The sequence below is a fragment of the Cheilinus undulatus genome, linkage group 12 (genome assembly GCF_018320785.1).
Source record: "Cheilinus undulatus linkage group 12, ASM1832078v1, whole genome shotgun sequence".
NCBI lineage: Eukaryota > Metazoa > Chordata > Actinopteri > Labriformes > Labridae > Cheilinus > Cheilinus undulatus.
Window position 1 is genome coordinate 49,773,779 of NC_054876.1, and position 133,193 is coordinate 49,906,971.

The 133,193-nt window shown below is 41.0% G+C and overlaps 7 protein-coding genes across 9 annotated transcripts; 2 read left to right on the forward strand and 5 right to left on the reverse strand.

Annotated features, from left to right (window-relative positions):
• The first annotated feature begins 352 nt into the window (after nucleotides 1–352).
• On the forward strand, nucleotides 353–11,036 carry LOC121519038 (olfactory receptor 146-like). Its single transcript, XM_041801815.1, has 2 exons — nucleotides 353–420; nucleotides 10,091–11,036. The coding sequence occupies exons 1-2, from the start codon at nucleotides 368–370 to the stop codon at nucleotides 11,034–11,036; spliced, it is 999 nt and encodes a 332-aa protein (XP_041657749.1). The 5' UTR covers nucleotides 353–367.
• LOC121519169 (olfactory receptor 146-like) lies at nucleotides 6,151–7,104 on the reverse strand. The gene has a single exon (XM_041801992.1). The coding sequence runs from the start codon at nucleotides 7,099–7,101 to the stop codon at nucleotides 6,151–6,153; it is 951 nt and encodes a 316-aa protein (XP_041657926.1). The 5' UTR covers nucleotides 7,102–7,104.
• Nucleotides 11,037–28,404: 17,368 nt separating the features above from the next.
• On the reverse strand, nucleotides 28,405–29,379 carry LOC121518550 (olfactory receptor 5B17-like). The gene has a single exon (XM_041800902.1). The coding sequence runs from the start codon at nucleotides 29,377–29,379 to the stop codon at nucleotides 28,405–28,407; it is 975 nt and encodes a 324-aa protein (XP_041656836.1).
• Nucleotides 29,380–35,528: 6,149 nt separating this feature from the next.
• LOC121518835 (olfactory receptor 2A12-like) lies at nucleotides 35,529–36,905 on the reverse strand. The gene has a single exon (XM_041801480.1). It carries the CDS (start codon nucleotides 36,468–36,470, stop codon nucleotides 35,529–35,531), a length of 942 nt encoding a protein of 313 aa, XP_041657414.1. The 5' UTR covers nucleotides 36,471–36,905.
• Nucleotides 36,906–42,670: 5,765 nt separating this feature from the next.
• On the reverse strand, nucleotides 42,671–45,534 carry LOC121518335 (olfactory receptor 5AR1-like). Its single transcript, XM_041800581.1, has one exon. The coding sequence runs from the start codon at nucleotides 43,983–43,985 to the stop codon at nucleotides 43,035–43,037; it is 951 nt and encodes a 316-aa protein (XP_041656515.1). The 5' UTR covers nucleotides 43,986–45,534; the 3' UTR covers nucleotides 42,671–43,034.
• A 4,238-nt stretch (nucleotides 45,535–49,772) lies between these two features.
• On the reverse strand, nucleotides 49,773–50,743 carry LOC121518551 (putative gustatory receptor clone PTE03). The gene has a single exon (XM_041800903.1). The coding sequence runs from the start codon at nucleotides 50,721–50,723 to the stop codon at nucleotides 49,773–49,775; it is 951 nt and encodes a 316-aa protein (XP_041656837.1). The 5' UTR covers nucleotides 50,724–50,743.
• A 14,089-nt stretch (nucleotides 50,744–64,832) lies between these two features.
• slco2b1 (solute carrier organic anion transporter family, member 2B1) lies at nucleotides 64,833–119,204 on the forward strand. Of its 3 annotated transcripts, none has more exons than XM_041801797.1 (15): nucleotides 64,833–64,933; nucleotides 70,192–70,289; nucleotides 73,225–73,362; nucleotides 73,476–73,638; nucleotides 73,933–74,157; nucleotides 78,123–78,221; nucleotides 82,812–82,942; nucleotides 100,262–100,352; nucleotides 101,427–101,591; nucleotides 101,692–101,881; nucleotides 106,321–106,465; nucleotides 111,693–111,853; nucleotides 117,255–117,319; nucleotides 117,485–117,605; nucleotides 118,006–119,204. In XM_041801797.1, the coding sequence occupies exons 2-15, from the start codon at nucleotides 70,224–70,226 to the stop codon at nucleotides 118,196–118,198; spliced, it is 1,953 nt and encodes a 650-aa protein (XP_041657731.1). In that variant the 5' UTR covers nucleotides 64,833–64,933; nucleotides 70,192–70,223; the 3' UTR covers nucleotides 118,199–119,204. The 3 variants fall into 3 exon arrangements, with proteins under 3 accessions (XP_041657731.1, XP_041657732.1, XP_041657733.1); XM_041801798.1 differs by having other exon boundaries at nucleotides 106,324–106,465; XM_041801799.1 differs by lacking the exons at nucleotides 117,255–117,319; nucleotides 117,485–117,605; nucleotides 118,006–119,204 and adding an exon at nucleotides 116,312–117,233.
• The last annotated feature ends 13,989 nt before the right edge of the window (nucleotides 119,205–133,193 follow it).

Sequence of the window (133,193 nt, forward strand, 5' to 3'; positions counted from 1 at the left end):
AAATAAAGTTAAACCCTGAACTTTAGGAGGTTAAAAACAAAGAAAATAAAAGTGTTACAGACGTTTTAGTGATTCTGCTTCAGCAGCAGTGAGAGAAGAAGACATGACCTCAACTTTCCAGGGATCTCTGCCATCACAAGTCTGTCAAAACACTGACTAAAACCTGAGACTGTTGCATGCTGGGAGCCCAGGGGACTACAGCGCCCCCTGGTGGTGGTCCAGTGTCGTCACTGTTACCTCAGCAGGCGTTAATGAGTGTTAATGTTTGTGAAACAGAGACGAGCATTAATGAGGCCCTCTGTGATCACTGACTAAACACTTATCAACAGTTTCTGATGTAATTAGTCCTCAGAGACCAGGATCAGAGATGTTTACCAGAGCCCAGACCATGATCCTGGATCTACAGGGACTCATGGTCAGGTAGGATCCAGATTAGGCTGCTGATTGCTAAACTTCACTTCTTTGAGCCACAGCAGGAAAACTTTCAGACTACGAGCCATGTTGTCTCAGAGTGACTGACCGTACGTCACGTGACTTGTAAATGTGGAAAAAGTGTTTCTGTTACAATTTTGCGATGTATTTCTATATCGAAACGCCTGAAAAACCTCCTCATGAAAGCATAAAAACTTTTTAGCGATATTTTAAGGTTTTTTCAAAATTCAGGTGTTTCCAGTTTTTTATTGCGCTATTTCAATTTTGCGCATTTCCAAGTGTAATGGAAACCCAGCTAGAGATGGTGTTTTTAACTCAGACATTTTCAGCTCTATTAGTTCAGAAAGAATAGAAACACTTAGTAATAAAAGGGTTACTGACAGTTGAATTAGTTTTTGAATCAGTAAATGAGGCTGTAGCGTGTTAAAAGCAGAACTAAAATCGGTAAATAAAAGACGTACACAGGCCTTTGGGTCTTCGGGTGTTTTAGTGAAAGGTGGGCGATGCCGTGCCCTCTCAGAGTTTTCACGTTTACAGCAGCCACATTCACACAGATCTAGAGTGTTAGGACACAAAGTTTGGGTTTGACTTCACAGGGTCTTTAACGTCTCTCAAGATAAATTCTTTAAATTGGCAGTGAACCAGCAGAGTGGAATGGTTTACACAGTGTCACCAGTTAATCCAACACCAGTCAAACCATGACACCACACAGTAAATGTACCAAAGTACATTTTACTAAAATTAAATAAAGTTTTACTCTGAAAACTAGAACATTTGCTCCATGTTTGGACCAAAATTAGCTCTGCTTGCAGAGTAATATTTCTGAGTTGTTTTTACTCTAAAAAGTGTTTGTATTTTACTCTAAATGATGAGTATCTGATCCACGATGAACAAAATCAAAGCATCTCTACAGCGATCAGCTCAGCGTTATATTCAGTCCCTTCTGAGTTTTTCATACCTTCTAGAAATGTTCCTCACTCATTATGGAACAATTTCTCCTCCACTGAGAATCAGGTAACACTGATGTAGAGCTGTATCTTACCATAAACAGACTGACGTTCCTCTTTACATTGAGCAACATTTTGATGTCTTTCTACCTTTACATGGAAAATCAACCAAAGAGAGCTTTTTTTGCTTTTTGTCATATCAGTATTAGAAATGGTGTCCTGGTATTAAAGAAACATCAGTAATGATTACAGGACAAAAACCCAGGAGCAGAGCACGAGACGAGGCAGAAAGGTTGAAGAAGTTTATCATACAGCAGTGCAAATGATGGTGGCTGTGGTTGGCAGAATCACTGGTGGAGAGAGAGAGTCAGGGCAAAAAAAGACTGAAAAATGACTAGATTTTTGTTTAAAGAGGAGCCAGATAAAGCTGCTGTAGTCCATAGGGGTCTGAAGGTTCATCACCAGCTGAGGAGATCTGGATTATCTTCAGCTGGGACTCCTAACGAGCTGCAGCCGTGTCCGTCCGTCAGTGATGAGTTTAAACTCCACAGAATTTCCTCTGAGCCCAAAAAAGAGCAAATTTGACTAGTGAGCAAAATACTTTTTACTCTGGAAAAATAACTCCTCGGCTTTTCTGTGCAGTTGTTCACATCAGACTAAATAAATAATACGAGTAAAAACATCTGGCTCTGTTTTTCTAAATAACCAGTCATGTTGTATTTAAAACAGGATCTAAGGTTCTTACATTCCTCTGGTTTAGAGTCCTCTGGGAACCACCAGGGGGCGCCAGCCCACACTTTAATGTGCTAACTCAGAGCTAACAGTGCTAACGTGAAGCTAAGTGCTGCTATAGTGAAGCATAAGTGTGTACTGCTACTGACTGCCGTGTGCGAGGAAAGCTCACAGTTTTCACTGTTTGTCTAAATCTTTTACACAAAGACGGATAAAGAACGAGCTCAGAGTAACCTGCAGCTGTTACTCAGGTTTACTGTCAGCTCGCTTTCTTCTGTTTGGTCTTGAGTCAGGTTTGGAAATGAAAATGTCCCCAGTCCTGTTTTAGGTCAGACATGAGCTGCCAGTGTTTCTGTTTTTAAGTTTTACTGCTGTTAAATGCAGGTTAATGGTCACATGACTGACTAAAACAAATATCTGGCAGTAGCTCTAAATGACAAAAACATGTAGCAAACTCTCTGTCTTCTAAAATGAAATGTTCAACAGTTTGGAAGTGTTTGGATCAATCAGTAAAAACCGTAGCTCAGTGTTCCTTCTTTCACACTTCCTGGTTGTAAATCTGTGGGTTTAAGCGTTGCTCTGCAGCTCACAGGTTTAAGGGACAGAATAGACAGGAAGTGAAGGTACAGTGAGGTCGTTTCTGTCTTTCTATGATCATTATCCTCACAGGAAGGGGGCAGCTCCCCATCGGCGGTCCCAGAATGCCTCATTCCAGCTCTTATTTCTATTAACCCTCTGGTCACTGAGACACCCGGGAGCTCAGAGAGCTCTGGGATGCTCATTTCCAGTCTGACTGCTGAGTCCTCTGGTGGGGGCGTGGCCTGGACAGACGGGCTCTGGGGTGTTTCTGATGATCAATAAACAACTTCATCAGACGCTTCTGTACTGTGGACTGAGTGTTCACAGCTCGGTTAGCCGCCAGAGAAGTCATGTGATCAAATTAAAGATTAGAGCAGGGGTTCAAACTCAAGGCCCGGGGGCCAAATCCGGCCCTAGTGCAGTTCTACCTGGCCCACCAGATCATGATATTTTTATTAGAACTGGTCCACCAGTATGAGGTCTGCAGATTTCCTCCAGTATAAAAATGTAAACTGAACCTGGATGATTTAAAACACTGAGTCATGAAAAACAGAAAAAGTCAACAGTGAAAATAATTTGATGAATCTCACAGTTAGGACTGACTTTTATTTCATATTTTAACCTTTACATCTCATAACTTTGACTTTTTATCTCATGCTTTTACCTTTTAGATTCATAATTTTACATTTGAAATCCTATTTCGGCCTTTTAGAGTCATGATTTTGAATTTTATCCCAGTATTTAGAGCTTTTTTAACTCATAATTTTGATTTTATCTATTTTTTTCCCTTTTAGATTCATAACTCTACATTTTAAACCCTATTCTGACCTTTTAAAGTCATGATTTCAACTCCTAACTTTTACTTTTATCTCATATTTTGACCTTTAAAACTCATCAGTTTGAAATTAAATCTCATATTTTGACATTTTAAAATCACAGTTTTGATGTTTATCTCATAATTTGCCTTTTGAAAACATAATTTTGACTTTAAATGTCGTGTTTTTACCTTTAAAACTTCTAAGTTTGACTTTTTATCTCAGATTTTGATCATGTCGACCTGTTAATCTCAGAATCGTTCAAGTTGACCCTCGATGGTTAAATGCTGACCCTGTTAGGCCCTCAGGTTAGACCCAAATCCAGAGTCCGGCCTCTGCTGTGACTGAGTTTGACGCCCTGGTTTAGGGGAAATTCTCACGCCGCTCTTCTGTTTCCAGTGATCTCAGTTAAACTGTAAATAGTTACCCAAAGACGTCGGTGGAGATGAATCCAGCAGAGTCAAATAGAAACGTTGTCACATCAACGGCCTCCATGTTTACTGAACCAACGTTATGATGCAGAAAGTTAGAGTGGAAATGAGGAGGACATGAACTTTAACCTTTCCTTGCTGGTGTCCCCACAACTCTCCTCAAAGGGGTTAATGCTGCTGCTTTTTCTCAAGCCTATACCAGCGGTTCTCAACCTTGGGGTCAGGACCCCATTGGGGGTCGCGAGACACTGAGAGGGGGTCTCCAGATAAATAAGCTAACCCTAAATAAGCTAAGAATATTTTTTAAATGTCACTGTTGCCACTGGACACCATTTCTGTCTTTTTTTACCCCTTTTAATCATTTTTCCCAACAATTCTGACATTTTTACCATTTAACACCTGTTTATGCCAGTTTTAAACTCTTTCCACCACTTTTTCTTCTGCCTGTTTTTCCACTTCTTGTCACTTAAGTTTAATGTTGACACATTATTGCTACTATCAACCCCTTTTTACCACTGTTCAAACATTTTTTTTCCCATTTTAACCAAATTTCTTCATTTGATATTCCCATTTTTGCTGGTTTAACCAGTTTCTACCCATGTTTTTTCTTTCTCAGTCAGCCTTTTCTGCCAGTTTATATCAATTTTTCATCCCATTTCACCAAATTTCCACCCAGTTTTGCCAATTCAAAGCCATTTCAGCCATATTTTAACTTTTTACCACTATTTATGCTCATTTTCACCACTTCTAATTCATTTCTGCTACTTTTAAAGTCCAACTTCACCTTTTTAATTTTTCAAACATTATTAACCCATTTTAGCAATTTTTAAACCATTTTAATCCTGTTTTTAACCAAAGGGATGTTTAAGAAGGCTTTTTACTACACAAAGGATTTAAAAAAGATTGTTTCTTTGATAATAGAGATTATTTTTTCAGGCTAAATAAGAAATATGGATTTGACTGCTTAACTTCACAATGGACCATGGTTTTGCTGACCTCCATGGTCCCCCCAGTTTGACTGGGACCCAGAAAGCTCCCCCTAATGGACGGCCTTGTCTCCAGAATGTACCTGGCTATTTAACCACCTTCAGGTCCAGTGGGGGTCCCTGGTCTCTGGCACCTTTATTTTGGGGGTTGAAAGAGTTAAAAACTGACAAAAATAGGTGTTAAAGGGTAAAAATGTGTCAGAATTGTTGGGAAAATGATAAAAAGGGGTAAAAAAAAAAAGACAAAATTGGTGTAAAATGGCAACAGTGTCATTTAACCCTTTAACTGCTGAGCCTCTGGACACGTTCTTATTTTAACTATAAATGAAACAGAAAGTGCTTTTGCCCATTATTCCAGAGTACTTTATTATCTGGCAGTTGTGTAAAATGTACCGCAAGTTTAAAAAGTGTTTTTTTAACTGTTTAAATTAAAACTGAGTTTCTGGGCTCTTTTCTTATTTTTAACCATAAAAGGCCCAAAAAATGTCCTGTGAGTTCGTGATTTTGCCCATTTTTCCACAATACTTAGAACTTTTAATATATGGCAGTTATTTACATATTACTGCATGTTAAGTGTTTTAACAGTTTAAAATGAAGAAACACGAAAAATGGGGGAACTTTGTGCTAGAATCTTAGTGGGAAAAAGGAAAATTACAGAAATAACTGCATGCTGACTGTAAAGCACAGTTTCTAAGCTTTCAGAAACTGTTAAAATTTTTCCAATAGCACAAACGGTCATGCAATTATGGTCATGTAAAGTGTGCTTCAACAGTGCGTCAACGACGATGACGACGACGTGCTAGGAGTAAAAGGTTAAAGAACATTCTCAGCTTTTTAGGGCATCTGGAGACCTCCTCTCAGTGTCTCGCGACCCCCATGGGGGTCTCGACCCCAAAGTTGAGAACCACTGCTCTAGTGAATCAAGTATGGGTTTATGAGGTTTGACAATCACTGACTTCTGTTTTTATTTACATTTTATTGGTGTCCCAACTTTTCTGGAGTCAGGGTTGTGCATAGATATGAGTTACCAGCTAGACGTAAAAACACGGGGATGTTAAATGACAGCAGCAGTTGTAAACACAGTTAAACCTGATCAGGTTTATTAAAGCTGATCAGGTTTATTAAAGCTGATTTATTGACATTGATCAATAACACAGGTTAAACAGTTCTTCCATGGCTGCAGGGACATTCACCTTTGTCATTTGACTGATAATGTTCATAACACCTTTTATTTCTGATATGATGGCGAGCACTTTGTAGAGCGGAACATATCAAATAAGAATTTGCGTATCTCCTTGGACTGAACGCCGTAGATGATGGGGTTGAGGCATCCTGGAAAGATGACAAACAGAACCGACGCCAGCTTCCTGTACTCAGCGTAATGAGGGAAACGATGCATGATGATAACAAAAAAACCGCTGATGAGCATGACCAGGTACACCACCAGATGAGTGCTGCAGGTCTTTACAGCTTTACTGTTCAGAGACTTGTTCTTGGCTGTCAGACAGACGGCGGCGATCTTGGCGTAGGTGAGGACGATGCTGCCCATGGAGGAGGTGAGCAGGACCACGGTGAAGGTGAGGCCGTAGACGTTGTTGATGAAAACGCTCTCACAGGACAGTTTGAACAAAGAGGCGTTGTCACAGTAGTGGTTCATGATCAGAGTCCTGCAGCGGTTCAGCCGGATGGTCAAACCGAGCAGAACCGACACCAAAACGAAGGCCACGCCCCAGGCCAACAGCGTCAGCTTCACCACCATCCTGTTGTTCATTACAGCTGCGTAGTGCAGAGGGTCACAGATGGCCACGTAGCGGTCAAAGGCCATGATCATGAGCAGAGTGTGGGACGTGGCCCCGTAGAACTGCGTGGTGAAAGCCTGGACAACGCATTCGTAGTAACCAATGAGGCGCTCAGAGGGAGGCCGCAGGACGTCTGCTATCACTCTGGGCAGGATGTGAGTGCCCCCGATCATGTCGCTCACAGAGAGGCTACAGAGAAGCAGATACATGGGCTGGTGAAGGTTACTGTCCAGGACAATAACCACCAAAATACCCATGTTAAAAACCATGATGATGACGTAGGAGACTAAGAAGAAGGCAGCGGTGGGGTAGGTCAGATCCTTCCTGATTTTGAAGCCCTCCACCTGGAGAATGAAGCTGTTGTACGTGTAGTTCTCCATCAATCTGAAAGCAAAGAAACAAGACAGACCTTTAACTGTCAGGGTTCTTCATTCCTGAAGTACTTCATATTTCAAATGTGCCCTGTCATTTCATTCTGTGCATATTCCTCAAAGTCTACAGATTACTGACATTGAAATATCCCTCCATTAAAAAATGACCTCTTACCAGATAAACAGTTAAAAATTATAACAGGCACAAAACTTCCTGAGGTAAAATCAATGCAAACACAATTACTGCTGCAAGAGCATCTGATAAAGATCCACACATGAATCACAAAAAGCATCAAATAAAACTTGTCTGAGTGCAGCTACTTTAATAATGGAACAACATGAATACAATCACACCTACATTATCTTAATCCCTCTACAGCTTCACTTAGATCAGTTAGCGCTCATCTGCAGCTGTGCTAACCTGCTCTGTCTCTTATAGAAGTGTTTTTAACATCAGGGGAACTCCTGATCCTTCCAAAACACCTGATGTAACTTTCAGAGATTAATGTGACGTCCATAAACTTTATCAAACTTCACTAAAGATCAGAACACAACAAAGTCATCAGGAGGATTCTGGGCCTGATTCCCCCTCAAACCACAGAGACCAGAGGCCTGATTATCTGAGGGATCACATTAAGCTTGTTTATTCATCAGGACATGGAGGACGCCATCAGCTATAATGACAAAACAACCCGGAGCCCAAAAAGTTCAGCTGCTGTGTGAAAAAAGGACAAAGAGCAAGATGACGATGATGGAGGAGACAAAAACAGGGACAGAGAGCAAGATGAGGATGATGGAGGGGAGAGCAGGGACAGAGAGCAAGATGAGGATGATGGAGGAGACAAAAACAGGGACAGAGAGCAAGATGAGGATGATGGAGGAGAGAGCAGGGACAGAGAGCAAGATAAGGATGATGGAGGAGAGAGCAGGGACAGAGAGCAAGATGAGGATGATGGAGGAGACAAAAACAGGGACAGAGAGCAAGATGAGGATGATGGAGGAGAAGAAAACAAGGATAGAGAACAAGATGAGGATGATGGAGGAGAAAGCAGGGACAGAGAGCAAGATGAGGATGATGGAGGAGAAAGCAGGGACAGAGAGCAAGATGAGGATGATGGAGGAGAGAGCAGGGACAGAGAGCAAGATGAGGATGATGGAGGAGAGAGCAGGGACAGAGAGCAAGATAAGGATGATGGAGGAGAAGAAAACAAGGATAGAGAGCAAGATGAGGATGATGGAGGAGAAGAAAACAAGGATAGAGAGCAAGATGAGGATGATGGAGGAGACAAAAACAGGGACAGAGAGCAAGATGAGGATGATGGAGGAGAGAGCAGGGACAGAGAGCAAGATGAGGATGATGGAGGGGAGAGCAGGGACAGAGAGCAAGATAAGGATGATGGAGGAGAGAGCAGGGACAGAGAGCAAGATGAGGATGATGGAGGAGACAAAAACAGGGACAGAGAGCAAGATGAGGATGATGGAGGAGAAAGCAGGGACAGAGAGCAAGATGAGGATGATGGAGGAGAGAGCAGGGACAGAGAGCAAGATGAGGATGATGGAGGAGACAAAAACAGGGACAGAGAGCAAGATGAGGATGATGGAGGAGAGAGCAGGGACAGAGAGCAAGATAAGGATGATGGAGGAGAGAGCAGGGACAGAGAGCAAGATGAGGATGATGGAGGAGACAAAAACAGGGACAGAGAGCAAGATGAGGATGATAGAGGAGAAGAAAGCAGGGACAGAGAACAAGACGAGGATGATGGAGGAGGAGAAAACAGGGACAGGGAGCAGGATGAGAATGATGGAGTAGAAAGCAGTGACAGAGAGAAAGATGATGGTGATGATGGAGAAGAAAGCAGGGACATGGAGCAAGATAAGAATGACGAAGAAGGAAGGAGGGACAGAGAGCAAGATAAGGATGATGGAGGAGAAGCAAGCAGGGACAGAGAGCAATATGAAGAGGATGGAGGAGAAGAAAACAAGGATAGAGAGCAAGATGAGGATGATGGAGGAGACAAAAACAGGGACAGAGAGCAAGATGAGGATGATGGAGGAGAGAGCAGGGACAGAGAGCAAGATGAGGATGATGGAGGGGAGAGCAGGGACAGAGAGCAAGATAAGGATGATGGAGGAGAGAGCAGGGACAGAGAGCAAGATGAGGATGATGGAGGAGACAAAAACAGGGACAGAGAGCAAGATGAGGATGATGGAGGAGAAAGCAGGGACAGAGAGCAAGATGAGGATGATGGAGGAGAGAGCAGGGACAGAGAGCAAGATGAGGATGATGGAGGAGACAAAAACAGGGACAGAGAGCAAGATGAGGATGATGGAGGAGAGAGCAAAGACAGAGAGCAAGATGAGGATGATGGAGGAGAGAGCAGGGACAGAGAGCAAGATGAGGATGATGGAGAAGGGCCCTGTGTGATTTTCATTCCAGGGCCCCCAGAATCCTTAGCTGCGCCCCTGTATGGAGCTGATTATTTAATAAGTTCAGCTGGTGTTTGTTTTCTAGGGAGTTTCATTTTTAACTGCTGATGATTACTTCAGTATTTGGTTGTTTCTGTAGAGATATCATCTATTTTACTGAGGGGTGAAAGCAGGGATCAAACTGTGATAAACATGTTCCTATCTTTGACATACAGGCTGAGGTTGTTCCCGTCACATTAGTCCTACTGTTACATCAGATAGTATCCATGGTCTTGTTGACTCCCTACAGCAGAGATCCTCTCTATAAATCACAGCGTGATCTATGCCTGGTTGGTGCCAGTGGGGGACTTGGTGCATCAACAGAGAGACACAACGCTGAAGCCCGAGCTGCTCTGGGTGGGTCACTGATATTTATCTGCAGAGATCTGCAGAGATCGTATGAACTTATCTATGTTTAACTGATTTTAAAATAATGATCTCTGGGAGGTATCCTGTTCTGATCAGTCTCCTGGTTATAGATCTTTCATGCGTGTCATTTATGTGATGGTGTGGTTGTTGTTTTGTGTCTCAGACTGATGGAGAACTCCTCGTACAACAGCCTCACGCTGCAGCTGGAGGGGCTGAACGCCTCCAAGGGCTCCCTCTACCCCGTCTTCCTCTTCTTCTTCTTCTCCTACCTCATCATAATGTTAGCAAACCTAGGCATTGTTTTCCTAGTTTTCATTGATAAGAACCTTCACCAGCCCATGTACCTTCTTTTCTGCAACCTTCCCTTTAACGACATCCTGGGGAATTCGATCACGATGCCTCGTTTGATGATGGACATGTTGCGGCCTCCCTCTGAGCGCCTCATCAGTTACTATGAGTGTGTCGTCCAGGCTTTCACCACGCACATGTATGGTACCAGCTCCCACACTGTGCTCATGATCATGGCCTTTGATAGATACTTAGCCATCTGTGATCCTCTGCGCTACGCTTCAGTCATGACCAACAGGATGGTGGTGAAGCTGACACTGTCGGCCTGGAGCGCGGCCTTCGTTTTAGTGGGGATCCTCCTCGGTTTGACCATTCGGCTGAACCGCTGCAGGACTCTGATCATGAACCCGTACTGTGATAACGCCTCTTTGTTCAAACTGTCCTGTGAGAGCGTTTTCATCAATAACGTCTACGGCCTCACCTTCACCGTGGTCCTGTTCACCTCCTCCATCGGCAGCATCATCCTCACCTACACCAAGATCACTGTGGTCTGTCTGACAGCCAAGAACAAGTCTCTGAACAGTAAAGCCTTAAAGACCTGCAGCACTCACCTGGTAGTGTACCTGGTCATGCTCATCAGCGGCTTTTTTGTTATTATCATGCACCGTTTTCCTCAGTATGCATACTACAGAAAGTTTGCTGCCATTCTGTTCCACATCATCCCCGGAGGTCTGAACCCCATCATTTATGGCATTCAGTCCAAAGAGATCAGGAAGATGTTACTGAAGTTGTTTGAGTACAGGAAAGTTTTACCGTCTTGACAGAAGATGTGTTTCTCTGCAGATTTAAAGTACTAGTTTGCAGCTCTCTTTCTGTTAAAGCTTCATAAAAAAGTCAGACGTGTTCGCAGGGATGTAGGCAGGGTGTTAGACACTCTGAGGAGGTTTGGGAGGAAGCTACAGCTGAAAATACTTTATTTTCCCTGATCTAGATATGTGCATTCTGAGCATTTTTCATCCTAATAAATGAATTAAGTGTTTGTGAAAATAGTGCTTTAAACATCAGATCTGAGGCGATGCAGGAAACGTGATGTGTACTTTCTGATTCGAGGCAAAGCAAAGGTTTGGAGAGGGAAACTTTATTCATTCATCCAGGTGTTTTTCTTTTTTTTCCCACCTGTTTTTACTGTAAAACAACGATGTGAACTGCAGGGCCAGCAGTCAGTGTGTTTTATGGTGAACATTCATTTTTATTTGAAATGAGAAACCCAACCCTGACCCCTGGCCTTGGACCTTTCAGCCAATCAGAATTAAATTGAGAGAAAAAAAGAAAACAATACAAAACAAAAAATGTTCTTTCTTCAGTGAAAAGAAAATTTGAAAAATGAAAACTTTCATTTTTATTAAAAACTTTTTTTTTTTTGTTTCTTTTTATTTTCTGTTCTGATCAAAAAAGGAAGCTTAGAGAACAGAACACTGGAGATGTAACATTATTTTTCCACCACATCTGCAGTAGCGATGGGTCACAGAGAGGGGGGGTGTCGCTATCCGATCCGTCCCAGAAATCCGATTTGTACTCTGCATGTGCAAACACACGTCTACAAACGCTCGGCATTAATTCCAACCCTAACCAGTGGAATTTAAATACTAAACATACCCCAGGAAGCTAAATAATTAAAATACACTCCTACACCAATGAGCTACCCCTAAATCTAACAGGGCAGATTCTCCTGGAGAGAAGAAATCGGATCAGCCCATCCAAGCTGAGGCATCTGATTTTTCTGAATGCCAACCTGCACTGAGGACATTTATACTGTTTGCTTGATTTTGGTTCTGGTTCTGTTCTGTGGATTTGTTTGCAGTTTTTTTTTTTTTTTTTTTGTTAATTTGTGCAATAAAGAAAAATGGATTAGAACATTAAACAACAGTAAGAATGGTTTTGTAACAGAATAAATGCACAAAAAAGGCAATCATAAGGATTCTCATAAAAACACTGAATGCAAAAGGGTTTTCAACACACTAACCATTATTTTTTGTGAAGTTCAGGTAAAATATAGGGCTACAAAAGATCCTAAATAAAGAGCCGTTCAGGAGTCGAAAGAGCCAGCTCTCTGAAAAGATCTGAACTTCCCATCACTAATCTGCAGTGGGCCATACATACAGGAAAAAAGAATGTTACATCTCCAGTGTTGCGACCTTTAATCTTTCTTTTGTTGATTAAAAAAAAAAAAAGAAAAAAAAAAACATTAAATTATTTTTCAATCATTTTTGGAAAACAAAACATGAATGTTTTGTTTTGTTTTTCATTTTTTTGTTTCCAGATGTTTTTGTGTGAGTCATCATCAAAAGAGGAAGATCAAAGAATGGAAGACTGGTGATGTAACATTCTTTTACTCACAACGTCTACAGCAGGGCTTGACAGTAACTTTTTGCTCACTGGCCCCGTGGCTACTTGTTTTTGAAAAGTTACTAGCCACTGAGCATTCCCACTGGCCACAATTGTGTTGAAGGGAAACTATGTGTGACATGCCAAATTGGATGTGTCTGGAATGAGATGAAACACATGCTCTGTTTCCCTCTTTAATGGATACTGTTTATACTAATATTGAAACTTTTAATCAACTTTATTCAAAAATCAGAAATGCAGCTGGTTTCATCTAATTCTCATTCAGACAAATATCCACCAGAGAATGCTGAGGTTATGACACTGACAAAAGCCACTGGCCAAAGTGGCTAGTTGAAATCAATCGGGTACCTGCCAGCTGAAATCCACCTGCATTTGTTTAGTTGGCCGGTGTAAAAGTCAAGCCTTGGTCCACAGCAAGTCTCATAAACAGGAAATAAAAGGTTTAAAGTGAACTGCCAGGAGGAGCCAAAGGCATGAGGCCAGTGCGTTCACAACCAACAGACTTTAAAAATTAAATGATAAATCCATCATGAGAAAAGAATCGGAGGCTAAACCATGAAATAAGAGCCATTTGGTCTTTCATGTCTTTAAAATGTAGTGGGAGACATAAAAACATCAAACATAAAGAATGAACCATTTTCAGTTTCTTTCATGACGACTAAATAAATAAATGAATAAATAAATAGAGAGAAACTGTTCTTATATTTCTGATCAACAGAGGAAAACCAAAGACCAGAACATTGGTGATGTCACTTCTGTTACACCTGTTATGTAAAAACACATTTATGCCCACATTACTCTAAAGAAGAGGGGTGAAACACAGCGGCACCATGGTCCTGTCCCTACGTTTTTGAGATGTGTTGCTATCATCACATTCAAAATGAGCTAATATTTGTCATGGAATGGTAAAATGTCTCAGTTTAACATCTGATATGTTGTTTCTGTTCTTTTATGAATAAAATCTGGGTTTATAAGATTTGACAATCATTGACTTCAGTTTTTATTTACATTGTACACAGCATCCCAACTTTTTTGGAATCATTGCTGTATGTTAAAACACAAAAATTAAACCAAGTAAGAGAGTAAGAGAAATTTGGGGTTGAATTGGAAAATCTGAGAGCAGCAGGTCAGCTGACCTGTATGGTCCAGCCAGGACGTCCCACAGAGTTGGCTGGGCCCCTGATAAAACCCAGAGAATGACCCCTGAAAAAATCAGAGAATGGACCCTGATAAACCCAGAGAATGGACCCTGATAAACCCAGAGAATGGACCCTGATAAACCCAGAGAATGGACCCTGATAAACCCAGAGAATGGCCCCTGATAAACCCAGAGAATGGCCCCTGATAAACCCAGAGACTGGACCCTGATAAACCCAGAGAATGGCCCCTGATAAACCCAGAGAATGGCCCCTGATAAACCCAGAGACTGGACCCTGATAAACCCAGAGAATGGCTCCTGATAAACCCAGAGAATGGCCCTGATAAACCCAGAGAATGGACCCTGATAAACCCAGAGAATGGCCCCTGATAAACCCAGAGAATGGACCCTGATAAACCCAGAGAATGGACCCTGATAAACCCAGAGAATGGACCCTGATAAACCCAGAGAATGGCCCCTGATAAACCGGAGAATGGGAGTTAATCTCTGAATTATTCCCATTTTTCTGTTCTTTTTTCATGTCGTCATTAGAGTCTAAAGGCCTTTACTCAGAGATTAATAAAGAGTTTTTGTTTTTCGACCCGCTGACAGTTGCGCTGAGCCTGACAATGATGTCTTCCAGTTGCATCATCGTCTCTGAGGTCTGGTCCTGCCAGATGAAATCAGATGTATAAAGCGTGAGGGTGAAGCAGAGCTTGTCTGGAGCTGATCAGGCAGCTCTCAGAGACGGTATGACTGTTAAAGAGAATGTTCTCACTGTACTTTACTGATTTTTCCTTCATTTTTTGACACTTTTGTGAATGCAAGGGAGAAAATAAAGTTTCCTTGTGGAAGACAGAGACACAAAGATGAGATAAAGGGATAAAATTATGCAAAAATGAAGTGTTTTATTAGGGAAAATCTGCTGTGCATTATAACCCAGCAGGTTCTGAGGAGGCAATCGTTCATTATACTGATGTTCTGATTCCTGACGATCACTGCAGTGTTACTGATTTGTTCTTTAGGGTTTGTTTAAAGTCAGTCTTGATCTAACCTCTCCTCCTGTGGTTGTTTTGTGTCTCAGACTGATGGAGAACTCCTCGTACAACAGCTTCACGCTGCAGCTGGAGGGGCTGAACGTCTCTGAGGGCTCCCTCTACCCCCTCTTCCTCTTCTTCTTCTTCTCCTATCTCTTCATCATGCTCATAAACCTCGGCATTGTTTTCCTGGTCTTCATTGATAAGAACCTTCACCAGCCCATGTACCTTCTTTTCTGCAACCTTCCCTTTAACGACATCCTGGGGAATTCCATCATGGTGCCCCGTCTGCTGATGAACATGCTGCGGCCTCCCTCTGAGCGCCTCATCCACTACTACGAATGCATCGTCCAGGCTTTCACCACGCACATGTTCGGTACAACATCCCACACTGTGCTCATGATCATGGCCTTTGACCGCTTCGTGGCCATCTGTAACCCTCTGCACTACGGCACCATAATGACCAACAGGATGGTGGTGAAGCTGACGCTGGCGGCCTGGGGCGTGGCCTTCGTTTTAGTGGGGATCCTCCTCGGTTTGACCATTCGGCTGAACCGCTGCAGGACTCTGATCATGAACCCGTACTGTGATAACGCCTCTTTGTTCAAACTGTCCTGTGAGAGCGTTTTCATCAATAACGTCTACGGCCTCACCTTCACCGTGGTCCTGTTCACCTCCTCCATCGGCTGCATCGTCCTCACCTACACCAAGATCACCGTGGTCTGTCTGACAGCCAAGAACAAGTCTCTGAACAGTAAAGCCTTAAAGACGTGCAGCACTCACCTGTTTGTTTACCTCATCATGGTGTTTAACGGCATGTCTATCATCACCCTCCACCGCTACCCTCAGTACTCCGACTACAGGAAACTCTGCACCATCCTGTTCCACATCATCCCCGGCAGCCTCAACCCCATCATCTACGGGCTGCAGTCAGCAGAGATCAGGAAGTTCTTACTAAAGATGTTTAATGTGAAAAATGTTTCCCCATCAAACAGGTCTGACAGAAATTAGCATTCAATGTTAAACTATGATTATTAAATTATTTTTATGAATGTATAACACCATAAAGCTGCTCCTGTCCAACATTTACTGCCTTATTCTGCTGTCTTTCCGTCTCCTGGGTGTCAAATGATTACTGCAGAACAATCTACGGTGGCCCTGAAGGGAAACTGCCAAAAACATTTAATCAGACATGGAAAATAATTTTAAAAAGACAATTTATTACTTTATATAAACATCTTAATTTTTAATATGATAAATCATATTATATTATGATATACAATACAATAATAATTTATAAAATTATATAATAATAATAATAATAATAATAATAATAATAATAATAATAATAATAAAAATAGATAAAATGTAAAATAATCTATCATATGTATAATAATATTACATTATATTTTATTTTCAATAATACTATGTTATTAATATTAATAATTATATTAATATAATATGATATCATTAATATTATCAATATTATCAATTAATTATTAATATTAATGATATAATATTCCTAAATATAACAATATAAAAATATAAATTTAAAAAGATAACAAATAAACATAAAACAGATGAACAGTAAATAAAACCTGAAAAAATAATAATTAATGAATGAAAGCAAAAACATTGCATAAAATGTAAAATAACTCCACAGGTGTGAATCAGAAATAACCCTGAGTCTTTGTAAAATGTAGATAAAAACATTATCAAATCTCATAAACCTTTATTTTATTCAAAACAGAACATAAACAACATGTTAGAGAGTATTTTATCATTTTATGAAAATCATTGCTTATTCTGGATTTGTTGGCAGCAACGCATCTCAAAAAAGTCAGGACAGGGCCGTGATTCCCTTTGTGTAGCATTCCCTCAGTCTGTAAACGTCTGGAAGTGAGGAGACCAGCTGATGGGGAGGAATGTTGTCCCATTGTTCAACAGTCCTGGGTCTTCTGCCTTTTCTGATGCTCCAAATGTTTTCTACTGGTGAAAGGTCTGGACTGCAGCCAGACCAGTGCAGGACCTGGACTCTTCTCCCGTGAAGCCATGCTGTTGTGATGGATGTGGTCTGTGGTTTAGCATGGTCTTGCTGAAATAGTGGCAGCCTTCCCTGACAGAGACGTTGTCTGGATGGGAGCATATAGCCATAGGCACTAATGCAACCCCATACCATCAGAGATGCAGGCTTTAGACCTGAGCCAGGAGAACAAGCTGGATGCTCCCTCTCCTCTTTAGTCCACACATGATAGTGTGTTTATATGTGAGGGATATATAATAGATGTGACAGACTGAATCATGGCTCGAGCTCTACTCAGCTCAGACCACTTTAGTTTAAATATTTGCCCTGATTGTGTCTCAGATCAGCGCTTTAATGTGCCGTACATAGAATTAACAGAATAAAAATAAAACACTTGACGATATCAACCTTTAAAAATCTAAAATCATAAAAATATACTTCCACTATGAAAAATGCTGTGATTAATCATGATTAATCTCAGTGTGATGATGTAATTAACTTGATTATTTTTCTTAATCGAGTAACAGCACTAGTTTTTAGTACCACAGGGCTCCATGCTGGGTTTATCTAACTCTTTATTTTAAGCTTTATTTGAGAGGTTGTTAAAGTGGAGTCCAGGGACCGTCAGAGGTCAGTAACAGGCTTACAGGGGTCATGAGTTAATCATCATCTTTAAAGACCCTGTAAAGTGAAATTAAATCTGTATTTAGGTTTGTTGTATGACAGCTCTCTGTGTTCTGAACCTCCAAGTCAAATTTCAGTCAAGTTAAACATCCCTAAGTTTATAAAATTAAACTTTGAAATCATGAAAAATGAGGCAGTAAAATCTGTTAAATGAGCTGAAGCCACGCCCACTCAGGAGAAATACCGTCCTCTCAGACTTAAAAACTGTCACAAACTGATTGGAGGAAAGCACTCACACCAATAAAACAATACTTGTGCTAAATAGAACAACGAGTATCTGACAAAAATCATCATAACTGAAGGCCCAACAACAATACAAGCGGAACAGATTGACAGTTGAATTTTATGTGATTAAAAGAAAGTTTTAATTAATTGAATATTAAAAATCTGATTAATCTATCTGTGAGTGTGTTACACTTTATATATCATAAACTACAGTGTAATAGATTTTTGACAATATATGTTACTCAAAACGTAGCATTTTTGTAGCGTACTGTTTCGCTCCTGCTACTTGAAAGCGGACGGGTTGATGCTGATCAATGGTGATGACGATGTAATGACGTAGACCAACCGTCTGATTGGACGACAGCTTGAAAGTGGGCGGTGCCCAGCGTTTGACAGTAGGTGATGTCCATTGCTTGTTGGTCATTGCCCACAGTTGCATTGAGGGCTGCTGGGATAGATTTGGTAAATTTACCTCACAATGAAGAAAAAAACAGCATTTAACTGACTGTTACCGTTCAACAAAGGCAGAGACATCAGCTAACAACAGACTGGGCTGAGATGAACTGCTCCTCTCTCTTATATTAACCGGCGCAGTCCTGACGTAATTTTGTAGGCAAACCTGGAAGTACGTGTTGCATGGGTTCCCTCGGCATAGAGCCGATGGGATTTTTCAATGAGGTTTTGGATTATTTCTGAAAATAAGATCTGTGTCCAATAAAAGTTTGTGAAAATTACAGGTTTAGTTCATAAAGATAATCTTCACAAACTGATAATAGAAGCATCACATCTGGTCCGTTAATCTAACCGGCAAAAGTAAAAAGCTAATGTCATACTGTATCGAACTACAGCACGCTGGGCCATGTCTGGGCATAGGTGATATCGGCGGTTGCCTAGGGCGCCACGGTGAGGGGGGCGCCGTCATGAGCCCTGAACATTTTGAATAGTGCCACCAACATAACAGATCATCAACTCCTGCACTCCTCTAACCTCTGCGCCCCTCGTTTGTGAAAGAGGCCAGCCTCACCCCGCCGCTCCCTCTCTCTCCCTCTCTCTCTCTCTCTCTCTCTCTCTCCCTCTCTCTCTCTCTCTCTCTCTCCCTCTGTCTCTCCCTCTCTCTCTCTCTCTCTCTCTCTCTCTCTCTCTCTCTCTCTCTCTCTCTCTCTCTCTCTCTCTCTCTCTCTCTCTCTCTCTCTCCCTCTCTCTCTCTCTCTCTCTCTCTCTCTCTCTCTCTCTCCATACACGCACACTGGGGGCCCAACAAGACGTTTAGAGAAAAAAAAAAGTTTCCTTTTTCCTCGTTCACACAGCGCTTAACGGACAGGATATAGAGATAGAGCCCTGCGTCGGACAGCTGACACCCTACCCGCCCATTCCCCCTGATTTCCTGATCATTAACACCTGCTGGTGCGGTGTGTGTCATCCCTCCCTCCCACCTTTACCCACAACATTGGCGTCCAATTCCTCCTAAAGTCTGACTATTCATGTAAAACACGGAATGACAAAAGCTGCATTCAGGTTAAGAAATTAGAGCGTTCACTTAAGCACTGTCCTTGAAAAATCAGGTTTTTCACTGTTCTAAACCAAGTTTTCTCTCTGAATGAAGCACGAAAGAAAACACACATCCTTTCAGGCACAACGCTCCAAAAACATGGACTGTAACAGCTGACAGCCTGGACTAATTTAACCCTGGTTATATTAATAAGAGTAACATCAGGGTCATATTTACAGACTTTACGTTCACATTAGTTGCTTTTTAAGCCGTAGGGGGAATTATTTCCTGATCATTGTTCATGAGGGCCAAAAAGCGCAGCGTACTTCAGTCAGCTCCTACAGAGAGTTCGTTTTTACTCTGTTTGCCTCTCTGTTCCCGTCCTTGTCCGTAAATTAAACGCTTTATAAAAACAGGCCAATTTGTATGGATAGAAGGGATTTCCCCTCAAATAAGAGACTGTTGTCTCAGTATCTCTGTGCCAGTCTCTTCCTGTGTGTTAGGAGACGCACTAGAGCAGTGCGACGCTCATACTGTTTGTCTGCAGCGCTATGAAGAGCGTTAAAGCTTCTGTGTGCATTTAAGGAATTCGACTGCTCCTTGTTTACTAACTTAAACAGTTTTAGTGCAAAATTAAATTCAGACCTGATCCCAACACGGCCCTCTAACTGGGTTTTTAGTAGAGCTAACAGGATCATTCTGGTTAAAAACTGCTGCAGGTGCTCTTGAAATATGTCAGTAATTAATCATTTCCTGATGTGTTTATAACCTACGTCTCTGACACTGTGCTGATATGATGTGTAAATCCTGTGTGGTGGATCAGTTCATCAGTCAGAGGTGGAGCTATGGGGGGGGCCGTGGGGTGTGTTATCTCTGATAACTGATGAATGTAAAAAGAAATATCTTGGATTTTGATAAACAGATTCTCAGCAATGATCACAACATGGAAATTACATTCTTGTTGCCAAACTGAAAAAACAAAAACAAATCAGATGTTTGTTTTTTTTTACTTTGAGAAGCTTAAAAGCACATGCTACAGAATAAATCTAAACCCTACTATTAAGATTTCTGCATTTCTGGGGGTGGGGGGCACCAAATTGTATGTTCACCTAGGGCACCAAAATGGCCAGAAACGGCCCTGACAACACGGTCAACTGAATTTAACGTCATCACCGAGGATACAACTAAACGGCAGGACCATTTGCCGCACTTTGGATGATGACGTACAGTACGCTGTGGTCCTTGTTAGCTGTCTTTTAGCAACTGCCTTTACTAAGACATGAAAAGATACACAATTCAAAGGTGGAGCACGGTTCAGATGTATTTTAGGTCGTGGGATAAAACGTTAAACTCTCCTGAACGTGTGTTCACCACAGGCCTTATTTCAGGCATTTAACCCAAAACTCATTCAAAAATCCCAGAGACTTTCAGGCCAGGGAACTGAAAGAGCTAAAATGCTAACTCACTTCCACGTTTTAGGACTCATTCCTGCACCACTCTATTCCCCACTGTGGGATCATGACATCATAAGCCCACATATTAGCCCCGCCCACATTAAACCCAGCCAGGAAAGAGGTGAAAAACTTTCTAACAGTCTAAAACCAGAATTCAGTCTCATGTAGATCTCAGAGTTTTCACATGTTTACAGAAACCAGATTCACACATTTCTAGAGTGTTAGGACACAAAGTTTGGATTTCACTTTACAGGATCTTTAAAATAACCAGACTGAGCTTTTAGATGCTATTTAGGCCTAAATGAGAGGTTTAGTATGAATTATATAGACTCTTTGATTTTTCTACTTTGGATCAAATACACCTTTCTTGCTTTTCTACAATCAGGCGTCGTACATTCTGCTGTGGCGCTGAGCTCTAACTACTGTTCTCTTAAAAGTCAGCGACCCCACACACGGCCCAGAAGTCAAAGGTCACATCAGAGAAGAAATTCCCTCCAAGTCTACGGTCTGGCCCTCACGCCACGTCTGAGCCACAGGCCAGGCATTAACGCCACATCTGGCCCTGAGGTCGATGCTGTCGGGTTAACTCCTCATTCATTCTCAGGTAAATCAGCTGTTAGGGATTCATTTCCTCCTGACTGTGCCAACGTTTCTGTCAAGTCTGAAAGACCTTTGTCCTCATGGAAACCTCTGGGCTTATTTGAGTAAATTTACCGAAATGAAACAGAAATATTGTCCTTTTTATAAATGTGAGCCCTGAGACCGTTGAAATCAGGAACTGGGCCGAAATCTGGTTGTCTAATTACAGGTTTAAAGAGGAACACACAGACACCAGTAATTACAGCAATTACAGCGGGGAGTCTCCATAATGACACTGGCTTTAGGGTGAAGGAGTAATTAGGAGGTCAAACTCTCCCTTGCTGATAAAGATAATGATGTTTTTATGTTTCTGCTTGTTAAAAAGTCTAAAAACGTCCCTTTTGAGTTTGTTAGTGAACACTGGAGTCATTAAAATCTAAAGTTTGAGATCTAATTAAGTCTAATTTATGATGCTCCGTCTCTTTTATTCTTATAAAATCAGCTGTTAGTCCTGAAACCATGAGCAGCAGTCTGATCCACACCTCCAGGTAGGATGTTTCTGCAGACCAATAATCAGATATTTTATTAAAAAGGTTGAATCTTTATTTTGCTCTGTGAATATTCTGCTTTTATGAACATTTATCCTTCATTTACTCTCCTTCATGTTTTTGTTTCTGCAGATGGAGATTTTAGAGTTTGCTGTTTCTCCTGCAGGTCTGTGAGTGTTTCTCTGATTTTTCTTCACTTTTACTGAATTTTAGACTCTAGTTTGATGATGTCTAACTAAATTATGTTCAATATGTCATTAAGATCAATCTACTACATATCTGCAGATCACAGTGCTGTTATTCATGTTAATGCATGTTTCAGTCATATGTCACAGCACTGTTAATTACAGCATTACATTAATGAACCTTTATTTCATGTTTTAATAATATTATAATGATGTAAATGATACTCAACGTGTGACTCTGGAGCCACATGTGGCTCTTTTACCTTTAAATTTTAAATATTATTCCTGAAGATAACCTTACAAAAGGAAACTTTTTTGCCATATCCCATTTTTGCCCATTTAAGCTATGTTTTGCTGTTAAATACCACTTTTTCCCGGCTTTTTTGCCCATTTTGACACTTTTTTGCAACTTTTATCCCATTTTGCCCTTTTTCACCATTTTTTTCTTACAATTTTCACCCATTTAAGCGAACTTTTCTCATGAAATACCACTTTCTTCTTCATTTTTGCCAATTTTAGCCATTTCTTTTTGGCAATTTTATACCATTTTGCCCTTTTTCACCATTTTTTGCCACTTTTCACCCATTTAAGCTACCTGTTGCCATTAAATACCACTTTTTTCCTCTTTTTTGAGGGTTTTTGCCACTCTTGAATGTTTTTTGCCCATTTTAGTCACTTCACTTTTTTTTTTACCAGTTTTTTGCTGCTTTTGGACCATTTTTTGCTACCTATAAAGCATTTTTTTGTCACTTCTGAGCTGTTTTTGTTACTTTTCCACTTTTTCTCCCAATTTTTGCCCCTTTTCACCCATTTTAGCTGCTTTTTGACCATTTTTACCACCTTTAACTTAGTTTTATTGCTATTTCAACCTTTTTTGGCCACTCTTCTCCACTTAGACTGTGGCTCTTGCAAAGGTATTTTTCAACCATTTGGCTCTTTGGTTGACGAACACTGATTTAGACGTTTGGCTCTTTCTGCAGCTGAACTAAAACAGAGATGTGAGATGAAAATACACGTAAAAATCTCTCTTATTGTCTGACGGTCTGCATCTTAAAGTAATCTTTATTTAAGCAGTGGTTTAAATTTAGTCTCAAGGCTTTTGCACATTATTATATAACTTTTTTAACCTGTATCTGTATCCAAGCTTTCACACCTGCAGCTTAATGTCGGTGTGTAAATGTGTTTTAATTTTCAGACCTGTTGGTTTTTCTTAGGTTTTATTTTGATGACGTCTGACCAGTGCAGACTAAAATTATCTACATATTCTTAGCTTATATCTTTAAATCAGCCTCAGCCTGGTCAGAAATATAAAAAATGTTAACATTTGCAGGATTTAAGCCTTTAAATGTCAGTTTGATGACATGATGTTAATGTTTTTTAATTTGAAAGTTTAGTAAAGGGCTGCCAGGATTTAATTCATTCATTGCAGTAATTTAAGGACGACGATTAGAGCATTTAAAAAAAAAAAAATCATGTTTACCTCCTGTTTTATCGTCCTTTTCTTTGGTAAATCCATCCCAGCATCTCTGAGCAGCCTCAGCGATTTAAAATAAGACCACCAATGCTCCGTAATAATGATTATAACAACAATAATAATAACTATTATTATTATTATTATTATTATTATTATTATTATTAAATGTCCACCCCTTATCCTTAAAAATAAATTAATATTATTAATAATAATGATAATAATAATAAAATAAAATAAGAATAAAATAAAAATGAATATTATTATTATTATTATTATTATTATATTATTATTAATAAAAATAATAATAATAATAATAATAATAATAATAATAAAATCATCCAACAATAATAATCATTGTTCTAATCATAATAAATAATATTTTCATTTTTTATTTTTACTGTATCTTTACTGTGTTTTTTTTTTTTTTTAAGCTCTGTAACAGGCTATTTTTTTCTGGTTAAATCCATTTTAAAATTTTTTATCTGCAAACTAAAGCAGGTCCGGTTCCGAACAGGAAGTTATTTACTCTTAGTTTAGAAAAATACTACAAAAACAAAAACAGTTTGAATGCATATAGACGAATTTCAAAATCTGCTAAAAGAGATGTGATTAATCTGCATTAAGTGGAGTAATTCTGAGATTAATTGTAATTTAAAAATCATAATCTTTGACAGCCCTAATTTGTCCTGATAAATGAAGGGAGCTTGGGGGATTTATCCTGCAGGTATTTAAATACAGAATTACAGCAGCTTTTAGACGTGGACATTTTTGTTCTTCATAGCCTTACCGAGCAGAAAACCTCCGAACTGGAGCTGAAAATCATTCAGACTTTATCCTGATGACGCACTCTTTTCTGTGTCAAACTTTAAAACTCAACAATTTCACATTAAATCGCTTTTGTTTAATTTAGGATTTGTGTTCTCTCTTAACCTGAGGGGACTTGGCTTCCTGTCCAGACACAGAAGAGCTTTTATTTTGAAAAACAATAAAGAGTTTTGGATGGCTCAAAGATTATGACCTAAACTTACCTTTGGAGAAAATAAAGTTGTTTAGAAAGGAAATTAAAGAGTGAAATCTTCCTCACTGTTACAGATTTTCACCTGCCCGTGTCGACCAATCAGAGATCGACCTCTGTCAACAGTACCTCAGAGCCTGATGGCGTGCCTTTCTTCATCATCCAGGGCCTCGCCAACCTCGGACAGGAGAAGTTGTTCCTGTTTGTCATCCTGCTGCTGGGCTACATCGTCATCCTGGTTGGAAACTGCATGATCATCTTCGTGGTATGAAATAACGGCGTTTATGTGATTCTAAGGATTTCATTGGTCTGATCTCTGAGGTCACTTAAAAACCATCTTCCCTGGTTCAGGTGCTGACTGACCCCAAGCTGACCTCCCCCATGTTCTTCTTCCTGTCCAACCTTTCCTTCGTGGACATCGCCTACACCACCACCACCATCCCCAACATGCTGTCTGGCCTCCTGGTTCCCATGACAACCATCTCCATCCCGGGCTGCTTCCTTCAGATGTACTTCTTCATCCAGTTAGCCGTCACAGGCCGCGCCATCCTGACCGTCATGGCGTACGATCGTTATGTGGCGATCTGCGACCCTCTGCACTATAACGCCATCATGACCCGGCCTGTGCGTCTGCTCCTCGTCGCCGGTGCGTGGAGTTTTGGTATCTTCTGCACAATGCCGGCGTGCGCCATGTCTTGGCATCGCCGGTACTGCCTGACCGTGGTGAAACACGGCTGGTGTGACCTGTCCTCAGTGCGGCGGCTGGTGTGCGGCGACGCCTCCGTGGACGGCATGGTGTCCCTTTCTTTCGCCCTCGTGGCTCTGCTGACCACGGGAGTCCTCATCCTCTCCTCCTACATCCTGATTGGTGTTTCCATATCAAAGATGAGCGTCGGCCAGAGGCTGAAGGCTTTCACCACGTGTGCCGCTCACCTCACCGTCGTCTCCATCTCCTACAGCTCAGCATCCTTCGTTTACATCTCCTACCGGGTGGGAAACTTCACGCCGGAGGTACGTGACTCATCATCCAGACTACAGACACACAGGCGTGTCTTTATTTTACCACAAACTTAAACTAAATGTTCCCTAAAACCATCTTTAGTCACTGATTAGCTATCAGAAAGTTTGCAGACAAAATAAAGGACATGTGGAGCAGATGTTTTACTCTTTTATTGATTTTATAAATCAGTCATGGTCAATATAACAAATATCAACTTAAATGTAAAAGTGAAAGCAGAATTTGTACAAAGTAATGTCAATTAAATAAGTGACTGCATGAATATTTATCTCCTCTAAAGTGGCTGAGCTGATCCAGCAGAGGTCCAGACAGTTGGTGCTAATAGTCTCACAGTCAGTGATTGTAGTATAAAGACATCTGTGCCTAGAAGGTCCAGTCACTGGTTAATCAGTATCCCTGGCTACCATCACAGCATGAAGACAAAAGTACACTCACAGAAATGTTTATTAAAAGTCTAAGGGTGCTTTCACACTAGGGGCCCAGTCCCGGATCAGAGTGCACTTGAGCCCAAAGTCTGGTTCGTTTTGGTTTTAGTGTGAATGCAAACGAACCGGGCCCAGGCCCTGATGGGGAGGTGGTCTCGGGCGCTTTCACATTAGGCCCAGTTGTTTCAAACCGCACCGCAGTGCAACCCCCCCCCCCCAGCTTGTTTTCACACTGGCAACATTGATCTGTACCCGGGCCACTTGCGTATTTACTCGGTCTGAAACAGCAGGTGGAGGTATGCACATAGCTGGTTTACAACCCCGCCAAGAAGGAGGGAGAAGAAGAAGCTACCATGGCAACCACTGGGGTCATGACCTGAGCAAAGATTGTTTTTGTTTTGACCTGGCAAAAAGTCCATCCTGCAGCCATGGATGATTAAAATCACTTTTAAGAAGCCAGCAACTTCACTCTTCGTATCTGCACATCTACTAAAGCTCAGAGGATTAAATGGGCTCGCGCTGCGCAGATACAGCGGTTTTTTAGGTGACAGGACGCTTTTATTGCCTTTGCACCTCCTCTCACTGACTCCAACTTGTGTTCATCTGTAAGGTGAGTCACAACAGACCATTTATTGACTGGATTCTGATGATTTCAGCCCTTTATTGAGGAAAAATGTGAACAAACTGCCGCGCTGTGGAAAGAAGTTTAGTTTTTACGATGATGTCGTACAATGATGCCCGGTGCCCTGGCCCGGTTTGTTTGCATTCACACTAACAAAGGCCCTGAGTGTGAAAGCACCCTCAGGCACAATTCAGGTGGAGTCTGGCATGGTTCGGATGGGATGTGAATGCAACTGCGCTCGGATATGGGACAGTTTTATGTTTTATGGTTGCTGAGTATTTATGTGCAGAGAAAAATCCTTCAGACCAAAGTCAGACCTTCACCCTATCTCTGCTGTCTGTGTTGGTTCAGGTCCGTATCATCGTGTCGGTGCTGTACGCCGCCCTGACTCCTTTCCTAAACCCCATCATCTACAGTCTGAGGAACAAGGAGCTCCGAGAGTCCATCAGGAGGACCGTGACCAGACTGAGACCTGCTGCTGTGTTACCCAGGAAAGATGCTGAGTCTGTGCCCTGATGGGACGGAACAAACCTGCAGCTTTAAAGAGAACTACATGAGGAGAGGAACTAAACGTCTGGTTTTCATGTTCATGTTTAATGGAATAAACAAAGCATCCAATATCTGATTATTGTATTGTTAAATGTTTATCTAGCTCCTCAAACTAAGATTCAACATTTTTCCATGGATTTAGTGCATCAACTGTCCTTTCTCTTCAGAAAACAGTTTTCCAACTCCTGAATGGATGGACTGATAGTTTCTAAAAACATCTCAACATTTAGTTTCAGGTGTTTATTTCTGCCAAAGATCCATTTTAGCCTGAACTCTGAAAACCATTCCTGTTTATTTTGATTCATAACTTTCATAAGAGATCCCACACCGACGGTCCTGATGGTCCTGACACCGACGGTCCTGATGGTCCTGACACCGACAGTCCTGACTGACGTTCCTGACTGACGGTCCTGACACCAGCGGTCCTGACCAAGACAGCCCCACTTTCTTGAAGGATAGAAAGGTTTGCTACTGCTGAATCCAGATCATAGTCTGTGAATCCAGGTCATAGTCTGCTGAATCCACATCATAGTCTTCTGAATCCAGATCCTAGTCCACGAATCCAGATCATAGTCTGTGAATCCAGATCATAGTCTGTGAATCCAGGTCATAGTCTGCTGAATCCAGATCATAGTCTGCTAAATCCAGATTCCAATGAAAACATCTGGAAAATCTGAGATTCAAACCCAACTTTTTTGGGATGTGTTGTGGATATCAAATTCAGAATGTGTGTAAACTCCCTAAAAACAATAAAATCCATCAGTTTGAGCTTTAAATATTTTGTGTTTTGCTGTTTTCTGTTAAAACTGGATCAAATGGGATTTGGTTTTCAGGTCTTTGATCTGAGATCAGTGCTTCGGCTCTTATAAAGACAGAACAGCAAGGGGGTGTTAAACATAAAATTGTTAATAAATGCTAAAGCTTAAAGTTTATTCAGACAGGCTTGTAGTGACCCAGCGTTGCAAACACATAAACCCAAACCAGGATTAACCTTAGGGCTGCAGGGCCCTTGCACCTCAGTGCATGTCAGCGCGTGTGTGTGTTAATATTTATCAGCCATTAAATCAACAATAATGAGAATGCTGCATTTTATATAAGAGGTAGTGCTGGCCATCACCAGTAGGTGGCAGTATAACAAAGCAAGATGCTAATATGTGGAAGTGATTCTGCGGACCTCCATGGGCCCCTCTGTTAGGCTGGGCCCCAGAAAGCTCTCCCCTTTATCCCCTTAGGGCAGCCTTGCTCAGGCCCATAATAAAAGCCTCAGTGATTGAAATAAAAACATTAAACTTTTATTTTAAGCTTTTATTTTGAAAGGTTATTTATGTAAGCTTGGCACATGCATGGCTCCTTTGGCGTCCATGACTCTCTTCTTTTGAAACACGTTGATGATCTTATTTCGGAGCTCTGTGCACTGCAGCCCGTAGATGAGTGGGTTCAGTGCGGGGGGAACCACGTGGAACATGACCGACGCCACCTTCCCGTTCTCCGCCCACTGAGGGTGCCGGTGCATGATCATAGGGGTGAAGGAGGCGACCAGCATGATGAGGTAAACGGCCAGGTGAGTGGCACAGGTCTGCACCGCCCGGCTGTTCAACGCCTTGTTCTTACTGCTCAGACACACCATGGCGATCCTCAGGTAGGTGAGCGTGACGCTGCCGAGGGAGGAGCCTAGGGTGAACGCGGCGCTGGCCAAGCCGTAGATGTGGTTGATGAAGAGATTCTCGCAGGACAGTTTGAACAAAGACGCGTTATCACAGAACGGGTTGGTTATGACCCGTCTGCAGCGACTCAGACGGAGCGTGAGGCCCAAGAGGATGGCGACTAAAATAAGTGGCACCATCCAGGCCCCCACCGACAGCTTCACCACCATCCTGTTGGTCATGATGGTGGCGTAGCGAAGAGGGTTACAGATCGCCACGTAGCGGTCGTAAGCCATCACCACCAGAACGAAGTGAGAGGTGCCGGCGTGAAAGTGAGCAGAGAACGCCTGGACTGCACAGTCGATGTAGTGGATGTAGCGCTCGGCGATCGGGGTGAAAACCTCGCTGAGAAGGCGAGGAAGGATGGCGGTCGACCCGAAGACGTCGTTAATGCTCATGTTACAGAACAGCAGGTACATGGGCTCATGGAGGCTCCTCTCCATGGAGATCAGGACCACCAGGCCGATGTTGGACACCATGATGAAGACGTAGATGAGGAGGATGAAGATGAAGGTAGGGATGGAGGACTGGGGGCCGACCTTTAACCCCTCGATGGAGATGATGTCGAAGTTGAATGTTTCATTCTCCATTTTCAGAGAGAGGGACCCTGGAGGGAGTCAAACAGAGGAGTCAGTCTACAGCGTGTCCCTCTGGTGGTCTGGTTCCTGTGCTCTGAATCAGATGATGACATTATTCTGGTTTTACTTCCCCCTGATCGTTTCCTGCTCACGCTGCTGTCTTATAAAGTCAGCTAAAACCCAGACCAACAGCTGTCCTCACATCATGAGGTCAAAGGTTAACTCTACAAAGATGTTAGTTATCTGAAAGTCCTTGTTGCATGGGTCAATATCTTAACATTTTTACAGGAATACTCTACGTGCCTCATTTTTGCTCCTGGCATCACAAAAGAAGGGAAATGTTTCCTGAATTAAATCATTTCTATGAGATCTCTCTGATGAAGGATCACACAAATCTGCTAAAACTTTGCTAATAAAATTCAAACCTGTATTTCATGTGTGTTCATGTGAGATGTTTCTACACCTTGGCTGGAGTTTACCTGTGCTAAATGAACCTGATTGGACATGATTCTAAAGGCCACACCTCTCTATAGAAGGCCTCACAGCTGACAGGGATATCAGAGCAGAAACCAAGGGTCAAAGGTCAAAGAGCTGCAGAGCTGCAGAGACTGTTTAGTCTCATGTGGTCACCACTTATCCATAAATCTCAGCGCTCTCCTTTATTAAACAGAAACCAGACTAAAAGTGTGCGCGTGTCCAAACCTTGGAAATGACATGTGTGGAAAATTATTCAGATTTATAAAAATGCGTCTGCCTCCTGTTCAAACGCAGACATTCAGCCTTAAACGGTCGAAGCAAAGCTCCGTCTGAATGAAAATGCCGATGAATGATCAGATCAAAGGCTTTCAGCGGTGACCAGAAGGAAGCTAAAAAAAAGAAATAAAAACTCTCTGACACCAAAACAGAAGCGCTCGTGAATAAAAGGACAGTTCGACACTGAGTGTTATACAAGGATGGCCACAAAAAAAAAAAAAGTGACACCACACTGCTGCTGCACTCATAAACATCACTTCAGAAATAGAGATGTGAAAGTGAGGCTACTCTAAAAAAAAAAAAAAAAAGGAATCCTCAATGAAATGTCTAAATTATAAGATAAAAATACAAAATTAGGAGATAAAAGTTATAATGATGTTATATTATATTATATTACATTACATTACATTATATTTATTATATTATATTATATTACATTATATTATATTATATTATATTATATTATATTATATTACATTATATTATATTATATTATATTATATTACATTATATTATATTATATTATATTATATTATATTATATTATATTACATTATATTATATTATATTATATTATATTATATTATATTATATTTAGTGCTGTCAAACAATCAAAATTTTTAATTAATGTTTTTTTGTACTCATATTTCCCATCCAGTGGGCCAACGTGCTGTTTAGTGTTTTCCATATCGAGTTGGTTGGTCACTACTGGATCAACGGCCCATTTGCTGCGTGCTCGACAGTAGCCCTGCTTGGACAAACTCCCCAAAATGCGTTGCCAGAGACGTTTCAGGGATTTTGAGTTTTTCTGCACTGTAGATGGGTTAATCGAGTTAAAAATTTTAATCAGATTAATCATGATGGTGGATTAATCCGCATTAATGCGTTAATTTTGACAGCCCTAATTATATTATATTATTTTATATTATATTATATTATTATCTTATTTTATATTGTGCTGGCAGGTCTGCCAGCATTGAGTGTTGTTTTCAGTTCTGGCAGTAGATGGTGCTGCTCTTTCTTTGGTATTTCTTTGCTAGAGTTATCACAGCCAATCAGAATGACTCGGGTCAGGAAGATTCAGGAAGTGAGTGATTGTTTGGTTAATGGCTGACAGCGACAGAGACCAGTGTGAAAATGAATCTTCATCCATCCTTTGTTGTTGTTTTACAGAAAGCACTGCCTGTGAGTATTTACATCATTTAACATGTTCTGAAGGATATTATGAAGATCATTTTTTGTTGCACCGTTGTTTCACAGATACGGCCTTATCATGACTTCATGTAATAACCCATCTTAGTTTGTTTCTTGAAATTTGATCATTTTAGTGAGCAAGATAGCTGTTAATTACATAGCGACTGTGATAAATGTGCATCTTTATTTCAACATTGAAACGTGTTTAACTGTTCAGCGAGCAGTACCTTTTTATATGCCTAACGCCTGTAAGAGCAGCATCCATTTTGTTACACTCACTCTGTACGCATATTTTGTGAATTGTTTCAGGATGTGTGATTTTCATGCCTGTCAAGTGACTGAATGTTGTATTTGATATCCTTTCTCAGTTTTACTCTGTTGATTGAAGGAACGTCAGTTTGTCAGAGTTATCTGTCTGCATAGCTGTGTTCAAGTCCAGCAGTGAGGGCAGGACACAGAGTAGAGTAGAGTGCTCGTGAATAAAAGGACACTTCCACACTGAGTGTTATACAGGGATGGCCACACACACACACACACACACACACACACACACACACAAACAGAGTGACACCACACTGCTGCTGCGCCCGTAAACACCACTTCAAAAATAAAGATGTGAAAGTGAGGCTAATCTTAAAATAAAAAAGGAATCCTCAGTGAAATATCTAAATTATGAGATAAAAATACAAAATTAGGAGATAAAAGTAATAATTATGGGATAAAAATAAGAATTATAAGATACAAGTAATAATTGAGATAAAAGTTATAATGTCGTTATATTATATCATATATTATTATATTATATTATATTATATTATTTTATGTTATATTAAATGATTTTATATTATATTATTTTTTATTATATTAAATTATTTTATATTATACTATCTTGTCTTATATTATATCTTATTATCCTCTGTACCACATTCTAAGATGTCATATATTTTGTCAGATGCCTGCAGACTGTCCTGATTCCTGTTTTCTATGTCTGATGAAGACTCTACGTTCTCCACTCTCAGGTTTAAATTCTCTCTGTTTGTGTTGAATATTTTCCACCAGCAGAAGAGGACACTTTCTGTTTGAGGAAATCTACAAAGAAGTTTTAGTTCTAATGAGCAACGCTGTGTTAACACTAGATTAGTCTCTGAGTGAGATGTTCTGCTGTTTGCTCTCATTAGTTTGGTATTTCAGTGCTGTCTATGAGGGCTGGGCTCCTCTTTTGGAGCACGGCACATTCAAATAAGAATAATAAAGAAAACAACACAAAACCAAACTTAACGCTGCAAAAACTGAAATCCTAGCATGAAATCACGTCTCACTCACAGTAGAAAACGTGAATCCTTTCATTATGAGCCGTAATAATCTGACTAATCCATCAAACATGATAGAAAAAGAAAACCAAGGTTTTTATTTCACCTCAGTAGTAAAAATATCTGCAGGATTTAACATGAACTCTCCGCCTGTGTGCAGACCTGTTTGGCTTCTTCTTACTGGTTTGTTTTTGGCTCCAGCATCAACCATCACATCCTGACTCTCTGCATTCATTTTTAGGTAAAAATATGAAAATATCAGCAAATCAGAAAATAAAATGTATCGATGAATGCCTTGAACTGAAAAACACTGGTCTTATTTTCTGCTTTCTGTCTCAGAAGAAGGCGTAACTTTGGATTATATCAGGTAAATGATACTCAGAAAGAGTTAAATCAGATATTTTTGAATAAAATACAAAAGTGAACATGCTCTTATTTTAATGATCCATCAGTCTAAACGAGTTTATTTATGTCTTAAAATGAGATGAAATTATAGATAAAGTCGTCTCATCAAAACAGGATTTCACTGCTAAATGTTCTCTCTGCATTAGCAGTTTTTTTTTTTACTAATTCCATAAAGAATTTGAGATTTTTGGGATTCTTGCATCTCCAGTCCGGGTTTGTGGCTTCAAACAGCTTCAGTGTGTTATTTTTGACTAGAAAATAGAAGAATACACTTCACAGGATTCAACAAAAACAAGAAAAATCAACAAATCCTCAACGAAAAGATCATTTCCTATGACTTTAGAGACTGTTTTAGCTCCACAAAAGAAGCTTTAGTGGTAACTTTGGTTCACTGTGGCTGAAAATGGATGGACTGTTGGCATAAATCATTTCTGCAGTTCTGTCTTTTGCAGAGAGCTACCAGCATTCTTCTCCTACAGTCATGCAGTAAATTTGAAGGATTTTATACCAGGATGATGCACTTTAAATCTGCATTAATGCAGCCAGAGAAAAGAGATTTGGTCTTAAGAAAGACCTTCAAACAGCTCAGCAATCCTCCTTTTCTTTGACATGTTTTGCACACGTTCACTGATGATCCCTTCATGTTTGCACGGATCATCAGAGCTTTAACTGATAATAAATCAACAATAGATGAAACCAACACTCCTCTGCACACTTCATCTGCAGCAAGCATCCTGATATATCATTCTAGGTTCTGATGTTCCTGACTGACCCTCAGACTGAAGCATCATTGGAAGCGTATTCATCATTCTGGGCTCTAAAACCGTGTCAAACACCTTCACCTGTGAGAGCAGCAGCCTGTCATCTGTGTGTGTGTGTGTGTGTGTGCGTGCGTGCTGTCAGCGTTACCTCTGCTGATGGGAGCGAGCTGCCGTCATGATGGGACGCTCTCTGACTCGCTCCTTTAATGAAGCGTCTGTCAGAGCTGTCGCTGCTCCGGCCGTCACCAGGAAACTGTTGCTGACAACTTTTCATCAACAACCAGGGCCGTAGCTGGGGATTTTGGGCCCCCAGAAGGAATATTACACAGGGGCCCCCTTAACCAGCTAGCCAGGCAACAAATGTTGCGCCATTTTTACAATGACTCATTTTAATGTATTTTTGAACCATAAATTCCCCATTTATGAGAAATATGTCTACTATGGTTAAATTAAATTGACTTGCATTATTTTGCAATGCTGGACTTTAAGGGAGGAGCAGAGGCCCCCCAGTATTGTATTTTACTTTATTTGATACAAATTCCAGTCTGTTCACTAATTCATTTAGTCGCTCTTGATTCAATAATGACACACACAAGAAAAGAAAAAAAAATAAAATTAAAAAATTAAGAAATTAGAAAATTGAAAATTAAAAAATTAAAATTAAAAAATAAAAATAAAAAATAATGCTAATAAATAAATAAATATATATATATATATAAAATTTAAAAATGACCTTTTCATTCCAGGCTTCTGGGCCCCTCTCTACTGTGGGCCCGGGTAATCAGTTCTCCTTTCCCCTGCTGTGCTTAATATCAATCTGTCTGAAATCACAGAGGGTTGATTTTTAGTGTTTTTATTTATCAGAATCAAGTTTTATTACAAAGTACATTTTTACATTCAATGGATGTGAGCTGGTGTTGAAAACAGATAACAGAAGAAGAATAAAGAGTGACGGCATCATTTGGTAAAATTGGTGTAAAGTGCCAACAGTGTAATTTAAAATATTCTTAGTTTTTTAAAGGCATCTGATGACCCCCTCTCAGTGTCATGTGACCCCCAATGGGGTCCTGACCCCAAGGTTGAGAACCACTGTTCTAGATGAGTGGAACACACACAGTGTGGAGTTATGAAAGAGATCACGTCTAGTGTGTGTGAGTCTGCATTCTTTTTGTCCACTGATTCTTGGGTTTACTGAGAGTCTGTGTGGAGAGAGGGGAGGGCCAGAGTACTGCTCATGAGGCAGAGAGCAGGAGGGAGGATTCAGGTCTTCTGGAGGTTTTGGTCCTGATGGATTTTAGGCTTCTGCCAGAGGGGAGGGCCAGAGTACTGCTCATGAGGCAGAGAGCAGGAGGGAGGACTCAGGTCTTCTGGAGGTTTTGGTCCTGATGGACTTCAGCCTCCTGCTGAGGGCCTCCACACATGCATGTCTAGGGAGAGAGGAGTTTGGGCGGAGGTTCTGTAGGGACGGTAGATTGCAGCCACTGACCATCTCTGCACAGCCAAAGATTCGCTGCAGCTCGTTGCTGTCCCTAGCTGTGTCTGCAGCGACCCAGACTTGGATGGATGAAGAGAAGATGGACTCGATGATGGCTGTGTAGACCACCATCGTCTTTGGCAGGTTGAGTTTCTGCCCCAGAAAGTACCTCTGAGTGTCTGAATGTCTGAATGAAGCAGCAGCTGATTAGATTTTGGAGTTCCTGAGAGCTCAACTTTATTTTGGTCACAGACGTCATGTTTCATCATCTTCCCTCTATTTTCCTCCTGTTAAATAAAATCCAGATTTTCTCTCTGACTGCTTTGATTTGCAGCCCGTAGATGACGGCGTTCATTGATGGAGGAACCACGTGGAACAGGATGGACGCCATCTTCCTCTGGTCGGAGAGGTGAGGGAACCGATGGAAGACCATGATGATGTTCCCTGATAGGAGCAGGATGATGTAGACCAGCAGATGTGAGCAGCAGGTCTGCAGGGCCCTCCTGATCTGAGCCTTGTTCCTACTTCTCAGACACACCATGGCGATCTTCAGGTAGGTGATCACCACGCTGCCCAGGGAGCACGCCATCAACGCCATGCCACTGCTGAGGCCGTAGATGTGGTTGACGAGAACATTTTCACAGGACAGCTTAAACAAAGAGGCGTCATCACAGAACGGGTTGTTCACCGACGTCCTACAGCGAGATAAGCGGACACACAGCGCTATGAGGGTTAGAACCAAAATGAAAGATACGCCCCACGCCGATGCCGACAGCGTCACCACCATTCTTCCAGTCATGACGGCAGAGTACCGCAGAGGGCTGCAGACCGCCATGTAGCGGTCAAACGCCATGATGATGATGACGGTGTGAGAGACGCCACCGTGAAAGTGAGCACAGAAAGCCTGAAGGACACATTCGCCGTAGGTGATGAAACGCTGGGATAGAGGAGTGAAAACCTGAGCCAGGACCGCAGGAATGATGGCCGACGCCCCAAACACGTCGTTTATACTCATGTTACAGAACAGCAGGTACATGGGCTCATGGAGGCTCCTCTCCACCAGGATCAGGACCACCAGGCCCAGGTTGGACACCACGATGAAGACGTACATGAGGAGGAGGAAGATGAAGGCGGGGATGGAGGACTGTGGGCTGACCTTTAACCCTTCAATCTGCAGAACATCCACGTTAAACGTCTGATTGTCCATGAGGGATCCTGCAGGAAATCAGGGCAAAGTTCATCTGTTACTGGAATTCAACTCAAAACTTCTAACTTCCATAAACAACCACAACTCCAAAAAAGTTGGCACACTTTTAAAATGTAAATAAAATCAGAAGTCAATGATTGTCAGATGTCAAAACCCCAGATATGATTCACAACAGAACATAAACAACAGATCAGATGTTAAACTGAGACATTTTAACATTTCATGAAAATATTAGCTCAGTATAAATCTGATGGCAGCAACAGCTCTCAAAAAAGTAGGGACAGGGTCATGTTTACCCCTGTGTAGCACCCTTTCTTCTTTAACACCAGTCTGTAAACATAAAAGTGAGGAAACAGGCACTAATGCAACCCCAGACCATCAGAGATGCAGGCTTTAGACCTGAGCCAGGAGAACAAGCTGGATGCTCCCTCTCCTCTTTAGTCCACAGGACACGGCGTCCAAGGTTTTCTCTGACCACAGAACAGTTTTCCATGTTTCCTCTGACCACAGAACAGTTTTCCATGTTTCCTCTGACCACAGAACAGTTTTCCATGTTTCCTCAGTCCATGTTAAATGAGCTTTGGTCCAGAGAAGACGGACCACGCTGTTTCTGGATCCTGTTCACATATGGCTTCTTCTCTCCATCATCCAGCTTTAACTGTCATTGGTGGATGGCACGGCCAACTGTGTTGACAGACGATTTCTGGAATGTTCCTGAGCCCATGCAGTGATTTCACTACAGAATCATGCCTGTTTTTAATGCAGTGGCCCCTGAGGGCCCCTGAGGGCCCCTTCAGCCTTGTCCCTTGCTCTCAGAGATTTCTCCAGATTCTCTGAATCTGTTGATGATATTATGGACTATAGATGGAGGGAGATTCAGAGTCTTTGCTATTTACGTTGAGGAACATTTTTCTGAAATTGTTCCACAGTTTTAAGACTCAGTTTTTCTCAGATTGTTGAACCTCTGCCAATCTTTACTTCTGAGAGACTCTGCCTCTCTAAAAGTCTCCTTTTATACCCAGTCATGTTGCTGACCCGATGATAGTTAATCTAATCAGCTGTAAAATGCTCCTTTTTATTAGTACCATTTACTTCCAGCCTTTTGTTGCAGACACACAAAACATTTGGAGCATCAGAAAAGGAAGAAGAGCCAGGACTGTTGAGCAGCTAGAATCCTACATCAGACAAGAATGGGAAAACATTCCTCTCCATCAGCTGGTCTCCTCACTTCCAGATGTTTACAGACTGCTGTTAGAAGAAGAGAGGATACTATAAACATGGTCCTGTCCCAACTTTTTTGGGATGTGTTGCTGCCATCAAATTCAAACGGAGCTAATATTTTCCAGTTTAACATCTGATCTGTTGTTTCTGTTCTGCTGTGAATCAAATATGAGATCTGACAATCATTGACTTCTGTTTTTATTTACATTTTACACAGTGACCCAACTTTTTTGGAATTATGTTTGTATTTTTAGATATTGGACTCTTGATTTTGTAAGCTTTAATCATCAAGAGTCAAATCCCTGAAAGTGAAAGTAGTTTGTGTGTGATGGATGTAGAATATGTGGAGGTTTAACTGTTAATGATGTCCTAAGTTTTTTGAGCTGTGCCTGTAGGTTTAGTCCAGTCAAACATGTTTATGGCACATTTAAAAACAGCTTATATTGTATTATAATAGACATAATATTATAATACAGACAGGTAGATTCATCACAGAAGAGGAATAAGTCGATTTTAAAGAGACAATAATATTAGCAGAGTAACAGCGAGTCAGGGAACGTTTGATTTAAAGACCTTATGAGAAAAAAGAGGAACTTTGAGCTGTCAGCATCAAACTAGAACATTTAGCAGCATAAACATAAACATATGTTCATATCATTGTTGGAAAATATTTTCCCTTCCTAGGAAATGTTGAGCATCAAACTTTTATTTTCTGTATTTTCCTCTGCTCTATAGGGCTGGGAATATTAGCGAGCAGTCATGGCTGATTTTAACCCTTTATTTTATGCTTTATACCAGTGTTTCTCAACCCTGCTCAACCAAAGAGCCAAACTGTTGAAAAATACCTTTAAGAGCCACAATCTAAGAGGTAAGGTGGTAAAAAATGGTCAAAAAGCAACAAAACTGGAAAGGAAAAAGTGGAAAAATAGTCTGGGAGTAGCAAAAATGGGTGAGAAGTGACAAAGAAATGAGAAAAAAAGTGACTAAAATGGGCAAAAAGAAGGGAACAAGTGATATGTAAATGCAAAAGGTAGCTTAAAGGGACAAAAAGTGGCAAAAGAGGGGAACAAAAGGGAAAAGGTGGCAAAAAGAAGAGGCAAAATGGCCAAAACATATGAAAAAAGGGGCATTTAATGTCAAAAGGTAGCTTAAATGGGTGAAAGTGGCAAAAATTGTGAATATGGCAAAAAGTGTTTCCCTTTTTAAGGGAAAATATTTAAAATTAAGACATAAAAGAGTCACATCTGGCTCCAGAGCCACACGCTGAGTGTCACTGCTCTATAACCTTAACTGCATCATATGTCATACATGACTTTGTGAAACTTTTCTCCAGTAAACATGATCAATAACTCCCCAAATAATGTTCCTATACAATCTGATAAATTTAAAAAAAATCCCTCCAGTGGATTTAGAATTGCAAGAAATACATCAAATGTGCACACACACAAAAAAATAGTGTTTTTATTTGTTTCAGTTCCAAAAAATGAGGAATTTCTGGCTAATATTTGAGATATGAGGCTTTTAGGAGTTTAGCTCTGAAATGAAGGCATATAATTCTTATTGCATGTTTTATTGAAGGCCGGTTTAACATGATCTATGTTTGCATGTTGCTCTGTAAATAAACCTCTCTCCTTGTTTGGTGGCAGCATAAATCACAGATGTTTCACCAAAATCTCCAGAAATATTTAGGCATTGTTTTTACATTTGAACTGACTCCTAGCCATCACTCTAGGATTTAAAGAATTGATAGCAGCATTTTAAACAAATAGACATTTCTGCTTCAGCTGAAATGTGAGAAAAGACGATTATTCATGAATGATAAGACAGTAAAATGCTCACCTGTTGCTCAGGCATTATACTGCATGCATTAGAGAACACCTAAACCATCCCCAAGCCCGATCCTTTTCATATTCTAAGTCTCAAATCTGATATTTAGTAGTTTTATCACATTAAATCTAACTAGAATGAAGACATCAGTCTTGTTAGAGCTCACACATTTCTCTGTTCAGCATCAGCGTTAACACCAGAGTGAGCTTTACCTCGGCTGATGTGAACGTCCTCCAGACCGGCGAGACTTTATAAAAGCTGACTCAGCAGGCATCAGTGATGACGCTCATGCCTGACTTTACTCATCAGACTTTCCCAGATGGCCCTGTAGCCAGGGAAACCTCAAACCTAACAATAAAAATCATTATTTCAGGGCTACAGCTCTGCTGTGTGGAAGCTGTGTGAGTTTATATCTGATATCAGTGAAGATACACTCAAACAAAGCTGGACTAGTAGTGAACTCTGGCCAACCAGTCCGGGACTAGGCCTCATTATAGAGCAAGGAATACTGGTAGCACTAGCAGGGCCAAACATGGCTGCTACAGGGGTGACAAACTCAAGGCCCGGGGGCCAAATCCGGCCCACAAGATGATCTGATATTTCTGTTCTAACTGTCCCATCAGTCTGGGGTCTGCAGATTTACTCCAGTATAAAAATGTGAACTTATCCTGATGGTTTAAGATTTCCTTGTTAAGTCACAAAATCTGAAAAAGTAAGGAGTAAAAATATTTAGATAAGAAGTCAGGAATGTGGGAAAAGAAATTAATTTGTGTTTTAATTTCACATTTTTAATTTAGCATCTCAAAATTAGGACTCAAACTTAGGATTTTGACTTTTAATTTCATACTTTGAGCATCTCAGCTCATTATTTTGACCTCTAATATCATATTTTGAGCTTTTAAATTCATAATTTAAAATTTGAAGTCATGTTTTGACCTTTTAAACTGGTTATTTTGATTTTATCTCATATTGTCAACTCCAAACTTTGACTTCATAATCCCATAGTTTGACCTTTAAGACTCACAATTTAAAATTTGAATCATATTTTGACTTTTAATTTCATGACTACAAATTTTATTTCATATTCTGACCTTTTAAACTCATGATTTTGACTTTTTTTTCTAGTATATTTGCCTTTAAAAACATTATTTTTCAATTTCAATTTCATGTTTTGACCTTTTTAAATGAATAAATTTACTTTTCTCAGATTATGAGATTTTAACCTCAAATAATTTATCATCAGTGCAAAGTTTTGTTTTGTTTTGTTTTTTGTTTTTTGTTTTTGTTTGTTTGTTTGTTTTTTCATATTTTATTCCTGGTGAAATGAGGTTGATGGTTTCCGGTTATAAAGGTGACCCTGTTAGGCCCTCAGGTTAGTCCTGAATCCAGAATCCGGCCCCTGCTGTGACTGAGTTTGACACCCCTGATCTACTAGTACTAATGTAGTTTGTTTACCTTCTACTATCAGGGCTGAACATGTCTACTAACAGTACTAGTGGCATCAGTGGACTACCAGTAGACCTGTTTGGCCTGGTCGTCTACTAGTGAGACAACATTGACAACTAGACCTCAGACAGAGGGCTTCATGACAGGCCTTTATGACCAAAAAATCTTCTTTAATGTCAGATTGAAAACAGATTTCTACAAAGTAATGTCAATAAATAAAACTCATTAATGTAGAATAAGTTACTGCATAAATATTCAGCTAATCTAAAGTGGCTAAGCTAATCCAACAGAGCTCCAGACAGTTGGTGCTAATAGTCTCACAGTTAGAGAAATGAGGATCAGCTGAGGTCAGTGAATGTGTCTCAGTGATTGTAGTATAAAGACACCTGTGGCTGGAAGGTCCAGTCACTGGTTCATCAGTATTCATAGCTACCATTACACCATCAAGACAAAAGAACACTCAGAGAAAAGGTCATTGAAAAGTCTGAGTCAGAGGATGGAGACAGAAACATCTCCAAGTCTCTGAACATCCCCCAGAGTTCAGTTAAATCCATCATGAAGAAATGAAGGAATATGTCACATGTGTAAATCTGCCTAGATCAGACCGTCCTCACACACTGAGTGGGCGTGCAAGAAGGAGACTAGTGAGAGAGGACACCAAGACACCTATGACTACTCTGAAGGAGCTCCAAGCTTCAGCAGCTGAGATGGAGAGACTCTGCAGACAACAACTGTTGGCCGGGTTCTTCACCAGTCAGAGCTTTATGGGAGAGTGGCAAAGAGAAAGACACTGTTGAAGAAAACTCAGATTCAATCTGGACTAGAGTTCACCAGAAGGACTGTGGGAGACTCCATGGTCAAGAGGAAGAAAGTTCTTTGGTCTGATGAGACCAGAATGGAGCTTTGAGACCATCAGACAAGACGCAAACACTGACATCACCACGAACACACCATCCCCACTGTGGAGCACTCTGGTGGCAGCATCATGCTGTGGGGATGCTCCTCAGCAGCATCATGCTGTGGGGATGCCTCTCAACAGCCGGCCCTGAAGGCTTGTAAAGGCGGAGGATAAAATGGATGCAGAAAAATATAGATAATCTGCACAGACTCAGTGCTGTGATGGTAGCAAAAGGTTAAAAATATAAAACTAGATCAAAATTGCAATTGTGCGGGGATGCTGAGAGTTGAATTGTGGAAGAACCGCTGAAAATAGCCAAAAGCACAAAAATAACATAAAATAGCATAAAATGGCATAAAAGTAGCTAAAAATGGCATTCAATAGCTCAAAAAGGATAAAAAATAGCAGTAAGTAGTGTAAAAAGCTAAAAATAGCCTCACAATGGCGGAAAAAAGCTAAAAATAGCTGAAAGTAGCCTTAAAGTAGCTGAAAATAGCATCAAATGGCCTACAAATAGCTAAAAGCAGCATTTAAAAAAAAGCTGAAAATAGCCTAAAATAGCAGAAAATTGCATTAAAATAGCTGAAAAATAGCTTAAAGTAACTTAAAAAGTTTAAAATAGCCTACAATAGCCGATAATAGCCTAAAAGTAGCAGAAAATGGCTATATTTTAAAAATTATAAAAGTTAAAAATGAGAAAAGTCATAGCAGTCGAATGACAAAGACAGTGAATTTTTGAAAGTTTTAACATGTCAATACGACAGAGTATGAAGGAGGAGATAGCCGACGCGGAAGAAGAATAATAAACAAAATGGCTGACGTGAATATCAATAGTGTGGTTACTAAGCATCCCCACTAATAAAAATGTTTCATTCAGTTTTATCTTCATGTAATTGAAATATGAAAATATGAAACTGTAATACTGGTGGCATAAAGTGATGCTGTGCAATCAGCTCTCAAACCATTTAAACAGTGTTAAAGGGATAGTTCACTAAATAACAATCAAAAACATTGTCAATCACAGAGCTGTAGCACCCTGTGGTGGCCATCTTTCTTTCTTGTGTCCCGTTATTTCATGTCCTGTGAATGTGACCAGCATCTTTACACCACCAGGATCAAAGCGTGTTTTAATAAAATATTTTACAGACTTATTCTCTCATTTGAAGCTAAAGTCATCTAAGCAGTAGCATAGTCCTTTGTTTCCGGCCCAGTAGATCAATGATCTTCAGTCTGATCGCTTTGATTTGCAGCCCATAGATGATGGCGTTCATGGAAGGAGGAACCACATGGAACAGGATGGACGCCATCTTCCTCTGGTCTGATAGGTCGGGGTAACGATGGAGGACGGTGATGATTCCCCCTGAGAAGAGCAGCAGGAGGAAGACGGCTAAATGTGACGCACATGTCTGCAGAGCTTTGCTGATCTGAGCCTTGTTCGAACTCCTCAGACACACCATGGCAATCCTCAGGTAGGTGAGCGAGATGCTGCAGAGGGAGGAGCCAAGGATGATGACGGCCGTGCCGAGGCCGTAGACATGGTTGATGAGGAGGTCCTGACAGGAGAGCTTGAAGAGGGAGGGGTTATCACAGAACGGGTTGGAGATGATCCGTCTGCAGCGGGTCAGACGGTAGGTCAGACCCAGGAGGATGGTGACGAAGACGAGGGCCGCCGCCCAGGCCCCCAACGACAGCTTCACCACCATCCTGTTGGTCATGACAGTGGCGTACCGGAGGGGATCGCAGATCGCCACGTAGCGATCGAACGCCATGACCATGAGGACGGAGTAAGAGGCACCAGCGTGGAAATGAGTGCAGAAGGCCTGGATGGCACAGTCGATGTAGTGGATGTAGCGCCGAGACATCGGCGTGAAGACGTCAGAGAGAAGACGAGGAATGATGGACGACGCTCCGAACACGTCGTTAACATTCATGTTACAGAACAGCAGGTACATGGGCTCGTGGAGGCTCGTCTCCATGGCGATCAGGACCACCAGGCCGATGTTGGACACCACGATGAAGACGTAGATGAGGAGGAGGAGGATGAAGGCGGGGATGGAGGACTGTGGGCTGACCTTTAACCCCTCCATCAGTAAAACATCTGAGTTTGAAGACAAGTTGTCCATGATGAAGGCGTCTGGAGAGAACAGAGAGATCAGCCAATCAGAGCACGGTCAAACACGCCAGTTAATAATCTTCAATGATCAACTCCAGCTGTCAGATTAGAGGGGAGACATCATTAAAACGCAAAAACACTGAAAAAAATAACTTTATTATTTGACAAATCCACACAGGAAACCAGCATTGGTTCCCATCCTGAGGTCTCAGAGGGTGTGGGGTCCTGTTTGCTCTGAGGCTGTAAAATTAAAAGGCACAAATTAAAAAAAAAAAAAAAAATCATGATTAGAAAAATAACATTCGACCACATATTAGGACCGCCTTAAAGATAGAAGACAATAAAGAGGATCTGCTATGGGTTCCACCAGCTGTGCGTAAGTTCAAACGTAGCCTAGTCTGAACGTAAGTTCTTACTTCACGCTCTACTAACATTAAAGGTGTTGCACCAGCCGTGATAGTTTCAGTGTAGGTGTCAGTTATAACTTAAATCTTACATCTTACTAGGTGTAAAGTCCTCCGTAGAATACGTCTGTCATAGTGTTAGCTCCAAAAGACATAATGACCCAGAGGACTTGAGGATTTTACCAGAAATCTGGAGTCAGCAGTGCGTTCTCCATGATCAGTAACACTGTTGTTTTCCATGAGTGCAGTTAATTTCCGCCGTCCTCTGTTAAATTATCTCGTGTTATTAGTCATTTCACCTCTCGATATCAGTGTAATTTATACTGGCTCTAGCTGTAGGCTTCACAATACTCACATATACAAAACGCCTTGTCTTATTTTTCATCCACACTGAATGCTGTTTGATGATTTACGACAGTTAGCAAACGTTATTTTTAGCCATTGGCATCTGTAGCAAACACAAGGTTAAAAAATGCTTTTCAGTGATTGGTTAAAGTCAGAGAATACGTCACATCTGCCTCAATATTTTGGTTAGTTTGGACGTAAATCTCTACAAGTTAAGATCGACGTCTCTGTGGTGCAACTGAACAATGACACAACTTCAGTTAGAAATTTAAACTAGTTTCAACGTAGGGCTTAGTGTGGACTTTACACCACAACTTAAGGCAGAAGTTACGCACAGCAGGCGCAACAGGCGACTGAATATTAATGAGTAAAAAGTCACTAATTCTAAAACTATAAAGACCGATATTACAAGCAACCAAACTCAGAATTTCAGAGTTAAAAAGCCATAAATTGTGACATTATTACTCAAAAAATGTAATGTTTTAAAGTCAGACATTTATGACCTGGTTACAGGGCGTAGCTAGGGATTTTGGGCCCCCAGAAGGAATATCACACAGGGCCCCCCTTAACCGGCTAGCCAAATTTACACATATCTCTGCATTTTAATGTATTTTTGAACCATAACTTCCCCATCTATGATCAGCATTTTCTCTAGGGTTAAATTAAATTTACTTGCATTACTTTGCAGCGCTGGATTACACCGTTTGGATATTTTTAAGGGAGGGGCAGGGCCCCCAAGTATTTTATTTCATTTATTTCATTCTGTTTCATATAGATTTCAGTCTGTTGGCCAATTAATGTATTTGATTTTGATTCAATAATGACACTAGTTACTAAGAAAAATATATAAAAACCCACTTTTCATTGCAGGCTCCTCAAGGGCCCCTCCCTACCAAGGTTATTATAGTTAACTAAAACAACTAAAATGTAAAAATAATTTTAATTAACTGAAACTAAATAAAAACTAAGCTTTACAAATAACACGAAAACTAAGTAAAACTGTAGTGTTTTATAAAACTAAACCTGGAGAGAGTAAAACTGCCTGATCTGATTGGTTAATACTTCACATAATGATCATTTCAGGTCTCCAGCTGTATGCAAACATTCAAATTAAATAATTACAGTGAAAAGTGAAGAACCCTTTTGGGTGTCGGCCCTGGCAGGTTCCCACATTGCTGACAAAACTAAAACTAATAAAAACTAAACTAAAATGTAGCATCTTTGCAAAATAAAAACTAAAATAAACTAAAAAAACAAACATCAGTAAAAATGAACTAAAACTAAACTGAAATTCAAAACAAAAGGTTAAAAACTACATAAAATTAAAACTAATAAAAAATCATAAAATATTATAACCTTTCTCCCTGCTGTGGGCGCGGGTGATCAGTACCCACTAACAAAGGACAACCTGATGATTTTAGTACTTCACTTCCTGCCCCCTGGTCGAGGTCGCCCCACCGCAGAGGTCTGCCGGATACCTCTCCAAAGGTTGGGACCTGCTGAGGCTACGCATGTGGCATCACTCCAGTCACTGAGTGGCAGAACGTTCCAGGAATTACAGAGGTAAACAGTAAACTGCTTTATTTCAGCTGAGACCAGACCAGACCAGATCCTCAGCTGATAGTCTGTTTACAGACATGTGGAGCCGTAACTGTGCGTTAATAAAGACACAAGAACAAGATGGACTCTTACAGCAGATACAACAACCACGAGTCTAATCTGAACCACTCCATTCTCCTTCCTCTGACCCTAACCCCTCATCACCTGTTACATCATATTTGATACATACTTTTATGATTCCTCTATCTAATCAATATGATCATAAAGTACAAAAAAAAAACTTATGAATATAACCTGAAAAATGATAAAAATGCCCTCAAGTGGATTATCAGTTACCAAAAACACCTAATGTATCAAACGAGATAGAAAAAAATATAAATATGTGTTAAATTTTATGGAAGTGTGGATTTTTTGGATTTCAGTAGAGAGTGAAATGAACATTTCAGTTCTAAAAAATGAGAATTTTCTGGCTATAATTTGTGTTTTCAGGCTTTAATGGGTTAAAGGAAAAATTCAGCCAATCCAAAGGTGACAAATATATTTATATATATATATATATATATAAATGTTTTATTGTTTTATAGGAAATAGTCCAGAGAATGTTTGTGCTGTTAGTGATAAATGTATGAAAAACAACCAAAATGATCACCTTTGCAGTTAACTATTTTTTTGACTGTAGTTTTTATCACCTCCAATTTGATCTGAAGTTTTTTTAGTGCCAGTCTTCCTGATAAACTCCAAAAAAGAAATGTTTTTGCAAAAATAATGATGAATGAGAGTTTCAGAGCACAACAGAAGATCAGAGTTCCTTTTTGACTTGCAGCCGTTTCAGATTTAGAAAGCAGATTCAGCGCGCAGAGGCCTTCAGAGTCCTGCTGTAGATCAGATGATTTCACTCTTTAATCGTCCATGAAAGTTTTAACTTTATAAAAAGGTGTAAAAAATGAGAAATAACTTTATTGTTGAGATAAATAAAACTGTGATGGTCCTGTAAAGGGTTTTATGTTTGCTCACATTATAAAAATCAAAGTCTAACCACATTCAAGCTCAAAGATAAACTCAGAAAAGTCTGAACATAAAATCTCTATACCAGCCACTCTGTAACATTTCTAGTTTTTAGTGACTGGTTTTACAGCTTGGCTCTCCTGCAGGCAGTCTAATATAAAATATGAATATTAAGTTTAATAAATTAATTCAGCAAACATGAATTTCAAAATAAAAGCAGCTGTAAGAAAGCTGCTTCATGCTTGAAAACACAAACCCCCCCTCAAACCAATTTTAGCAGTTAAATGTGTAAAATGATCTCTGCCTTCTTCTTTATTTCATCAGTGCATATTTTACTGCTGGCTTAAGTTTAATTTGTTGATGTTAACATTCAGTTTATAAATAAATACATAAAATACATGGATATAGTCAATGTAATGTGTCTAAACAGCAAAGACAAACATTATTATGGTGTGTGAGTGAGTGTTGGGTTTACCTCAGTAAATCTCCTCCAGAGAGAACAAAGATGGCCGTGCAGAGGTTTTTATCAGCTGATTGAGCGACTCTTAGGTCACGAGGCAGTGACGTTCACAGCCTCTTTGGTACGTAAAAGGCCCGTCCTTCACTGGTGGTCCCGAGGGAATCCATCGTTTCAAGCCCAAATTAGAACACAGGTTTGGGGTATTTGTGCCCTGTTAGACCAGCTCTGTGTAAGTTCTGTCTTAAGTTAAAGTCCACACAAGAGCCTACAGTGAAACTGGTTCAGTTATGACTTCAGCTGAGTCACTGTTTTGTTGTACCACAGAGACGTAGAGTTCACCTGAACCAGAAGAGCTTAATGTCCTAACAAGTGCAAATATTGTTGCTAATATGAAGATTTAAATTAAAAATGTAAAACTCTGCCAAGAGGTGAGAGTGCCACAGCAATACCTCTGATTGGTGGAGGCTACTCAGGTAAAATGGGCCTGATGCTCAGGAATAATGGGCCTGATGCTCCTGTAAAATGGGCCCACTGCTCATGTAAAATGGGCCCACTGCTCATGTAAAATGAGCCAGTACTCATGTAAAATGGGCCTGATGTTCATGTAAAATTGGCCTGATGCTCCTGTAAAATGGGCCAGATGCTCCTGTAAAATGGGCCCACTGCTCATGTAAAATGGGCCCACTGCTCATGTAAAATGAGCCAGTACTTATGTAAAATGGGCCTGATGTTCATGTAAAATTGGCCTGATGCTATTGTAAAATGGGCCAGAAATATCTGGTGCAGTAACAAGGCTATCTGATGTGCAAATTTAAAATTAAAACCTTCTCAAATATTGCATATTCATTGTGCAACTACCTAACTTTAAATTGAAATAACAATAAAAGCAACAAGGCAAAGTTGTAAGATTTCCTCATAAATCAAAATTTTTGTGAGACCATATGTACGTGCAAAGTTTCCCGTGAATTCAGAAATGTTAAGGGCCTCAAAAGTCCACGCAATGACGGCAAATGAGGAAGTAAAGCAATCCCAGCGATTACAATTAGGTCCTTGCACCACTCGGTGCTCGGGTCCTAATAAAGATACTTGTTTCATTGATAAGAGTGGTTATTGTTTAGGTCAAATTTCAAATATGGTTTTCACAGCTTCACTTCACAATTGACCATTATTTTGCTGACCTCCATGGGCCCCCAGTTTGGCTAGGTCCCAGAAACCTCCCCCTCTATCCCTCCTTATGTGCAGCCTTGTCTGCACACGACTATTCTTGATTGTGCACGGCTGTTTCCAACCACCTCCAGGTACAGTGGGGGTGCCTGGTCTCTGGCACCTTTATTGTGGGGGGTTGTGGGCTGAAAAGGTTGAGAACCTCTGCTCTAAGTCACTGTTACATATTTAACATTTAGTGTCTACCCTGTTTTTTTAGCCCACCTCGTGTTCCTGATAAATCTAATCAGTGAAATTATGTTTTGAGGGGCGTGGCACTAATGTTGGGGTGAGGGGTTCTCCACTGGGACTTTGTCGTCTATTTAACTCTTTTTAACGCCATTTGATCCACTCTGGGTTTCTTGTTTGCACAACTATGATGACTATGTGTTGAGGCCCCTGGGAGAATGAGGCCCCAGGTTATTACCCACCTTTTCGGCTGTCAAGAATTTTTAAAGACTGAAGATCTGACCTCTACAATGCTCAGCATTTATGCTGCTTGGAGTCAAAACTCAGCACAGAGGATGTGGAGCATGCTCAGAATGTCTGTCCAGTTTTGGTCAGATGAGGAGTGTTTGAGCGAGTAAATGGATGTGTGACCAGGTTATGGGCGTGCTCGCACCTACAATAGGAGACATCATTGCTGTTAGATAAAAAGGGAAAAAACAGCCTTTAGCAGGTGTTTAAGTGAACTTTATTACATCACCATGTAGAAATAAATTTCAGAGTATAAAATAAAAAGATTTGGATCAGATCGTTCCCTCCACTGTGTTGAATTTCATTGAAAGTACTTTTTTTATTGACTGTTGTTCATATAAAGTCATTTCCCATCGGCCACAGCGATCGATCTCCGTAAAAACAAGACGAAGATTTTCTCTCTGACCGCTTTGATCTGTAGTCCGTAGATGACGGCGTTCATCGCAGGAGGAACGACGTGAAACAGGATTGACGCCATCTTCCTCTCGTCTGATAGGTGGGGGAATCGGTGGAGGATGATGATGACGCTGCCGGACATGAACAAGATGATGTAAACGGCCAGGTGAGTGACGCAGGTCTGCAGCGCCCGGCTGTTCAGCGCCTTGTTCTTACTGATCACGCACACGGCGGCGATCCTCAGGTAGGTGAGCGTGACGCTGCCTAGGGAGGAGCCTAGGAGGACGACGGTGAAGCCGAGGCCGTAGATGTTATTGATGAGGACGCTCTCACACGACAGCTTGAACAAGGAGGCGTTATCACAGAACGGGTGTAAGATGGCGGCCCTGCAGCGCGACAGGCGGACGCTGAGACTGATGAGGATCAACACCATAACGAAGGACACCGTCCACGCCGTTGCTGACAGCTTCACCACCATCCTATGGGTCATGATGGTGGCGTACCGGAGCGGGTTACAGATCGCCACGTAGCGATCAAACGCCATGATTATGAGCACCGTGTGGCAGGTGCTGGCAAAGAGGTGGAGACAGAACGCCTGGACCACACAGTCCATGTAGTGGATGTAGCGCTCGGCGTGGGGGAGGAAAAGGTCGCTCAGAAGGCGAGGAATGAGCGTCGTGGAGCCGAAGACGTCGTTAACGCTCATGTTACAGAACAGCAGGTACATGGGCTGCTGGAGGCTCCTCTGCATGGAGATCAGGACCACCAGGCCGATGTTGGACACCATGATGAAGACGTAGATGAGGAGGAGGAGGATGAAGGCGGGGACGGAGGACTGAGGAGCGACCTTTAACCCTTCAAGGAGCAGAATATCTGTGCTGACAGTCTGGTTCTCCATGGTGCAGAGGGAATCTTCAGCCTGGTGACGACGAAACAGAAAATCATCTTTAACACATAAATGATGACACGTCTGATTTAAAAACAGCTCCAAAATAATCCTTTTATTTCAAATCAGTCAGGCTTAAACTCTCACTGTAAGGCAGAGTTACACAACCCTAAACCAAAGAGGCAAAGTGCTGAAAAATACCTTTGCAAGAGCCACAATCTAAGCGGTGGCAATAAGTTAAAGGAGGCAAAAATGGCTGGAAAATAGCAAAAATGGGTGAGAAGTGACAAAAAAATGACTTACAGGTGGTAAAAAATGGTACAAAAGTGGCAAAAACATGGCAAAAAAAAGAGTGAGAAGTGAACAAGAGTGGCTTATGGTGGCTTAAATGGGTGAAAAGTGATGAAAAAGGGCAAAAATAGGATAGAAGTGGCAAAAGTAATGATTAAGTAAAGATAATGGGCAAAAAGGTAGCTTAAACGGACGAAAAGTGTCAAAAATGGGTGAAAAATGGAAACAATGGTATAAAATTACCAAAAAGAAGTGGCTAAAATGGGCAAAAACGTTGAAGAAAGTGGCATTTAATGGCAAAATGTAGCTGAAATGGGTGAAAATGGGGAGGAAGAAAATGCTAAAAAAAAAAGAAAAAAGCAACAGTGGGATTAAAGAGGCAAAAAAATGGGTAAAAATTTGCAAAAAAAAAAAAAAAAAGCATAAAAAGTTTGCAAAAAGTAGGAAAAAAGAGTGGTATTTAATGGCGAAAGGTAGCTTAAATGTTTCCCTTTGTGAGGTTTTCTGGTGGAATAATATTTAATTAAGACATAAAAGAGCCACACGTTGAGTATCACTGCTGTAAGGTCTCATTTACATGGAAACAATCCACAGACAGTAGTAATCCTTAAAAAGCCTCTATGGAGTCATTGTTGTTACAAAACTCATCCAAACCTGACTTAGAGCTAAAAACAGCCACTAACTTATAGCAGGGATGCAGACGGCTGTGCTTCACTGATCTCAGATCTGTTTATAAAGCCTTATCATCAATCAGTGTTTTATTTTGAAAGAGCTTGATAAATCAGTGTTTTATTTTGAAAGAGCTTGATTTGGTTGTTCATTCAGACAAATGCTAGGCAGACTGTGATGGATTTAAAGTCAACAGCTTCTGTTTGCACTGATCACAACCAGGCATACATCCGGCCAATAGCATTAGTCCATGACTGAGACCAGCTGATCTCATGCAAGCAGTAAATTTTAAATCTGGTGCTACACAAAAACTAAAAAAGCATCAAAGTCAATATTTTGGCTAATCATGGCCATGTCCACACTGGATTTAGAAATAAGGCCCAGCCATCCAACATTTGGTTAAAGGAAGATTTCACATTTTTTTCACTTTCTTTAACAAAAAACAACATTGACTTTAAGTAAGCAAACTGGCATTTAAAGGGTTAAAATCCTCAGAATGATTGAATGTTTGGTAGTTTTGAGCACAGTTGAAGTTGTTTAAGAGATTTATGCAAAAAAAAAAAAAGCAGAAAAAACATGAATCTGTTCAGTTTTTACAGCAGTTTTTTTGGAGTGGACATTTTTGTCCTTAATGCCTTTAAAGGGTGCTAAATGAAAGTGATGAGGGTTAAAAATGTCTGATAAACTAAAAATGTACCAGGTCTTAATCAGTAATCCTAAAACGTTCCTCTGCACATGACCAGAGTAAAAAAACCGTCATTACAAAATAATCCCAGGAGTGAGACACACGTTTAAGGAACATGATCAAAGTTTGTGTTGGCAAGCTGAGAGAAGAATGTTACACATCAATAACGTTATAATTTCAAACCAGGGGGCAGATGAAGGAAACATGAGGAGCATTCAGGATCAGTGGGAATATTCAGCACTCTCTCTAGTCAACACAAACTTAGATATCAGGGTTTTCCTGGCTGTTTCTGAATGTTACGTAACGCCGCTTTATTTTAGGAGTTTAGAGAAGACTCTTTAGAAAAGAGCAGAATGTAAATATTCAGACAACTTTATTCTTTTACACCCTCATGTTGATTAAACCTAAAACATATTATTTTAAATGTTTTCAGTGGTTTCAACTATAGAGTTCAACATTTACTGAAAATAATGATTAACACCATTTTGTTAGTCCTTAAAGGGTTAAAATATCAGGATGTTATTTGGTGAAGAATAAAAAAGAGAAAAACATGAAATAAACAGCAGCAGTTTTAAAGACTGCTTTAAATGAAGACTGAGCCGATGAAACAGAGTCTGATGATCATCAGATCAGCAGGATTCAAACACCTGAGCAGGTGTGAGTGTGAAACAGAGTGGAGAGTGGAGTTTACCTCTGATGAAGCTCGTCTGCTCACACGTCAGCTGAGCTCTGTCCTTTAACAGATGAAGATCACACTCATCATCATCATCATCATCATCATTATTCTGCCCGTCCTGAATGTTCCAGTTTAGTTTGGCAGATAGAGAAACATTTATTTGTGGGATGAGAGATGATTTCTTCTTGGCTTGGCTGATTATTTAAACCAGTGGTTCTCAACGTTGGGGTCGCGAGACACTTTTTCCCACTAATGTTATCAATTTTAACACGTTTTTGCAACTTTAAAGCCATTTTTTGTCCATTCTAAACCCTTTCCACCACTTTTTTCTGCCTGTTTTTGCCACTTCTAAACCAAATCTTTCCACTCTCTGCCTATTGTTGGCTCTGTCGACACGTTATTGCCTCTATTAACCCCTTTTACCACTTTTTAAGCCACATTTCACAATTTGATATGCCCATTTTTGCCATTTTTCATCAGCTAAGTCTTTTTGCCTGTTTATATCAATTTTCATCCCATTTCACCAAATTCCCACCAATTTTTGAAATTTTAACTCCATTTCAGCCACTTTTAAATCCCCTTTTACCACCTAATATGCCCATTTTTCCTCTTTAACCCATTGTTGCCATTTTTTGTTATTTTGCCACTTTTATCAGATTTTTGTCATCTCTAACCCATTTCTGCTACTTTTAAAATCTAATTTCACCGTCTTTCCCACCACTTCTTGCCATTAAAACCATTTTAGCTATTTTTAATGTATTTTATTTCTGTTTTAACAAAAGGATTTACATTTTTAAAAAAGGGCTACTTACTCCACAAATGAATTAAAATGTGTTTCTTTGATAAGAGCGTTTATTATTCAGGTTAAATGGAAAATACCACAGCTTCACTTTACAGTGGACCATGATTTTGCTGGCCCCAAGGTTGGCTGGGACCCAAAAAGCTCCCCCATGTCCCCCCTAATTCTTGAACATTCATGGCTGTGTTCAGCCACCTTCAGGTACAGTGGGGGTCCCTGGTCTCTGGCGCCTTTATTTTGGGGGTCACGGGCTGAAAAGGTTGAGAACCACTGGTTTCGACCTCACACACAACGGTAATTTCTTTTGTAAAACTCTTAAATAAAAGACAATATAGTTCTTCACAATACAGACTTCAAATAACATTTTCACTGTTACCAAACTGTATTACACACCTTAACATGGTGCTCTGTAAAGCTAGCATACCATCTGCAATCTTCCTACTCAAAGTCCATTAGCTTAATGCTAACACATAATGGAAAATCCCATTTAAGGGATAATGAAAGTTAGCATCACGATTGCGGTTATTTTCTTACCATATCAACATTGGAATGTTGATATGCTTTGATGACATCATCTTCAAAGGCAGGAGCTGGAGATGCTGAGTCCCCTTTCCCTCCATTTTTGACAGTAAGCCACCGTTGGAAACTTTAGCATGGGTAGAAATGGCGAGGAGCGAAGGAGACCCTCGCTTCTCGCCAGTTCCACCCACTTATGCAAAAGTTGCCAATAAAGCAGAGCCCAGGTAAAGACTGTCGGTGTACACAAGAGTACGGCGTAAGGAGAAAGGACCTGGACCACTAGAACCATGAATTCTGCTCTCTGGCAGAAATCCTGAAGGAGAATGTCCAGACATCAGTTCATGACCTCAAGCTCAAGACCACTTGGGTAATGGAGTAGGACCATGATCCCAAACACACCAGCAAGCCCACCTCTGAATGGACTAAAGACTAAATGAAGGTTCTGGAGTGGCCTAGTCAAAGTCTGGACTTAGGTTTAGAGGGAATGACTTTATCACAAAGGGCCAGGTAGGTTCGGATGGATTTTCCCTTATTAAATGAAATCATCATTTAAAACTGACTTTTGTATTTACTCACTAGATCTCTGATGTTAGAATTAGCATGGTGATCTGAAACCACTTAGCCCCACTTCCCTGGAGTTCCATCCATCCATTCATCCATCCATCCATCTTCTCCGGCTTATCCGAGATCGGGTCGCTGGGGCAGCAGCCTAAGCAGGGAAGCCCAGACCTCCCTCTCCCCGGCCACTTCGTCCAGCTCTTCCTGGGGATCCCAAGGTGTTCCCAGGCCAGCCGAGCGACATAGTCTCTCCAGCGTGTCCTGGGTCTTCCCGGGCCTCCTCCCTGTGGGACCTGCCCGGAACACCTCACCAGGGAGGCATCCAGGAGGCATCCGGACCAGGTGCCCGAGCCACCTCATCTGGCTCCTCCCTGGAGTTGCATGCCATTTTGCGAATGTCCCAGTCTTTTTCTGCCTGTGTCCTAAGTTTTTTGGAACACATTGCAAACCCAGGCAGCAGTGGTACACCTGGAAACTTCACCCTCGAAGTTAGATCAGTTTCCCTTCAGCCATTTTCTAAGGTCCCACCCCTTCTAGCGTTTGATTGGCCAGTGATGAAGTGACACTGAGGAACTCAGCGGTGGTCTCAGGGTTGATCTGTTCTTAACTGAGAGTATGGAGACTAAAACAGACGACACCAGGGGTGTTTCTTTCACCCAGGGGGTCCAACACTGAAAACACTGATTCAGTACTGAAAGTGAGCTCTGTTGACACAAAAACAGGGACTGTAGACCTCTGAGTCTGGATCACACTGATTCAGTCCAGATTTCCTTTGGCCTACCCGGATAAGAGTGAGCCTTGGTATGAGTGACTGAGGTATAAATCTGGATTTTTTAATGTGGATTTAGACATTTTTTAGTCCGGCTGAGGTATTTGTTCTAGAAGTAGACTTTACTGTGGGTTTGTAGTCTAAATCATGTGGTCTACATGTGTGGAGTAGCCGTTCTTACATAACAGAAGCAGAAATACGGCGGTTTGGACGAGGATGTGGAGTCATGTTCTCTGGATTAATGTGGTCTGAGTCATGTGATCTAAACATGACCTCACTGATTCACCAGCATGTTTGTCTGCTGTGTAACAGCAGTTTAGTAAATCAGTACCAGAACCAGAATAAACACTCAGCAGGGGCGTCCCCGAGGACTCAGACCCCCCACCAGATCAGCAGCTGAACCTCATCAGTGACATCCTGCTCCGTAATGAGGAAAGTTTCTCTGTAGAGTCAGGAAGTCTGTGGGGAGCTGAGACCTGACCCCTTTATCCCTGAGACCTGACCCCTTTATCCCTGAGACCTAACCCCTTTATCCCTGAGACCTGACCCCATTTATCCCTGAGACCTGACCCCTATATCCCTGAGACCTGACCCCAATATCCCTGAGACCTGACCCCTATATCCCTGAGACCTGACCCCTTTATCCCTGAGACCTGACCCCTTTATCCCTGAGACCTGACCCCTTTATCCCTGAGACCTGGCCCCTTTTCCTGAGTAGACGCCTTTCTCCCTGAGTCTTGAACCCTTTTTCCCTTAGACCTGATACCTGAAACCTTTTTTCCTCAAGCCTGATGCCTTTTTTCCTTAGACCTGATGCCTTTTTTAACCTGAGACCTTTTTCCTGACTCTAACCCTGTGCTCTCAGACCTGATGCTTTTTTTTTCTGACGCCCTGTTTTTAGGTTACTGGGGCCTTTTTCCTTGAGAAAATTTTTTGGATGCCCTTTATTCTGAACATTTTTTCTTGGGACCTGATGCCTTTTTCCCTGAGATTATTTTCCTGATGCCCTTTATTCTGAAGATTTTTTTCCTGTGACCTGACTTTTTTTTCTCACCCCTTTTTACTGAGGTCCCTGTTGACCCGATGCCCCTGTTTTTAAGAACTAACACCTTTTTTTCTCAAACCGGATGCTTTTCTTTTCCAAAAGCCCTTATTGCCTTTGACTGAAGCCATTTTCCCTGCGACCTTTTTCCTGACACCCATTTTCTTAGACCTGATGCCTGTCTTTCTGAAGTCCTACAGTTGTTTTTCTGACGCCCTGTCTTTGGGAACTGACACATTTTTTGCCTGATACTTGATACCTGAGACCTTTTTTCCTGACACCCTGCTTTCTGAATACTGATGTCTTTCTTCCCTGAGACCTTTTCATCTGAAGTTTGACTTTGATCCTGAAACCTTGGTCGTCTGACCCCAAGCAGAGGTTTCCCTGAGATCTGATACTTGTTCATCTGAGATCTAACACCAGATTCTGAGACCTGAGGATGTCCTAAAGTGGACACCGTAGTGTTCAGGTGTTTTGGGATCTGTGCATTGATGAGCCTTGTTATTGTCTGTAATGAGGGTGCTAGAGGTCCTGGATGCCCCAGGAGTCTCAGTGACCAGCAGGTTAATATAATTCTAAACAACAGTGAGGCATTCAGGGACTGTTGGACAGGGAGCTGCTCGGCCTCTGGAGAGATTTTAATCTGCAGTCAGCCTTTTGTCTTCACCAAGAGTGACGGAAAATTACTGTTTCTGTTAACGGCTCTGTGATGTCTGCTGAGAAGGGTTGTCAGAGCTACACTGAAGTCCCAAAGTAGGATCATTTTCAGAGTTTAAAAAAGTTTCAATTTGAATTCTCCATTGAAAGTCTGGAGGGCCGGAGTCAGGCAGTGCTGGTATACGGTCCACTTCCCCTGGGGTCCGGATTGGGTCAGTCCAGTTGTTCACAGTGAACAATGATCTCTCTGTCTCTTTCTGTGGTTTATCAGGGTCCAGTCTCTGGGTTTATCAGGGTCCAGTCTCTGGGTTTATCAGGGTCCAGTCTCTGGGTTTATCAGGGTCCAGTCTCTGGGTTTATCAGGGTCCAGTCTCTGGGTTTATCAGGGTCCATTCTCTGGGTTTATCAGGGTCCATTCTCTGGGTTTATCAGGGTCCATTCTCTGGGTTTATCAGGGCCCAGTCTCTGGGTTTATCAGGGTCCATTCCCTGGGTTTATCAGGGTCCATTCTCTGGGTTTATCAGGGTCCATTCCCTGGGTTTATCAGGGTCCATTCTCTGGGTTTATCAGGGTCCATTCTCTGGGTTTATCAGGGTCCAGTCTCTGGGTTTATCAGGGTCCATTCTCTGGGTTTATCAGGGTCCATTCTCTGGGTTTATCAGGGTCCATTCTCTGGGTTTATCATGGTCCAGTCTCTGGGTTTATCAGGGTCCATTCTCTGGGTTTATCAGGGTCCATTCTCTGGGTTTATCAGGGTCCAGTCTCTGGGTTTATCAGGGGCCATTCTCTGGGTTTATCAGGGTCCATTCTCTGGGTTTATCAGGGTCTATTCTGTGGGTTTATCAGGGTCCCTTCTCTGGGTTTATCAGGGTCCATTCTCCTGGTTTTATCAGTTGCCGTTCTCTGGGTTTATCAGGGCCCATTCTCTGGGTTTATCAGGGTCCATTCTCTGGGTTTATCAGGGCCCAGTCTCTGGGTTTATCAGGGTCCATTCTCTGGGTTTATCAGGGTCCATTCTCTGGGTTTATCAGGGTCCATTCTCTGGGTTTATCAGGGTCCATTCTCTGGGTTTATCAGGGTCCATTCTCTGGGTTTATCAGGGTCCATTCTCTGGGTTTATCAGGGTCCATTCTCTGGGTTTATCAGGGTCCAGTCTCTGGGTTTATCAGGGTCCATTCCCTGGGTTTATCAGGGTCCATTCTCTGGGTTTATCAGGGTCCAGTCTCTGGGTTTATCAGGGTCCATTCCCTGGGTTTATCAGGGTCCATTCTCTGGGTTTATCAGGGCCCAGTCTCTGGGTTTATCAGGGTCCAGTCTCTGGGTTTATCAGGGTCCAGGCCTGATTACAGGCATGTGCTTAAATATGAGTTATGAGGAAGTCCAGTTTTCAAACTGTATCAGGGCCAAGGACTTGCTAGGGTGTAGGTGGGTAAACAAACTGGACTGTGGGGTCAGATGGACTTGGCAACAGTATGGAGGGGGTACAAGAGTACAGGATCATATTTTAGATGAGGGTAGAACAGTATGAGTCCCTGTAGATCCAGGATCATCATTAGTGCCCCGTTCCCCTCTGAGCCTTAATAAAGATCTCTGATCCTGGTCTCTGAGGACTAATTACCATCAGAAACTGTTGATTAGTGTTTAGTTAGTCAGTGATCACAGAGGGCCTCATTAATGCTCGTCTCTGTTTCACAAACATTAACACTCATTAACGCCTGCTGAGGTAACAGTGACGACACTGGACCACCACCAGGGGGCGCTGTAGTCCCATGGGCTCCCAGCATGCAACAGTTAGGACAAACTTTGAGTTTCTAAACAAAACTTAACCATCCTCTCACTGAACTTTTTCAACCTCTATGTCAGCAGGTAGAGTGTTGTTCCACTGGTGCAGCAGTCAGAGAAGATAAAACATATTTGACTTAAAGCTGGCCTTCCATGTTTGCACTGAAAGCTCACATACTAATATGTTGCCACCCCTGTGATGTTTTATCCTTTAATTGGGTTTCTAAATCAGTCATGGTCAAATATATGATGTCAAACCTGTGACTGCTTAAATATTCCTCCTTCTAGTCAGTCTTTAGTAGAGTCTTCTCTGTCTGCAGTCTCAGCTCTGAGTCTGTGTGGATAGGTCTCAGTCAGCTCTGAGTCTGTGTGGATAGGTCTCAGTCTCAGCTCTGAGTCTGTGTGGATAGGTCTCAGTCTCAGCTCTGAGTCTGTGTGGATAGGTCTCAGTCTCAGCTCTGAGTCTGTGTGGATAGGTCTCAGTCTCTCTGAGTCTGTGTGGATAGGTCTCAGTCTCAGCTCTGAGTCTGTGTGGATAGGTCTCAGTCTCTCTGAGTCTGTGTGGATAGGTCTCAGTCTCAGCTCTGAGTCTGTGTGGATAGGTCTCAGTCAGCTCTGAGTCTGTGTGGATAGGTCTCAGTCTCAGCTCTGAGTCTGTGTGGATAGGTCTCAGTCAGGATCAAACATCTGGACTCTGGAATTTTTCTCCTTTCTTCTTTGATAAACTGCTCAAGCTCTGCCAGGTTGATCAGGGATCAGGACTGAACAGACCTTTAAAGTCCAGACACTAATCCTCTGTTGGATTGGTTCCCAACCTGGGGTCCGGGGGGTACACCAAAGATCTTAGGTACAGTGCTTAACAAATGTATTAGACCACCCTAACCCTAACCAAAGTCAGGTTTCTGCCACAGCTGCCCTAAATTAACAGCATTGGTAATTACCAAAATCATTTTTATGTTTCTGCAATGGTTAATACACCAATATGTAGAAGCTCTTTAACCCAAATTATATTTTTAATGCTAGAATAGAATTATTATTGTTATCCATGAATTTCCTAATTTACTGATTTACAAAAAAAAAAAAAAACTGAAAAAATAGTAAAGCACATTAATATTTATTGATTAATATGTCAAATTATAGTTATTTACTGTCATTCCTGAACAGAAAAATGAGTTTTAGTGGTTGAATGTTATGCTTGATTCATTTCTGACTTCTCAGAGAAGCCCAGTGAGCCGGCTCAAATTTGGGTGAATTCAGTTTGAAATTCCTCATTCCTGTTCAAAATGGTAAAATGTGGAGAGCTGACTGAAAATGAAAGAGTCCGCATTAAAGCACTTCATGATGCTGGATGGTCTCTGAGACAAATATGGCAGGTGGGCTAATACATGTGTGTGGTGGGGTGGGGGGGGGGGGGACTGCTCTATTGGATTGAGGTCGGGGTTTTGATTCGGCCACTCCAGAACATTCACCTTGTTGTCTTTAAATCAGTGATACTCAGCGTGTGGCTCTGGAGCCAGATGTGACTCTTTAGTGACTATTTGTGGCACTTTTTGTTTTAATTTCAAACATCATTTCTCCAGAAAACCTTAAAAAAGTAAAACTTTTATTTTTTTGCCATTTTTACAATTTTTGCCACTTTCTGTCCATTTAAGCTACCTTTTGCCATTAAATACCCCTTTTTTCATATTTTTTGGCCATTTTGCAACTTATTTTTTGCCAGTTTTTCCCAATTTTTGCCATTTTTATCCGCTTTGTTTCCCTTTTTTAACCTTTTTTGCCACTTTTTGTTCATTTAAGCTACCTTTTGCCATTAAATACCACCTGATTTTTTCCCCCCGATTTTTGTCTATTCTTTTTGCCACTTTTTGCCATTTTTGCCCTTTTTCACATTTTTTTTGCCAGATCTTGCCCTTTGTAGCTACCTTTTGCCATTACATACCACTCGTTTCTGATTTTTTTGCCCATTTGAGTCACTTTTCACTCATTTTTTTGTAACTTCTCACCAATTCTTGCTACTTTCTGACCCTTTTTCTGCATTTTTCCCCACTTTTGCCACCTTTAACCTATTCATATTGCTGCTGCAAGCTGTTTTTGTCACATTTCACCACTGAGATTGTGGCTCTTGCAAAGGTATTTTTCAACAATTTGGTTGAGTAACACTGCTTTAAACCATTTCTGTGTAGCTTTGTCTGGATGCTTCAGTTCATTGTCTGACTGGAAAATAAATCTTCTCTGAGCCGTAGTTCTTTGTCAGACTGAAGAAGATTGTCCTCCAGGATTCATTTTCCCCTCTCCCTTTACAAGCCTTCCAGCTGCTGCTGAGAAGCATCCCACAGCATGATGGTGCCAAGAAGCATCCCCACAGCATGATGGTGCCAAGAAGCATCCCCACAGCATGATGGTGCCAAGAAGCATCCCACAGCATGATACTGCTGAAGAGCATCCCCACAGCATGATGCTGCTGAGAAGCATCCCCACAGCATGATGCTGCTGAGAAGCATCCCACAGCATGATGGTGCCAAGAAGCATCCCCACAGCATGATGGTGCCAAGAAGCATCCCCACAGCATGATGGTGCCAAGAAGCATCCCACAGCATGATACTGCTGAAGAGCATCCCCACAGCATGATGGTGCCAAGAAGCATCCCACAGCTTGATACTGCTGAGGAGCATCCCCACAGCATGATGCTGCAAAGAAGCATCCCACAGCATGATACTGCTGAAGAGCATCCCCACAGCATGATGCTGCTAAGAAGCATCCCCAAAGCATGATGCTGCTGAGAAGCATCCCCACAGCATGATGCTGCTAAGAAGCATTACCACAGCATGATGCTACCGAGAAGCATCCCTACAGCACAATGCTGCCAAGAAGCATCCCCACAGCATGATGCTGCCGAGAAGCATCCCTACAGCATGATGCTGCTAAGAAGCATCCCCACAGCATGATGCTGCAGAGAAGCATCTCCACAGCATGATGCTGCCGAGAAGCATCCCTACAGCATGATGCTGCTAAGAAGCATCCCCACAGCATGATGCTGCAGAGAAGCATTACCACAGCATGATGCTGCCACCACTGTTCTCCACAGTGGGGATGGTGTGTTTGTGGTGATGTCTGTTTGGCGTCTTGTCTGATGGTCTTAAAGCTCTGTTTTGGTCTCATCATCTGTCGTGCAGGGGTTCATGCTGTTACCTCACAGACAGACAGACCAGGTTCAGTTCCCTGTCAGGACCCTTCTGTGTTCTCCCTGCATGTGTGAGTTCTCTCTCTCCCACCACCAAAGACATGCTTGTTGGGTTCACTGCTCTAATTTGTGAGCGTGCCTGGTCAACAGCCCTGTGACTGACAGGCATTTTTAGACCTGATTTGTCAGGATGTATCTCATATTTATTTCTGAAAATGCTCCATAACAGTCCCAAAACCTGCATTAGAAAGGACAGATCATGAAGAGACTTCAGATGGGATTCAGTTCAGGATAATCTGATAATGTCTGTGTGATTTTAGCTCTAAAGTTTGGAGGGGCAGTTGATCACAGGAGTGAAAGCTGTTGCCCAAACTGCTGATCTTTCATGTACCTAGAGATAACATTCTTCCCTGCTAAAGTTTAAAGTTTTGGGTGTAAATACTTTTTAAACAGACTCTGTGAGAAAGAACAGTTCTTTATTTTTCAGAGTAAATGTCCTAAATGTGAGCGTTTGGTTTAACTTTGGCTCCACCTGCTGGTCACACATAAGCCTTACTATCAATGGTTTATTTTATTATTATTATTATTATTGTTGTTGTTGTTGTTGTTGTTGCTGTTGTTGTTGTTGTTGTTGTTGTTGTTATTATTATTATTTTATTTCATTTTATTTTTTGCACCTATTGAATAAAGAAAAGGAAAAATAAATACACAATAAGACAATAAATATGAAACATTTAGAGGTCAGATAGGGAATAAATGTGTGGGAGGGGCCAAAGAAACCTGAGTAGGCTTTTAGAGTGACCCTCCTAAGTGAAAACATGGAACCTTCACATGAACATCAACAAATTACCGCAATACAATTAAAAAAGAACGTAAAGAAGATCTCAAGAACAACATCCTCACAGGAGAAATGACAAAGCAGAAGTGAAATAGACTATAATGTCAGAGAGTAAGTAAGTAATTAAATATTTTTTTTGTTTCTAGCCCGCTGTAGCCCATGACAGAGATTTATCTGAGAGGAGTGAAATGATTTATGCTACCCTGGCTCATTCAGTTTTAAACATGGAAGACTGTAACTCAAACACCAGCCTGCCTTGTGTTAGAAACCCTTGACATGGTCCTGGATGTCCATCATAGTGGGCTGGAGTTAGGGTAGGGTTAGGGTTGGAGGTAGGGCTTATGGTTAGGGTGGATGTTTGGGAAACTGTGGTTGGGGCCTTGTGTCTCTGCTGAGGTTGGCCCTGTAGATTCTAACCTAGAAAGTATTTCATTTCACAAAATGTTAGAACCGGCCTGTTGGTCAGAAATTGCCTGAAGCATTTGTTCATTAGAGCCGAGTAGTAGAGCAATCAGCTCACACACACCTGGACACAACCAGGAGCAATCAGCTCACACACACCTGGCACTGCACTGATTGATCACTGAGTGCCCTGTGTGATCTCCCTCACAGGTAGAGAAATCCCAGGATTCTCATGTGACTGTGAGGTGCAGCATCAGTGACTGGGGAGGAGATCAAGGAGGGAACGGTGGTGATAAAACCTTTAAAAGTTTTCTGATGTTTTCTCTCTTTTTTACCTGTAGCTCTCTCTCTCTCTCTCTCTCTCTCTCTCTCTCTCTCTCTCTCTCTCTCTCTCTCAGATCAATAAACAGGCCAGAATAGGCTTGAAAGTGCACAGTGTATGCCTGGCTATAGATTTAATGCCATTTGCAGGATTTGCATGTTTTTTTTTTTTTGTCTTTTTGCAAACTCCAACAAACCTCTGTACACACCAGCTTCCAGTAAAACTAAACCCCGCCCTCATTGTCCTCAAATGCTGCTGATTGGTCAGGTCAGATCTGAGCTTTGACAGAGGGATCTGCCTGATGACAGAATCTAGACACTTGATCTTCTTTGTAAAGTTAAAGACTGTGTTTGATCAGGTGTGTTGCTTGGTGTGCAGAAGTCAGGGTTCTGAATGTGATGATCGTGGATCCAGTCCTGATCCTGGTGCTGTTTAGTGCATGTCCTTACTTTCCCTCTCTCTCCCCCTCTATTTTCAAGCAGTCCTACCTCTATAAAGGCTACAAGTCCTAAAAACCTTTAAAGAAGAAATCTTCCATTTCAAGAAATGTTTCTGCATTCCTTGGTGGAAAACTTTTGCTTTTTTAAAACATTTTTGTTAAACTGAAGATGTGTTTGCATGATATATTGTTGAACTTTTTACAAAATCTTGTTATTTTTCACGAAACAATTTCCAGTTCAACAAAATGTTTTTGCATTTGTCTTTTAAGACCACCGTAGAAGGGGGCCAAACTGTCCCTGAGACCCAGCTCCATGCTTTGTTGTCCTGCAGAAACCTGTTCAGATCCCATGCAGGCAGTCAGATTACACACACAGGTCTGAAGCTTTCTTTATCTCCACCTCCTTTTTTTACGAGATACCAGTCCGCCTTTAACACCCAGGGTTCAGATTCCAGCTCCTCCTCCTCCTCCTCCTCCTCCTCCTCCTCCTCCTCCTGTGGTTGTAGCTTCAGAGCCTTCGAAGACTCTCAGCAGCTGGAACGACTGCACGGTCTGATCAACAACACGAGGAGAGAAATCAGAGCTGCCTCACAGTGAGTCTCATCTACTTTATCTGAGAAACTTCTAGACTTTGTGAGACTATGTTAACCCTTCCTGCTTCATTAGAGCTGCTCTGTTAAAGAAGCAGCATTGTTCTTTCCCTCTAAACTCAGACCATGCAGGGTCAGAGTTCTCCTGACTGACATCTTGTCACCTCTGCTGCTGCTGCAGATTCATGAATGGAGGCTGCTGCTGGGCTTGTGTTTGCAGGAGGGTTGTCAGGACATCACGTTTAAATCTGATAGTTAGAATACAGACCCACGTCTGTTTCAGACCACGGCAGCCAAAATTAAAGACCTAGACACTCAGGACTGGACTAACAAAAGTTACAGGCAAACTCCTGCATCTGCACAAATACACTGTCAGTGTTTGGCTATTAGAATGTGCATTTGTATAATTTAGACTATGCGTTCCCTATTTTTCGTTAAACTATGACAACTGAATCATTGAAAAACACAATATTCAAATACTGACAGTTTCAACAACTTTACACTGCAGACATTCCTTTATTTGAGCACTGCTTCAGTGTAAGTCTCTGTAAGTCAGTCAGAAACAGTATAAATGTGCCTAATCACATGGTAGTGTGTGCTCTCGTTGAATAACTAACATCCTCAGGAGCATGCCCAGAGAGATGGCATGGGCCGTCCTTCAAATCTGATTGGCCATCCCAAAACTTTGACTGGAATTGACAGTGTCACAGACAGGATCTGCATTAAAATCCTCAGTTCAGGCTAAGCTGCAACCTTTGTGGTTTCAAACGAAGTCAATGCTGAAGGAAACTGCAGTACCGTGACTGTCCACCAGAGGTTCTGCAGAAGTCCCAGCAAAATCCATGTTCACATACAGCATCAATAAACATGTTTACAGCATCAACAATCATGTTTACAGCATTAACAATCATGTTTACAGCATCAACAATCATGTTTACAGCATCAACAATCATGTTTACAGCATCAACAATCATGTTTACAGCATTAACAATCATGTTTACAGCATCAACAATCATGTTTACAGCATCAACAATCATGTTTACAGCATCAACAATCATGTTTACAGCATTAACAATCATGTTTACAGCATCAACAATCATGTTTACAGCATTAACAATCATGTTTACAGCATTAACAATCATGTTTACAGCATTAACAATCATGTTTACAGCATCAACAATCATGTTTACAGCATCAACAATCATGTTTACAGCATCAACAATCATGTTTACAGCATTAACAAACATGTTTACAGCATCAACAATCATGTTTACAGCATCAATAAACATGTTTACAGCATTAACAAACATGTTTACAGCATCAACAATCATGTTTACAGCATCAACAATCATGTTTACAGCATCAATAAACATGTTTACAGCATCAATAAACATGTTTACAGCATTAACAAACATGTTAATAGCACAAACAAACATGTTTCAAGTGTTAAAAAAAACGTTTTTGCAGCACAAACCTACTTGTGCTTTCATACATCTGTGGGTCTGACTAGAACACCTGCATTCAACTAGAAAATCATTCAGAGAGCACAGACCTCAGCCATTAGTCCTATCTTCCAATAGTACAGAATCTTTAAAATATTCCTGGATCCAGACGGTGATCCTGATCAGTCCCAAAATCTAATCAGTTCTTCCTTAATCCATGTCTGACATTTCCTGAAAATTTCATCAAAATCTGTCCTTGACTTTTTGAGTTATGTTGCTAACAAAACAACAAACTGACTAAGAAACCCCGCTGATCACATAAGCTCCTTGGCGGAGGTAATAGTTCAGTTTAAGTGCTGTAGATAATGGATGGGTTTTTGCCGATGCCTGGTTTGATGTAGTATGACCACCATGGCCACCATCCTCCACATCCACACCAACCAGAGGACTAATAAATAAAGAAGACAGTGTTGTTAGGGCACACTTGAGGAGCTGGCTTGTTTTCTCTTAACTGAATGATCTCTAATGCTGAATGTTTAATGCCTCCACACCAGAACTAGGCAGGGTCAGATGAATATGGTTTTGCCATGTCCCTCCATAATACTGTCCGTCTGTCCCACATTTACTGTGTGCAGATTTACAGACACTAGCACTCACAGAAACACGCTGGAACACTGCTGATCATCAGCTGGCTGTCCCGGTCTACATTCTGCCCTGCAGCAAGGAAAAAGCTGGTCACTCAGTCTTCCACTTGGCTAGTGCCATGTTTGTGGGCTGTAAAAGTCTGCATGCATCGGATGGTGGCGCCTCCTGGTCTGCTCGCTCTATTGGCCATTTCATCTGAGGCATCCCGGTCTGGAATCATAAATATCAGACATGTTTGATCTTTATGGTTTTAGATCAGTGAGGCTCTGATTCAGTCTCATTTGGACCGTGCCCCCTGATTGTTGGGACAGCTAGCTCATCCAGCATGTAGTCAACCATAGTTTTGTTGAATGCTCTGTATCTGTACTCATCGTAGAGAAGTCATCATCCAACAAGTCTGCAGTGTGGTTTGAAATGCAGTTTCAAAAACTGCAGAACCATTATCCCCATATTTCAGTGATTCAGCGAATATTTTTGGTGCCTCTTTTCTTCTCCTTAAAAAGGAGCTGCTGACAGGAAATTCAGCCATATTCAGATGGGAAATTTGCCTGCAGTTTGTCTGAATGAACGACTTAATCATGCTCAATTAAAGTAAAAAGCTCTGATTCATCAAACAGATCTGAGATCAGTTTAACACATCAGTCTGACTCCATACAGTCTGTCAGCGACTGTTTTCAGCTGGTCTAAACCTCACAGGGACTTCACCAACTCTGAACTTTCCATGCAACTCTAAAAATACACACTGACCTCACATCACACTGCAAAATCTCTACAGGACACTAGAGGCCGCTCTGAACAGGTTGTTTCTAAATACATAAGCAGGGATTGACATAAAGGGTCTGATGTGGTTATAGTAGAGAGGTGGGTGGAGGTCCCTTTGTTTGGGTTCTAGCTCCAATGAAATAAAACGACCACATCAGTGTGTTGACATTCCTCTGCTGATAAGAAACCTCCTCCTTCCTGCTTGTCTGAGGCTCATTCTCCACTTTCTCTTCCTGCTCTCTTGTTGTTGTTTTTGTGCCTTGTAGCAGCGATAGCTAAGAGTCGGGCCGGTTTGGTTTCAGGTTGTCTGCCCATCAGTCCACACAGGCCGTTCTTATCAACACGATTTCTCTAGATCATTTAAGAGATTTACTCCGATCTTGACTCAAACATCTGTTCTGAATTCAGGATGAACACATGAGATCCTGCAGCTCTGACATCAAAACCACCAGAGCTGTTCCTACGGTATCAAAATCTCACTGTACGGTATAAAAAACCCTCAGAACAACGGATGAAGACGGAGAAAATAATGACATCAGCATTCATTAAACAATAGTTACACTTTAAATAAAACAATATGTGCAATAATGTGTTGTAGGTGTCCGTAGTCTTAGAAATGATTGAACATTTGAAAGCTACAGTGGCCAAGAGGTCTCACACGAATGCGAATTCAAAATGATTTGCAAAAAGAAAAAACACAAAAACAAAAGTTCACAACACAAATAAAAAAACAAACACTCAGCGCACGGATACATGAACTCGGCACAGCGCAGAGGCAGACAGATTCCACAACAGCACAAAAAAACAACAACTTGGTGCAGCAGATGCAAATAAAAAAGTCACGACAGAAGTGGGGCCATTATTAGGGACGGACCTGCTAACCTGCTAACTGCTCTGTTAGCAATAAAGTTACGTACCACGCCACTACTCAAAATAATTTCTGTACTCACAGTATGTTATTTGTAGTGTGTTTTCTGTGATTTTTAATAACTGTAACCTCCTGTACAGTGTAATATGTATGTAAACAACTATCTAAATCCAATTGATCGAGTCCATTCATTCGTCTGACAGCTTACGTCATGCACAACGGACCCCAAACGTAGCTGTTCGCGCTGTTTGCCAGTTAAAATTACTTCTAAAACTTATCGATTACGAAATAAAATGTGCAAGAAGTGGAGCTGATGAACGAACAGTGTTTACTTACTTTAATTACTCGATCCAAGCGTGTCTTCAGTTAGTTTGCGTTGTGGTACGTAACTTTATTGCTAACGGAGCTGTCAGCATGTTAGCAAGTCCGCCCCCGATAACGGCCCCACTTCCGTTGTGACTTTTTATTTGCATCTGCTGCGCCAAGTTGTCGTTTCTTGTGCTGTTGTGGAATCTGTTTGCCTCTGTACCGAGTTTACATATCCATGCGCGGCGCTGAGTGTTCGTACACGCTGCAGCAAGTTTTTGTATTTGTGTTGTGAACTTTTGTTTTTGTGTTTTTCTCAAATTTCATTGTGTTTTTTCTTTTTGCAAAGTGTTTTGAATTTGCATTCGTGTGAGACCTCTCAGCCACTGTAGAAAGCTCTATTAACAAATAGAGGATAAAGGAAACAGGATGGAGTATGGGAGACCTAAAAGTTCTTTTTATAAAACAAAACTGCACCAGCTGGACCTTGTTAACAAAAAGTCAGCCCTATTGAATGAAATCTAGTTTTTCAAACATTCTTAATGCTACTGCCTATTTTTATACTTTGCCTCCAGCGTGTTTATTAACCTTCTAAAACTGTCGTCGTCTGCCACTGAACGGCCGTAGGTCTTTGGCGATGTATTCACCTTTACTCCTGTTGAGCCCTGACACTGTCGTGGGGAAGTGGGGCTGCAAACGCTTCCTTAAGGCTACACTCACACTGCAGTTCAAAGTGCACTGAATCTGATTTTTTTCTGACAGTGTGAACAGCACGTCACTTTCAATCTGACCTTTCTGAATCAGATTTAGGCCACTGTTATATGTTGTTCTAAATCAGACACCTATCTGAGATCAGAATTCAGCATTAAGGCCTGCAGTGTGAAAAGAATTATAAATTATATTTTGTTCAGTAAGCTAGTTTAATGTCCTCCTATCATCTCGTCCTCATTCCAACCGCAGCCACAGCTCTCCCTCCCCCTCCCTCAGTCTTTGTGCAGACAGAGAACACACACACACACACACACGTATGTCCTTTATCCCCCAGTCTTTCTAGAACCCTGCAGTGTTTACACACAACCACTACGAGCTGTGAAACCAACAGAACTCACTGTGAGCTGTGTCTGGTTAAACAGTGCAACATTCTCCTGTAAACGCTGATGTCTGTCAGACTTTCTCCTGCAGCTGAAACTCCTGACTTTACTGCATGTACTGAATCAGACTGCTTTTGTATTTTCCAGGTGTGTTTCTGTTCTCCAGTCTCTCAATCATCATGGGAGCCAACGAGCCAGTACCTCCACCTCCCACCCGGCCCCAGAGTCCCTTCTACAGCATCAAGGTCTGTCTCTGCTGGACATCAGCAGTTTGATGAATGAGCATTTAAAAAGTCAATGATAGTGAACTATGAATGAAATAATGAACCACAGCTGAATCCTTTATACCTGCAGATGTGTTTTAAATATTTGCTTATGTGAATAAAAATGTAGAAGAACAGGAACTCACTTTTAAAGCTCATCCAGGAGGAGCTGAGATCAGATCTTCACAAGGATATAACAGGGAAAATTACGTCTGTCTAATGATTACATTTTTCAGTCATGAGTGAATAAAGATGTTTTTATCCGCTTGTCTAACATTTAATGGTTTTGCATTTTAAAATATTTCTGAATTCATATTGCAAATATTTCCTGAATTCTTCCCAAATAGATGTTTCTGACGATGCTGACTTTTAGATTGATGATATAAATGAGCACTGTACTGCTAAGAGTGGGCTGAAACCATGACCCATTCTGTGAGGAAAACTGTTAAAAAGGACAAGATATGCAGGAGTGCATGTACAAAATGACTCACTGATGGATGGAGGGATGGATGGATGCATGGATGGATGGATGGATGGATGGAAGGATGGATGGATGGATGCATGCATGCATGGATGGATGGATGGATGGATGGATGGAAGGATGAGGGGATGCATGGATGGATGGATGGATGGAAAGATGGATGCATGGATGGATGCATGGATGGATGGATGGATGCATGCATGGATGGATGGATGGATGGATGGATGGATGGATGGATGGATGGACGGAAGGATGGATGGATGGATGGATGGATGGATGGATTGATGGATGGAAGGATGGATGGAAGGATGGATGCATGAATGGATGGATGGATGGATGGATGGATGGATGGATGGATGGATGGATGGATGGATGGATGGATGGTTGGATGGATGAATGGATGGATGGTTGGATGGGTGGATGGATGGATGGATGCATGGATGGATGGATGGATGGATGGATGGATGGACGGAAGGATGGATGGATGCATGGATGGATGGATGGATGGATTGATTGATGGAAGGATGGATGGAAGGATGGATGCATGAATGGATGCATGGATGGATGGATGGATGGATGCATGGATAGATGGATGGAAGGATGGATGGATGGATGGATGGGTGGATGGACGGATGGGTGGTTGGATGGATGGATGGATGGATGGATGGTTGGATGGGTGGTTGGATGGATGGATGGATGGATGAATGGATGGATGGATGGATGGATGGATGGATGGTTGGATGGGTGGATGGATGGGTGGTTGGATGGATGAATGGATTGATGGATGGTTGGATGGGTGGTTGGATGGATGGATGGATGGATGGATGGATGGACAGATGAATCGATGGATGGATGTTAGATGGATGGATGGATGGATGGATGGATGGATGTTAGATGGATGGATGGATGGATGGATGCATGGATGGATGGATGGATGGATGAATGCATGGATGGATGCATGGATGGATGGATGGATGCATGGATAGATAGATGGATGGATGGATGGATGGATGGATGGATGGTTTGATGGGTGGTTGGATGGATGGATGGATGGATGGATGGATGGTTGGTTGGATGGGTGGATGGATGGGTCGATGGGTGGTTGGATGGATGAATGGATGGATGGATGGTTGGATGGGTGGTTGGATGGTTGGATGGATGCATGGATGGATGCATGGATGGATGGATGGATGGATGGATGGATGCATGAATAGATGGATGGATGGATGGATGGATGGATGGTTTGATGGGTGGTTGGATGGATGGATGGATGGTTTGATGGGTGGTTGGATGGATGGATGGATGGATGGATGGATGGATGGATGGATGGTTGGTTGGATGGGGGGATGGATGGGTCGATGGGTGGTTGGATGGATGAATGGATGGATGGATGGTTGGATGGGTGGTTGGATGGATGGATGGATGGATGGATGGATGAATGGATGGATGGATGGATGGACGGATGAATGGATGGATGGATGTTAGATGGATGGATGGATGGATGAATGGATGGATGAATGGATGGATGGATGGTTGGATGGGTGGTTGGATGGATGGAGGGATGGATGGATGGATGGATGGATGGTTGGATGGGTGGTTGGATGGATGGATGGATGGATGGATGGATGGATGGATGGATGGATGTTAGATGGATGGATGGATGGATTCATGGATGGATGGATGATGGATGGATGGTTGGATGGGTGGTTGGATGGATGAATGGATGGATGGATGGAATGATGGTTGGATGGATGAATGGATGCTCTGATGATTGATCAGATCATTCATCAGAAGATCATTACTGCTGTATAAATGGATTTTTGAACATGGATGTTGATTAGGCTTCTGCTGCTTTTAGAGACGCCCCCTAGTTGACACTACAGGAAGTGCAGGTTTTTCTCTTTTCCACCAGTTGGCTTCAGTTATTATCCACAGAGGTTGATGCCAGGTGTTATCCTGCTACTAACCAGATTATCTCTGGTTAGTTAGTTAGCTCTCTATGATGTTAGACCTTAATCTTAATCCTGATTAGCTCATTAGGTCATGTGGCTCTGAAACTCCATCTGCAAGCTTTGGGCTTTAGTGCTGATGTTTTCCTGTTTCCAGAGAAAGGAGAGTTGATCTGAGGAGGTTTATGTCTGAGGAGAAAGCTCACGTCCTGTGGGTCATCCTGGTTTTGTTCTGAGTTCTCTGTAAACATTTCCTCCCTGCAGGTCAATGAGATCACTGACAGACTCTCTCTCTTACGTTCAGACCCAGTTTTAGTCCTTTCAGTTTGAATCCACATTCATTATCCTACATTTGGTTGATGCAGATTTTGACTTAAACACAAAGAAGTATCTGATTTGCAGAGCACCAAGTCCTGACAGACGTTTGGTCTTCTTCTTTTCTGTCTCTGCATGTTCTTCACCATGCTTCCCCTCATCCTCTCTGCAGTTCTTCGTCCTGTGCCACAGCCTCCTCAGCCTATCTCAGCTCTTGGTGTCGGGCTACATGAAGAGCTCCATCTCCACCATCGAGAGACGTTACGGCCTCTCCAGCCAGAAGTCAGGACTACTGGCTGCTTTCAACGAGGTCAGTGTGGGAAAACTGATGTGGTCTGTTCTCTCTCTCTTCTATTTTTACCCAACAGGCCTTTTAGATTAGAGGAACCTGTGACTCTAAACTGCATTTATTTCTCCATCCAGCCGGGGAACACGGTGCTCATCGTATTTGTGAGCTTCTTCGGGAGTCGAGTCCACCGGCCGCTGTTTATTGGGGGCGGGGCTCTGCTGGCCTGCATGGCCTCGCTGCTGATGGCGACGCCGCACTTCCTGAGTGGACTGTACGAATACACGGACCAAATCAGCTGTAAGTTTACACACGATACGAGGCTTTTAATGAAGAAACATTTCTAATGGTCCATGATCCTGCGGATCTCATAAGGAAATAAGCTTTTGAAACAATTTTATTTTTTTGGTCCCAGGTTGTAAACATGTTGATTTCTGCTTTAAAGTCTGACATTTTCACATGGGAATCTATGGGGATTGACTCACTTTGCAGCCAGCCTCTAGTGGACACCAGAGGAACTGCAGCTTTGCATAATTTTTCAAACCCCGAGGTTCTTGCCTGGTTGACGCCCTCTTCTCCTCTGTTTCCTGACAGTGTCCGGTGATAACAGCTCTGGCCTCTGCCAATCAGAGAGCACCTTCCTCACTTCATCGTCCAATCAGAGCTGCAGCCAGCAGGAGAGCCCCGCCCAGAAGGTGGTGTATCCTTTGCTAATGCTGGGTCAGCTGCTGCTGGGGATCGGAGCCGTTCCCATCCAGCCGTTCGGCATCTCATACATCGACGACTACGCCAGCAAGAAGAACTCGCCGCTCTACCTCGGTACGAGATCCTTCTGTTGTTATAAATCAGTCCTGTGCCTACAGCTCTCCCTCCATACAGGCCCCTCATGGTTGAATGACACAGTCCAGTCCCTACGGCTGATTTGACAAACTTTTAAAGGCCAAAATTAACAAGCAACAGCTGACCAATGGCTACCAGTTAGACGTTAGTTCCTCACTAGCTTCCTGAAACTTTGACCATTTTTGTGTTCCTTCTTCTAAACAGTCCTTTTTAAAACTAGTTCAGGGGTGTCAAACTCAGTCACAGCAGGGGCCGGAGTCTGAATTTGGGTCTAACCTCAGGGCCTAACAGGGTCAACATTTAACCATTTACTGTCAACCTAAATGATTTTGAGATTTAAAGGTCAACATGATAAGTTAAAAACTCAAAATCTGAGATAAATAGTCAAACTTACAAGTTTTAAAGGTAAAAACATGACATTTACAGTCAAAATTATGTTTTTAAAAGGCAAAATATGAGATAGAATTCTGAAACCATGATTTTTATGCCAAAATATGAAAAAAAATTCAAAATCATAAGTTTTAAAGGTAAAAAAAAATGGTAAAGGTACATTTCATACATTTTACTTTTTCCAAAGGTAAAAAGTAAAATGTATGAGATGTAAAGGTAAAAAATATGAAATAAAAAGTCAACGCCATAATTTTTAGTCATAACTGTGAGATGAAAAATTGAAAATATAAAGAAAACACAAATTTCTCCTACGTTCCTGACTTTTTATCAAATGATTTTTACTGTTTCCTTTTCTAATTTTTATGACTCAGTGAGGATGTTATTAATCATCCAGGTTTAGTTTACATTTTTATACTGGAGGAAATCTGCAGACCTCATACTGGTGGGACAGTTCTAAAAAAATATCACATGATCTGGTGGGCCGGGTTTACCTGCCCCATGGGCCGGATTTGGGCCCCAGGCCTTGAGTTTGACAACCCTGAAGTAGTTGGTGCGGTGGTGGCCGCTCCTTGCCAATGAGATAAAACCCTCCTCTGTGATAACAGAAGTTCTTCCTTGGCACGAAAGGTTTATTTAGTAAGCAGATCTTTTGTTGTCTTTATCTTGAACCCACATTACGAGGGTAAAGCCAATCATTAACTGAAATAAAACAATAAAATCTGCTGACAGATCTTATCAATAAAACATGACCTCCCATCAAGCTCCATCTGAATTCGTCTTATTGCACTTGTTACTGATTTATCTGCAGACAGACAGAATCCTTTTTTTATCCTTGTTACTTTACTGTCAGTAAAGCTGCAGGCTAACACCAGTCTGTGGAATCTGAAGCATCTCTGCTCACATAACAAACCAGTTTTTATTTTGATCATTTCCTGGAAATCATGTGACGCTGAACATTATCCTCACTCAGGTGTTTGGTTTCTGCTCTTTAACGCACAAACCCTTCCTGGTTTCTAGTCAGCCTGAAATCTTGAGACCGTAAAATAAGACAGCACTGTTGTCTTTTTTCACTGATATCTGCCTGCAAAGGCGTTCAGCCCACAGAAACACACTCCATTTGTATGCACATTTCCAACAGTGAGTTTTGCAAACCCTTTTAACTCAAAGGCAGGGTTGGTAATGTTGTCCAGATAAGCATTTTCTTGTGTTGGTTCTTTATTTTCTGATGGGTTTAAAAAAACAGGAACCAAAAAGTTTCCCATCCCTCCATAGCTGCTGTTAAGGCCAGATGTATGTTTACAGGTAACTACAGGTACGTGGATGCATGATGGGGACCACATGTCTCTGAGGCCTCAGAGTCTGCCATCATGGAGGGTTCTGCTCCAGACTACTGTCCCATAAAAGGAAGGTTTAATCACCCCTGTAACGTTGTGGCGTTCATTTTTGCTGCCCCCTCTGCATGGAATACTTTCCAGACTTATTTGAAACTGTCAGAACTCATTGGTACGGAGCCCGGGAGGTGACATTAACGTGTTTATTTTTTTAACATGCTCACACGAGATACTAAATCGCGCATGTTTTATTTGTATCTCGTGCGCACGAAGTAGTTTATACTTTATACATAAAATGCGCATGCAAGATACAGAGAAATTGTGCGCACAGGATATGAATAATATGCACATGTGAGATACTGAAACGGTTGCGCAAGATACTAAAATGTGAGATACTATTTGTATCACATGCGCTTGATTTCTCTGTACCTCACAGGCGCGTTTTGTTCGAATCTCGCTGGCGCATTTTAGTACCTTGTGCACGCGTTTGATTTGTACCTCGTGCGCACATTTTATTTGTATCTTGTGCATGCGTTATATTCGTATCTTGTGCAGGTTTTATTCGTATAGCAGTCTATACTAAATTGTCTATACTTTATGTATGTGTAAAACGCGCATGCGAGATACAGAGAAATCGCGTGCACGAGATACAAATAAAAAGCACACACGAGTTACGAATAAAACACATGCGCGAGATGCGCAAATTAAAAAAATAAACACGTTCATGTCATCTCCCAGGCTCCATACATTGGAAAACGTTCGCTCAGTCTTAAATGATAGACAACGCGAGACCATGGAACGGTGCCTGTGTTTTTGCCTGTGGGTTGTGGGGTATTGAAATGATACGGAAGAGTATTAGGGCCACTGAAAAAAAAAATTTTGAAGACAAATTTTTTTTTTCAATTGTGAGAAAAAAGTCAGAATTCTGAGATAAAAGTCAGAATTCTGACTTTATTCTTCAAATGAAAAAAAAACTCTCAAATGTTTTTTTTTCAGAATTCTGAGATTAAAGTCAGATTAACTCAGAATATACTCTTCCGTAAAATGAAGTATGAATTATGAAATGAAAAATGAATTATGTATGAGACATAACTCTGTGTGGCTCTGGAAGTAGAGTCAGTCAGTCACATAGAGTCAAGTCTGAGGAAAAATGGCATCAGACTAAAGATGAAAAGGTCCAAAACAAAAAGGTCTCAAGTCTGAGGAAAATGTCTCAGTTCTCAAGAAAAAAGGCAAAGGTCTTAAAAAAACTGTCAGGTCAGGGTCTCAGGTTTTGGGAAAAAGGGCATCAGACTGCAGATGAAAAGGTCTCAGAAAAAAGATGTCAGATCTGAGGAAAATGTCTCAGTTGTCAGGAAAAAAGGCGTAGGACTTCAGACCAACGGGTGTCAGAAAAAAAGGTGTGAGCCTGTAGCTCTGCAAAAACTGCTATTTAGAGTTGAATGTTTGTCGCCTTGAATAAAAGTGTCTGCTAAACGATGTTATAACATTGTAAAGTGTGTTGACCATACTCTGAGACTTTCTTTTTTCCTGAGACCTTTTTGGCTGATGTCAGAAACCATATTTCCTGAAACCTTTTAGTCTGATGTTTTGGGGGAGTTTTTTCACAGAAGATTGACCCCCTTTCTTTCCTGAGACATGACGCCTTTTTTCCTGGGAGGTTTTCATCCGAGTCTGATGCCTTTTTGTCTGAGACCTTTTCATCTGAAGTCTGTTTTTGTCTGATGCATTTTATCTGAGATCTGATGCCTAGCTCTTAGACTTGAGCATGTCCTTAAATGGTCTTGCATTAGTTTGACACATCAGCTTGGCATGTCTTCAAAATAAATACATACATCAGTCCATCCTAAAGCTAATGAGGAGCTTAATCCACAAAATCACACAAAATCAATGAGGTCGTAATTGGGTAGACATTTTTTTGTTAATTGTCCTTGTTGAATGTTATGTATGTCTGTGTATATCGTCCCTTGAATTGTGTATGGAGCTGCTGTTTTAATGCAAAACAAACTTCAGATCTTGCTTCTGACAATAAAGTATCATCAAATCAAATCAAATAAATGCAACATGGATGCAAGATGGAGTCAAATTAGACGTCTGGCATATGGAAAGACACAAATATAATCCTTAGAAACCATGTGGCAGCAGATGAAGCCTGGATAATCTGAATCATGACTAAGGTTCCATCCTGGTTAACACGGCTCTCCTGCTGGTGTTTTCTTCCAGGCATCCTCCTGGCAGTAACCTCCATCGGCCCCGCCTTCGGCTTCATCACGGGCTCCATCATGCTGGGTTTTTATGTCGACTTCAACAAGTTATCCAAAGGTGAGGACCGCCGCTGTGACGATGATTCCCATCTGCACTCAGACACTCTGGTCAGGATCATTTATTAGCTTTATTTTGAAAAGGAGGGGAGGATTTCCTGTAAGAGGCACTTGGTGTTATTGTGTTAAAGCATGTGCTTGTGTTAGCATTAAAAGGTGACAAATGTCGGTCAAATCCTCAGAAAGAAAGCAGAGAGCAGCAGCAGAAGAAGACAGATATCTGACCTGGTGTTAAAACAAGGAAACAGTCGTCATTAACGCCGTTTCCTTTATTTAATGAGACGATAAGCAGCTGTGGCAGTTTCACTGCTTTAATCTGTTCAGATCACTGTTAACGTTTGGCTCTGAGGCTCTTTTGTGATGAATTGTGGCTCTTTTTTTGTCTTAAATTGAAATATTGAATTATTCCCCAGAAAGCCTTAAAAATGAAAACTTTGACCTCATGAATTACCCATTAATCATCACATTAATCCATTTGTTTCCCACACTTAGACAGTAGTTTTAATGGTCAAACTTAATTGTCAACCTTTATTTTTTTCTATTTCCATTGCCCTTATTTGTAATTTTTGTCCCTTTTTTTCCACATTTTTTTGATGCTTTTAATCCATTTCTGCTGCTTAAGGCCTGTTTTTACTACCTCTTGTAGCAATTTTTTGACCATTATTAACACTTTTTATCCAATTTTTGCCATTTTTCATCAGCTTTAGCCACTTTTATCTTGCTTCTTAGCAGGTTTTCTCCCATTTAAGCTGCCTTTTGCCATGAGATGCCATTTTCCCCACCTTTTTACAGCTTTTTTGTCCATTTTTGTCACTTTTCACACATTTTTGGCAGCTTTTTGAACACCTGTAACTCAGTTTTTGTGACTTTGCATCAGTGTTTGCCACTCTTACCCAGTTTTCTTCATTGTATGCCTATTTCGCCCCATTTCCCTCCATTTTTTGCTGCTTTTTATAAATTTCTGCTGCTTTTAGCATATTTTTTCCACCTCTTTTTACAACTTTTTGACCATTTTTGCATCACACTCTGCCATTTTTCATCATCTTTAGCCACTTTTATGCTGCTTCTTTGCCATTTTTTTCCCATTTAAGCTGCCTTTTACCATTAAATGCCATTTTCACCACCTTTTTACATTTTTTGCCACTTTCAATCCATTTCTGCTACTTTAAGGCTATTTTTACCACCTCTTGTAGCAACTTTTTGACCATTATTGCTACTTTTTATCCAGTTTTTACCATTTTTCATCAATTTCAGCAACTTTTATTCTGTGTCTCAGCAATTTTTCTCCCATTAAAGCTGCCTTTTGCCATTGGATGCCATTTTCCCCACCTTTTTACAGCTTTTTTGCCTGTTTTAGTCACTTTTCACACATTTTAGCAGCTTTTTGTCCACCTGTAACTTAGTTTTTGTGACTTTGCATCTATTTTTGCCACTTTTCACCCAGTTTTCTCCATGTATGCCTATTTCGCCCCATTCCCCTCATTTTTTGCCACTTTTTTGCCATATTTCACTTATTTTCACTTTCTACCTTAACCCATTTAGATTGTGGCTTTTGCAAAGGCATTTTTTTCAACAGTTGGACTCTTTGGTTGGGTAACGCTGGAGTGAAGAAGAGAGGAAATATCAAATCACACATTCATGGTTCTTATTTTTCTGGTCTTCAAACATCAGGTTTGTGATGCAGACAGATATCAGAGAGGTTTATGACCACGGGTCATTGACCTCCGTCCTTCCGACTGCTGGTTTTGGTTTTTAATTGCTTTACTGACTCATTCTGCTTTCGAGGCCTCCGTGTTTGTTCAGCAAGTTTTCTTTAAACCAATAATCCCTTCACACACTGGTGACCTCCTTTTCTGTGAGAAACAAGAGTGCAGCAGCTTTCAGCACTTTCCAGCTTTGCACCGGCTCCATTTTTCAGGACTGAAACAACAGGTTTCCTAATGACTGACTGGGTCGAGTCAGTTACTGTAAAACAGAACTTCCTAAAGTGTGAGCCAGAGGGGCTGAGGGCGGGCATAAACAGGAATGCTTCTAGGGTCGAGGGTCCCCAGCATCCCCACAGCGTGATGCTGCTGAGAAGCACCCCCACAGCATGATGCTGCTGAGAAGCATTCCCACAGTGTGATGCTGCCACCACCATTGATGTCAGAGTTTGGTTTAAGCTTTCTCTTTGCCGCTCTCCCATAAAGCTTTGAGTGCTGAAGAACCCGGCCAACTGTTGTTTGCAGTTTTATTCACTCGTCCCATTCTTGAACGCTCACGCTTTAGCAAATCAGCCAAGAGGATTAATACTCTCATATTCACAGACATGAGACTTTACAGTTTGTTGGTCTGATGTCACAGAGATGACTGATGCTTGACTTCCTGTGAAGGCTTATTCAAACAAAAACGTTTGTCCTTTCTCTACGCGGGGTGGAGGGTGGAGGAGAGTGATGGTGCAAGAAGGAGTGTTTGAGTTTACATCATGAAACAGTGTGTTCAGGAAGTGTGTGTATGTGTTTAAGCATGCATGTGTAATATGTATGTATAAGGTCTGAATATACAGGACTCCTCTGTCTCTAATGTCAGTTCTACTGTGAGGGGGGCTCTGACGGGGGGGCCGTTGAATAAAGACGAGGAATTAAACTGACTGACTCACGCTGCTGTTGGTGTAAACTCACTCTGTTGGTGTTTATTGTACTTCTAAGGTAGATGGGAGGGTCATTGTACTGCTAGGCTCTTTTCCCACAAGCACATTAGTCCAAGGATCTGTGAATGAGCATGTTTGTGAGTCAGTCCTTGAATCACTCAGGGATTATTTACTCATTTATCTTTAATGATATTCTGTTAATAAACCAGTTTTTATCGTTAAACCAGTTATTCATTGCTGCTAGAGTCATGTGACCCATAAAGAGCTGTGGTTGCTTTATTTTATTGATGATTTTCTGCAGAGAATTAGAAACTTCTCATGACTTGTTTCCCTCTCTAACTGCTCTAGAAAGCTTCAAAGTCTTACAGATGAAACATAGTTTTCATTTAATCCTAGAGGAGCCTCTATGGAGTCACTATTGTCGTAAAACTGCTTCGAGAGCATGCCTTTTTGATTCTGGCCTCAGATTTTTTTTTTGTGTGTGTTTCCGTTCAAAGCCGTGTTTGTGCTCTTAGCCTGTGGTTCTCAACATTGGGGTCGGGACCCCATTGGGGGTCGTGGGACACTGAGGGGGGGTCTCCAGATGCCTTAAAGAACTAGGAATATTTTTTCATTCACACTGTTGCCACTTTACACCAATTTTGCCAGATTTCAACCTGTTGTCATCACTTTTTTACCACCAATTTTGCCAACTTAAACACCTTTTAACCACTTAAAACCCATTTTTGTCCATTTTAAACCCTTTCCACCACTTTTTTTCTGCTTATTTTTGACACTTCTAAACTAAATCTTGCCATTCTGCCTATTGTTGGCTCTGTTGACCCATTATTTCCACTATTAACCCCACTTTACAACTTTTTACATTATATTTCTCAATTTAATGTGTCCATTTTTGCCAGTTTGAGCCATGTCCACCCATCTCTGCTGCAGCTAATCCTTTTTTGCCAATTTATGCCAATTTTTCACTCCATTTTAACAAATTTCCACCTATTTTTGCTACTTAAACACCATTTCAGCCACTTTTTTAACCCCCTTTACAGCTAAATATCCCAGTTTTTTCCACTTTAACCCCAATGGAGACGGCTTTCTAAAGATTTGAAAGCCATGCCCATGCAACTTTAACGGAGACATATTATAGACAAGCTGAAATTGGTCTCAGAGGTCCCCAAAACACGCCTGTGAAGTTTGTTGCTGAAAAAACACTCCAGTATAGGATTTTTGCACGTTTAAAACCCCCTCTATTTCAGCCCTTCTCAGAACAAGCCATTACTGTGTCTGTGGCTTTAAATGGTAATTAGTTGTCTGACTCCGCCCCTGACCACATACCCTCTCAGGAAAGGGATGCAGTACTCCTGGTACTACAGACACTTTTATCCAAAGTTTAGAACTTTCCTGGATTCAAACCATCAACCTCCCAGCCCGTAGTCAGCAGGGTAACCCATTGAGCTATCCGGCATCTCAGCTGGTGGTTGAGAGGATCAGTAGAGGACGGCCAACCAAACCTGGGGGCGGGTGCTTACGCCCCTGGTGAGGTCACCAGGAGCTAAATCTGAGAACGGCTTGTTTCAGCACACGTTTTCTGAAAGGTGGAGAAAGAGAGGGGGAGAGGGAATGGATTTTTCTGGTATTTGAGGGGATTGTGGACAGACCAGGGACACATATTTGTGTCAGAAAAGCCTGAAAAAGTCATTTTTGCATAATATGTCTCCTTTAAAACATGTTTCTTTGCCACTTCTGTTAAATGTGCCAGTGCATTAAAACGATTGGCTCCTCCAGTAACGTGTCACATAGAGGTAGGTTCGTAGAACGTAGGTAAACTCAGGGTTAAACAGCACGTGAATCTTCGACCTTGGTGCATTAACCGCTAAAGATCATGAGAGAGCAGATTTAGGATAACAGATGAGACTCTGACATGGTGCCTCAGTATTTCTATGTTTGATTCTTTCTTTTCTGTCTTCGTAGACCAGATCAATCTGAACCACAAGGACCTGCGCTGGGTGGGCGCCTGGTGGCTCGGCTTCCTGGTGGCGTCCTGCCTCCTCTTCCTCACCGCGCTGCCTTACCTCTTCTTCCCCAGAATCATGCCCAAAGAGGTGAGACCAAACACATCACACAGTCATCAGTGCGCTGAAACAGGCTGCTGGGATTGGAAGATGGAAAATGACATTTAACCCAATAATGGCTGGTAGAAGTAGATTAATGTAGGTCCTGTAGTTCTCTAAGCCGACACGCCAGATAGACAGGTTCTTATTTCCACTGTATTCATCTGGGAAGGGCAGGACTTTATAGTAAATTCTCGGAGGATGATTGGAGGAACTTCCTGTCTGTCACATTCTTCACGGGCCAATCAGAGCAACTAATCATGTGACGCAGTAGCACGTATGCACAGCTCTGCAGCAAACCTACCGGTAAACACTACCGCAGTTTAGGAACTGTGGAAGAGCAAAAACGTCATCTCAGCCAAGAGCAGCTCACAGCGCGGCGCTCTGATCTTGTTGTGATAAGAAATGTGGTCCAGTTCTGATTACACTGATGCTAAACCAATGCTACAGCCAAGCTAACTGCTCCAGCAGCTCTAATTTTATATCCACACTACATCCCTGACCCTTGACCCCCTGACCCCCTGACCCCGTAACTCTTGCAAACTCATGCTGAAGCACGTCAGCAGAAGGGCGGAAACATCTTTTGCCATGAAAAGCGCTCAGTGCTGTTTCTTGTAGTGTTGTACTCAAACCATACTGTCCGAGACCAAAACCTGCCCGAGACCAGAGTGCACTGAGTCCAAGACAAGACCAAGACTTTTGAGGGTCGAGACCGAGTCAAACTGAGACCAAGACAAGATCATAAAAATCATTTTTTAAAAACCATGACAAGGTTGAACAGTTAAAGAGCATTCTCTATTTGTTTTAGTTTTCTTTGAAATAAATTTAACAGACAAAAACAAGGAGTCTGAAACTTTCAAAGAACAAAATGCAAAAATCTCAAATCTTAACAGATTTGTTTAACTAATTTCTTGTAAAAAAAAAAAATAAAACGTATGTATTTAAAAGCCACTGACAAGTCCTGAATTATTTTAAAAATCTGAAAATGAGATGTTTATCTAGATTAGTCAGGTGAATGAGGCCTAAAGTAAGCATTCAGAGGTTTTTTACTAGAAATAAGACGGACTGATGTCTGAACTTTTGCAGGTGTAGCGATTTGTTGTTTTATTGTTTTAGTGCTTCTCCTTATTCTCACATGAATAAAGTCGAAGAATGGCGGACCAGTGCTGGTCTCCACCGGTCTTAAAGGAAAATCCCGGCCAGTCCGAGACCGAGACAAGACAGAGTAAAAATGCTCTTGAGTCCGAGACAAGGCCAAGACTTCCAAAATGTGGTCTTGAGACCGGTCTCAAGACCAGGACAGTGTTAATTTTGGCAGTTATTTTTAATTTTAGTCTTGTTCTTTAAATGAAATGCATTTTAGTTTTAGTCACATTTTAGCCATTTCTGTTCTTTTCAGTTTTAGTCCATAAAAAGTCTCACATTTTAGTCTTTACTTTTAGTCCAAGCATTTATTCTCTTGTCTAAATCTGGTATCAGGTATCATCTTAACGAAAACTAAACTTAATTTTTGTCATGGAAAAAACAGCTGTTGACGAATACTTTTATTCGATGAAATTAACACTGGACCAAGACCATTCTCGAGTATTACAGCACTGGTTTCTTGTTGTGTTGTATAAAGAAATGTGACCAAAGCTGGTAAAAACTCCTGCAAGTCGTCTGAAGTCATTTTTGAGTTTTCTACACATTATGAAAGCGTAGATTCTGAGCTTTCTAACGGTCCATCACACACCTTAATCTGAGCGTATTTTACAAAGATATGCTCATTTCAATGTTAACTTCTAGTTATCTATCTACCTATCTTCAGACAGGCCAGGTAATGGGCGTGAACAATAGAGCCACATTTACATAAAGCCCTCCCAAACCAAGCTTCTGAATCGGACTGGTGACGCTCATCAAAATATTCCCACAGGAAATCCACCTTCATCAAACTTTCACTGTGGAGTGATCCTGAAGTGTTCCCAAGTCTGTTGATAATTCTTGCCGCTTCTTCATCGTCTCTTCTACTTTTGCAGGGTGCATCTTGAGGCTTGTTGATAAAGGTGATAACTAGAAACAGCTGTAGTTACGTGCTGAGGGGGGGGTGGCCTTTGAGCCATGTGGTGTTTGTTATTGTTCATCTCAATGGGTGAACTGGGAACAATGGCAGACTGAGTGGCCAATTATCATCCAGCAGTTTCACTTTCCCCTCCCCTCAATCTCCCTGCAGAAACTCAGAAAACAGGGCATTTTAAAACACAAAATTAACGCTTTTAGATATCACATTTGTGTTACTTTTTTCATCAAATGAGTAGTTTAAATGTCGGACTTGCATAAAATGAGAAAAAAACAAAAAATGATCATTTTGAAGAAAACGACTTTGGATCCATTTTTCTCAACCACCAGAATGCCGACTCGCAGGAACTTTATCTGGCTTTGGTCACAAATGTGGTCCAGTTGAGATAAAACTGCTACTTTAACATGGAACATGGAAGTTGCTATTGGCTCACATTACTAAACCCCGCCTCCTTCTCCTCAAATGATACTGATTGGTCCAAACAGCGTGTGGGTCTCCACAGACATTGAGCTTAGTCAGATGGATTTGCCTGATGCCAGAAGGGAGTCTGACCTATCCATCAGCTCTACGAGGTTAGCAGTTGTCTGGCTTTGTTTCTTAAAGAGATGCTTCCCAATAGTTCATCCACTCGCTTTTAAAGAAACACGTTGGTCTTTACCTGGGACCCGAGAATTATGAATAACGGCCCCAGTGATGTTGCTTTGATTCTGTACAGGTTTCACTGATATAAAGGTCTTGCATCATTATTTGTGAGAACAAAAACACTCGATGTCGACTCTTCAGGATAAATGAGCCGTGAAATTTAAAACCAGAACAGAGTTTCATCACCTCATCCCTTCTGTTTGATTTCCATTCTGATTTGTTCTGACATGTCACTGGCATTGACCAATAAGAGCAGAGAGGGATCTGCACATGCAGAAGTCAAAAACATAAACAAGCCAGACAGCCAAAATGAAAGAGGCTCTGCAGGTTCACTGCAGGACTGGAACAGATCAGCCCTGGAGTTTCACGGTTCAGACCAGCACACTTTAGTTCACATCCCTTTACCTGAGTTTGGGCCTGTAGTTTTGGCTTTTCCTCTACACCGCGTTCCACATTATTATGCAAACAATGTTTTTCTCTGATTTTCTAAATATCAATGCAAATGACAGTCATAATATTTTTCAAGTCATCAGCAGTTAGAGTATAATTCAAATGTTTTTGAACAAACTTCATAATGATAACTATTATTTTTTTAAAAATAAAAACCTTAAAATGCACTTTTCCACATGTTCCACATTATTAAGCAGGCCACAGGATTCAGCAATATGGGAAAGAAAAAGGATCTCTGCTGCTGAAAAGTGTCAAATAGTGTAATGCCTTGGACAAGGAATGAAAAGATTCGATTTTTCAGGAAAAATTAAGCATGATCATCATACTGTGAAGAAATTAGTGTCTGATTCAGAGCACAGACGGGTTTGTGCAGATAAAGACATAATGAGGAAGGTTTCTGACAGACAGATTCATCAGATTAAGAGAGCAGATGCTAAAATGCCATTACAAAGCAGCAAACAGGTATTTGAAGCTGCTGGTGCCTCTGGAGTCCCACCAACCTCAAGGTGTAGGATCCTCCAGAGGCTTGCAGTCGTGTATAAACCTACTATTCAGCCCCCCCTAACCAATGCTCACAAGCAGAAACGGTTGCAGTGGGCCCACAAATACATGAAGACTCATTTTCAAACAGTCCTGTTGACTGATGAGTGCGTGCAACCCTGGATGGTCCAGATGGAGGAGTAGTGGATGGTTGGTGGATGGCCACCAAGTCCCAATGAGGCCGGGATGTCAACAAGGAGGGGGCGGAGTCATGTTTGGGCCGGAATCATGAGGAGAGAGCTGGTAGACCCTTTAGGGTCCCTGAAGGTGTGAAAATTACCTCAGCAAAGTATCTAGAGTTTCTGACTGACCACTTTCTTCCATGGTACAAAAAGAAGAACCGTGCCTTCTGTAGCAAAATTTTCTTCAAGCATGACAATGCTCCATCTCATGCTGCAAAGAATCCCTCTGTGTCATTGGCTGCTATGGGCATAAAAGGAGAGAAACTCATGGTGTGGCCCCCATCCTCCCCTGACCTTTAACCCTACTGAGAACCTTTGGAGCATCCTCAAGCTAAAGATCTATGAGGGTGGGAGGCAGTTCACATCAAAACAGCAGCTCTGGGAGGATATTCTGACATCCTGCAAAGAAATTCAAGCAGAAACTCTCCAAAAACTCACAAGTTCAATGGATGCAAGAATAGTGAAGGTGATATCAGAGAAGGGCTCCTATGTTAACATGGAACTTGTCCTGTTCAGATGTTTTTGATTGAAATAGCTTTGATTTCAGTAAATATGACCTCCTGATGCTGCAATTTCTACAAATGACCATTTTCAGTTCTTTACAACCTATAAAATGTTTTTAAAAAAAACTGTTGTGCTTAATAATGTGGAACAGTGCATTTTGAGTTTTTTTTTTTTTTTTTAATAATTTTTTTTCATTATGAAGTTTGTCCAAAAACATTTGAATTATGCTCTAATGGCTGATGACTTGAAAAATATTCTGACTGTCATTTGCATTAATATTTAGGAAAATCAGAGAAAAATATCATTCGCATAATAATGTGGAACATGGTCTATGACTGTCAGCAGGAAACAGTTTGAGGTGCTGCAGCTGCTGCAGGGGTGAATATTGCAATGCTTCACATTTAGTTCTTGTTTTTACAAAGTTCCTATCTGCCAGGAGCTTACTCGCTGGATTGATTCATCTGGTATGGCTAGCATACCTGAGTCATCTCCTCCTGGCCAGTTCCTTCGAATATTTTCTATTTTTTGCCACCAGCTTCTAAAACTTCACATTTTCATCACTATTTTTGCTTTGTTTTTATTATCCATCCTTTTTCTTTAAATCATCTTCTTGACTTTGGTCTTTTGGGTGGAGAGATTAGACAAACGTGGATGGATGGTCAAGAGATGCAGAAAGAGAGAGAGAGGGAGGGGAAGAGACAGGGCTGCAGAAAGAGCTGGAAGTTCAGAGAGGAAACAATACCCAAACAGTAACTGTTCATGCCTAAGTCCTTACAAATGCAAACTGTATGATACACTATGTTGCCAAAAGTATTCACTCACCCATCCAAATAACTGAAATCAGGTGTTCCAGTCACTTCCATGTCCACAGGTGTATAAAATCATCACCTAGGCATGCAGACTGTTTCTACAAACATTAGTGAAAGAATGGCTCGCTCTCAGGAGCTCAGTCAATTCCAGCGTGGTACTGTGATAGGATGCCACCTGTGCAACAAGTCCAGTGGTGAAATTTCCTGGCTCCTAAATATTCCACAGTCAACTGTCAGTGGTATTAGAACAAAGTGGAAGCCATTGGGAATGACAGCAACTCAGCCACCAAGTGGTAGGCCACATAAAATGACGGAGCGAGGTCGGCGGATGCTGAGGTCATAGTGCGCAGACGTGGCCAACTTTCTGCAGAGTCAATGGCTACAGACCTCCAAACTTCACGTGGCCTTCAGATTAGCTCAAGAACAGTGGTAGAGAGCTTCATGGAATGGGTTTCCATGGTAACAGCTGCATCCAAGACATACATCACCAAGTGCAATGCAAAGCGGATGCAGTGGTGTAAAGCACGCCGCCATTGGACTCTAGAGCAGTGGAGACACCTTCTCTGGAGTGACCAATCATGTTTCTCCATCTGGCAATCTGATGGATCAACTTGACTGGCCTGCACAGAGTCCTGACCTCAACCCCATAGAACACCTTTGGGATGAATTAGAGCGGAGACTGAGAGCCAGGCCTTCTCGTCCAACATCAGTGTGTGACCTTACAAATGTGCTTCTGAAAGAATGGTCAAAAATTCCCATAAACACACTCCTAACCCTTGTGGAAAGCCTTCCCAGAAGAGTTGAAGCTGTTATAGCTGCAAAGGGTGGACCCACGTCATATTAAACCCTATGGATTAAGAATGGGAGGTCACTAAAGTTCATATGTGAGTCAAGGCAGGTGAGCCAATACTTTTGGCAATATAGTTTATGTATTCTGTACTGGCCCTTGTGGCCCTATATCACTGTGTCGTAATCAGGCAATAAGATTTAGTCAGCCAGTGCCTATGTTGGTGTTTCGCCTTCTCCAGTATAACCAGCTCTCATGTGAAGATGATCGGTGCTCTGGGAGTGAGAGAATAAATGAACCCGTGTAACGAGCAGTTAGAGATTATTGACTTCCTGGTGCATTTCCCATAACTTGAAGATGGAGATGGTGTTGAGAAATGACATCTAAGAGCAGATAGCTGTCTGTACTTCATGTTAGATTTGTGTTTATAGACACAGTTAAATAACTTATGATCCAGGATTATGGGTGACAGTCTTCCTCTTTAATCTCTGAGCTCGGCGTCAGACTATCTAGAAGGTTCAATAAACCAGAATGACTGATAGAGGTGATGGTGAGTCAAAGTTTGGCCTACTTAGAAATGATCAGCAGTTTTATGTCACGGTTTCATTAATGCACAGTCCCATATCATATTACCGTGTTTATCTCTGCATCCGTTTTATAACCTCTCCAAGCACAAGGACTTTCATGTCTATTATCCCAAGCAAAGCTTAATGCTGAAATGTTTGTGTCCAGTCTGAGACTGAGCGGACCAATCAGCTTCATTTGAGGAGAAAGAAGCAGCAGATATGGGCGGGGTTTAATGAAGCAACTGCAAGCCTGTAAACAATGGCGGCCAGTTGTTGAAGTATTATCTTAAGAGTGTCTTCTGTGGTTTTTATTCTTGTAAGGAGTAAAAATACAGAGTTGTCAGGAAGTCTGCAGAAAAGCTCTTATTTCTGTTATCAGAAGTTCAAACAACAGTTTTCTGTTTAAAAACAGGACGTGAACGATACAAAGGCAGGAAAACTCCCATCTGAGACTCTTTATGAACCACAGGATAGGGAGTGACTAAGTAGTAAAGAACCAAACAATTATCAGATTTAACAAAGAAACTTTCATAGAACTAATGTTTAAGGTGGGCTTTAATCTCAATCATAGCTGCAGTCTGTAAAATGATTCAAACATGGAGTTGGTTTAACCTCCACGGGGTTGATTCAGCCACAGCAATGGACACTAATGCAATATTCTTTTATAAACATTAGAAAATGTCCAACTTTGTGCTTAGATATATGAGCAACGTGACACATGAGGTCAGAAAAACAAACAAGGTGTAAGAGGTTACCTGGTGCAACGCTCCAAGCCGAATTCCTGTCAGCTCTACACGTCTGAACATGAATCTGGTTTGGCTCTGAAACAGAGTTACTGAGGTTAGAGAGATGAAGCCAAACGATTGCTCAACAGCGTTTTAACTGACTCCATGTCACAGAGCTGCAGACACTTTCCCTTTCTAACAGCAGATCTTTGACTCACTGTTCGAAGCTTCAGGATCAGGATCAGGATCAGGATCACTCTGTGCTGTGATGGATCACACATGCTCATCTCTGTGTGTTTAGATATCAGTGTAGATGAGGAAACCGCTGCTGCTTCCTCTGTGGAATCCTCCTGGATGTAGGATGAAGCATTTAAGGTGTAATTCACAAATGTGTTTATTCAGCTCAGTATTCCAATCCAAGGGACATTTCCACTGAGGAGCAACAGTACATGATGTATAAAATCACATCTGTTACATCATATCACTTTGGATCGTTTTTTACACATCATAACACAACGCATTGAACACAACGCAACATAACACAACACAACGTAACACAACGCAACATAACACAACACAACGTAACACAACGCAACATAACACAACACAACGTAACACAACGCAACATAACACAACACAACGTAACACAACGCAACGTAACACAACGCAACATAACACAACGCAACGTAACACAATGAACATAACACAACGAAACGTAACACAACGCAACATAACACAACGCAACGTAACACAATGAACATAACACAACGAAACGTAACACAACGCAACATAACACAACGCAACGTAACACAATGAACATAACACAACGAGACGTAACACAACGCATTGAACACAACGCAACATAACACAACACAACGTAACACAACGCAACATAACACAACGCAACGTAACACAACGCAACGTAACACAACGCAACATAACACAACGCAACGTAACACAATGAACATAACACAACGAAACGTAACACAACGCAACATAACACAACGCAACGTAACACAACGCAACGTAACACAATGCAACGTAACACAACGCAACATAACACAATGCAACGTAACAACGCAACATAACACAACACAACGTAACACAACGCAACGTAACACAACGCAACGTAACACAACGCAACGTTACACAACGCAACGTTACACAACGCAACATGACACAACATAACACAACATAACACAACATAACATAACATAACACATCGCAACGTAACACAACACAACGTTACACAACGCAACATAATGTAACACAACACAACGTTACACAACGCAACGTAACACAACGCAACGTAACACAACGCAACGTAACACAACGCAACGTAACACAACGCAACGTTACACAACGCAACATGACACAACATAACACAACGCAACCTAACACAACGCAACCTAACACAACACAACGTTACACAACGCAACATGACACAACATAACACAACATAACACAACATAACACAACATAACATAACATAACATAACATAACACATCGCAATGTAACACAACACAACGTTACACAAAGCAACATAATGTAACACAACACAACGTTACACAACGCAACGTAACACAACGCAACGTAACACAACACAACATTACACAACGTAACACAATACAACGCAATGTACACAAGGCAATGAAACACAATGCAACGTAACACAACACAACCTTACACAACACAATGTACACAACGCAACGTAACACAACACAACGTTACACAACACAACATTACACAACGCAACACAATACAACGCAATGTACACAACGCAACATAACACAAAGCAACGTTGAACAACGCAACATAACACAAAGCAACGTTGAACAATGCAACATAACACAACGTAACACAAAACAATGTACACAACACAACATAACACAACACAACCTTACACAATGCAACATTACACAACGCAACGTTAAACAGCGCAACATAACACAAGACAACATTACACAACACAACGTTGAACAACACAACATTACACAATGCAATGTAACACAACGCAATGTACACAAGGCAATGTTACACAAAGGAACGTTGAACAACACAACATAACACAATGCAACATAACAACACAACACAAAGCAACATAACAACACAACATAACACAACACAACATTACACAACGCAATGTACACAATGCAGTGTAAATGCAATGAAACACAATGCAACTTAACACAAAACAACCTTACACAACACAATGTACACAACTCAACGTAACACAACACAAAGTTACACAACACAACATTACACACATGCAACTTAACACAAAGCAACGTTGAACAACGCAACATAACAACGCAACATAACACAAAGCAACGTTGAACAAAGCAACATTCAACAATGCAACTTAACAACACAACGTAACACAACGCAACGTAACACAACACAACCTTACACAGCGCAACATTACACAACACATTACACAACACAACGTTGAACAACACAACGTTACACAACGCAATTAACACAATGCAATGTAACACAACGCGATGTACACAAGGCAATGTTACACAAAGCAACGTAACACAACACAATTTAACACAACACAACATTACAAAACGCAATGTACACAACGCAGTATAAACGCAACATAACACAACGCAACATAACACAACACAACCTTACACAACGCAATGTACACAACGCAACATAACACAATGCAATGTAACACAACGCGATGTACACAAGGCAATGTTACACAAAGCAACATAACACAACACAATGTAAGACAACACGTTACACAACTCAATGTACACAACACAGTATAAACGCAGTTTAAACGCAACATAACACAACGTCACATAACACAACATTACACAACGCAACGTAACACAACGCAATGTACACAACACAATGTAACACAACGCAACGTAACACAAAGCAACGTTGAACAACGCAACATAACACAACGCAACATAACACAAAGCAATGTTGAACAAAGCAACGTTGAACAATGCAACATAACACAACGTAACACAACGCAATGTACACAACGCAACATAACACAACACAACCTTACACAACGTAACATTACACAAAGCAACATTACACAACGCAACGTTAAACGGCGCAACATTACACAACACAACATTACACAACACAACGTTGAACAACACAGCGTTACACAACGCAATGTAACACAACGCAACGTAACACAACGCAATGTACACAAGGCAATGTTACACAAAGCAACGTTAAACAACTCAATATTACACAACACAATGTACACAACGCAACGTTACACAACGCAACATGACACAACATAACACAACATAACACAACATAACATAACATAACATAACACATCGCAACGTAACACAACACAACGTTACACAACGCAACGTAACACAACGTTACACAACGCAACGTAACACAACGCAACGTAACACAACGCAACATAACACAACGCAACATAACACAACGCAACGTTACACAACGCAACATGACACAACATAACACAACGCAACCTAACACAACGCAACCTAACACAACGCAACGTTACACAACGCAACATGACACAACATAACACAACATAACACAACATAACATAACATAACATAACATAACACAATGCAACGTAACATAACGCAACGTTACACAACGCAACATAATGTAACACAACAAAACGTTACACAACACAATATACACAACACAACGTAACACAACACAACATTACACAACGCAACGTAACACAACGCAATGTACACAAGGCAATGAAACACAATGCAACGTAACACAACACAACCTTACACAACACAATGTACACAACGCAACGTAACACAACACAACGTTACACGACACAACATTACACAACGCAACGCAACACAACGCAATGTACACAACGCAACATAACACAAAGCAACGTTGAACAACGCAACATAACACAAAGCAACATAACACAAAGCAACGTTGAACAATGCAACATAACACAACGTAACACAACGCAATGTACACAACTCAACATAACACAACACAACCTTACACAACGCAACATTACACAACGCAACGTTAAACAGCGCAACATAACACAAGACAACATTACACAACACAACGTTGAACAACACAACATTACACAACGCAATGTAACACAACGCAATGTACACAAGGCAATGTTACACAAAGGAACGTTGAACAACACAACATAACACGATGCAACATAACAACACAACACAAAGCAACATAACAACACAACATAACACAACACAACATTACACAACGCAATGTACACAGTGCAGTGTAAATGCAATGAAACACAATGCAACTTAACACAAAACAACCTTACACAACACAATGTACACAACGCAACGTAACATAACACAAAGTTACACAACACAACATTACACACATGCAACGTTACACAAAGCAACGCTGAACAACGCAACGTTCAACAATGCAACTTAACAACACAACGTAACACAACGCAACGTAACACAACACAACCTTACACAGCGCAACATTACACAACACATTACACAACACAACGTTGAACAACACAACGTTACACAACGCAATGTAACACAATGCAATGTAACACAACGCGATGTACACAAGGCAATGTTACACAAAGCAACGTAACACAACACAATGTAACACAACACAACGTTACACAACGCAATGTACACAACGCAGTATAAACGCAACATAACACAATGCAACATAACACAACACAACCTTACACAACGCAATGTACACAACGCAACGTAACACAATGCAATGTAACACAACGCGATGTATACAAGGCAATGTTACACAAAGCAACATAACACAACACAATGTAACACAACACGTTACACAACTCAATGCACACAACGCAGTATAAACGCAGTATAAACGCAACATAACACAACGTCACATAACACAACATTACACAATGCAACGTAACACAACGCAATGTACACAACACAATGTAACACAACGCAACGTAACACAAAGCAACGTTGAACAACGCAACATAACACAACGCAACATAACACAAAGCAATGTTGAACAAAGCAATGTTGAACAATGCAACATAACAACACAACGTAACACAACGCAATGTACACAACGCAACATAACACAACACAACCTTACACAACGTAACATTACACAACGCAACATTACACAACGCAACGTTTAACGGCGCAACATTACACAACACAACATTACACAACACAACGTTACACAACGCAATGTAACACAACGCAACGTAACACAACGCAATGTACACAAGGCAATGTTACACAAAGCAACGTTAAACAACTCAATATTACACAACACAATGTACACAATGCAACATTACACAAAGCAACATTGAAGAACGCAACATAACACAACGCAACATAACACAACACAATGTAGCACAACGCAACATTACACAACATAACGTTACACAACGCAATGTAACACAACGCAACGTTACACAACACAACGTAACACAATGCCGTGTAACGCAACGTAACACAACACAAAGTAACACAACACAACATTACACAACACAACGTTACACAACAGCGCAATATTACACAACATAACGCATTGTTACACAACACATATTATTTTGTAACATTATGTCAGTTAACTAGTTGTCGCAGTGTCAAAGACGGCATTTTTTATGGATATAAATGTGGTGCTGAGATTTTGCTTGACCTGAGGTGTGCCTTGGGCAAAAAATTCACATTACATAACTTTGTTACATTATGCTGCATTGCATTACATTATGTTGCGCTAGTATCATATTGTATCATATTGTTTTGCATCATATTGTACCATATATGATTTGGTTTGAATGGTATCTGATCACATCATCGAAGCGTATTGCATCTGATTCTCTGGTAATGTCTGATATCATTTTATATCGCATTGTCATATCAGATCACACCTCTGGACATTCTTGTTTAGTATTGCATTGCATTTTATCATTTTTATCCAATATAGTGCTGCATAGCATTGCCTCATATCATATCTTACATCCAATTTTAATCTGTATGAACATTAATGTAATCTGTATTAAATAATAAAACATCATACACCAACAGTATGGTGTATTATGGTGTGATATTATTTCCCATGTATTATCGTATCATGTCCTATTACATGATACATTTTAGGGCTTTGCATCCCATCATATCTTATTATCTAATTCCTCACTCATGCTGAGACTGTAGACTCGCTTAAATGATGCTTATTCACTAAACTCTTCTTTCCATTCCAGTACATGAGGAATGAGAAACTCTGTTATTTTTCCTGCTTTCTGGCTGTGGACTCTACAGTTATGAGCTCTGAGCGTAGATCTGTAGAGCAGTGTTACTCAACACATTTTGTGATGATTTGTGGCTCTTCTGTGTCTTCATTTGAAATATTTTTCACACAGAAAAACTTTGAAAATATCAACTTTGACCTCAGACCTCAGCAATCTTCACTGTTGTACAGCTTTAGCTTTAATATTCATCCTTTATTTTTTTATCTGTATATTTCTATTGCCCTTATTTTCAATTTCCTCAATTTTTCCTTTTTGGCCACTTTTAATTATTTTTTCTGCTTTTAAAGCCCATTGTGCCATTTCTTTTTGCCACAATTGTCCTATTTTTGACCCTTTTTAACCAATTTTTGCCTCTTTTATCCTGCTTTTTGCCATTTGCAATTTTCCCCCCTTTTTGCCACTTCTTGCCCGTTTAGGCTGCCTTTTGCCAGTGAATGCCACTTCCTTTCCCAATTTTGCCACTCTTGCTGCTTTTTGCCCATTTTAGTCACCTTTCACTCATTTTTGCAATATTGTTCAGTGCTTTTTGACCATTTTTGCTGCCTGTAACTCGTTTTTCTATTAATTTTGCCACTTTTTCTGCCATTTTTACCCAGTTTTTGCTATTGTATGCCTATGTGCCCCTTTTCATCCATGTTTTGCCCTTTCTGTGCCACTTTTTGAGCATTTTTCCCACTTTAACTTAGTTTTATTGCCACTTTAACCCCATTTTCTCCACTTTTCACCACTTAGATTGCACTTTGGTTGAGCAGGGTTGCTGTAGAGTAGTGAGCGTGTTCGTTCACACAGACGGCAGAGTGACAGCTTTTTAACATCATAGACTGAAAACACATGAAGATGTTTTATAATGGTTAAATCAGGTTTAAACAGACTCCACAGAGACAACCATCCACCCAACATAAGACCAGATAATGGGCACCTGGTTGGGTATGAAATCCCCCATAATGGATCCACCCTGTCAGCTGCATGATTTTGGGGATCTGGTTTGGTTTTCAGACAGTTTTACAGAGATGCTGAGGTTTAAAGTTGCTTTATTTAAACAAAAGTCCCCTGAGATTTATTTCATCCATGACTTCACACCAACACATGACAAGATAATTCAGGACTCTGCGTCTGTTTTAGTCTCAGACGGGTGGATGTGGTTTCTTTTTACGACACCAGAGCCTAACAGGACCTGAGAGAAACTGTAGTCTGCAGATATTTGACTGTCTCTAACATGTCATGTTAAACCTTCATCATAATGTTAAACCTTATGATGTGAAGTGGTTTAAAATCGAAAGTAGTTCGCCTAGACTTTGTCTCTGTGTACTTTGGCAGCCGTGAATGTTTGCATGTTTCAGCTCCTTCCTATCAGTTACAGCTTCAGTTGAGCAACCTGCTGGAAGCAGACTTTTATTTTGACAGGGCCAACTCTCCTGAATGAAACCAGATTGTTCTGCTGCTAAATAAACAAAAATGAGATTAAAATACTAGGGACAGGGGACAATGGCTGGAAAAGTAAGTGGTACAGATGAAAAACAGCTGGAGGAGCTTTGCACAACTAACTAGGGTAATAGGCAACAGGTCAGCAACATGACTGGGTGTAAAAGGAGTATTTTAGAGAGGCAGAGTCTCTCAGAAGTAAAGATGGGCAGAGGTTCACAAATCTGTGAAAAAATGAGTCTAAAACATGTGAAACAGTTTGAGAAAAATGTTCCTCAATGTAAAATAATGAAGACGTCGAATCTCTCTCCAACTACAGTCCATAATATCATCAACAGATTCAGAGAATCTCTTATCAAACAAACAAATATCTTTATTTATTCATTACCTCCGCCAAGGAGGTCATGTGATCGGGTGGGTTTGTTTTTTTTGTTAGCAACATAACTCAAGAAGTCATGGACGGATTTTAAAGAAATTTTCAGGAAATGTCAGAAATGGCATAAGGAAGAACTGGTTAGATTTTGGGATTGATCTGGATCACCGTCTGGATCCAGGGATCCAGACGCCTTTTTTAAAGGATTCTGTACTACTGGGAGATAAGGCTTAAGTGGAGGTCTGCGCTGTTACCACTTTACACCAGAAGATGGCAGACATGAGTAACTTCAATCCCAGCAGCATGTTTTTGGGTGTGTTTCTATTCAAAGTTTTGGAGTTTATAGAGTTTGAAAGACGCGCGCCTGGTCGAGGAGACGAGTCGGAGCGTAACAGAGAGAAAGACAGCAAATTGTAGCGAGAATCCTCACAATGCTGGGAGAAATAGAGGAATATTCACCCTCTGCCATGACTTCCAGTCGTCCGGTGAGACCGTGGGTGAGACTGTCAGAGCATCTGTTGGCACCACCAGGCAATGCTTCTGCCAGGACGGTCCACCCGTAGTGAAGCCAATGCCTTGCCTCACTGTGTCTCCACCCCCTGGGGAGGGAATAATCGCCAAATGCTATGGTGGGGGGGACAGGGGAACGGATCCAGGAATTTTTTAAAGGATTCTTCACTATTGGGAGATAGGGCTAATGGGCGGAGGTCTATGATCTCTGGGTGCTTTTCTCATTTATGTTAAAAACAAAATTAAAGTGGGTTAAAAATTTCTAAAATTAGATAAAAGTGGCAAAAATGGGCACAAAGAGTGGTATCAGAGGCTTAAAAAGTGGCTGAAATGGCTTTTAAGTGCAAAAATGGTGGAAATTAGGTGGACTGGGATGAAAAATTGATATAAACTGGCAAAAATGGGAGAAAAATTAGAGTGAAAAGTGTATGATAGAGGCAAAAAATAGGTAGAAAGTGACAAAAATTTGTTTAAAAATTGAAAAAAGCGATTAAAAGGGTTTAAAATGGACAAAAATGGGTTTGAAGTGGCAAAAAATGTATCTGGTGACCCCCTCTCAGTGTCTCGCGACCCCAAAGGGGGTCCTGACCCTAAGGTTGAGAACCACTGATCTACCAAATATAGAAGTTTAACTTTCTGATTTAAATCACAGGAAAAAAGAGACGTTTTCCATGATCTTCTCATTACTTTAGATGCACCTGTATATTCTAGATTTGTCACACAAAGTCAGAGGTTCTAAATGTTTGTTCATTGACTTGACTGTTGTTGTGAGTGATATCAAACTCTGATCAAAAGCTGATGAGGAGTTTGACTTCTGTGACTTTTTAGTTGGTAGTTTAACAGGCTGACTCATGTCTTGGAGCTGACGTTTACATTCCTGAGCAGTAGAAAGTGACGAATGATGGCGTAAGGACGGCCTGTTGCTGGTGTTTGCTCTGACTCACAAACGACTGAAGGGAAAATGCAACTGTAATTTATTCTATCATAGAAACAAACTGCAGGCGTTAGAGCAGCCTTAGTCTCAGTGAGTCTCAGTGAGGATGCATTGATTGTTTTTGCAGCCTTGAACCAAACATGCTGCAAAAAACCTCCCCCTCCTCCTCCTCAGATTCCTGCAGCTCTCTCTGAAGGTTTGTGTTGGAACGCAGACGGAGCGATAAATCAGGAGCTTCATGTCCAGGATGCGTAGAGATAAAACATCAGGAGTTTAAAGTTTGTCAACAAAAGCAGAGATGATGATGATTCCCTGCTCAGACCACCATGAAGAGATTAGAGCTCACCTTATCTACCTGTAATCCATCAAACCCATCTAACCATGAGGATGTTTGCAGATTTTATCAGACTGGGGTTTTATACTGAGTAAAGTCTTCTCCTCTGGTTTACCAAAGGCCCCAGCAGTCTCTAAAAGCAGTGTGAGAAGGGGTTTCAAAACTTAGGAGGGGAACAACACGTCCACCATGTGATGTTCTGTTTCCATATTTGTCCAGGACGGTGCAGACGATGACGAGTCCACGACAGAGAGCAAGCAGCAGCAGAAAAGGCCGCTCCAGGAACTCTCCCTCCTTCAGTTCCTTAAAAGTAAGAGTCGTCTTTTTCCACGTCTGTTTCCTGTCTGATCAGGTCAGAGCAGAGGCGACTTTAGAGCAACCGCAGAGCAGAAGTCACTGTTACCAGAAGATTCTGACCCAAAAGAGGAAGTTTGGTCATCATCGTTTTGAACAAATAAGACACTCAACAGGTCTAAGCTTCTTTAGTCACTGTTAAAGGTTTTTCAAAATAAGAGGCTGTGCTCTAAAAGAAGGTCGTTTGTATTATGATCCAATGCAAACAGGAGAAAAGTTAGTCCATTAAAGCTCTAGGTGGCGCTGTACACAACAGTTTTCATCAGGACTCCTCAGCTGTGAGCCCAACACTTCACAATCAAAGTCATTTTAACCACAGGTCAGCTGATCTACCTGAGAGCAGGAGATCCAGATCGCTGAAGACTTAGTGCTGCAGCCTACAGGTCTAGACGAATGAAGGGAGACCAGAGTCTAGAGGAGTCTAGGGCTGAGACAGGAGGCTAGAGGATTCTAAGACTGAGACCAGATTCTAGAGGAGTCTTGGACTGAGACAGGAGTCTACAGGAGTCTAGGACTGAGACCAGAGTCTAGAGATGTCTAAGACGGAGACCAGAGTCTAGAGGAGTCTAAGACTGAGACCAGAGTGTAAAGAAGTCCAGGACTGAGAACAGAGTCTAGAGGAGTCCAGGGCTGACACTAGGGTCTAGACGAGTCTAGGATTGGGACCAGCGTCAAGAGGAGTCTACGACAGAAACCAGAGTCTAGAATGTTTTAGGATTGAGACCAGAGTATACAGGAGTCTAGGACTGAAACCAGAGCCTACGGGAGTCTAGGACTGAGACCAGAGTCTACATGAGTCTAGGACTGAGACCAGAGTCTAGAGGAGTCTAGGACTGAGACCTGAGTGTAAAGAAGTCTAGGACTGAGACCGGAGTCTACAGGAGTCTAGGAATGAGACCAGAGTGTAGAGGAGTCTAGGACTGAGACCAGAGTCTAGAAGAATCTAGGACTGAGACCAGAGAAAAGGGTCTAGGCTGACCAACCAACCTATCGGTCCTTATCTCCGTCACTGTCCCTCACTGTCCTCCAGGTTTTCCCCGCATCACTCTGAGAACCCTCAGGAGTCCCATCTACCTGCTGGTGGTTCTGGCGCAGGTCAACCTGGCGGCGCTGCTGGCCGGCCTCGCCACCTTCATGGCCAAATTCATCGAGAGACAGTTCAGCCAGACGGTGTCTTTCTCCACCATGATGATCGGTGAGACGGGCCCGTGTGTTAGTAGAAGGTCTAAACCTTAATCAAAGCTTCAGTCTAAACAGTGAAGTTGGGTTTTTCCACCTTCATTTCTGTCTGCCAGGTGGAGTGTGTATCCCCCTGGCCGTCCTGGGTACCGTCCTGGGTGGAGCTCTGATGCGGAGGTTGAATCTGTCTGTCAGGAGTGCCAGTAAGCTGTGCACCGCTGCCATCCTGCTGGGCTTACTCTGCGCTTCACCGCTGCTGCTGATTGGCTGTTCGACACAGAAGGTCGCCGGGGTGTTTCCTCCAAGGTAGCTAGACTTTCAGTTTACAAGCATCACTCTATGATAATGGACTAACCAGACTCCATGGGTCATTTCATCATGGGTACAGGGCCTTCATTTCACCACAACGCTGCTTCAGCAGACGGTTGTTCATTGGTCTGGTTCTGGTTCTGGTTCTGGTCCAGGTTTCTGCCTGTGAGAGGAAAGTTTGTAACTTAAATGTGCCGAGCTCACGGTGTTAATGTCAGAATAATATAACGGAGAGGACGGTCTAGACCTACCCTGTTTGTGAATGGTTTAAGACAACTTTTGTTGTGAATCGGTGCTATATAAATAAAGATTAAGGGTTTAAATCAGTAAAACAGACCTGATTTCAAAGATAATTTCCTTCATGAACTACAGAATAATGTCAGAATTTAAATTAAACTGATTTCACTGTTAAACGGGAGTTATTTCAGTTATGAAGTCAGAGCTACATTCCCCAGGAGAAGAGAATTATTTCTCCCTGACAGAGAATTTATGACAATGCAATTCCAGAGTGCTTTGTGAGAAGCTCTAAGCATGAACCAGGAAGGTCACTTTTTAACAGCTTTTCTCCCTCATTATAGGAATCGTATCAATGAAACTGAAATTGTGCTTTACTGTTAAGTAAACCTTCCAGAGTGCAGTTTTTATTGAACAGGGTCAGGTTCAGTATGAGGGCATATGCCCGTTCAGGACTTCACCACATCAACCTTGGTCCTGTTCTGCTCTGGCCTCCTGATGGCTTTTGTCCAGGCCAGGCCTGTACCCCCCATCTATCCAGGTATCTGACCCCTCTACAAACGTGCGTAGTCACCCCCAGGGTCCCAGGTGACTTCAGGAGAAACACAAACACGGATGTCAGTCGATATCCTCTTGCTGTCCCTCTACAACAGGCTGTCCTGGCATGAGTTACAGGTGCAGCAACAATCCTAAAACAAGGGAAAGACTCAGGATGAAATCCTGGATGAATGAAGCTACAGTTGTGTTTATGGTTGTGAGCGGAGGACGTACGTATGATCAGCCGGTGACTTTAGTCAGTCTGCTCGCTCTCATTGGTTGTTGTGGTTGCTCCGTCAGAGCGCTTTGACCTAGAATCATAAATATAAAACACTTTGATATTTATGACTCCTCACTGGGAAGCTACGACACAATTTGCATCAGTAAAATAATTGTATTGACACCACACACACGAGGATTATTCAGAAGAATAATTGTCTGCGACAGGCTCCTCTCCGAGGTTATTAACTAAAACTAACTAAATAACTAAAACTAAAATTCAAAAACCATTTTAGTTAACGGAAACTAAATCAAACCTAAGCTATAACTGTATAGTGCACTTAAAAAACTAACTAAAATGAAATAAAGATGGAGACAAAATATCCTAAGTTTTAGTCTTTGACACAACCAGACTGACTGGCACCTACACCAGAGTCTGGGAAGTAAAACCGTCTGATCTGATTGGTTAAGACTTTACACAGTGTCAGTTTTACGTCTGGAGTTGTATTTGTAATGGAAAAATTAATTCTTTTATATTCCCATACAAATCTTTTTATTTTTGTCATCATACTCATTTATGTTATCCTATATTCTCTTGTGTAAACTGATTGTATTTTTGTTGTGCCCTTATAAAACCTGATGGTTGCTGGGCAACCAGAGCAGTTGGCAGCCAGAAAGACGCCTTCTTGAGTTATATCATGGACTTGTAGTGTTTTTCACAATTTAGTTGACAACATACAGTATGTTAAAATCTATGAAAACAAAGAAGATGGATGGTCCAGGACACCTCTGAGAGAAAGAACGGGAAATTTCCATCAAGAAAAACCCCAAAAAGGTGAAAAGAAGACCTCAGTCTCAACTACAACTCCTGGCTAGCTTAAAAGCTAACAACAACTGCCAGTAACTGCCAGGGAACACTGCCTGATCAACAGGAGGCTACTAAATGTTACCTACTGAGGTAGCATGGGGCAGCACGTACGAACGCAGCAACCCAGCGCTCCATCACTAGCAGCCAAACAAAGCCCTACACTTACAACAGAACTGACAGCGTGCCCACGGAGTTCACATCTTTCACGACTGAGACTCAGAGACTGAAAGGAGAAGGACACAGAGCAGCATGACACCTAGAGCCAGTGGGGAGGAGGAAGAGACGGCGTTGTGCGAGAAGGCGGAAGCGGGGCAAACAAGCCGGGCTGCAGGCTAGGCTAAGAGCCGCCCCACACAAACCTGCTGTTCTGAGCATCTTTCTCCTGGGAGCCTACTCCCTCGCCAGCAGGATGGACAACGTCAGGCTACGAATTTCAGTGTGCTTTTACAATGCAATGACAAAAAATATCTATCAACTATTGACTAATAGTCTTGTGATTCTATAAGATTCAAATGGAACAGAACTGGCTGTAAAAACATCATGGGGATGGTGTGATGGAGGAGACATTAGCATTAAGGCCTTTGCTCACTGAGTCCGATTATTTTGTCTGAATTTTTCGCACATTAAAAAAGAAAATCGAGCTCATGTTGTTCTAATGATGTTTGCAGTCTGACGCCAAAATTTTCATCCATCATATTTTTATTCGGAGGTTCAATTTCATGCGAAATTTCGCATCAGTCCAAGTCATTTCAGTGGGTGAGTGATGATTCAAAACAGTGCCGCTGCTTCCTCCTCGCTTGTTCACCCCCGCCCGACCCCTCCTCCCTCACTCTCTCTCCTTTTTGTCTCGCACTAACCTCACTTTAAACACCAACGTTTGCTCATTTATTCTGTGGATATAAGCCAGTGAAATATAACAGATAGATGGGTGATTCATGATTCAAACCAGCGCCCGTCTCTCTTGCTCACTCACCCCCGTCCAACTCCTCCCTCTCTCCCACTCCCGAACTCTCGCTGCAAACGCCGTAGTTTTCTGGTGCATTTGTGGATATCAGCTATGGAAATACAACAGATAGAGGGATATGCTGTAACCTACTCACAGCTCATAACCGAGACAGAATTATAAAGCTGCTCTCTCTATTTCTCCGTGTCTCAGCGCTCTGATGCATGAATGGGTGCTGAATGAAGCTCTCTGTCAGGATGGATCCAGCGGGATTTTAAAGGAGTGACAGACACAGGCTCGCAGTACGAAACTATTCGCCACATTCTCAGAATTTTCAAAGTGAAGGCAAATAAAAATGCATCTGATCCAGTGTGCAATTTCCGAGTGTGTGACGTTTTTTCCGGTTACGGATCCAAAAAAAAACATCTGAAAATAACGGACCCAGTGTGTAAAGACCCTTAGAGTGACAGAAAGTAATCAGTTAGGTCCAAGGTCAGCATCCATGCAGATCACGCTCTGTCCGTCAGAATCAGTACCTCTGTATCAGTACCTGCTAGATTCACGTAAGAGTCTCCATCTGGCTTGTTGTTGATGCCAGAAGGAAACAACATTTCATCTGAGAACAAAAGCGCATAGATAGAAGAGGTACAACTGAGGAGGAACAATATAGGTACTTCTGCTATCCTCCCCTCCGGACTCCTGTGAGACGCAAAGACCGAGGTCCTGAGGGGGGGACCAGTACTGGGAAAGTGCATGTGTTGGAAGGGTTTGTGTGTCGCAGAAGTCAGGAGGAGGCGTAATTGTTAGAATGGTGTGATTCTGCTTCATGTTCTGATGATGACGTGTTCTGAGTTTATAAAAAGTTTGTGTTTCTTTATCTTTGTGCAGAGCTAGTGCCCCTGTATGATTGACTTCTCTCTTGCAAGACAATCAAACTCCACACTTCTGAACAAACTGCCCTCCTGAAAAAAATATTTGTTCCACAGTTATAATATAAACAATAAAACGAGCCACACATCTCCTCTTACTCACAAAAAAGATTTGAGGTCAAAAGGAGCTTTAAAGTGTGACCGGCATCCCTTCAGTTTCCCGTCTGCAGCAATACAATTGTCAAATGAAGATTCCTTTCAGAACCACTTTTTTCAGCTCGCTCTTGAAGCATGATTTTTCATTTCCTACACATAAAAAATATATCACCACGTTCAGCAACTTCTGCTAATTCTCACGATATATTGACCTATTGACTAAGACGGTGGGTCTGTTAGATTGAGGAACAACAGAGAAATGATTTTACTATGGATAAGGAACTATTTTATTCATAATGCAGAGAAAACTCCCTGAGAAGAGGGGATTTATTTGATTATTCAAAGAAAACCAAGGTCACTGTTGATGAGGAAGACGTTTTAATCTGAACAGGGAACTACATACTCTATGAAAAAGGAACTTTACTATGAATAAGAGGTTTTACTACAAACAACCACAAAACCCTTATTTCTTAAAACTGATGTTAACAATCTAGAAGCTGACTGTCCAGTACCAGGGAAGTTTAACCACAGAGAGTGACCTTTTCTACCTTACGATTAAAACACAGATAAATTAGTCCACATAGATAATTTAGTCTTTTCCTGTTTTCAGCAGCGATGCGTTGTCCTGCAGCGCTGGGTGTCAGTGTTCTCAGGAGGCCTTTAACCCGGTCTGTGGTTCAGACGGCGTTGAGTTCAGGTCTCCCTGCCACGCTGGCTGTGTTACTATGGAGACGGATGTCAGCAACAAAGCCATCGTGAGTATTTGATTTTGATTTTCCTTCAACATGTCACCCTGTGTTTTAACATCAGACAAAGATAACCTGAGTAAATAAAAAGTCCGTTTTTAATAATGATTTCATTTAAGGGAAAAATCCGTCCAAACCTACCAATGTGAAAAAGTCATTCCCGCCTAGTTAAATCATGAATTGTCTGTGATTAGCTGCATTTTTATAAAGCTGAGTTCAGTCTGACTGTCCACATCATGACCTGATTACTGCCAGACCTGCTGAATCCAGAAACCCCTGAAGTGAAGTAGGCTAAAAGATCTCCACACATCATGGAACCATCAGAAGAAATTTGAGAACAGGTGAGAAACTAGAGTGGCCGTCTGAGGCGGCAGACCCACGGCTCAGCAGCGCCACCGAGGAACTCACGCTCCCATTGATTACTATGGTGGTCAAAATTTCAAAGTCCAAGAAAAACCGAACGGGTGTGCGGATCATCACCAAAATCTAACCGATTCTTCCCTTTCACTATCCCAATATTCCCTTAAAGTTTGGTGAAGATCCGTCTTTCCGTTCTCGAATGATCTTGTACACATACAAAGAAACAGACAAACACACACACAAAGATACGGAACCCTTTTCATAACCCTGCCCATTTCACCGGCGTGGGTAACGAAGTCTCTGACATCTATCAGTCTGAAAAGGTTTCAGAGACATTTATAAGGCTTTGGGACTCCAGACAATCACGATGAGAGCTATTATCCACAAGTGGGGAAAACTTTGAACAGTGGTGAACCTTCCCAGGAGCGGCCGGCCTACTAACATGACTGCAAGAGAACATGGACAACTCATCCAGGACGTCCCAAACCAGACAGAAATTCTGAAAGGTGTGCTTTTCGTTCCATCTGTAACACAGCATTTCATCAAGACAACATCAGACATGGTGGTGGTAGTGTGATGGTCTGGACCAGGACCTGGACCACTAGAACCATAAATTCTGCTCTCAAGCAGAAAGTCTTGAAGGAGAATGTTCGGCCATCAGTTCATGACCTCAAGCTCAAGATCACCTGGGTTATGGAGCAGGACCATGATCCCAAACACACTAGCAAGTCCACCTCTGAATGGACCAGACTAGATGAAGGTTCTGGAGTGGTCTAGTCAAAGTGTGGACTTAGATCTGACTGAGATGCTGTGACCTTTAACAGGCCGTTCATGCTGGAAAACCCTCTAATGTGGCTGAATGAAACCTATTCTACAGAGAAGAATGGGACAACATTCCTCCACAGTGATGAGCAAGACTCACTGACAGTTATCACGAACACAAAGGATGGAACAACCACGTATTAGGTTTAGGAGGAACGGCTTTTTCACAAAGGGCCAGGTAGGTTTGGATGGATTTCCCCTTAATAAATGAAACCATTATTTAAAACTGACTTCAGTGTTTACTCAGGTTATCTCTGTCCAATATTAACACCAGTCTGATGACTAAGAGTGAGACATAGTCCTTTAAACTGATTTTAATGTTAATGATGGACACCTCATAGATCTGTGGGCGGCTCTGATCTTTTCTCAGTGATTTCCCTTCAAAACTTTTGTCTTTCTGATTAAACTTCCTGTATTTGTGTGAATGATCTTTTGATTCTTTAAAGCTGCAGAAACTGTTAATCTTTTTTGTCACTCTTTTCCTAATTGTCTCCTCATCGTCTCTCCCACAAACACACCCGCTCCCCTGACTTTATCTGCATTCCAGCTTTCCCCAAAAGTCTGTTCATGTGTTTGTAGCTCTGAGTGGAAACAGGCAGCTTTAAGACAGGCTTGGGGATCAATCAAAGCACTGCTCACGCTCAGTGAGTCAGACAGCTCAAACCGGAGTAAAGTTTACAAAAAACATGAAATTTAGAGCAGATGTTGGTGAAATGTGTCAGTGAGGGTGCAGCAGTTTTCTCAGCTTCATGTAATTCATGTTTAAAAGTGAAATTCATGGCTGTGCTGCAGTCTGCATAAAGGCAGAGGGAGAGGCCGCCCATACGGGGGAATGAAGGGGAGAGCTTTCTGGGGCCTAGCCGAGCTGGGGGGCCCGTGGAAGTCAGGGAAATCATGGTCCAGCTGTGATAACCAAATATCATTTTAAATCTGAATAATAACCATTCTTATCAAAGCCATAAAAAATGGGTGAAACAGGAGGGGAATTGGTGAAAGAATGGCAAAAATTGGTTTAAAGGGGAAAAATGGATCAAGAAAGGCAAAAATAGGCCAAAATTGGTGGGGAATGGGGAAAGTTGGTAAAAACAGTCTGCAATGGGATTAAAAGTGGCTGAGAAGGGGTCAAGTCAGGCAAAAAAATGTGAGAGGAAATGCTAAAAGGATAGAAAGTGGCTAAAATGACCCATTTTAGCCTCACCCTTCCTGACCCATATTTACCCATGGATAAACATGTGTCAGGGAAAGCAGAAAAGGGGCAAAAAAGTGACTAAAGTGGGGAAAAAATGGGTCAGGTGGGGGGGGGGGGTGAAAAGCAGTTAAAAATTGGCCAAAACAGGATTAAAAAAAGTGGTAAAAATGAGTCAAGCCAGGTAGAGAAAAAGGAAAATTGGGTGGGAAAATGGTGTAGACTGGCAAAAATTGTGTAAAAGATGCAACAGTGGTTCAAGAAAGGGAAAAAAAGGCACAAAAATGGGGAGAAATGGTCAACAGTTGTTAATTAGTGGCTACACTGAAATGAAAGTGGAAAAAATGGAAAAATGTGCAAAAACAGTAAAGGAACCGTGATAAAGAGTGGCTCAAATAAGTGGTTTAAAAATCAGAACTCAATACCAACTTTACACCCTTTTCAGCTCCAAAATAAAGTTAGCTAGGACACTAGCACCAATGCTACTGGTCCAACACACAAGCAATAAATCACAACTGGGGGCTATTCTCTGGGTTTATCAGGGGCCATTCTCTGGGTTTATCAGGGGCCATTCTCTGGGTTTATCAGGGGCCATTCTCTGGGTTTATCAGGGGCCATTCTCTGGGTTTATCAGGGTCCATTCTCTGGGTTTATCAGGGGCCATTCTCTGGGTTTATCAGGGTCCAGTCTCTGGGTTTATCAGGGTCCATTCTCTGGGTTTATCAGGGTCCATTCCCTGGGTTTATCAGGGTCCATTCTCTGGGTTTATCAGGGTCCATTCTCTGGGTTTATCAGGGGCCATTCTCTGGGTTTATCAGGGTCCATTCTCTGGGTTTATCAGGGTCCATTCTCTGGGTTTATCAGGGTCCATTCTCTGGTTTATCAGGGTCCATTCTCTGGGTTTATCAGGGTCCATTCTCTGGGTTTATCAGGGTCCATGAAAACCTGGGGTTTATCAGGGGCCATTCTCTGGTTTATCAGAGAGATTCTCTGGGTTCATCAGGGTCCATTCTCTGGGTTTATCAGGGTCCATTCTCTGGTTTATCAGGGTCCATTCTCTGGGTTTATCAGGTCCATTCTCTGGTTTATCAGGGTCCATTCTCTGGGTTTATCAGGGTCCATTCTCTGGTTTATCAGGGTCCATTCTCTGGGTTTATCAGGGTCCATTCTCTGGGTTTATCAGGGTCCATTCTCTGGGTTATCGGGGTCCATTCTCTGGTTTATCAGGGTCCATTCTCTGCCATGAAACAGCAGCTCTTTTTTTCTAACCTGGGTGTCTATGGGTGCTAAGCCACACCCACTTTGGGTTATAAATCTAAACCTTGAAGGGGAAAATACCCTTTTAAAATGATACCCCACATACCACCAGTGTCACTCAGATAAACCCCTATTATAAAACTTAACCCTTATATCACTACATTTTCACTATTTAAAAATTGAGATAAGCTGGTGGACTTCCTGTTTGGATTTGGGTATGGGTCCCAGAAGCTTTTTCATAGGTCTCTTTATGACCCATATGCAGCACCAAAATCATAAGCTTTGGTTAAATGGTGTGTGGGGGCTGAATGTTCAAAGCTGTTTTGGAGGGAAAAAGAATAGCAGGGGAGGAAATTTTTCGTAAGCAAGAAGGAGGCATTGTGACAAAGAACTGACATTGATGCATGAATGTATTCAGGATCAATGTGTGATCCTCCCTGTGAGGTTTGGTGATGACTGACAGAAGCACAGAGACATTATGTGGCATTGTTTGAGTAGGAACAATACAAAAAAGTACTAAAAAGTAGTCCAAGTTTGAGCCCCTGTCACGGCCCCGCTCTGCGGTGAAAACTCACAGAATTTACAGCTTTAGATCTAATTGAGATAAGCTGGTGGACTTCCTGTTTGGATTTGGGTATGGGTCCCAGAGCAGTTGGCTTTTCATAGCCGTCTCAATCTTATGACTTTCTCTTATGCAGCACCAAAATCATAAGCTTTGGTTAAATGGTGTGCTGAATGTTCAAAGCTGCTCCTTTGGAGGGAAAAAAGAATAGCAGAGAATCATTTTTCTAAGCAAGAAGGAGGCATTGTGACAAAGAACTGACATTGATGCATGAATGTATTCAGGATCAATGTGTGATCCTCCCTGTGAGGTTTGGTGATGACTGACAGAAGCACAGAGACATTATGTGGCATTGTTTGAGTAGGAACAATACAAAAAAGTACTAAAAAGTAGTCCACGTTTGAGCCCCTGTCACGGCCCCGCTCTGCGGTGAAAACTCACAGAATTTACAGCTTTAGATCTCCAGGTTGTCTAGAGTTAGCAAACAAATTCTGGAGTCAATCAGATCAAATCTGTTGGACGAGTTTGTTAAAATGTGAAACCTGTCCATGTGTCTGTGACAAATGTCATATATGTAGATAAATCTGACTGACTGGAAATTCCAGCTTTTGACATGAAATCGAAAAAGGAATTCATTAAGACAAAGAGAATCATGTCTCTAGAGCACAGGTCGGACAAAGAGTTACACAACGCTCTCTAAACAGAGGAGTGTTTAAGCTGTGACAGGGCATTTGAGACAAAATATTTAAGAGTAAAATTAAGCTGCATCCTGAGTACAAAACATTAAACATTGTTAACATAATACCACAGGAACGCTCTGAAGGATTTTCTTTAAACTTTGCACAAACGTCTGCTCTGACTTAAAGATGAACCGACTAGATATTAGAGATTCAGGGTCAAAGGTCACTGTCTTGTGCACACAATAATTCATGAATGAGCAGAGGGATTTTTGAGAAATTTGGCACAAACCTACACTCAGACTTGAAGACTAAACTCTTTTTTTCCAACATATGTGATCAGGATGTTTGCATGTCTTTGTTTTGTTGCAGAACTACACGGGGTGTCGGTGCGTCGGTGGTCTCGGCTTTGCCTCTCCTGGTACCTGTGGCAGCGGCTGCTCCCACCTCCTCCTCCCCTTCATGGTTCTGATCGGCCTCACCGCCTTCATCGCCTCTTTCTCTCAGACGCCCTCCTACATGATGATCCTCAGGTAAAAAGCTGAGTGGCTGAGTCTAGATTTATCCCAGAGGTTACGTGTGTGCTGGCTGGTGTGTCCTTGCAGGTCAGTAGACTTTCTGGCATTTTCTTTTCCTGGTTGAAACCAGACAGAAAAACGGGAGAAACTGTCCTTATTCCGTTTTTTTTTTTCTTTGTTTGTTTGTTTGTTTGTTTGTTTTTGACCAAAAATGGAAAAACAAAAAAAGGAGCCGTTATTCAGTGTTTCCATTCTTGACCAAAAACAAAAAAAAATTGAAAAATCAAGCAGTTTGACCATTTTTTATTTTGGTCACAAAAACAGAGAAATGAATAACATTTTTAAAAACAGGGTCCTTTTTTTTGTTTTGTTTTGTTTTGTTTTCTTCATTTAATGGAATTCTTCAGGAATGGAAGTCCTGTGACCACTGGGAAAGGTGAGCATTTCAAAATAAAAGCATAAATATATAACTATTATCATACTGTTAAACACCATAGATGGCTCTTGATTTGACATGAAAGCTTGTGGTCACATGACTTCCTTTTCTCATTAATTCCATTAAATGAAGTAAACAAAATAATGGAATTGAAAAAAACAAAAATTGGACCCCATTTTTTTTTTCTTTTTTTTTTAAATGTTATTCGTTTTTCCATTTTTGTGACCAAAATGAAAAAAATGGTGAAATGGCTTGATTTTTTGTTTTTTTTTCATTTTTCCATTTTCGGTCAAGAACAAAGAAAACAGAATGACAGCTCCTTTTTTGTTTTTTTTCTATTTTGGAAAAAAATGTAAAAACGCCTCCTTTTTCTCTTTTTTCCCATTTTTGGTAAAAAAAAAAAAAACAAGGAAAGGGTTAGGGTTAGGGTTAGAATAACAAGAGTTTATTCCATTCTTCAGTCTGGTTTCAACCAGTAAATGGATCTGCCAGAGAGCACGCTGACCTTTCAGTCACCATGGCAACAGAGACACAAATATGATGGATGTATTCAGCTGTAGAGACTGAGAAAAATACTTAAATTCAAACAAGGGCTGCAAACAGCACTGAACAGACCTGTGCACCACAGTGCATGTTGGTGTGTCACAATCACAGGCGTGTAGCAAAAGTTGAGTGTTAGTGAGCAGTGCAATGTGCTGCAGCACTGCTGGCTAAATCACAAATAATGAGCATGTTGCACTTTGCATATATCATGCATGGGGAATTTGAAGTCAATCAAACATTTGATCTGAGAGTTACAGCAACTTCCTGTTAAATGGAGAGATATTGAAAGTCTTGCCATCATCCATGAGGCCTCCTTTAATGAAACATGTTAGCATTGTGGACAAACACTGAGGGGTTTCTTTTCAAAATCTGAGCTCAATTGCTACGGTTCAGTAAGCAAAATAAAAAAAAAAAGTCACTTCCTGTTGGCAGTAGGGGGCGCTATGATGAGATGTTTGCATGTGGTCATTTTCAGTGTGATACTGTCTCCAGAAACTGTAAAAGTACACAGGTGCAAAGGTTACAGCAGGTTAGAGTCATTGGGCGCCATGAAAAACACCTTATTTTGAAATTGAAATAAATCTGGTGGACTTCCTGTTTGGATTTGGGTATGGGTCCCAGAGGCTTTTTCATAGGCTCTTTATGACCCATATGCTGCACCAAAATCATAAGACTTGGTTGAATGGTGTGTGGGGGCTGAATGTTCAAAGCTGTTTTGGAGGGAAAAAGAATAGCAGGGGAGGAAATTTTTCGTTGGCCAGAAGGAGGCGCTGTAAGAAAGTACTGACATTGATGCATGAATGTATTCAGGATCAATGTGTGATCCTCGCTGTGAGGTTTGGTGATGACTGACAGAAGCACAGAGACATTATGTGGCATTGTTTGAGTAGGAACTCTACAAAAAAGTACTAAAAAGTAGTCCAAGTTTGGGCCCCTGTCACGGCCTCACCCTGCGGTGAAAACTCACAGAATTTACAGCTTTAGATCTCCAGGTTGTCTAGAGTTAGCAAACAAATTCTGGAGTCAATCAGATCAAATCCGTTGGACGAGTTTGTTAAAATGTGAGCCAAACCCATCGGAAAAAATGTGACCTTTATCTGTTTGTAGTGTGTGTCCAGTACTTTTTAAAGGATGTTCCAATGAGACTATTCTGTCTGGTCATGATTCTTCTCTTTTCTTTTCCTTTTAAATCCAGTTTGTTAAAATTTGCAACCAGTCCAAAAAAAAAAAGAGTGTTTGGGGGGTTTTTTTCCCTTTAGCTGCTCGTCCTGTATATCTTAGAGGATGGTCCCAAGAGCCTTTAATTTGTCTAGTCATGATATACATGTGTACTAATTTTAATACATGTTGCACTTGTCCAGTCTCCTGACTGATTTCTGGGGTCCTCATTGGGTAGCTGTGCGATATGCAATACCACAGACGTGTGTAATTTTCCACTGAGGGAAAAAAAACGGAGTTTTTGAGCATGTTAAGGCCCCCAGATAAGTGATTCATTTATATAATGATAAGAATGTCTAGGCAGGTCTGTGCCCAGGTCCTAATAACAGACTAATAATAGACTAATAACAGACTAATGACAGACTAATAACAGACTAATGACAGACTAATGATAGACTAATGATAGACTAATAACAGACTAATAACAGACTAATGATAGACTAATGATAGACTAATAACAGACTAATGATAGACTAATAATAGACTAATAACAGACTAATAATAGACTAATAACAGACTAATAACAGACTAATGATAGACTAATGATAGACTAATAACAGACTAATGATAGACTAATAATAGACTAATAACAGACTAATAACAGACTAATAACAGACTAATGATAGACTAATGATAGACTAATGATAGACTAATAACAGACTAATGATAGACTAATAATAGACTAATAACAGACTAATAACAGACTAATGATAGACTAATGATAGACTAATAACAGACTAATGATAGACTAATAATAGACTAATAACAGACTAATAACAGACTAATAACAGACTAATGATAGACTAATGATAGACTAATGATAGACTAATAACAGACTAATGATAGACTAATGATAGACTAATGATAGACTAATAACAGACTAATAATAGACTAATAACAGACTAATGACAGACTAATAACAGACTAATAACAGACTAATGACAGACTAATGACAGACTAATAACAGACTAATGACAGACTAATGACAGACTAATAACAGACTAATAACAGACTAATGACAGACTAATAACAGACTAATGACAGACTAATGATAGACTAATGACAGACTAATGATAGACTAATGATAGACCAATGATAGACCAATGATAGACTAATGATGGACCAATGATGGACTAATGACAGACTAATAACAGACTAATGATAGACTAATAATAGACTAATAACAGACTAATAACAGACTAATGATAGACTAATGATAGACTAATAACAGACTAATGATAGACTAATAATAGACTAATAACAGACTAATAACAGACTAATAACAGACTAATGATAGACTAATGATAGACTAATGATAGACTAATAACAGACTAATGATAGACTAATGATAGACTAATGATAGACTAATAACAGACTAATAATAGACTAATAACAGACTAATGACAGACTAATAACAGACTAATAACAGACTAATGACAGACTAATGACAGACTAATAACAGACTAATGACAGACTAATGACAGACTAATAACAGACTAATAACAGACTAATGACAGACTAATAACAGACTAATGACAGACTAATGATAGACTAATGACAGACTAATGATAGACTAATGATAGACCAATGATAGACCAATGATAGACTAATGATAGACTAATAATAGACTAATAATAGACTAATAATAGACTAGTAATAGACTAGTAATAGACTAGTAATTGACTAATATCCTACAGTAGGACTGAGAAGCGACCTCTAAGGCTGACAGGTGCTAACCAATCCAGAGTTATTTAATCCATCTTCTTTGGCCCTGTGCACCGCCAGGTTTGACAGAAACTTCCCCAATCCATGCACACCCCACACTTTAGACCCTGGTTCCTGCTTCTCAGCTGTCTGGTCAGGACACAAAAGTGGGTCACTGAGTAATTTTCAGAGATTTGGATGTGTGCCTGGAAAAAAATATGTGGCAGAAAGTCCATGATGTGCTTTTATTTTGGAGGAAATATTTAGATCTTTTGTTCTGTTTCATATTTTAGTCTACCTCAGGTCCAAACTGCTCAATTTAAAAAAAACATTTGGTGATGGTTGAAAATTTTCAGAAATTTGGGTCTGCATTTCTCACGAAGGGGACGGCGCTGGGTCTCAATGCTAAACAGCTGCTTCAGACAAATTCTTTAAGTTGCTGAATTAAGGCCCATAAACCCTGGACCCAGATGTCAAAAGCTTCTTTTAACAGTTTTGGCATCAAGTTTTGTTTTGGACTGAACAGATGAGTTTCTTTATCTCTGTCCTGTCCTGTTTTCTTCTATTTTCAGCGGCAGAATTCCAGGTGGAAAGTCTGAAGTTTTTATATTAAACATGCTTCTCCAGTGAGGGAGCGGCTCAAAGCTGCAGACCATCAATTTTGAAATCCAGATGGGGAAAGAAAATCTGTTGGACAAGTGGACAGGATGGAAATATTGCTGGAAAAGGAGGATCAGAAAAATAGTTCAGGACTTCATCATCTTCACTCAACAACTGTTTGATTTTACACTCAGAGATCTGATGGAAAAATGTTGAATAAGCACTCCTCCACCTGTCAGTCCCCTTCTCAACACAAAAAAGCATGAAGATAAAAAAAATATATGATCAAACTCAAAAGAAATGAATGCAAAAATACTTAAATATGCAAAAAAAAATTATTGAAATGCAAATAAGACAAAAATATTTGATATTACAGAAAAATATGTAAAGAAAAATATTTACTGAAATGAAAATGAGTTTATTTATTGTTACACAAAAATATCCACTCAAACACAAAAATGTTAAATGTCACAAAAGAAAACATTTTTGACTGGACTTCATGGAAAAACAGCTGAAACACAAATGATACTAAATCTGTCATCATCTAAGTCATGCAACTGTGTAAATTTGGTTTATAAGATGCTTTGCATTTGAATTTTCTGCATAAGTCCATGCACTTTTTCACACACATTAGTCTCTATTGTGGCCTGTGTGTCATTGCTGCAGCTCCCCCTGCTGGTCGTTTTAAACACAACACCTCTGTAGACTTCAAAGGCCCACAGCAGCAAAACAGCAGATAAACAGGAACCTGAAATACGACAAAGTAAAACCTCACACCCTCTAATTATCACCGCCGCTGTCATCGTTCATCTATCATCTATTCCTGCAGCTTCAACAGCGCTCACGCCGACGGCTGCACGTGCACACAGGAAGTTGCCACACTAACCTGTCGTCATGTTTGTTTCTGTGCTGCAGGACGGTGCCCGCTGAGGACAAATCCTTCGCCGTGGGAGTTCAGTACATGCTGTTCAGAGTGCTCGGTGAGTCAGAGAGACGGTTCCTTATCGAGAACATTTTTAAATTCAGATCATGAGTTATGACGTTTTCAGCTACACTTCAGAGGTTTATCTCCAGACGGACTGAAAGAGAACACGATTAGAAAACTCTGTCCAGCAGTGAAATCCTGAATGTGTTTGTGATTGCAGCCTTCATGCCCGGCCCCGTGCTCTACGGCAGCGTCATCGACACCACCTGCCTCCTGTGGGGTAAAAAGTGTGGCAAGCAGACTTCCTGTCTTTACTACAACCTGGACCGCTTCAGACAGAGGTGAGCCGGGATCAGAGATATTTAATACTTCATTGAACATTTTACCAGCAAACCAGCTGTCACTACGACCAGAGAGCGGAGATTTAAAGGCCTCAGACGAGCCCAGGTAAGGCACTCCGAGGGTACAGGTGGATTATGGTGTGCCTGTCAGCTCAGGATAAATCAGGTTTATTCTAGTAAAAAAGGAAAACAGCATGCTAGCTGAGAGCAGCACCGTCTCCTCCATCATTTAAAGACTACTCATGAAGATGTCTTTCACTTTAAAGAAAAAATAAATGAGAAAAACAGATAAAAATACATGCTTTTATTTGAGATGTTGAACTTTTCCTTTTAAATACGAGTAAAAAAACTCCCTTATGTTCCACCATGGACAGAAATGACAGATGTGTGTCCTCTGCAGGTTTCTGGGTCTGATGGTGGTCTTCGTGTGTGGGGGGCTGCTCTGCTTCCTGCTGACTATGGTGGTCCTGCGAAAGAGGAGGGGCGGAGGTCAGGACCCCGAGCCGGGCTGTAAGGGCGGCTATGAGCTGGTGAACGGGGAGAAAACGCCGGAAAACTCTAAAGAAACCAAAGCGAAGGGGATGAAAACCTGAAGAAGGACCGCAGGAGGATGCAGAGACCGATGGACAGATGCTGGGCTGACAGTTTTTCTCCTGCTTTACATTTAAAGGAGCAGTCCACCTGAAAATCACACTCACATTCCATATGAACTTTTGATTCTAAATCCAACATTCCACCTGCTCAGACAACATTTCTACACGTGGGAGAAGGACTAAAGAAAGTGTAGAAATGTTCACTTTCAAGTAAAAGAGCAAACACGATAGATTTAAAATCTTTTAGAGGACCAAAAGGGAAAGAAGTCGCTGCACGCACCAGAGCACATAAAAATACTGGGTTACAAGCTTTGAGATATTCTTCAGATAAAAATGAAGTTCACTAATCAATATTGGAAGCTAAGCCTTAATAACAGCAGAATATCTTCATTATTGATCAGCTGCATTGGTACAGCTGTGAATGAAAGCTCTAAAACATCCTGGCTATAGGTTTATAATCAAAGCATCACTGGACGTTTCTAAACTAACTGCTTTTCTTTGATTCGTCTGCCTCCTTGGTCCATGTAAACTCACCGTTTAACCCCCACACTGGAAACATGAGCAGCAGAAAACAGAAACTACTCTCAGTCTCAGGGGTCGTAGGTGTAACGGGCATAAATACGTCCAAAAGGCTCATTGTCCTTGGAGAGTAGCTTCTTTCACGCTATGCTCAGGCCTGCAGGAGAACTGATCGAGGATCCAGATGTGAGGGCCGGTTTTAGTGATTTGGAGGACCAGTGCAGAAACAAACAGGTTCATTCAGCTTAAAGAAACCACAGTGACAGAACAAAATACTTCTAACAATCGTACAGATCCAGAGATCTAGAGCAGGGGTTCTCAACCTTGGGTTGGGACCCCCGTAGGGGTCGTAAGACACTAACAGGGGTCTCCAGATGCCCTAAACAAAACTAAGAATATTTTAAAAATTACACTGTTGCCACTTCACACCAATTTTATCATTTTTTAACACCTGTTCATCATTTTTTTTTCCAGCCAATTTTAACACATTTTTATTATTAAACACCTATTTTTGTCCATTTTAAACTCTTTCCACCACTTTTTTTCTGCCTGTTTTTGCCACTTCTAAACCAATTCTTGCCACTTTAGCTTAATGTTGCCTCTGCTGACCTATTATTGTCACTATTAACCCCTTTTTACCACTTTTTACACCCAGTTTTTCCCATTTTAACCACATTTGAAATGCCTATTTTTTGATAGTTTCACCAATTTCTGCCAATATCTGCCTATTTTTTCCTTTCTCAGTTAACCCTTTTGCCACTTTATTTCAATTTTTTTTTATCCCATTTCACTAAATTTCCACTCATTTTTGCTACTTTAAAGCCATTTCAGCCGCTTTTTAACTCCTTTTTACCACTTTTATGCCTTTTTTTTTGCCACTTTAACCCATTTTAGCCTTTTTTGCCATTTTTATCTAATTTTTGCAGCTCTGCTACTGTTAAAATCCAACTTTACCCTTTCCACCACTTTTTTGCCATTATTAACCCATTTTAGCAATTTTTAAACTATTTTAGTTTTTTAGTTTTTTTTTTTTTTGTTTGTTTTTCACAAAGGGGGTTTACATTTTTAAGAAGGCTTTTTACTGCATAAATGATTAGAAAAAGTTTGTTTCTTTGATAAGAGTGGTTATTATTCAGGTTTAATATGAAATTTGGATATCACAGCTAAACTTTACAATGGACCATGATGTTGCTGACCTCCTTGGGCACCAGAAAGCTCTCCCCTTTATCCCCCCTTATGGACGGACGTGCATGGCCGTGTTCGACCACCTCCAGGTACAGTGGGCGTCCCCGGTCTCTGGCACCTTTATTCTGGGGGTCACGGACTGAAAAGGTTGAGAACCCCTGGTCTAGAGGACAGCCCTCCGTGCAGAAAAAAAAAAAAAAAAACGAGAGCTAACCGTCCTTCATCAGAACAGTGCTCTTCATGTTTCCCTCTGTGCAGTCGTCATTTTTACACCCACATTGTTTAAATCGATTATGAACCTGTGCTCCTGTTTGCATCGATGGGTGTACGAGGTATGGCTGTTAAAACGGAGAACAATGCTGCCATCCAGTTTTATTGAACATAAACATTTCTCAGTGTCTTTCTCTCCTTCTGCATCTGCATTTATGGAGCTAATATTGTTGCAAAACTAGGCGGGAACACGAAACACAGATCTGCAGAAATCTGCAAATGTGTGCAAAGATTTGTACATTTGTAAAAACAGATTGACCCCAGTGTGATGCATATGCCATGAGGCAAGCAGCCGTGCCTGTGAGTCAGTGCTGAGGGCAACAAAACCCAGTGGTTACACGGGTTGTGAATCGTGTGTGGCGGAAGTGTTGCAAAAGTCATGAAAAGTGCACGACAGCATATTGAAAGGCAGATTTCAGTTGTTACTGATGGTTTATGGGTATTTTTACAACTTAAAGCAAAAAGAGAGTTTTTTGAAAATGTTTTTTTTTTCAATACAAAAAAAAAAACAAAAAAAAATAGCAGTGAGCAGAGGTTTAGTTTAAGGTTTTATATCTTTATTTTCTAACAGCTTTACTGTGAAATGACTCCAGCTATTTTTCTGTGCAAACACATTCAAAGTTTATTTTTATAGGTTCTCTGTAATATCAGGATTTAAATCATTTTTATCTGAAACCTGCAGCAGCTTTAAATCCATCAGAACAAATATTCACTTTAATCTTCAGATGTTTAAAGGTTTTCTGTTGTTTTCACATTTTTATATAAATTCATGAGGAATAATCTTATAAATTTTGTTTTTTTACATTTTAGTTTTTACTTCTACATTTTTCCTTCTCATGATTAAGAATATTTAGTATCTTTTCTAATGAACATGAATGTTTTTATCCAGCTGAGTGGAGACGGTTTGCAAACAGGCTAACTGTTTTATTTTGAAAGAATCTTTAGGTCATTTCCTTCACTGGACTTCAGCGAGCTGCTGTTCGGATTCTTTGCTCCATATTTAGAGGAAAATGTTTAAACCTTTAATGTGATTTCTACTTTCTGGTCTGAAACTGAGCCAAAAACAGTGAAAATAAGTTTGAATAAAATCTTTTTGACACAGAAGAAGTTGTTTTCTTTCTCTGCTGATTCTTATTTCTCAGCCACGGCCGTCATCTCTGACGTTTAACACCGACGCCTGTCCTTTAGACGGCGCTCAGGTCAGACGTGCTGACGCCACAGAGAACGGTTCGCCGCCACATCCATGAGGGTTTCTATTTCAGGGTTAAACTACTCAGAGTTTCTGAGTGAGATGGTCTTCAGTGTTAGTTTAACTCTGTAGCTGATCTCATCTCGCTCTAGTTTCATTTCTGTGTGATTGGGGTTTTCCCATCATGCCTTTGGGCCCAGTGTTCAGTTCCTCTGCTCGTGTGTCTGTGGATGGTTGTTGTTTCCCCATCATGAGTGAAGTTCTCCAGTGAGTTGGACTTCCTGTCGGGGACTTCAGGTGTTCCTGGTGGATCTATGGAGCAGATTTTCATCAGTGTGACCGCCTTTCTACGTGGACGACTCTCTGCTTCTCTTCTTTCAAAGTCACAAAATTGAGTTACAGGTGGTCAAAAAGCAGCAAGAAAATGAGAAAAAAGTGACTAAAATGGGCAAAAAATCTGTTAAAAGGAGGGAAAATGGGGTAAAAGTGGCAAAAGGCAGCTGAAACAGACAAAAAAGTAAAAAGAAGCAGGATAACTGGATGAAACTGGTGAAAAAGAGCAAAAATGTGATAAAAGTGGCAAAATGGATCAAAAATGGCTTAAAGAAGTTTTTAAAAATAGGCTAAAAGCAGCAGAAATTGATAAAAAGTGGCAAAAAATGTAAGAAAAAGAGACCAAAAAAATTGCAATTAAGGGTAATGGAAATATACAGAAAAAATAAAGGTTAAATTAAAGTTTGACCGTTAAAACTACTGTATTAGTGTGGAAATAAAGTGATTAATGGATCATTTCTAAGGTCAAAGTTTAAAAGAATATTTCAAATGAAGACATAAAAGAGTCACATGTGGCTCTAGAGCCACAGTTAGAGTAAGTTACTCAGAGTAATCTGAGTAAATGTATTTAGTTAGCACAGAGTAATCCTGCAGCTCTATCAAACACTTTAACTCTGAACTTTAACTCTATTTAGCCCAGAGGCTGTTAAACGTAACTTTCTATGAGTTTAACCCCGTCAGTTTTATTACTGGACTTTATCACAGAGCTGAGACTTCACCTGAACCACCTGGTGCAGGTTTATGTTCTTGTTCTAGTCAGTAAAGATCAGGCTGTAAACCTCCTCCATATCTACTCAGTCAACTTTCATTTAAATATTTTTATAGTGCAGCAGCTTTACTAGAGCACAGAAGTTTTGTGGTCTTTTGTTTTTCGCTGTTTGAACTTTTTCTTGTTCCAGTGAGAGAGAGCGCAGCCTCTCAGTTCGTTCCTTTATGGATTCAGAAAACTGTTCATGTTAATGTTAAAATGAGCCTCAGAATAACTCAGAATTCTGGATCAGAAAGATTATTTATTCAAAAGTAAAAAAGCCATAAAAATATTCACATTTTTATAAAGCAAAAAAAAAAATGCATGACTTTAAATTTAATTTTAATTTTAATTTAATCTTTAAAATTCAGATCATCTTCTTTCATAAGTTCAGTTTTATTATTTTGAAAATTGTCATTTTTTTAGTAAAAAAAATCATTTTTTCTTGTCACTTTATCCTCTTAAAGCCTGTTGTATCATATTTGATTCAGACTTTTATGATTCCTCTGTCTAATCAACATGATCATAAATTACTGAAAAACTTCTGAATACAATCTGATAAATGATAAAACTGTCATCATGTGGATTATCAGTCACCAAAAACACCTAATGAATCAAATGAGATACAAAAACATATAAATGTTAAATTTGATGGAAATTTGGATTTTTTTTTTTTTCAGTAGAAAGTGAAATAAACATTTCAGTTTCAAAAACTGAGAGTTTTCTGGCTATAATTTGTGTTTTCAGGCTTTAATGGGTTAAATTATCAAAATATTTACATGTTTATAAGGCAAAATAAAAACTTTATAAATAAAAAACTTTTTTTTATATTTTTTTACTTAAAAAAAGTATTTTCTAGTAAACAAATTACTTGAGTTATATATAAAATACATGACTTCATACTGGAAATTTTGGACTTTTTATCTTTAAATTCAAATAATCTTTTTCATAAATTCAGTTTTATTATTTAGAAAATTTTTCTTTTTTTTGTTGAAAAATATATTTTTTCTTGTCAATTTAAATCTTTATTAACATTATTGTTTCAATAAATAATATTAATATTATTTATAATATTTCAATAAATAGACGTATTTGGGGTTCCTGCTAAAATGTATTTATCTACAAAGTTTTGGTCAAATTTTCTCCTTTATTTCAGGAAGGCTGAAAACATGGTGTGCTTGAGCGCCCCCTAGAGGCTCTAACATCTCCTGTTATCTGATGATTTTAAAGGTACACTACTAAAATCTTAAATCACATTTTTTATTTATTAAAGTTTTTTCCAGTAAAATGACATTTGGCTTTACATTCTAGTCAAACCTCGTGACTTCATGCTTTTCTGACCTTGAGTTTTTACACTAAATTTTCTCAGTTATAAAAAGTTATCTACGTTTGTATTGCTCTGAAACTGCTGAGTTCGCCCTCATGAATGAATCCAGTAAAACTCAGTGATCTTCCTGAGGTTACGGCTCCTTTTACATGTATGTTTTATTTTCTAGGACAGCTCTGATTCAACACTGAGTCACAAAAACTCAAAAGTCTGTGAATCACACATTAATGAATCTGATGAGTCAGCTTGGTTATTCCTTTTTCATCCCAGCAGAGGAAACGTTCCTGATCCTCTCTGGGTCTGACAGCTCAGATCTGGTCTCAGGCAGAGAGCAGGTTCAGACATGTCCCTGTTTCTGTGAAGACTAAAAACCCTCTGATGACAGAGGAGACCTAACAGAGTCACTCCAGGACATCCAGAACGTTCTTATAAATAACACATCTGTGAGCAGACGCACAGGAAGCAGATTTTCAGTCTAAAGGTCCGTTTCATCACAAAGATTCTGCTGCAACACAAGAAAGAAGAGGAAGTGAGTGTTCGTCTTTTTAACCCTTATTTAGTCTGAACCTCCATGAACAAACTGGATGGACTTTAAGACCAAACAGCCGTCTTTAAGCTCTAACTTCATCAGCATCACAGTCTAAAGAGTGATCAGGAACTCTGTGTTTCACCGGGTTTGTCTCCCTCTAGTGGCGTCACAAAGATCAGCAGAGCTCAACACGTTTACAGATCACACTTCAACTTTTCACATCTCAACTTTGACTAAAACTTTTGTTGTTTTTTTGAGTTGAAGTTTCCTGAGTAAACTTTAGTCTGAGATGTTAAAATTAAACCTGATCAAACAAACCTGACGTTTATAGGAGGGAGATCATTGTTGAAATATAACATTCACTCACAAACATTCACGTCATTTTCGTAAAGGTTTTATTCAGGATTTATATTTGAGAAATTGTTTTTAGATCAGTGGTGGGCAATTGGTGGCCTGGGGGCCACATGCGGCCCTCCACTTCACTCACTGTGGTCCCCAATTCAATCTCAGTTACCAACAAACAAAAACCTTTAAAAGAAAAAGATAAACCTGCCAAGAGAGCTGAAAACCTTTATTTTATACTCCTTCACTGCTGGTGTTTGGTTCGTTAATCTAGTTTTTGATTTGATTAACCCTTTGTGCCCTCCTCAGATTTACGGGCCTCCAGACACCTTCGAGGCAAAAATGTAAACGTACAGAAAAGTTGCCATTAAATCACCAGACGTCAATATTTTTTCTACTTTTTTTTCATAAATCTCTTTAACAACTTCAGACCTGCTCAAAACTACCAAAAATTCAATAATTTTCAAGATGTTAACCCTTTAAATGCCAGTTTGATTGTTTGAAATATTTTATTTTTAACTAAAAAACACAAAAAGTGAATTATTTTCCATAAAATTAATAGTGGAAAGATGGAGCTTTGGTGCTGATGAGAGTCTTGGATGGGTCAAAGATTAACAACAAAATTGATTTGATTGCATTGATATTTTTTACGTAATGTCAGAAATACCCTCCTGACACCTTCGAGGCTAAAATGCCTCCATTGACTTCCATTAAAACCAGGTTTTTTAATCTCACTGTCACTGCAGTATAAAATCATGCATTCTTTAATGTCAGCATTTCAACGTGAAGTAATCTGGTGAAATTTGACATTTTTATCGTATTCCACCAGATTCAAACATTTACTCATTGTAGGACCATGCACCACATTCTTCTATTTTTGCCCGTTATATTATGGAGAGTTTAATGTGAGTTTAAAAAGGTTACAACTCTGAGAATTATTGAATGTTTGGTAGTTTTGAGCAGGTCTGAAGTTGTTAAAGAGATTTATGAAAAAAGTAGAAAAAAATATTGATGTATGCTGATTTAATGGCAGTTTTTTTTTGTACGTGCACATTTTTGCCTCAAAGGTGTCCAGAGGGTAGAAAATTCACTGAGAGTCTGAATGACATTTAAGAGTTAAACATGTTGGATTTCAGAAATGTAACTAGAAAGAAGTTCCTGTAAAAATTAATACCACAAGCTGTAAAACTGACCAAATGATCATAAATTAGAAAAAAAAAGTTGAGAAAAATGGCCAAAAATGCCCGAGGAGGGCAGAAGGGTTAAATATATTTCAAACTTTAAATTCATTTTCTGTTTTTATTTTTACTGTTTTTATTTGATTAGAGCCGACCGAGGGTCGGCGAGGACTCTGTTGTTTCTGAGTGTCCGTTCATTTTAGGCCTGTTTTGGGGCTTTAGTAGATGTGAAAAGTCTGTTCACCTCAGTGAGATGAAGTCTGAGGTAAACAAGCAAACAGCTGAAGAGCACGCAGGCCGACGCCCACTGCAAGATCCAGGCCAATGAGAAGGAGCTGGCCTCATGTCAGCTGCTCACCTCTCAGGTAATCATCACTGCGGCTATTTTTACACAAACTCTCCTCTGAAAACACAATCCCTTTTCTTCTTCGTTTGTTTTGAAGGTTTGGTGGTCAGTCGACCCATTAAAGCAGCGGTTCTCAACGCTGGGGTCGGGACCCCCATGGGGGTCGGGGGACACTGAGAGGGGGGGTCATAAGATGCCTTAAAAGAACTAAGATTATTTTCTAAACTGTTGCCACTTCACACCAATTTTGCAAAATTCTGATCTGTTTTTTATCACTCTTCCCCACCAATTTTGCCAATTTTAACAAATTTTTGCCATTTAAAACCATTTGTTCCCATTTCAGACCCTTTCCAACACGTTTTTCTGCCTGTTTTTTAAGCTTCTAAACCAAGTATTTCCACTTTAAACCTATTGTTGTCTCTGTTGACCCATCATTGTCTCTTTTAACCACTTTATACCGTCTTTAACGCCCATTTCAACCACATTTCTCTGTTTGATATGCTCATTTTTGTCAGTTTAACCCATTTCTCCCGTTTTCTGACCATTTTTCTCTTAGTTAACCCTTTCTGCCAGTTTATATCAGTTTTCATCGCATTTCACCAAATTTTCCTCCTATTTTTGCCAATTTAAAGTCATTTCAGCCACTTTGTAATTTCCCCTTACCACTAACTGAGCCTGTTTTTGCCCCTTTAACCAATTTTTGCCACTTTTTGCTTTTTTTTGCCAATTGTATTTAATCTTTTCCACTTCTAACCAAATTCTGCTACTTTTGAAATGTCATGACCTTTACACCATTTTTGCCATTATTAACCTATTTTAGCCTTTTTTTAAAACCATTTCATTTTGTTTTTATCTAGTCTAAGAAGTCAGAGGTCTATCTGCCACACAAATGAATAAAAAATATCCTTGCTTCTTTGGTAAGAGTGGTTATTTTTCAGGTTAAAGCTCGGCCTCGTCTGCACAAGTTTCTAGAACATTCACGGCGCTGGTCAAACACCTTCAGGTGCAGTGGGGGTCCTGGTCTCTGGAACCTTTATTTTTGGGGTCCTGGGCTGAAAAGGTTGAGAACCCCTGCACTAAAGTGCCTGAAACTGCTGTAGTATGCATGCCAGGCCAGTGGGTGGCAGTGTGACTGACGATGAAACACATGCATGCACACCTTTCCTTCCTCCTGGTGGTGTCAGCAGACAAACATGGCTGACACACAGATGTTTGTGGACAGATGAAGTGGGGTTACTTCCTAGTGACAGTCAACCACAAAATAGATATTTAAAAAATGGAAACATATAAACGTTGGCAGGAAGTGAGCAGCACAAACAAACAGCACGTTTTTGTGTGGTCTGTGCAGCACCAGGCCAGGATCAAGTCTCTGATGGACTACATGCAGAACATGGAGCAGAAGAAGAGACAGCTGGAGGAGAGCAGGACCGAGAAGCTTATCAGAGTAAAGACACGAGATGTGAGGAGAGGAGGAGGAGAAGGAGGACATCGGCAGACATGATGGGGACGGGGACATAAAGGTGAAACACGTCACTGAGAATCTCTGTTACACAAATGTGAACTAGCTGAATGTTTTTGTGTCTGTGTGGCACAGAAAACTCTGGAGAACCACAGAGAGGCTCACCACAAACAGCTGAGCCCACTGAGAGACCAGATCCAAGACCAGCAGAGGACGCTGGACGAGCTCACAGAGTAAGTCTGACTGTTTTAAATCCAACTACATTTTTAAAGACGTTAGAGAGCACAGACATAAGAAGAAACACATGGCATGAGATATTTGAATCAAAGGCTGCAGTAAAATAAGTCTACTAATAATTTAGACCAGTGTTACTGAAAACTGCTCAACCAAGAGACAAACTGTTGAAAAATACCTTTGCAGTAGCCACATTTAAAGTGGTGAAAACAGATTAAAAGAGGCATAAATGGTCAAAAAGCAGAAAAAAATGGTGAAAAGGTTCAGAAAAATCTCCTGATTAGACGATCAACTGTAGGACTTATGGAAGGAAAGCAGCTTCTTCTCTTGTCATTTTCTGTTTCCACGGCTCTTTTGGATTTTATAATGATTAAAAATTCTACCTTTTAGTTGACATTAATTTCCTTTTTTTTTTCTAGTAAATTTACGACTTGTTCAATTAGAAATGTTTGAAGTTTGACTTAAAAATTGACTGAACCTTCTCATTTTGGTATTCTTATGGTGGCTCTAAATGCCGTTGTAATGATGGATAGTTTATACGCAGATATTTATCAAGAACTAGTTTATGCAGGCCTGTTATGCTGGGATTTAGTCAATAAAACAATAAAAATGATGTTTAATTCCTCAGAGATTGTCCTGGGGGGCTGTAGAGTGTTTAGAGTAGAGGGACCCCAAAGAAAAAAGGTTAGGACCCACTGATTTAAGGCTCTATCGTTTCAGAAATGTTCTGCCTTGTTTGGAGAAACTTCCAGAAAGCAGAAGAACAAAATGAATCTATGTTGATGTGGTTTGTTGACATTTCTCCAGACCGTTAAAAAGCGCCCAATCAGAGCTTAGCGAGCGTCTCCTCTCAGTCTGAACCAGAGTCTGCTGCTGGAGCAGGAGAGGCTGATGTCAGACGAGGACAAACTGAAGACTGAAGAGCAGGAGAAGGACGCCAAGCTGCAGGAACTCATGTGAGTAAAGGACTCATCCGTACGTTTATTTATGTGGAATGTGAGTTCATGTGGTTTTAGTTTGCAGGCCAGAGAGGACCTGAAGGGCCTGGAGGGTCAGGGTACCAAAGTATCTTTTATTTTGAAAGGGCCTGGAGGGTCAGGGTACCAAAGTATCTTTTATTTTGAAAGGGCCTGGAGGGTCAGGGTACCAAAGTATCTTTTATTTTGAAAGGGCATTTGAACGTTTTTTGATTCTGGACACAAATCGAAAAACAAGTGAAGTTGTCCGTTTTCTTGATTTCCGTACGTTCAAATGCCCTTTCAAAATAAAAGATACTTTGGTACCCTGACCCTGCAGGAGACCGTGGTGAGTATTTCCTGTTTCTACAGTGGAGGAGATGAAGTCCCCATGAGGGGCTCAGTGATCATCCATGTGTGCAAATAAAGACTCCATCCTGTAAAACTCCAGCTGTGTCTGCGTTTTTGTTGCATAACCCCCTGCTTCCATCTCTGACGGCTCCCCAGGGGGGCACCGCGCCGCGTCCCCCTTTCCCCATCAGGCATGCCTTGATCCAGGTACCGGCCACAGTGGGGTTTGAACCCCAGCATCCCTGTGCAGAACTGGTCTAGTCCAGTCCTCTGTGCCACGCCGCCATACCTTTCACACTACCGTCTCTTCTCCTGGCGCATTTATCCTCTTTGTTCAGGATGTGGCTTTAAAATTCAGTGAGACCAAGATGGGAGTCGAACCTGGAACCTCCAGACTCTGAGTCAGTCCACTATCTCTTTAGGCTACAGAGCCAGACCTGCAGCAGAGCCTCAGAGGGGCTTTTCCTTCTTTATTTGGATTCAAATCTTGAAAACTTAAAGACATTGGTTAGATTTAAAGGCCAGCTCCTGTCCAGGTCTCCTGAAGTCTAGATTTGGACTCAGACTTTAAAATATATGAACCCAGGGTAAGATTTGAACCTGTGACCTCCTGATTCAGAGTCAGTCAGCTTTTCCACTAATCCACTGAGACACACACCTGTTCATGTTTCTCAGAGGATCTGGTCTCTGCTTTTGTGGACTGGACTTAAAAATGCACCAAGAATCAAATCCACAACCTTCCAACTCTATGGCAGTCCTCTTTACTCCTGAGTCAGCGATTTACACCAGCAGCTTCAAAAATCCACAGAAGATTTAAACCATCAACCTCATGAGTCCAGGGCAGATACCAGTCCAACTGAGCTAACACACAGGCTAAAGCTAGCTGCACGTTCTCTGAGACTTCACATCTGGAGTAGAACATCTCTACCATCGACAATCTTTGCTGCTAAAGACCGTTGTCGTACATGAGTTGCACATCTCCATAAGTGAAGATCTTAGTTGCTGAGGACCGTCAGCAACCATCACTACCGTCTCTTCTCCTGGCGCATTTCTCCTCTTTGTTCAGGATGTGGCTTTAAAATTCACTGATGGGAAGTTGAACCTGGAACCTCCAGACTCTGAGTCAGTCCACTATCTCTTTAGGCTACAGAGCCAGACCTGCAGCAGATCTTCAGAGGGGCTTTTCCTTCTTTATTTGGACTCAAATCTTGAAAACTTGAAGACATTGGTTAGATTTGAAAGGCCAGCTCCTGTCCAGGTCTCCTGAAGTCTAGATTTGGACTCAGACTTTTAAAATAGAAAAAAGGGGGCGAACCTTCAGGTGTAAATTCTTTCATGTGAAGCACTGTGGTCAGCTAAAGTCGTTTAAATGTGCTATATAAATAAACTTGAATTGAATTGAACTGAGTAAATAATTTCAGGTCGATCCAAACTGTGTTCTTGCTTAAGTGTTCAAACTTATGGTCAGTAACCAGCTAAAGGATTTTCTCGACAAAAATAAGATTTTATCACCTTTCCAATCTGGTTTCAGAAAGCAACGCAGCACAGTTACAGCCACTCTTAAGGTTTTCAATGATTTTATTGATGTCTTGGACTGTAAGAAATACTGTGTTGCACTGTTCATGGACAGTAGATCAGTTTAATGATAAACATGCTTCTTCAGATTGGCTTGTCAAAAATACAGCATTGTGGTTTGCCAATAACCTGTCTGAGAGAACCCAGTGTGTCCAGAAGGCTGGTTCCACCTCGTCATTTCTGGAGGTCTCCAAAGGCGTGCCCCAAGGTTCAGTCCTGGGACCTATTTTATTTTCCATCTATATCAATAACGTGTGATAAATTGTCAAATGCCTCTTATCATTTTTATGCAGATGATACTGTTTTCTATCGTTGGTCATCCTTGATTATGCAGGCTTTTGAGTTTTTACAGTCTGCCTTTAACGTTGTTCAGTCTCGTTTGAAAAAACTTGAACTGGTTTTAAATGCATGGTGTTTTCTAGTTCCAGTGAGTGACCAGGGAACATCCCGTCAGTCTTAACCTCACGAGGCGTTCCCATTGAGCTAGTCTCTAACTACAAATACGTGGGTCTTCTTATTGATCGTTTGGTCACCAAACTCAGGATAAAAAAAGGTTTCTTTTATAGAAATAAGTCCTGCTTCTCCCTCAGAGCTAATATTTTATATCTTCAACTTTTTACCATTGCTTGACTATGAGAGCTTCAGCTAAAAGTCTACAGTCTTTGAACACTATCACTGAGCGCTGAGGTTTGTCACTGGCTGTAGTCGACTCACTCACCTCTGTGAACTCTGTGCTAAATCTGGCCGGTCCTCTCTGAGTGCTCGCAGGTACACTCACTCACTGACTCTGACCTGAAAGCTCCAGATCTTTCAGTTCCCATTTGTTTCTGCTGATACCATGAAAGTTGTATCCTTGTAAGACAAAGCCTGCATCTATCCATGTTTCTGAAACAGCTCTTATATTAAAGGGTTTTGCAAAAAGGTCCAAGTATTATTTTATCCTCTGGAAGTTTGCGTACAAACTTTCCTACAACAAATGAATAAAAATGAGATCAAATTCAATGTAGTCATGAATGCAGCAATGATACCCTTTTGTCCAGACTCATTTAAAGAGATCTCACCTTGTATATCTACATCCTGCTAGTCTTTCTAATTTCTCAGGTTGTTCGATCTCCTGATCCACATCCCTCTGGCATTCTCTGGTGCAACCTTGGGTTTGATAGCGATCTTACAACTGGCAGTCCACGTGGACTGGATCTTGTCCTGCCTCTTTAGTAATCTTGCTTTCCTGGCAATATCCGCAGTCCTCTTGGTAAGGTGCTCATTCATATAGACGTTTGTACCTTTCCGATTTCTCCCCTGCCTAAGCAGGTCTACTTTGTGTCAAATAATGTTTGATTTCAGAGAAAAGCAGAGCAGAACATTCTTCTACAGCCTGAATCAAAGGCCACAGCCATGACTGTGAGATCTGATAAAGAAGAGCTGCTGATGTTTGGGTTTTATTCCACATTTCTGTCGTATTAGACTCTATGTGGAAGGACTGGAACTGACGACTCTAACATCCTGGCACTCATCCTGATAAATCACTTCAGATGGAGAATAGATTGTAGGAACATTCTTTTGTCCAGGTATCTAGAGTCACATCCATGTCCAACAATAGAAGTGTGAGAAGAGTAGAAATGAGACAGCAGCCTCTGTTAAAGCCTGGCCTCATCTGATCTCACAGTAACATGGAGATCACCTGTTGAACTAATGTGGAGGGGTTCATACCCAGAGAGCACTAGCCGTGATTTCAACAACATTTGGTTCAAAACACGTTCGAACCAGCTCCAAACATCTGAGAGCACCTTTCAACCATTTGAATCCTGATAAAACACCAGGAGAGCATCAACGGGACACAAAGCAAAGTTTGATCTTTGAATGTTAAAAACGTGTTCATGTCAGAGCTGAACGGATGAAAGGAGATTTTTAACGGCTTTTCTCTGAAATCTCTGCTCACATGAATCTGCTCTACACAAACATGTCATTCTCTGAAATAGAAACACAAACACAACGACAAAATAATTGGGACGGTACCTCTGCCAGAAAGATTCCCAGTGAGGATTTCTGTTGAAAAGACGTTCAGAGTGGACGTTTTTAGAGGGCCGATTCTTTTAAACTTGTTTGTAAGCGTCTTTGAAACAGAAAATCCCTCTCAGGGTTTACCCTCTAAAACACGGGTGATTTGGGGGCCAAACCCGGCCCGTGGTGCAGTTCTACCTGTCCCACCAGTATGAGGTCTGCAGATTTCCTCCAGTATAAAAATGTGAACTAAACCTGGATGATTTATAACATCCTTACTGAGTCATAAAAATTGGAAAAATAAACAGTAAAAATAATTTCATAAAAAGTTGGGAACGTAGGAAAGAAATTAGTTTTCTCTGTATTATCAACTCTGCATCTCACAGTTATGACTACAAATTATGGTTTTGACTTTTTATTTCATATTTTTACCTTTTACATTAACAATTTTAA

Bases quoted from the DNA above. Each gene is read 5' to 3' on its own strand.
- LOC121518335 (XM_041800581.1), bottom strand. From the start codon at position 43,985: ATGGACAACTTGTCTTCAAACTCAGATGTTTTACTGATGGAGGGGTTA.
- LOC121518835 (XM_041801480.1), bottom strand. From the start codon at position 36,470: ATGGACAATCAGACGTTTAACGTGGATGTTCTGCAGATTGAAGGGTTA.
- LOC121518550 (XM_041800902.1), bottom strand. From the start codon at position 29,379: ATGGAGAATGAAACATTCAACTTCGACATCATCTCCATCGAGGGGTTA.
- LOC121519169 (XM_041801992.1), bottom strand. From the start codon at position 7,101: ATGGAGAACTACACGTACAACAGCTTCATTCTCCAGGTGGAGGGCTTC.
- slco2b1 (XM_041801797.1), top strand. From the start codon at position 70,224: ATGGGAGCCAACGAGCCAGTACCTCCACCTCCCACCCGGCCCCAGAGT. The intron at 82,943-100,261 runs GTGAGACCAAAC...ATATTTGTCCAG, and splicing joins CCAGAATCATGCCCAAAGAG to GACGGTGCAGACGATGACGA. The intron at 117,606-118,005 runs GTGAGCCGGGAT...TGTCCTCTGCAG, and splicing joins CTGGACCGCTTCAGACAGAG to GTTTCTGGGTCTGATGGTGG.
- LOC121518551 (XM_041800903.1), bottom strand. From the start codon at position 50,723: ATGGAGAACCAGACTGTCAGCACAGATATTCTGCTCCTTGAAGGGTTA.
- LOC121519038 (XM_041801815.1), top strand. From the start codon at position 368: ATGTTTACCAGAGCCCAGACCATGATCCTGGATCTACAGGGACTCATG. The intron at 421-10,090 runs GTAGGATCCAGA...TTTGTGTCTCAG, and splicing joins CTACAGGGACTCATGGTCAG to ACTGATGGAGAACTCCTCGT.